At 45.9% G+C, this 144,179-nt stretch overlaps 1 protein-coding gene across 4 annotated transcripts; it reads left to right on the top strand.

Moving 5' to 3' along the window:
• The first annotated feature begins 24,151 nt into the window (after nucleotides 1-24,151).
• On the top strand, nucleotides 24,152-140,558 carry FAM110B (family with sequence similarity 110 member B). Of its 4 annotated transcripts, XM_032469895.1 has the most exons (5): nucleotides 24,169-24,420; nucleotides 34,251-34,361; nucleotides 51,864-51,953; nucleotides 92,410-92,498; nucleotides 137,704-140,558. In XM_032469895.1, the coding sequence occupies exon 5, from the start codon at nucleotides 138,037-138,039 to the stop codon at nucleotides 139,165-139,167; it is 1,131 nt and encodes a 376-aa protein (XP_032325786.1). In that variant the 5' UTR covers nucleotides 24,169-24,420; nucleotides 34,251-34,361; nucleotides 51,864-51,953; nucleotides 92,410-92,498; nucleotides 137,704-138,036; the 3' UTR covers nucleotides 139,168-140,558. The 4 variants fall into 4 exon arrangements, 3 of the variants coding, with proteins under 3 accessions (XP_032325786.1, XP_032325785.1, XP_032325787.1); XR_004315935.1 differs by lacking the exons at nucleotides 34,251-34,361; nucleotides 137,704-140,558 and adding an exon at nucleotides 125,739-128,938 and having other exon boundaries at nucleotides 24,152-24,420; XM_032469894.1 differs by lacking the exon at nucleotides 34,251-34,361.
• Nucleotides 140,559-144,179: the final 3,621 nt, after the last annotated feature.

The raw sequence follows: 144,179 nt of genomic DNA, 5'->3' as shown, positions 1-144,179 counted from the left end.
AATTTGTAGGAACTTCTGGCCGATGAGTTGTAAGCGAGCGCACTAAGAAACCCTGCTCTGTTGCGTCATGTCAGCATCAAGGACATGTACTGAAAAGCCTTATTCTTTAACGTTAAAGAGCTTGAGACTTTGTGTTTAAAAACCATGTCAAGGACCTAGAAAAACAAAATAAAGAAGCTGTACTTGGGCAGACCAGAATGGTGAGCCTCACTTCAGTCTGGGAACAAGGAATTCTTGCCCTTCTCTGACAGAATCTGCCATAATCTTCCCACTTCTATTAGAACTAGACAAAACCCTGTTCATTCACCCAACAGGGTGTATGTAAGATCTGCTCCTACACTGGTGGCTATGTTTCCAAATGCAGGTCTTTCTTGCCCAGCAGGTGTAATAAATTCAGTTCTCTTTTAGTTGTCTTGTATTCTTATTTTTTGTTTGTTTGTTTGTTTGTTTTGTTTTGTTGAGGATTTGTATTCTTATTAACACATGTTCTATGAAATGTATTTGGCCAGACTTTTATGTGCTTGTATAATCGTGATGGAGACAGAAAACTTGGAGCACAAAGACAACTTAATGATACCTGCTTGCTATTAAGCCAATCTCTTAAACCTCTGAACTATTGCTCAGATCCAAACAGAGGTAAATATTCACAGGATTGTCATTATGCCTGAATGGATTAAAAATGCAGAAATATTTTGTAAATTAAAAAAGGATTTTACAATTATTATTATTGTATCAAATGCATTTACTATATTTTTTTCTTAGACTATATCACGAAGAGAAAGAAAAATTAATACTACGGTAGTAGACTTTGTGAAAACACCTATGGATTTAAAATACTTACTTCTCACTTTTGAAGTAGCTGCTATGTTTCAAGACCCTGAAATTCATTAACTTGGAAAAAGGATGCACAGAGATTTGTAACATTTGAAAACTGTCAGTTTAAAAGCATTAATTACCTTCCCACATCATCCTAGATATTAGAGTGGAGGTAGAGCTGTGCACACAAGATGGCTCCTAATCTCAAATAATGCACACTTTATTTAAGCAGATAAAACCAATGCATACAGAATAGAGAATAATGCAGTACTAAATGCCATGATCCAGACTAAAATTAATGTGAATTCAAATAAACCAGGATAAATGAAAAATTAGCATTCTTTGGCACTATTTAAAAAAGGAGAATCTCAGTAAGAAAAAAAAGAAATCCATCAAACTACAAGAAATACATCCTGAATCAGACTGAAGGTATTATGAGAAAAAGTCATTCTGAACCTCAGTCACATGCCATAGAAAATTAGACTTTCATGATTCACTGTATAATTATTTTTGTCTTTAAAAAATCCTTAAAATAGTTAATAAAGTACTCTTAGAGGAAGAAAATCTTAGTATCTTGGTGAATAAAGAAGTTGATTAAGCAAGGAGAAAATATTAGGGGTTGACAGTGTTACACAGTCATCTTCCAGTGGACTGGTCTCTGTAACCTTGATTCTCAAACCTTAAAAATCATATTAAAATGCAGGCGCCCAGTCCTCAAATCCTAGACCTACTGAATCAGAATGTCTGGGAGGTGGTTGCCATCCTGAATATTTAGTAAACACCCTGCAGAGTCCCGTACAGTTAGTCTCGGGAAAATTCATGGAGAAACACAGTTCTAAGAAGTGAAAAGAATTCATAGAGAACACAGGCTCTTACCACTTAAAGGAGTAAAGTTTACTTTACAAGTTTGAAAAAATATTTTATTTAATGGACAGGATTAGAAATATTTACCCAGCTTTTAGAGAAAATATGCATATCTTCACACAGGGCATTTGTAAATGCTCACCACGTTCAGCATCATATGGGTTACAAGGTATGTTTATTTAAAAAAAGTAAAAAAAAAATTTAGTTATGTTTGGAAATTTTAAATTATACTTTTAAATAATTTTAATATTTATTTTAAATTGATATTTAAATAAATAATTTAAATATTAAAAAGGGGACATTAGAAAATACCTAGAACTGAACAAAAATACTATATGTTGAAACTTGTAGGATACAGCTTCCACAGCAGTTAAGGAGAAATTTATAGGCGTACTTTCTTCAATTAGAAAAGGAGAAAGGTTAAAATTTAATGAGCTAATTGTCAAAGGTAAGACAGAGAAAAACAAAAGAATTGATCCAAAGAAAATGAAATGAATGAGATGATAAAAATAAAAGTAGAAATTAAAGAAGACAGCAACTGTATCATAATGAAGATCAACATGGCCAAAAATTTAGTCTTTTTTTGAAAAGACTGTAATAAAAGAGGCAAAAATCTCCGCTGAAAGCGATCAAGAGAAAGAGAGATGATACACACACACAAGTATTTTAACAATGAAAACAGGGGCTACGGCCCGGATACATCAAAGATTAAAAGGATAATAAGACACTAATATGGATGACTTTATACCTATTAAATTTAAAACTTGGATAAAATATATTGTGGAGAAGATCACTAAAAAAATTGGTTAGTATTTTACTTGATCTATTAAATGCTTGTTTAAATTAGTAAGAGAAACAATTTATTGGGTGATTGTGGCATACAAATAAATTAAATGAATGACAGCAATGTTATAAGGGATGAATGGGACTCTCAGTTACAAGTAAAAAAGTTCTAAGTAGGAATAGCCAATTATACCTGCACTACAAATAAAGCAGAACACTGTTATTAGAAAACGGACTTAGAGTATAAGCCAGAAAGTGAAAGAAAATCCCATATGGTATCACTCACATGTGGAATCCAAAAACAGAAAAAAGAAGACACCAATAACCTCACCCACAAAACAGAGACAGACTCACAGACACAGTAAACAATTGTAGGGTTACTGGTGGGAAAGGTGATGGGAAGGGGTAAGTTGGCAGCTTGATATTTGCAAATATTAACAGTATATATAAAATAGATAAACAACAGGTTTCTTCTGTAAATCACAGGGAATTACATTCAGCATCTTGTGAAAAAGAATATGAAAACAAATGTATGTATGTATGTGCATGACTGAAACATTATGTTGTAACCAGAAATTGACACATTGGAAACTGACTATAGCTTCAATAATTAATAAATAAATAAATAAATAAATAAATAAATAAATAAATACCAAAAAAAAAACTTGGTTAAAGGAGAAATACACCATCTAAACCACCCTGTAATATTTAAATAAATTGATTCAGTATTTAACAATCCTCCTGCAGAGAATATGGTTGTTCAAACTTGGTTGTTTTGTGAACTACTGCAGTTTTATAACAAATCATCTAAACAAGAGAAAAAAAGAGAAGCTCTCTGAAGCACATTTGCTAAGACTGAAATTATCTTGACACTAAAATAATATAAGAAGACTAAATAAAAGTTAAATTATAAGCCAATTCACTCAGGTACATAGACACAGAAATATCCATTGGCCAAAGGAATCCAAGCAATATACATTAGAGTCTAATAGATCGTATCAAAATGCTGTATTTCAGAAATTGAAGGGTGGTTTACTATTAGAAAACCTATTCAAATATTTCAGCATATTAGTAGATTAAGAGAGTAAGAACAGATAGTATTTTCAATAGATTCAGAAAAAAGTCATTTGTTAAAACTCAAAACCTATGATAAAAATTTCAAACTTTTAAATTAGGAATAGAAGAGAATATATACTAAAGGATAACAACAAATATTATATGTAATGATCAAACACTGGCAATCAGGAAAAAGACAATGATGTCTTACACCATCATTTCCAATAAACATCATTCTGGAGACACTAAAAATCAGGTCTGCACACCTTGTGCAAGAGACTCAGAATGTCACTACTCCAATAGGCATTTCTTTAATTATATTCTTATGTTTTTTTCCCATGCGTTGTACTCTTTGTATTGCTCTGTTGTTAACTGAGTTCAGAGAATATCGATCTTCTTTCTTTGCATCGTTTTCCCAAGTTTTCCCTAATAAATTAAAGTGAGCCCATAATAGACGTTACTGAATATTTGCAAGTACCTAAAGACAAGACTGAGGAAGCACCTTACATCCACACCATTGACACTGTCCCCAGATAAGAGTTTGATTTTCTCATAGTTATTTTGTCCAGGTCTAACCCTTCATAGAGCTTTGCTCAGATTAAAGAAACAATTAAATAAATCATTGAAGATCTTTGGCATTTATACTGTTTGAAAAAATAAATCTCTCCAGAGATAGCAGAAAATACACACACAAGCACACACATTTTAATGAGAGCTTTTATTTCAGAGTCTAAAGATTATCTGGTTCATTTGGGGACATAGATCATAGTCTTGAACGTGGAGCAGCTAAAAGTCCAAGAAAATAAACTGCAGTGGCAAGTATATTCAGCATTATTGGAAATGCATTTTATTGCAAAACGGTAAAGATTTATGCCTGAGGCATGAAGATTAGCAGTACAGTTTTCTCACTTTCTCTAATAAGTAAATCATATTAATAATAGCTTTATAAAACATCAGCAAGGTGCAGTAAAATTTTTAAGTTACATAATAAACAGTGACTGGAAACGTTACTAAACCAATTAAAATTTATATTAAAAACCCCCTAGTAAATTTACCTATAATTATTTTAGAGATCTGTGGAGGTTTCCATCTTGCTGACCTGAATTTAATGACTGCTTAATGTGTTTTATGCACATATGTTCAAAATTTTATGAAGTTTTACATAGATTATTAATCAACATGTTGTACTCTCCCCGTCTCACTGAAAGGCATATGGAAACAAGAACTAACAAAGAGTAAAAGTTTGCTATGCGTTCTTCCATCTCCTGAATGCAACAGAGTGTAAATAGTGTTCATTTAGAATTGCACTCTTCAGGGATAATCCCTCTGAGCGTAAATAAAAAGAGATTCGCAATGTTACAAAGCCAAAGCCAGCCGGCCAGCAGCAGGGCAATTAACTAGGTGTCCATTAGGAAAAGCAGGGTTTCTGACACAATATAGTGGAAGACATATTTCAGGACTTATCACAACTCTTCTGACTTCAAATTTTTTGATCTTATTTTTTAATTTATGAACTTTAACAGCATGGGTGGAATTCTAGCGTCATTCTGTTCCACTGATCTGCATGTTAATCTTTTCACTAGTATCAAAATGTTTCAATTACTGTAGGGGAAGACTTAAAATCAAATAGAGGAAGCTCTACTTGTGAGTGATTGATTACTTCTTTCAAAATCGTTTCATCTATCGTAGGTCCACTGCATCTTACTATATATTTTTAAATCAGTTCTTAAAATGTATACAATAAAAAACTGGAATATAGATTGGGATTGCATCAAACCTATAGACTAATTTAGGGAAACTTTCATTTTCACAATATCGGGTCTTCCAATCCATGAATGTTGTATAAATCACCCCATTTATTTATTTAGGTCATCTTTAATTCCTCTATGCAGTATTTTATAGCTTATAGTGTAAGGGGCTTAAACCCCTTTTGTTAGATTTAGTGCTATGTATCTGTGTCAGTTAGGGTTCAGTCAGAGAAGCAGAGCCATCACACACATAGAAGTATTTGTAACAGGAATTTGGTCTAATGCAATTGTGGGAATCGCTAAGGCTGTTGTCTTTGTGTTTAATGCTGAGCCCTGAAGACACAGAGCAGGCAATCCTGCAAGAAAAATAGATGTAAAGTGAGGAACAGCAAAGACAAGCTGGAACCTCTGTGTGCACACGAGAGCTTTGGAGTATGCGTTGTTTAGAACTCACGAGGACATACTGGGTCCTTCACTTTGGTAAAGTGCATGTCCTGCAGGAGACATGGCACTCTCAGTCCTGGAGATAAGCACACAGCTGGCCCAGCAGTAGAAGCGGAAGGAAGATTCCAGGGAAAGGGGGGCTGTCACAGGCCCAGGTGTTGCCCCAGACCAACCAGCTGAGCCAGCAGATCAACACCAGCCTGAGGGAGCTACACGAGGTGTCTGCCCCAACTTCTCACAAAATGCAAAATGACTGCCTCTTTACTTCTGCGTTCCAAATCTTGCATGCAAATATCTCTTGTGGCTCCCCTGGACTGGAAATACTCAGGGAAGGGAATTCTGGGAAACAATTTATCCTAGATGAGTTGACACATTACAAAACCACACCAGTCCACATCTTGTCAACCTGCCACTCACACATGTGCCTTTAAGCCACGCTTAATTTCCAAACAGGATTGATAGCAAGTTACATTTCTACCAAACATGAGGCACACAACAAAAACAGGGCAACACTTTGCCCCAAAGTGAATGCTTTTAAAAACCATTCTTTGTCTTAGGTTAATGGTTATTCTTCCAAATGATTTACACTCCTCATTTGCTATCTTGTAACTTAAATAGTTATATACTTAGCTATAAATTACACAACTATTAACCTACCTTATATTAGATGGAAGATTGGGAAAGAGGAAGAAAAAAATTGAGATTAATAGAAATATTCATTTAAAAAAAAGGAAAAAATACTCAACCATTACAATATTCAGTTCTCTAAATGGTAGGTACATGGTCACAGCTGGTAATTATAACTAAGTTCTCCTACCCGTTCAAAATTCCCTTTTTCTCCAGGAAGCACATTAGCTGGTGGTGGTTGGGCACTCTTGAGTGACCCAAACCTTCATTCCTGAATAGTCTGGTAGTTAGCAGTCTTGCCCGAATTGGCTTTTTGTAGTTTCCATTGACTTTACTCTCAGGACATTAAGTGCTAAGACGTGCCCCAGGGGACTGTCTGAATTCCAGGCACACTGCTCCGTACCCCACTGTGGGGTAGCAACCCAATTGTTTCTTCTAGTCATGATCAATCATCCCAGCCTACATAGTAACTCCCTTCTGTTCCTGTTGGCTCCCTGGCTAGAGCACCCCAAAGTGGCCAGGTGACAATCTTAACTTCCAGTTGAGTGGAATTATTCTTGTCTCCCAGATGGAAGCATTCCTCCTTTTGCAATTAAGATCTCCCAATAAACAGAGTCTAAATTCTGAAGAAACAGGAAGCACATATTTTTTTCATGGATCACCAAGAATGAGACATTATCAGTCTCTGATTCCTGGATGCCTGAAAACTAGGTATGGGAGAAACAGTTGATTTAGTATACACAGTGCATCCTGGAAGAAATTTCCTAGCTCCCCAAAATGCTGCTATATAACTGATGCTTTAAGTAGGTCTTCAAAGGCTAATTTACCAGTTGCTTCAGGATAGAAGGGAACATGGTAAAACCAGTGAATTCCATGAGCCTGGGCCTAGAGGCACACTGCGTTTGCTGTGACGTGAGTTCCTTATCAGAAGTAATAATATATGAGACACTATGATGATGGAAAAAGCATTCTGTTAAGTCCATGGATGGTGGTTTTGACAGGAGCATTGTGAGCAGGGAGGGCAAATCCACATCCAGAGTAATCACCCATTGAAGTGAGACAAAGCAGTGCCCCTTCCATGATGGAAATAGTCCGAGTAATCAACCTGCCACCTGGTAACTGGCTGACCATTCTGGGGAATGTGCCATGGCTGGTGCTCAGTGATGGTCTCTGCTGAGGTTGGGCACTCATAGTGGTAGCAGTCATGCCAGTCTTGGTGAGTAGAAGTCCACGGGGCTGAGCCCAGGCATAACTTCCATCTCTGCCACCATGGCCATTATGTTCATGAGCCCACTGAGTGGTGACAGGAGGGGCTGGGGAATGAGGCTGACTTGTATCTACAGAATGAGTCATCCTCTCCACTTGATTATTAAAATCCCCCTTTAGTAATCATTCACTTGGAGCACAAAGAGATTCACATTGATTTGCCCATTCTCAGTCTTCTTCCTTTGATGGTTGGCATTTGCACCATTGTGAGAGCAATTTATGCACTTGGTACCTCACTCATCCTGGCCCACGCTTGTAACTCCAATTCAAGTTACTGAAAAGCCAAACAAATTCTACATTAGAACTTCTGGTATCTTTTTTTTTTTTTTTTTTTAGAAATTGAGGAAAATGGGAAAGGTGCCCGAAGTCTGAAAAGGAGTAACTATTGACTAATCCTGCCCCAAACTCCAGAAGCTATTGACTCAAGCATCTCTTTATGTAAAATAACCAGCCAGCCTGGGCAGTTTGGACTCTCTGCTGAAGATAATTGGGAGTCACTGAAGAGATGAACACTTATGGAAAAATTCTGATGCTGTTAGAGTTACTGTGTTCATAGAAGTATCTCAGGGTGGACCACAGAACAGTGGGAGCAGGGACTGGAAACAGGGTGGACACGTGATCTTCCTGAGAAAGCTTACAAGAAGTGGTGGTCCTTGGACCTCAATAACGCTTATAAGAAAAGAAGTTGTGGTCAGTTCTCAGGCTGGCCTAGACTAGGGTGGGGAAGGGATGTAACTGGAGTAGGAGAAAATGAAAAGTTGCAAAGATGAGATAATACTGACAGAGCTTAGAATATGTAGGTAACTAAGAGAGGAGGAAAGGGGGAAGGCAAATTCTAAGTGAAGAGTGAGCTGATGATAGAGATCTAGTTTGAGAAAGTCTAGATAAGAATAGTTACCAGAATAAGTACAGCATTGTTAATACGGCCCGGGACAAGATAACCTCGGGGAGGGTCAGCCCCTAGGAAAGAAGGAACTTTTTTCACCAAGCCCTGGGCGAGTCTAGTGCAGGTAATGGCACTCACTTATCTATCTTAGTGCTAACTGTTCTGTTTCCTGTTGTGGTCCTCAGGCAGTTCATTCCTTTAACCTCTCTCAGGCCCAGGCTTCTCTTATGCCCCGTTTGCACAGTACTTTGAAGGTTGTTAGGAGTGGTATGTAGAATTTAACTCCATACCCTTGCATATCAGTTGCTCACAAATGGTAGTTATTATTATTACAATTATTAATAAAGGCGACCTGAAGAAATGTGCAGTTATGTAAATTTGTGAATCCCTCCCCCAAACTGCTAATTAATGGATGCTACTCTGTAACAGGATTTTGAATGGATTCTGTCTTTGGGTTATTCTGGACTTGGTCCAATTCAAAATACTAGCAATAGCTGTGATGAAAAATAGAATACAGGTTTATTAAATTTACAGATGACATCAAGCTGGGAGAAAAAGTATGTTTGATAGCAAAATAGAATCCAAGAAGGAAGCAAAAATGGTGGCAAGGTAGACCATCAGACACAATCAGCAGAGTTTAAGAAAAAACAAAAACCTACATCAATTTTCTTCTTGTTCTTCATACACGCAAACATGCCTAGTTAATACTTGCATAGCAGCCTTTGCACTGGTTTGTCCCTTGCTAGAAATGTTCCACTCACTTGGCCGGCTCCTTTGTGTGATTCAGATCCCAGCGCAAAGATCAGCTTTGTGGAATGGCCTCCTTGAGCACCCTGTCTTAAACAGCACCTTCCTCTTCCTAGCGGCAAGGTATCTTATTTTATATCAGTGATTTCATGGCATTTATCCGAGTCTAACAGGGTTTCACTTCATGAAGCTCAGCTGGAATATGGCAGGTGTTCCCCTTTGCCTGATGCCTGTTTCTCTGACAAGATGCCTCTTCAAGACAGTTTACAAATCCAAGGCCCAGCGTATTCCGGACTCTTCACGCCTAGGGTCTGCCTAGACTCAGTGCCTTCCGCTGGCCCCGTATTCAACTGCCTTCCATCCTTTCTTCAAGGAGCTGCAGTCTCCAAGCTTGAGGGAAGAATTGCTTAATTCTAACCTTTATTCCTGCTAGCAGCTGCGCTCCATTTTATCTGACCAAATAGCTTCAGGCTAGCTATTGCAATTCTTAATTGCAACTCCATTGAATTTTTAAAAATATCTTATAGAGAACTGTCTCAGAAAATTGTCTGAATTTTGCAATAGGTTAAGCACACTTTGGTCTTTTCGTTTTTTTGTTTTTGTTTTTACTATTTTTATTTATTTATTTTGGGTGGGGGACATAAGCAGGTTTATTTGTTTACTTATTTTAATGGAGGTATTGGGGATTGAACCCAGGACCTCCTGTATGCTAAGTGGGCACTGAGTTATACTCTCCCCCGCCTAATTCTACCCATTCTGATAGTTGTGTAGTGGTAATTTATTGTGGTTTTAATTTGCATTCCCCTGACTATTAATGAGGCTGAATTTTTTTTTTTTAATATGCTTACCGGCCATTTGGACATGCTTGTTTATGAATCCTTTTCAAGTCTTTTGCCTATTTTTCTTTGTTGTCTGTGAGTTCATATTTTGCATATGAGCCTTTTGCCAATCATATGTATTACATCTCCTAAGATCTAAGGCTAAGATGGTTTGACCCCTGGAACTTTTTCCTATTAGTACTTCCTTAGCCTGCATTATACTGTATTTTCTATTGTCAGTATTTATAACTAGGGATTGTCATTTTAAAAATTCTGTATCACCCCACCTCTAATATACAATCTGTCTTCAAATTCAATTAGCTCTGTTCCAGAAATACACCTCCAGGTCATCACATATTCCTCCATCTCCATTATCACCGCCATGGTGCAAGCTACCTGCGTCTGCTTCCCTAGAACCCTGAGAAATTTCCAGACTAGTCTCTCAGCTTCTGTTCTTAACACCATTCACACACATCATTCCCACCCCTCACCCCCAACCCCACAACGTGTGACACCTCAGCTAGATGAATCTTGCAGGAACACAGGCCAACTTCCAGGGTTTCTCACTGCCTGCAGAATAAAATGTAAAATCCTTACCATGACCTTGCCCCTTCTCTAGCCTCTCCTCCAACCCGTCCTTGTTCAAAAAATCCAGCTGTATTCTGCTTTCTTTTTCCCAAACATAGCTAGCTCATTCCTGCCTCAGGGCATTGGCAATAGCTATTCCTTATGCCTGGAATACACTGTCCCCTTATCTTGCATGGCTGGTTCCTTCTCTTTCCTTTGGTCTCAGCTCAAATGCCAGCTCTCCAGTGAGACCTTCCTGACAACCTGCTCTAACTCCACACCTCCACTGTCACTTGCTTTTCATATCATCATTCTATTTAAAACAAACACACTCATCATCATCTGAAATTATCTTATACATTTTTTATTATTTGATGATTTCTGCTCTGTCACCATGAGAATACAGTACAAGAACCTTGTCTGCTTGTTTTCTGTTGTATCATCATAGACAAAAACTTTGCAACATACATTGGCTGAACAAACAAGTGAATAAATGAATGAGTGAATGAATTCTTTATAGCCATTCTTTCTGCATTTTCATGTAATATCTTCCTCCTAATTCTGACTAGCTATTGTAAAGACAACATTACAAGCAATTTTATGCTTATAGTTTGCCTACGAAATCACTGCTAAGGTCTCATCTTGCTTTGTGCATTTTATTTATGTATAATCAGACAGTCCTTATCTTCAGCATATAGATTCTTTGATTGGTCACATTGTAAATCAGAAAGCTCTGACTATCATTTGGTGAAGCATCAAAGATACTTCACACTATTGCTGCCATCCAAGCAAACGGACAAATAACTGGAATTTCTCTTATGTTTATTATTATTCTTAGACTCTCTTTTAAGAGTTTTGAATCTTTTCTTATCACTGCAGAGAAAGAAATCCAAGTAAATTAGAAGGAACAGAAGCTGGAAACATGCAGGCATATTTGTGGCTGGAGTTGTTCCACTAGTTGTACATTATGTGGTTTACCTCAATGTGTGGAAAATACAGTAAGTGCCTCACTGTATCTGTAGTTACAGTATCATGTAACCTGGATGGTTTCTTCTTTCTTGCAAACATTTTACGATAAACACATTATATGCTGAAATCTTTTCTGAATAATTAATGTCAACTTGCTTAAAAAAAATATTCTTATCTAAAAAGGCTCTTTTTAAAAAGTGTGTTTCTGCCTGCTCTACCTTTACACTGATTAAAAACTAACTAGAAACTGGAAATATTCTAACCCCACAAATATGGGAAAAAATACTTTAGGTTAATTGAAGTCATTTATGCATGAGAATATATGGAATAAGTAAGACTTGTCCATCGAAAAACACAAAAAGGAAGAATTCAGAATTATTGCTATAATATCAGATTTGCTTATAACAGGAATTTAGCAACTTTTCTATTCCAGATAACATAATTTCTCTGCTATTATTTTTGTTTTTGGCAGGGGTGCTAAATTAATGTGCACAGTGTATCCAGAGTTTACGTTCTATGTATTACATTCTTCCATATAAAGTACTTAAAAATTATATCATCAAAATCATCAATATATTTGATTCAGTTTTTGACACTTTCAACTGTGTCATCAATTTCACTAATAAGAGAGGGAAACACTTCTTTTTGCATTTAGTCCTGAAAATTAAGAGGGCCTTAAAGACCTATTGCTTTATTTTCCTTTGGAATCTCAAGAATTCATAGGGACTTAACTTATTTTGTTATATCTGTAATGTTCTGATTTAGACATTCTAATCTGAATATAAAATTAAGATGATTTCAAAAGCATAAACTGAAACTTTTTATCTTTCCAATCTCCCACAGTTGTTTTTAATATACAATCTCAAAACATCTGTTTTATATAAAGTTTTATAGAATATTAAGTCATATAATTATGATTCATATGACTGTGTACACCAACTAATCCTGTCTTCATTCGTACATTAGAGAGTCTTATTTTACCATTTAGTGACGCCCATCAATAGAGGTCAAAAATACTCAATAATATTCTGTATTAAAGTTAGAGATAAAGGACCAGTGACTGTTTTACGACCATTTAGAATCATCTGAAACACTGTTTAGAAGCCATGAACAGCAGGCGTGCTATCGGTCATCCACTGATAATTCTACTCCATTTCCAGGTTTATCTTTGCCTACCATAGACTCTTCAGAGCAGTTTATCATTTTTTCCTACTTTATGCCTTCTTTAATTTATAATTGTAATTTCTCTATCAGAAAAACCTTACCCTCCTCTCTTTCACCCTCCTATTATGTAAAATCCTATTAAAACTTTTCTTCCTTAAAGAAATGTTTATAATCTTCCTCCATCTGACTTCTCTCTACAGCATCTGTTTGCAATCATTCAAAATTGATCTTGCATTATATTTATCTGACCTGTTCATCTGCTCAGTTTTTTTTTTTAATGAGTGTATTATGTTACTTAAAGAAATTGAAAATTACTCATGGATAGAAATCACATCTTATAATTTGCTCTGACTCCTCAGAGCCTTTCTGCATTATATGCAAAAGGGACACTCTACAATTTAATGAGTGGATGGTTGTAAAACCTCTTGTTACAACAGAACACAATTATCGATGGAGTGCATCTCCATAAATTATATAATCACTTTATTCTGGTGGGACAGGGCAGAAGATTGCAACCTGTATATACCAATCTATTCCTCAAGCAATGGTTCATTAAAATGCCCTTTAAAATATAATAAGCTTCTGCATTTCAATAGATGTGTTCCTCTTTAGAAGATTTCTCTCACTAAGAATGGCAAAGTGAAATTACTAATACTCATGCACATAGTAGAGATAGGCAGGTAGATAGATGCTGACATACACAGAGAAGCTTAGGAACAACACAGTTATTGACTAATGTCACTGTAAGTCACATAGCATTTTGCAAAATGATGTATAGAACATTTACAGTTACAGCATGGAGTCTGTTGTACCCGAGAGGAAATCAGAGTCTATGAGGGGGAAAGACAGAAAACTTCACAAAATAACATTTTCTAGCACCGGGCTTGGTGTGTGCACTTCCTCAGAGGGTACCACCTGCAGCAGTGACCTGAGCGGGTTGGGCATTGGAGGCTGTGTGGTTTTGTGTGGCAGCCCAGCAGAAACCAGGGGGGAGAGAGAAGGATTCGGTAAAAATTTAAACTTCAGTGCCACTATTTAGTTAAGTGGCCTTGAAACTAGTATGAATGTATAGTCAGTCTGTTATGACCCTTGATGCTAAAATGTACAATGTACTTAACTGGCTTATTTAGAGAAGAAAAACTAAGCTATAAATCAAAAGTCAATTATCTATTTAAGATACACTGAGAATAAAATAGAATTAAGGGATAAAGGACAAAATGTGATATGACTAGCATCTAAAATTAAGTACTTTTCATCATCTGAACTGTTTACAAATACACCCTAAGTATTAAAAATGTGTATTGCTTACACGAGTCTTATGTCTCTAAATAGGAAAAGATTCTGCAGTGACATTTCAGTCTCCAAAATAACTATCATTAAAGAAGGTTAAAATTAATTAGTTTATGCTAAAGTAATAGCCGATTATGAGCTTCTATATTAATTACCCATTCTGCCATATGTCTCAGTCATATAACAGCATCTCTTAGACGTGAAACATTGAAATGAGGAATTTGCTACTTGATGTATCAGGGAAAAACCTTAAATCTTTTTCAGAAGTTGAGACACAGGAAAACAAACAAGCATGATACCTATTTCATCAACATTTTACTCAGTTAAATGTTAGCAAAAGAGCACATTGTATGTATTTATATAAGATAACTTTCTGTATTTATAAACCTACATGGAAAATGCAACATATCAGGTGGGCTATAGACTGGTGGGGAAAGAGTATGTGTATGAGGGCACACCAACTTTATAAAATTAGCACAATTTAATGAACAAAAGATATAAAATGTATGTCACCACCTAGATGAAGCTACAGATAACCCAGGCTACATAGGAAAGCATCCTTTAGGGTTTCACAAGCTCAATAGAGCTTCTGCCTATGCTCTGTTACACTTGGGACTCACATCTCCACTCTGGAAGAACTAAAATTATGACTTAAGGAAATATTATTAAAAATATCATTGGCTTTTCATCAGTGAGTATTAGTAGCTCCTTTGTTAGATAGTATTTGACCATGTATGCTTGGGATTATTTTGGAGCTTTTATTCTTTCCATTGATCTTTGTCTGTTTTCATGCCAGCACCACACTGTTTTCATTACCATAGCATTGTAATATAGTTTGAAATCAGGAAATGTGAGGTCTCCAGCTTTGTTCTTCTTTCTCAGAATTGCTTTGGCTATTTAGGGTCTTCTGTGTTTCCAAATGAATTTTATGATACTCACTGGAGAAAAAAAAAAAAGTATGTTCAATAAATGGTGCTGGGAAAACTGGATATTCACATGGGGGAAAAAAAGAAAAAGAAACTAGACCCTATCTTAAACCACTCACAAAAATAACTCAAAATGGATTAAAGACTTCAGTGTAAGACCTGAAGCCATAAAAGTCCTAGAAGAAAACAAGGAAAAGCTTCTTGACAGTGGACTTGGCAGTGGGTTTTTTTTTGGATATGACACCTAAAGCACAAACAACAAAATAAAAGTGAAAAAGTGAGGCTACATCAAACTGAAAAACTTCTGCAACAACAACAAAAAATTATCAACACAATGAAAGGGCACCCCATGGAAATGGGGGAAAATATCTGCAAACCATATATCTAATAAGGGCTTAAAACCCAAAATCTATAAGGAATTTATAAACTCAGTAACAACAACAAAAAAATAGTGCAATTAGAAAATCAACAAAAGATCTGAATAAACATGTTTCCAAAGAAGATATTCAAATGGTCAACAGGTACATGAAATGATGCTCAAAATCACTAATCATCAGGGAAATGCAAACCAAAACCACAGTGAGATACCATCTGACACCTGTCAGAATGACCATTATCAAAAAGACAAGAAGTAAGTGTTGGCAAAGCAATGGAAAAAAGGAAACACTTGTGTACTGTTTTTGGGAATGTAAATAGGTGAGGCCACATGGAAGACAGTATGGAGGTTCTTCAAGAAATTAAAACTGAAACTACCATATGATCCAGCAATCCCACTTCTGGGTGTGTATCAGAAGGAAATGAAAACACTAATTTGAAAAAATATCTGTACCCCCATGTTCATCACAGCATTATTTATAACAGCCATGACTTGGAAACATCCTAAGTGCCCATCAATGGATGAATGGACAAAGAAAATATGGAATATAACCACAATGGAATATTTTTTCAGCCTTAAAAAGAAGGCAATCCTGCCATTTGTGACAACACAGATGAACCTTGAGAACATTATACTGAGTGAAATAAGTCAGACAGAGAAAGACAAATTGCTGTATGATTTCACTTATATGTGGAATCTAAAAACAAAACAAAACAAAAAAATCCTCATGGCAACAGAGAGCAGATTGGTGGTTGCCAGGAGGTGGGGGTGTTGGGGAGAATTGGGGAAAGGGAAGGTGGTCAAAGATACAAACTTCTAGTTATAAGATAAATACGTTCTGGGAGGCCTTGTACATTGTGGTGACTACGGTGAACAATACTGTATTGGATATTTGAAAGTTGCTAAGAGAGGATCTTAAAAGTTCTCATCACAAGAAAAAATTTGTAACTACAAGAAGTGATGGATGGATGTTAACTAAACCTAGTGTGGTGATCACTTCACAGTATATACAGGTATCATATCATTATGTTGCACTCACATTTATACAATATTATATGTCAATTATATTTCAATAAAAGTAAGGGGAGGAAATGTCAGCACAGCCACATGCTGCTGGAGGCAGAATGCAGTCAGCTGGCAGGCAGGCAGGCCCAAAGGCCATCTCTGCCTCCAGATTCCCAGGGTTCCAAAAAGCCTGTTCTCTCGACGACTCCCCACCACACGCCCCCATAGCCCTACTCGAGTGATTCACATCTTGTTTGATACGACAACTGTCATCACAACTCTGTTTTCTCAAATCTAATATATGCATTTAGGAAAAAAAACACCTGATTCATAGGAGATTAACAGAAATATTTTGCTCTTCATATTTTTAAATGTGTGGCTTTATGGATCGTTTTGAATCCAAGGAAGAGTTAGATCTTCCTGGAATGCCCGGTTCTTATTCTCGCCTGGATTCCGATGGGTGTTGCCAGGTGGGGCAGGTGCCCTGCAGGCTCTGGGTAGCTGCCCTCAGAGCTGGGACTCCTCCAGGATGACAGCACTCCCTGTGCTCAGGGATGTGCAGGATCTGCTACAGTGTCCAGACCTTGTACCAGTTCCTAGGGATGCCAAGTTGATGAATATAAAGTGACGTCGTACTTACGCCATTATCAGAGTGTGTATTTACCACAGTATCTGATGAAATTTCATCAGCTGCTCTGATGTTGCTAAGTAGCGAGAGAAATCCCACGAGAGGGGTTAGCTTCATCCCCTGCCCTCACATAGCTTACGGTCTAGTGAGGTTAATGAGGAGCACTCGAATGCCGTTAACTGAACTGGACAGCACATCGGTGCGTAGTGAGGTTTGACTTCTGAGAGATACACACCATCTAATCAAACAGTAACTTAGGAAGACCTTCTAAGAACAGCATGATTCAGATGTTTACTGAGAGTCTGGGAACCCAGCCAATTCAAAATCCAACAGGAATTATTATGCTTTACAATTAGGAGAAAATTGTGCTAGTATTTAACATTTCTACCTGCTACTTCGTGTAAAACTCTCAGCTAACAACGAAATAGAAAGCGGAGGCTGTCAGAGGAGGACAGGTGCAAACTGAGAAAACGCCATAATTACGTATCGACATTTTTGTAGTCTGTGTTGACTGTGTGTGTATCCGTATTTCGATTCTGTCAGAAATACCAAAATGGCGACATATGCTGATTTTTTTTCCCCCCCAAAGATTTCAACATGCTATGGTTTAGCCTTCCTGTATATTCTCCAGCTGAGTTTGGACAGAGCTTTTTGGATGGGGTGGAGTGGTGTGCTGGGGAGTAGAGACACCCTCTCCCTCACCTTGTTTTGTCTTTTCCTAACCCCCTTGCTTCCATACCTCTACCTCCTCCTCTCCTGTGATGAGCTGGCTGGCAATCTGCAAATGCTGATGTTCCAGAAAGATACCTACTTAGAAGGCGTGGCTGTTGGTGGTGAAACTCGCAGAAAATTGAGGATACGTGTAATGCATGAGTAAATAAAGCAACTTGGAATCACTGAACTACCACTCAAAAGATTGATTTTTACCAATTTGGGGGAAGGAAGGATAATCATAGAAGAGGTAACAAAGAATGCATTTGACTGGTTGTGTGTTTACACAGGGAACAGGGAAAGCTATTGTACCAAGAGCAGGTAGGATGTGAATGACTGCAGGCCTCAGTGAAAACATGGGCATTGAGAGCCCAGCGACAGATGAGTGAGGGAGGCACGCGTAGGGGGATGAGCTAAATTCACATCCATCCCCAAAGCATTCTGACATTTTGTTAAAGCTTCCCAATAATTTGCAGGCAATTTCCACAAATGTCAGAAATAGCATTGCTCATCTTTTAGATTAATACCAGGTGACTGAAAAATAGAATGCCTACACGAAAGTCTGAGTGTATCTTCCCCAAACATTGAGAAACCATAATAGACACTTTAAAAAGGATTCGGGAAAAAAATACGCATTGAACCCTAAGACTCAGAAGTCTGTGTACCTACTCACATGCGTTTTAAAGAGAGGAAACTGGTTATTACGTATCAGAACCGTCTGTGGCTCAGAGACCTCATATTCCCTCACATGTCCTTGTCTCCTTGTTCTTTCCTGCTCATGATCTATTTTGCTTGTTAACAGCTCTACTATGTACTGGTAGGAAGGCGGAGAAAAGTCCAAATTAGTTCATTTTCCTGGCTGCGAATGAACTTGTTTAATATCTGATGAGGAAGAGGTTTGAATGAAATTAGAGTTTCTAGTTATTTGTGTCACCTCTGGTTTTTGATTCCAGGGAACAGGAGAATTAGAGAGCTCTGCACAAAACAGATGGATCACGTTTCTATTAAGTAAGTGGCTTAATGTTCTAGGTTCGCCTTGCCACAGATAGTTTAAAACCACCCCGCATCCTTGGCACATTATCTCTCCCTGTCTACGAGAATAACAGAGGACATACGTATAACCTAATATTCCATGTACTATGCAATCAAATTCTGACAACTTAATCCAGTTGAAAATCTGAAAGTAAGGGAAGGTTTTGAGCCAAATAAAAATAGGAGCTCATATGTTTATTTCATAGAAGAGGACACAGCATCTCAGTTCTGAAGCCTAGATCAGTTTCATAGCTGGAAAGGACTTGAACAGTTTCTACCCCTCCACATCATTAACTTGTTATAGGCAATATTTGGCAATCTAGAATTCCTCAGGAAATCATGGTATGTGTTCAGTGTCAATAACAGAATAGGAAAATCAATTCAGTTCAGTTCAGTTCAGTTCAGTTCAGTTAAGCAGACAGCATTCATGAGCTCTCCACGGGCTCCGCTCCTGGGGGCTTCCTTGTTATTCCTCGTAACTGACCAGTTCCCTTCACCCACTCCAAATCCCGGGGGCCAATGGCACCGCCTTCTCCTTTATCGGCACACTTTATGTAGATCTTCCTGCTCCTGCTGAAATCTAGGTTGACTCATCTTCCCTTGTTTGTCCTTTCAGCTTCCCCAGCATTTTGCTAAGTGGTTCCCAATATTCACGTCCCTGTTTCCTGCCTGGATCCTGACTGATGCTCGGGGGATAATAGTAACCTCAGTATTGACAAGTGCAGGTAATGAGCATTAGGGGCCCAAGAGACAGCCTCGTAGAGTCAGGTACAGTGTTTGTTTGTTGTAAATTCCAATCCACTGGAGTCTGTTATTTACTTACATACCGTAGACCACGACATCATGTCCCAGCAGTGTCAAATTGCTAGAAAAGCTTCTAAACACGGGCTTCCACTATCTAAACTCATCGCACCCTAGAGCAGTAACAACAGCTCCCAGAGCACTGTCGGTCCACAGACAGAGCCCGAGTAGCACGAGTCCAGTCCAGGGTAGGAAAAGAAACTGCTCTGAAGATTAGAAAGTGGGGTAGGAGTCAGAGATCTGCAGTCACTGGCAAACCCGTGGTAGCTGGAGACATGGAAAAACGTGGCCAGAATGGGGCCAAAAGCAAGTGGAGAGTCTGAGAGAAAGAAGGAGTGAGGGTGGACAACAGGGGGGCAAATGGAGAGAGACGCATCAGCTCTGGCAGACCACGTGGGTCCCCTGAGGTGGGCGCTTTGCCCTGAATGCCTCAAACAGGGCACCGCGTTCAGTGAGCCCCGCTGATCAAGGCATGCTGCCGTGTTTGTGTACCCCCAAATTCAGACATCGAAACCCTGAGCCCCAAAGGGATGATATTGGTACAGGAGGCCTTTGGAGGTAATTCGGTCGTGAGGAATTAGTGCCCTCATCAAAGGGACCCGAGGGAGTTCCCTGCTGCCTTCCCCTTCTGCCATGTGAGTTCACAAGGAGCATCTGGGCTCTCACCAGACACCAAATCCACTGGTGCCTTGATCTTGGACTTCCTGGCCTCCAGAAGTGTGAAAAAATAAATTTCTGTTGTTTATAAGCCACCCAGTTCATAGTACTTTTGCGATAGCAGCCCAAACGGATGAAGACAGAGGCCCATAAATGCAGTACATGTTTTGGGAAAAATTCCATCCAAACAGTTAACATAAAGTTGGAGTAATTTACATGAAAATCCAATGACAGAGAACAGCGTCTTCATTGATGAAACAGACAAACATGTGAAGATCAGTGCTACCCAACAGGACTTTCTGTGATGATGATGGAATTTTTTTTAATCTGTGGCTAATGGCACTTGAAAAGTGGCTAGTGTGACTGAGAAACTGAAGTCTTCACCCAACCTAATTCTAAGTCATTTAAATTTAAAGAGCTCATGTGGCTAGGGACTGCCTTGTTGGACAGATGATTCATGTGACTCATAGAGAGGTTTGCTTTAGGGTAAAAGATACACAGGCTTTGGCATCATGTGGACCAACGTTTAAATCTCCAAATTACTCATTCTGTGACCTTGGATGTGTCTGTCACTCACTGTCCCTGGACCTCAGCTTCTTTATGATACAGGGGTCATAATAATATTTATGTTTAGGGCCATGGTGATGGCTGAAAATGAGGCATGTACACTGCCTAGCAAAGACCAAATATCCAATAAATGACAGCTATTACCAGTTTTAGATGATGTGAGTCAGGATTCATGAACATAACTTGATTGTTTTGATTGCTCTGATCATTAGCATGAATATGTAATAAACTGTGAAATATGCAATGAGATAACCCCATTGAGATGCCTCTGGTGGAGTCACTCCTTCCTTAAGCAACTGGCAATGCCTTTCCAGTTAAAGATTCTCTTATCTCTGCCTTGCTGTGAGCTGTCCTTTCTCAGTGTGATTGCTTCTAGCAAATCCTCCTCCTCCTAAGGAGAATTCCTGACTGCTTTTTCTATAACCTCAGAAGAGCTAAATGATGTTTAGGGGGAAAGACAGATCTAGCTTGTTCAGTCAACAACTTGAATCTTACATACAAGTCTAAGTCAGTAGAATCTGATCAGAGGGGTCTCAAGCCTTCTCCTGTGGAATTAAGAGCACATATTCACAGACCTTATTTACCTTTACCCATCACAATCTCTCGGGGAAATTAAAAAAATAATAATACACATATCTATCCCTCCTCCCTCTCAAATTGGAGACCTGGCGTCCTCAGAAGCTCTCAGAGTTCTGTTTCAGGGTTGGAAAACCAGTATATGCCATGTTTTCAGGGTGGGTTCTGGACAGATGGGGTGGTCGGAGCCCAGGCTAACTGAGAAATTGCTGTATCGCACTTGGGTAAGGAAATGGCACAGACGTCACAGGGATTTGGCACATGGATGTGGGCAAACTCTGCATATTTGGCTGACATTTTTGCTGGGGAATCATAGCCGGTCATTTGAACAAGTGTCATTCAGAGCTGGGCTAGGATTCCAGAACTAATTTTTCTTTCCTTTTCCTCCTAAGCTACTCTGCTATGTTTCTGGAGATGGTCCACCTCTTCCAACTGTTCTTTTCTGGGGCTCAGATCTGTTTATGATATATTATTATTCTGCTGATGGGTTTTTGCACATGAAATTTCACTAGTTGTCAACACGACTGGGTACATACCCATGTGAAAAAAGACTGGGGATAACTGAACCGGGATCAGAGTTTCCCTAAGAAAACACTCTTGGAATCAGAGTGTTAAAACAATGCCTTCAGGCCCATTCAGCCCCCACCCCGGCCACCAACACTCTGACTGTTCACAGTGACCTGTGAGTAATGGTTAAGCAACCCACTGCTTAGTGAATGGATGCCCGTTAGGGTACTAGTCAAATAAGGTTACATACTTTTAGAGGCAAAAATCTCTTATGAAACAAAAGAATTCCAAGCAAAGGCCAGTAGCCCACTTCTCCTGAACAACATGCAACACAATAAAATTCCAGCACAACAAGCCAACTTCAGCAGTCCCTGAAAGCCTGTAGCAGACTCTACAATGAGGAACTGTCCTCTATCAGCAAATACTGGGGATGAGGAAGGCACCTTTTACTGGAATAACTGATAAGACAAAAACATTTAATGGCATGTTCTAGTTTAGATGTGTAATCTAGACGTGGTTTTCTAACTACATCTTGTATTAATTTTTAATCTGGGCAAGGACAATGTGAAAATCTTAAATCTACGCCAGGCAATGGTTATGCCCTAAATGAGAACCTTAGTCCTCTCCAAAGGTAGGGCTGCCTGGTAAGTCACCTCCTTGACATAAACTTTACTATGAAGAAGCAATTTAGGTGGCAGAGAAGCCATCGCTCATTGGTTACATCCCTGACTTTCAGAGCATGGGTCATATGGGAAACTTTCGTGGCCTTCTAAGTGAGTATTTTAGAAAGCAACCTAGATCAAAATTAAACAAGTTAAGAAGGTATTTTATTGGTGCATTTCCTCAGAAGTCTGGGGGTTATGACTGGTTTCAGAGATGGCTGCCTGGAGGCGCTCATTCATGTCATCAGGACTCTGTTTCCCTTGCTCAGTTGGCCTTCCTCTGGCTTGAGTTTCTTCTCTAACAGGCTGTTGCTGGCTTCCATGGCATGGTCTCAGAAGCTGCCATATCAGTTCAGAAAAAGGACCCCCTTTTCTCTGATTAGAAGGTGTGCCAGCCCCCTATCCCTTTGTGCCCAGGGGATGAGCTGCACTCTGATTGGCAGGCCTGGGTCACATGTCCCCTACAGTGGCAGGGGGAGCAATTCCCAAAAGGAAGAGGCTGGGGCAAAGAAGGTAAATTTTTTTTCTTTTTAATGGACTACTTTGGAGTGAGATATGTTGGTTGGCTCCATTTGCTATGGGAATGGTGAAAAAATAACTTCGTTCTACTGTTACAAGACTTTTGGAGTTAATGGAGACCACAGCATAATCTGTGATCACATGGAATGCATGAGTATGCCAAAGGAAAGTTCCATCGAAAACCCAGTATCATGTCACTTTCTTAAAATGGTTCTCTTGTAAATAGACAAAAATTTACTATGGGAGCCTGAGTTTTATTTAGTTGATAATTTCTGAACTAGAATGAAAACAAGTCACACAATTCAAATATAGATGATCTTTCTGAGAAGATGGGATGAATGCAAATGTATTTCAAATGTATGAAAGATATAAATTCAATTTTTGCTGCATACTTTAGAGAAGTAATTATGTTGTGAGATGGTATTTTATTCAAATTCAACCATTTTGATAAATACAGGGTTTTATCTTTTAGAATTCCCAGTAGCAAAAAACTAAACGAGAATGGGTTTAATCTTCCCAAAACAATTAAAAACCTTCAAAATCCCAACCAAGTTATTAAGCAAATCAAAAAAAAAAAAAACAACAAAAAAAAACAGCAATACCAAACCCCTCATTATGAGATGAATAAGGCCACATCCCAAAATGGTTTACTTAATTTTGAAACATCAGCTGGCGCATACTCTAAGGACAGTACCTTGTGCTGGAGATTTTTTTTTTCTATATTCTCTACTGTCTTCTTCAAACCTTTTTCGGGAGCCTTAAAAATGCCTTCAGAAATTTACTCTACAAATACTAAGATTGTCCATCTGAGTGTAGGAAAGTTAGTCCGCAGAGAATGTTGTCAGGCACCAAGAGCTCCCGGATGGGTTGACTGGTGGGGTTATCACGTTCACAGGGCAGGCTCCAGGCCTGGGGGTTCCGGCGGTGGAGATGCGCGATTCTTCACCGGGGTGGGAGTGGGGGTGGGGCGCCGGAGGGCTTTGGAGGTGGGGCGGGCGGGGAGCGGGGGCTGGGGCTTGGGGTGGGAATGAGGGGCGGGGTTTGGGTGAGAGGGAAGGGAGGCGTCGGAGATGGGGGAGGGGGCTGGGAGTGGGGGTGCGGGCGGGGGTGGGGCCGGGGGCGGGGCGCCCTGGGGGCGTGCCCACCCCGCGGGGACACGCGCTCTGGGCCGCCGCAACTCGCTCCAAGTTCCCTCCCTCGCTGTCGGGCGAAGCCGGCCTGCGCCCTCCCACTCGGCGCAGACCGAGCCGCCGCGGCCGCCGCCAGCCGGGCGCTCCACGGCCTCGCGTCCGGGGCGCCGTCGGCCCGCCTCGTCCGCGCTCCGCCCTCGGTCGGCACCGGCCGCCCGGACCCCGTCCCTCGCGCGCCCCGACTCTCCGTCCCCGGCGTCCCCGGGAGCGCGGCTGAGGTAAGGCGGGGCCGGGGGCCGGGGGCCGGGGACCGGGTCGGGTGGCCGCGCCGCGCCCGATGGCGGACAAAGCCGAAGCCGCGCGCGGCGGGAGAGTAGCCGGGTCCGCCCCTGCCGCTCCCCAGCCGGCCTGGGTCTCCGTCCAGCCCCGCCCGGGGGCCGCCTGGCCCGCGCGGACCCCGGCCGGCGTTCCGGGCCGCGAGCCGAGGCGCGGCGCCGCGGCCTCCCTGCGCCCCCCGCGCGCTCGCTGCGCGCCCCGAGGCGGCGGAGGGCCGGGCGGAGGCCGGGGCGGGGGCCGGGCGGGCGCGCTGGCAGCGCGGCGGCGCGGGGGTGGGCGTGCGGGGCGCGGGCGATGGGCTCCGGAGGAGGAGGAAGGGATGGGCGAGGGACGGGGGCTCCCCTCGGCCAGGTCTCCTCGCACAGCTTCCGATCTCGGGTGCCAAGTACTTTGGGCGTATCAGTATCTCCTAATCGCTGGCTGGGAATTCTGGCCAGAAATGCAGATTCAGAGGCTCAGAAAGTTTGTATTTGGTTACCCACCTCCAGCTCCATCCGTGGTCTCAACTGTCTCGACTTTCTTTGAAAGCATAGAGATTTGACACAGAATTAAACTATCCTTGGCTCACTCGTGCCCCCGTCACCCCGCGGACGGGCTCGGAATTTGGCAGCCAAGCGCGTGCAGGTTGTGGGAAGCCGCCGAAGCCTGCTGCCCGGCCGGGTGCCCTGCGATGCTGGTTAGAACCGGAGCTGCGGCGTGTGAAGGGGCAGTGACAGCTCGCCCTCCGTGCAGGCTGGGGGTCGGGGGTGGCGGGAAGCGGAGAGAACTTTCCTGTATGCCTCAGTCATTCTGTAGAGTGGAAAGAAAACCCCCGGTGCCCGGCTTTTTAACCCTTTCAAGCTGTTATTCAGATTTATTGAGCCACAGAAAGAAGCCGGCTTGCTCTCGTACCCGAGGTCCAAGCCAGCCTTGTGTTTTTCCTCACGGTCATGCCCTGTGCAAAATTTGGCACACATCTGTGACAACACTGCATGGCTGGCGTGGTAAGGACTGCAAACTGGTCTGCTTTTGAGAAAGGGAATATGATAGAATAAGCATTCTTGGCCATATAAATAGTATGACTTCCATTTTCTTCATTTCCCCTGTTGGTAGTGAGGATATTTATTTACCCCCTTCCTCCAAGACCAGTTTATACTGAGAGTCATTCCATGGAAAATACCTGCCTTAACTTGTACTTATTTTGTGAATCACTACCTCCGGTCATTCAAGTGAACTATTTATTAAGCAGAGTTATTTTAATGTAAGGGCGAGTTAATGGTGAGCCAGAGTTCTTCCGAGAGGAGAACGACTCATCGATTACCCTATAGTTTTTAATCTGTGGTATTACTGTAAATGGTATTTTGTCAACCTGATAATCTGCAAAGTGCTTAGGATAGTGTCTGGAACATGGTGCTAGGTAGGTGTCAGCTGGCTTTATTTTTAATTTTTATTATCAGTCCATGTGGGTTTTTTTTCGGTTTGGAAGACGGTTGTTTGGGGGTTTTTACATCCCAAATCTTTTAAATCGTGGTCTGTTTTAAATCTGTGGCTTAATTTTAGACCGGAATTGAGGCTGGGTTATTGTTTTGCTTATGACCGACGAACTTCTGTGTGGTGCTGTGTGCTGTATGTGGTGGATCCGTCAGGATGAGGACACAGCCCTTTACCCGGTGGTATCCAGGTTCATTTCATAGTGAGACTTCATTATCCTTATGGGCCTAATTGACTAAGGAGAAGCCTAGGCATTAGGAGAAGCCTGGGCTCTGAACCCCCTCGCGAACCCCCTTGTTCTATAGGTTTGGAATAATACTTTCAATTTCTAGTTGCAGCTAGCACAGCAATTGGGAAACTCCCAGTGTCAAAAGGTACTGAAAGGTAAATATCTGTGCTGTATACACATCACCCAGCACCTAGAATTCTTACCCATGCTTTAAAATCTTCAGAGCAGGGTTTATAGTGTAACTAGCTAAGAAAAATAAAAACTGCTTGTCATGGGTGAGTAACCGAAAGATGATGTTTGTGCTAATTGGATTTTAAAAGATTGCCAGGAGTTTACTTTCATTTTGAGGCCCCCCGCTGCCTCCCCGATTTTAACTTTGAAGTGACATCTTTTTCATTCTTGAACAGTTTACTTAGCTAAGCAAATGCCTGGGGTTAACTCTTGGGGCCCTGCAGAGCCAAGGCTGCTGGAGGCACAGTGGGGCGGTAGGTGGCGCTGTGAGCAGTGCTGGTGGACGGGGCGCGTGTGCGGTCAAGCAGAACCCGAGGGACCGACATCTAGCCTGCCGTACTCTCTCTGCACTGACACCGTCGAACAATCTTCTTAGGAATAAAATATTTTAAAAGTTTGTCCTTTGTATTTTAAACTTTTTAAGACTCTTTACTTATGGATTTTTCTTTCTGAAAATCATGGTATTCCAAGTGTTAAGAAAAACATTGTTTTTATATTATTTAATCGACTGTACCCTTTCCTCTTATTTTCCCATAACAGAGTAAGGTTGATCGGTCTGAGCCTAGGGGATCTCCAGCTAACCTGGATTTTTTCCCCCCAATACTTAACGTCTAGGAGAGAGAAACACATGCTAAGGAACCTACTTGCTTCTTGACTTTATTTACGAGAACAGCTTCCTCGGGTGAATTCTCATTTATTCTGGTTTTTACCATTATGCTGACTCCCGGTGTGATGCAGTGAGAATTGAGATTCAGGATGAAGGCTCTGAAGCTCTGCAGGGCCATGACTCATCTACAAAAAAATATATTCATCCTATAGTGTCGCACCAAGGATAGGAAGGGGGAGGTGCGCTCGGAGTGAGGGCTTTCTGGATTGTGCTCTGAGGTGTCTCTGCAGGCCGGCTCTGGAACTGGCCCAGTCCCAGGGCGGTGCCGGTCCAGTCTCCTAGCTCCCCCAGCACAGGGCTCGGGCTGTTATCTCTGTGCTGCAGTGAGGCAGGGTGACTCAGCCAAGTCACAGATCTCTTCAGTAGCAAAGCTGCGATCTTCACCCAGGTATGTGGGTGCCCTGGAGCGCCTGGGTCTTCCTGCCCCATCACCGTGGCATGAGAACCCCTGTTTTGTGCATTCGCAAAGCATTCACGACATTCTTTTTGGGTCCGATCCCCACAAATCTCTTCTTCGGAACTCAGTGACATGTTTTGAATGGCCTGAGTAGCATTTGGGCATTAAAGGGCTCCAGATGGGAGAAATTAAACTGTTTTTAATTTTCAGAGGAGACCTCCTAAGATTTCACAACACCTTGTTAAAAGTTGCTTATTTTCAGAGGGTTGAGGATAACAATGACAGGACTAAGTCAAGGTCAATGCAAATGGCTTAGATTATGAAGTCATCATGTCTGGTCTGTTTTTGGCTTTGTGGCCCAGGTGATCTGGCGAAAGTCCCAGCTCCCCTGTCCCCTCAGTGACTTACTTTCCTTTGGGTGGAGGGAGGTTTATTCATTTTAATGACTGAAATGCAGCAGAGGGGACGTTGATGGTTAATGGAACATTGGATCAAATCCCCGTTCCATGTATTCATTATTCTGTTTTGTTTTTTAATTTTTAAACTTTAACAGTTTAGCCAGAGCCTAATTTAATTTTTTAATGGTGGTCTTCTTTGGTATTGAAAACATTATAGAAATATACAAAAGCAATGCTTGAGAATGGCTCAGAAGAGAACACAGACTACGCCCAAAGTGTTTATCAAAGAAGCTAAACGTAGCATTGATTGTGAATTTTGACCGGATAAGTTATGGGAAGATTTGCATGGAAGATTTTGGAGAATAGTAGTTAGCAGTTTAGTTTTTCATTGTTCATGGATGTCATGATTTAAACAATTAATTACAAGCAATTAGATATGGGCAAGGAAATGTGTTGCAGAATACATTTCATCCTGTTTTTAAACTTGGTTTTGTTCCTGCGTGATCTTTTGTGACACAAAATTAATGAACTTAAATCATGCATATTCATTCCTCTCCTGACATGTTAGGTTCCCTCCTACTTGTGAGAAGGGCCTGCATGTGATTTTTACATTTTTAATTTTTTGCAGTTTGAGTCGCATAAAGAGAATCACATAATAGCACAGGAGTTAAAGGCATGAGTCTTGTTTTATTATTTTTTTTTTAAGGAAATGTTAGTCGGTGAAACAAATTACTTCCTTTTCCCAGTATGATTAAACAATTCTAAACTGAAACTGGCGCTAAAGATGAGTTTTTAAAATTGTAAACACTTTAGAGAGAAGTTCAAAGGTGAATACTCAGCCAAAGGAAACAATATGTCATTTGGCAGACAGGTTCCTAGAAGAATTATAAGAATTCTGTGCTGTTTTATACATCAGAGCAAGATCAGTGTGTTTTGAAATTGTCCAGCTCCAGATAGGGCTTTTAAAAATACAATTCAGAAGCATATGGGAAATTTTGGACTAGTTCTGTTGTGATGCAAAGAATTTTTTTCCTCAGAGCTGCACTAGAAGTTTGTTTCATCTTTTTGTCTTTTTCAGGAAGCATCACTGCTATCCTTCAAAATGGTCATTCTTGGCAGCAATTTTTTTTTGTCTTGTTGACTGGAATGTCATGAAAAGAAAATGATTTTGTGAAATAATGCAGTTTTGTAATTTCTTCAGTTATGATTGTTATATTAAACAGATATTTATAGAGGATCCACTGCATGCCAGGTGCTGGGACCAGGCAGTGCCTTCCCTGCCATCCCTGGGCACTGCCTAGTCCCAGCACCTGGCATGCAGTGGCTCTTTAAGTGGCTCTTTAAGGCTTTCCAGTGTGAAGTGGGGCAAAATAAACCAAAGTGGAAAGCTGCTTTGAAGCAGTAATAATTGCAGTCAGGAATGAGAGCGGCACTCTTACCTGGGCTGGGTGGTCTGGGCGGGCCTCACAGAGGATGCTTCAGCTGAGACAAGTGAAAAAGAAAGTCAACCTATGGAAGGTTTCCGAGCAGAGAGGATGGATGGCCTGTGCAAAGGCTCTGTGGCCTTTGCAGGAAATAGGAGACAGCAGCAAAGGAACCAGCTCAGCAAGGCCTTCCCTGTAGGTCCTGGAGGGTGTGTCTGTTTATTATAAATGTAGTGGGAGCTGCCGGAGGGTGTGACACAGGCGGGTCAGGCCCTCCTTTGCAGATTTGGCCGCTCACTCTGCCTGCCTTGAGGAGAATGATTCAGGAGGAGTGGAGCGAGGAGCTGGTTAGAAAGCTGTTGTGGTGACCAGTGCCGGTTGTTGGCGGGAAATCAATGTTTGCAGGATGCCGAATTTCTGCTAAGCTGACACACCAGTGATCTGAAGATTCATCATTATCGCCTGTGCCACTAAGAATGAAAGCAAACTGCCCGCTCAGCTAGGACACACCACCCTTGGTGACAAGGATCCTGATTTCAGGTATTAACACGGGAAAATAGATGTGCCTTAGAGTTGGTGAAATACGATATTTTCTGGAGCTCAAGCTGAGCGGGCTTGCCAATTTGTATTTCATTTCTGTTTGTATCTGAACAATACAAGTTGAATTCTGTGACTTGGAAGGACCTGGGGCCTTGTGTAGGGGAATCGCCTGCCCCTGGATTGGAAGCTGGTATAGAAGACTGGTCCTGCGTAAGTAGTCTTTCTGAGGCTTAAAAATCCACGTGAGAAGGCATCTGCAGAGGCTCTCGCTCCAGGTGCACCACAAACTGTTGCTGCCATAGATCAAGGAAACTGGGACAGCCCAGGTTTGTTCCAGGGGAGTCACAAACACCATCTGCTGGATCAGAATGGGTGTCAGTCCCTCGGGAGTTCCAAGCTTTGTTTCTCTCTGTGTCACCACTGGGAGCAGGACAGGATGAGGCCTGGGGCAGAGCCATGGGGACTCCAGGCCAAATGCTTAGTTAGAGGCCAGCAAATAGGTAAGCTGGTTACCGAGGGACAGGGAGAGTACAGGTTTTCTAGTTGAGCCTGTCTGGGTGCAAAGATCAGGCTCTGCAGGAGCTGAGCAAGTTACCCAGGCTTCCGGAACCTCAGTTTCCAGGTCTGTAAAGTGGGGATAATTGCATTACCTATTTCATAGGATGACTGTGAGGTTTTAGGAGGATGGTGCTTGCAGAATGCCAGGCCCTCTGGAGGCTGGTTGCTGTTAGGTGGTCTTGTCTCGTGGATTTTATTCGGCCTTCCGTGCATTCTGTATATTCTCATCACAAGGGTCACATGCAGAAACTCACTTTTTCAGAGACTCACTCTGACCTCTGAAGCTAAGGTCGCCCACCTTCAGCCACAGTCTGTCCTGAAGTCCTATTTTATTTTACTCACAGCCCTCATTCCTAAGGGAAATTGTATCCTTTGTTTATGTGTTGTTATAAGTCACTGTCGTGTGGGCTGCTGTATCCGCAGGGCCCAGAAGGGTGCCAGGCCACATGGCAGGGCTTACCACGTATATACTGAACGTACTGTGTGCACGACACTGCTGACGACGAGGTCCCCCAGGGGACCCTGAAGGCACAACACAAAGGCCTGTCCTCAGCAGGGTTCTCTCCACTGTGTTTTTTGTGCTCCAATATAATGGGCTTTTAGTCAAGGAGTATGACCCGTAGTCCAGCGATCATGCCCGCAGTTGGCCTTGAGAGAACCCAGGAAAATAAATGTGTCTTAGAGTCAGGGGTCAGGGTTTGGCAGAGAGGGAGCATTTCTACCTGGAAACATGGGTTTCTCGGGGTAGTGGGACATGCTTGTCGTTTTGCCTGGCGTTTCAGAGAGGGTCACCTGCTTTGTCTTCCAGTGAATGTCCCCAGAGGCTTGCTTACCTATTGCCTGAGATGCCAGCTCACAGGCACCCGCCTCTTGTAAACCACAAAGGCGAGTGTGGTGGGGAAGTGCACCGGCTGTTAAAGGGGCCGGTGCTTGACTCGGTGCTCTGGCCACCCGGGAAGCCAGCACAGAAGTTGCGGAAGGAGCCGGCATCCCAGGGACCTGCCCAGCCAGCAGTCTGGACTGTGGGTGATTCGCCAGGTTTCTAAGTCATATTTTGTTACTAATGATGCCGCATCCCATTATAACGACTTTTGTTGGTGCACTGATTTGGATGCTATTTGTGTTTTTCAAAAGGAAATCGTACCCATTTTAGGAATAAGAACATTTATATATTCTTCTCCAGGCTTTTAATCTTTTCCAGTGCTTGCTTGTTGACAACAGTCTTTGGGTAAAGTTTAGTGAACAAACTATAAAGACAGATTTTCAAATCCTTGCGCAGACGCTCCACAATCCTAGATGTGTGTGTGTATTTATTCACACACTTGCAGGCTGTTCACCGTCTTCCCTTCCCTGGCTACCGGGGGACCACTGTGCTCAGTGGTGGTCAGAAATGGACAGTTGGAAACTGGGAACTCACCGGGAAATACCGGTGAACCTGGACAGCACTACTGTGTTTTGACTGCATGATTAGAACAGGGTGAATTAAGAGGTTTCTTGTACACTTGACTGTGAGTTGGGGATTTTTAAATCCTTTTAATCTATCCTTGTCCTGTGCTCATTCAAATGATCACTGATTGGAATGTTGTGATTTTTAAGAATCAGATGTTTTTCTTCCCAGTAAATTTTGTTCTTGTTTAGTGACCATGAAGGAAGAAGAGAAATCATTGTGTGGGTTTGGAACTTGACGAGTCCCTGCTTCTGCAGGCTTTGTGTTAACCTGCAGCAAGGCTCGGGTGTGTAGCCATAAGCCTTCTTACAGTGTTTTGGTCAAAGTGGCCACCATCTTTCAGGGGACAGACTGTCCAGTAACTTAGTTCTTTAATTTAATGGAGTGTTTTTTTTTCTAATTCTTGTTAGTGAATTTATATTTACAGCTCTTAAAAGGGGAGAGTGTTAGAGTCGTATACATGTGTATTTTGTGGGAAGTCGAAATATTCTGTTAGGTCGTGCTAGAGGGGACTTGTGGTCTACCTGTGTTGTTTGGAAATAGGTTGGAAGTGACTTTTCTGTACAAGTGATGGGAGCCCCACACATGTCATGTAGCTGGGGGGGTGTGTACGTGGATGTGTGTATGAGAACTCCACTTCTCCAGCTGTAACCCCGGTGTTCAGTGCGAGCTTCGCAGGCGCTGCGTTTTCCCCGTTAGAAGCAGCCCTGCCCTCACCCCGTGGTGACGTGCTCCAGCTCGTGTGTCCTGTGCTTCTCGGATTTCCCCTGCAGGTATTTTTTCTTTCAGAATTCCTAGCACAGGACCGAACTTTTTTGGTTGTTAATCCCCAGTTGCTCTTTCCATGTGCCTTGTCCAGAGTCATTTCAGTGTGAAGCCTTCAGCTGTTGAAAAGCTGTTTCCTTTCTTTGGGTCTTTCCCAAAAGGTGTTTAGGTGGGGTTGAGTTAATGGTAGAGAGGCCCCATTGCACGGCCTTTTAATTCAGCATCGCAAGGTGTTCTCAGATTCTTCATACGTTTCATGTCTGAAATGCTTAAGGGTCTTCATTTTAACTTGGATTTTCCATTTACCAGATAGTGTTTATTTTTCACTACACCTCGTGGTAGGGTTCTCCAGAGAAACAGAACCAATGGGACCTCTGTCTCCATCTCCGTCTCGAGGAAAGTTATTTTAAGGAGTTGGCTCATGTTGTTAAGGAGGCTGGGGGGCCCCACGACCTGTCGTCTGCACGCTGGAGGCCCAGGAGGGACGATGTGGCGGGTCAGCCCCAGTGTGGGGCAGGAGGGAACCTGCGTCTCAGCTCGCCCATCCGGCAGAGGTCCGACTCTCCCTCTCGCACTTTTTTTGCTGTGTTCAGGCCCCTCACAGACTGGACGAGGCTGCTCACACTGCGAGGGCCATCCGCTTTCCTCTGTCCACTAATTCAGATGTTCATCTCAGCCAGAAACATCCTGCAGACACACCCAGATCCATGTTTAACCCACTATCTGGGCACCTCCAGTCCTGGTCAAGTTGATACAGAAAATAGACCGCACACCCATGTAGTAGAATCAAAGCATTTCAGGAACTGGGTAACACATTTGAAAACGTGTTGTCAAAGTACCGTTTCCCAAGCCTGTGTGAATGAGCTGAGCCTCGCAGTGTTAAGACCGGCTACCCGCCCCTTCCCGCTCCTCCAGGAAGGCGCTGCCCTGCCGGACCGGGCTGGCACGGTGCACCTGGGCCTTCCGGAGCAGCGCCTCCCCACTGAGCCGGCTGACCTGTGGTTTACTGGTGCGCTCTTGGTTTGTGCCTGCTCCTGCACCTGCTGTTCCCTCTGCCCTGCTTCCTGGGATCCTGGTCACCCTGAAAGGCTTCTGCCATCCCTCCTTCCTATTTCCTTGACTGTGTGTGGTCTAAATTAAGAAAGCAGAAGAAACAATCACCTCTTTTGTGATGCTCAAGTAACTTGAATGCAAAGGCATAAAAGTTTATCTCTGCCTTATCACTACTGCAAGCCCTGATAGAGCGCCGTGAATTGTATTCAAGCCAGCAGCTTCATGTGAATGAATATCTGCTTCAGTCTTGACCCATGCTGCTACTCGGAGAGCAGCCTGCATCTCAGGATTGAGGCGAGTGGCCTCTCAGGTGCTGAAGGAGTTTGTAGATGAGATCAAGCTATCGCTATTGATAATATCCTGAGAGATCGTAGGGAAGACAAGAGGTGCCAAGTATCAAAAAAAAAATATATATATAGATAGATAGATAGATAGATATCTATATATATCTCCGTGTAACTGAATCACTTTGCTGCACACCTGAAACTAACACAACATTGTAAATTATACTTCAATAAAAATAAATATAAAATTAAAACAACAGCAAAATAAAAAAAAAAAAAGGAAAAAACAAGTGCTCTGATTTTTTTCAGAAAATGCCAAGAGATCCTGGACCTTCGCTGTCCAGTATGCTGGCCACTGGTCACATCTGGCCACTGGTCACTGAGCACTGGATATGTGGCTGCCCTGAACTGTGAGATCCTGTGAGTGTAAAATACCAGATTTTGAAGATTTTCTTGAAAAAAGAGTATAAATAGCTCACTAATAATTTTTTATATTACATGTTGAGATGATAGTATCTTGGACTGACTGGGTTAAGTAAAGTATATTATCAAAGTTGATTTCACCTGCTTCTTCTGATTTTTAATATAGCTACAGGAACATTTAAAATAGCACGCGTAGTTCGCATTTGTGGCTTGCATTCGATTTCCCTGGGAGGACGCTGTTTTAGATTCTACAATTCATTGCTGTTACTTCATATCCTTGGCAGGATTTTAAAACATAGTGTTAAGCAGATGGCTGTGCACTTGTAGAAAAGGAAGTAGTAATAACTAAAAGCAAGAATAGTTTCACTAAGAACAAAGCATGCCAAGCTAACTGCATTTTTTTTTTGGTTAGAAGATCAGAACAATTATGTAGATTCATGCTGGAAACGTCTCCCCTGATGAGCTTGAGGACAGCTTAGGGAATGCAGAGTTGTGGTTGATGGCGTGGTCGTGTCTGTGGTGTGTCTGTGTCTGTAGCTCGTTGAACTCAGTTCCCAGAATATCTTATATTGATTGCTGTGTCAGGAACAGGCTGGGGGATGCTCTCAGGCTTCCCATAGAGCTTGTTTCATTTTAGTGATATGAGGGAACATAAACTAAGGTTATCTGTGAAGAGGTCAAGTCTGATCAGGTCCTGGTGGTCTGAGGAAGGTCGCCCACACCAGCCGTGGTCCGGAGCACAACCACTGAGCGCGTGTATGGAGGGCGTGTGTGCTCAGGCTCTGTGCTGGGTGCTGGGAGTAAGGACTAATGATATATTGTCCCTAACCTCTAGAGTGGCCTTCAGACTGTTGTTTTCAAAGAACATTCTGGCTAGGTACCACTGGGTACCTCGTGGCTGCCTCCATAGACAAGTGGAGGATTCTGCATAATGGTCAGGGCTTTTGAACTGCAGTTGAAAGTTAGGAACTGTCTGAGCTCTTAACAATCTAAGAGGCATGTTGTGGAAAATTCTTTCTAGAGCTGATTTATGTAACCCATCCACTGCTTTGGGTCCCTCAACTTTGATCTTCCAAGTGTCTGGTAAATGGCTGTTGGCAACATTTTGGGGGCAAGGAGTGATCTTAGACCCTCCTGGAATCACCTTCCTGACCAAGCAGCTCTCTCGACCGCCCTCCTCTCCACGGTGGGGGAAGGACGTTCCAGAAGCGGCCGCACCACATCTCCCCCTGTGTTTTGGTGGAGACGTCAGTACGTCTTGCATTGTCATCGCCCAGTGTGCTCGACATTTTACACGCTTAAAACCTTGTCAGAAACATGCGAGGCAAATAATTTGATTATAAACAATACATTTTAAGCAAATTGAAGCTCAGCTGTAGCAACTTAGAAGGAAATTGTGGCCAGTTTCTTCTCTATCTTGACCTCTGTTTCTAGGCTTTAATTTTCTCCAAGTCTTGAAATTTTAATTTTCTGTTTTTCTCTGGTTTTATTTTATTTTTTCTTGAAGGTATCTCACATCTTTTTGTGAAAGAAAGCAAGGTTTAAAGTAAAACTAGAGGCCTTCTTAATGTAACTTTTGGCCTGTAAGTTGCTTGTTTAAACTCTTTACATTAGGAAGGTAGGCGTTGTATGTTTGACCTTGTTGAAGTTTTCATATTAAATATTTAGCTTAGCGGTGGGCACCTTTTTCAGTTTTTTATTTATGTATTTTTTGTAGATGAGAAACAATACTTAGAGGTTACTTTTTTCTATTCAAAATTAGAAATTGTCTTCATTCTGTTTATCTAAATGTAATCAATTTAATAGTATTTATATTAATTTTTATTGAAATAAGAAAAAGCATTCCAAGAATGTAAATTTCATATACTCTAAAACAAACAAAAAAGAGCTAAGCTGTCTGAAAATAAGGAAGAGCATTAATTCAGCTAAAAAAAAAATTAAAATTCCCAAGAAAATATTATTTCATAAAAAAAAAATGGCAAGTCTTATTAAGTCCTGTGTGGAGGGGGGAGGGTTTCTTAGAACTTAATCATCTCTTGAGTAGTCTCTGGGCCATGAACAGGGTGCTCTCTGGGCATGTTTGGGTGGTCGCGGTACCTGGCTGGCAGAGCTCTGGGCTCCTGTGCTGGCGAGGGAGCTGGAAGTCACCTGGGTGATCCTCTGTCTTTCTCAGAGCAAACTTCAGGGTTGGTGTTACTACAGTTCCACCTAACGTGGTGCTGAGAGCTGAGATGTGGCGAGTGGAAGAGCTGGTCTAGTGTCTGTGCACAGTGAACCAGAGCCCTGACCTTGGCTGTGGGCAGGAAGAGAGGCTCCCACTCTGCTCCCCCGCGCCAGCCTGACCCTCCCTTTCCCGGCGTCAGCGTCTCACCACGCCCACCCGAGCTGGCAGGATGGAGTTAGCATTCCCACGTTGTCTTGCCTGGCTGGTGCCTCCCTGCCTGGGGCTGCTCCCAGAGGCCTTGGGGTTCACTCTACCCTCGGATGTGCCTTCTGCCAAGCCCACCTTCCCCAGGCCTAGAGGGGTTGTTGGCAGGATGGGAAGGAGGGGTCCAGAGGGGCTGGACTGTGGGCTCTGTCCCCACTGAGGCCAAGATCGTTTCCATCCAGACACACATCAGCTTCACCTATAACCTAGTGTGGCTGTTGTCATTTCTAGCACCATCTTTTTTCCTCCTCATTTTGGGTTTATTCCATCTTGCTCACTCTGAGTCTGCTCCACGGTAGATTTAACAGAGTCTATTCAGGGCACTCTCTCAGGGGCACAGTGCTGGAAACCAAGGTCACGTCTCTCTTTAACACCAAAATAAACTGATAAATGCTTGTAAGTAGAGTGGGAGGGGAGCCAGGGAGCCGGCCTCCAGTTCTGGAGCGTTGGTTCCCGTACTGGACCGCGTGTCTCCCGGGAACAGGGATTTTCTGTGCATTAAGCTCCCGGCCCCACCGTGCGCAGGCTTTTGCCTTCTGCTCTCTCTGCCTTGGCAGAGGGCCAAGCAGAATAGGGCCTCGCAGGGTGAACTTGGCATAACAGGTGTCAGTTCTTCCTCGAAAGGCCCTTCAAGAAGACAGAGGCCAGCGGTCCCCACTGTCGGCCGGTCAGAGCGCCTGGGGTTGTGCCGCGTCCGAGTGGGAACTGGGGCGTCTGTAGAGGTCACCTCTGGTGTGACGGTGATGCACAGGTGGCTCCTGGGGATCTTGTTCTGGGCCAGTGACTCACAGACTCTAGCAACTAGACTCACCTGGAGGGTTAAACACAAACTGCGGGGCTGTTCCCAGAGATTCTGATTCAGTGAGTCCTGGAGGGCCTGAGAATTTGCATTTTTAAGGCATTCCCTGGTGATGTTGAACCGCTGAACAGAGTGAAGTCCTAAAAGTCACCTTCTAGAGGTGCGTGGTGCTTGATTTGAGAGCCTCCAGGCACCAGAAAACTTTGCAGGATCCTGAGCGGGAGGGAGGGAGGGAGGGTGACTGAAGGTGGATGTCTTGTAGGGAAGATGCTGGGAAGACAGAGGGGTTAACACGCTCTCCCGGAGGAGACCACCTGTGGTGTCACAGGCTTTGACTTTCTCTCCAAGAACCTGGAACGAAGTGGATAATTTTTAATATAGCACTTCTGCTGAACGAGCTGCAGGCTCGTATGGTTTTCTCTGCCTGTTTTCTATTTGTACTTAAGTCCCCGTGCGTTTTCGTATATAGAATATCAGTTCAGTTATGACTTGCTTTCTGGGGCACCATTTAATTAAACATTTTAAGACATTTAGAAGTAAAACTGTCACCTTCAGATTTTATTTTAAAATTAAAAAAATTAATGGAAATCTGTTCTTGGAGCATACTCAGTTTTTATAAAATATTTTGAAATGCAGTGAGTATGAGATATCTTTGTTTATTTTGGGGGGAGTAATTAAGTTTATTTATTTATTTAAATGGAGGTGCTGGGGATTGATCCCAGGACGTCGTGCTTGCTAGGCAGGCACTCTACCACTGAGCTATACCCTCCCCCCCACCCCGAGATATCTTTGTTTATTGACTTGAAGACTTTGGGCCATGAGAACGTACTTATTTCCTTAGATTTAAAAATGTTTACAAAATAATATCCTTTTCTTGGGAATTTCAATTTTTTCAGCTGAGTTAATGACCTTCCTTATATCCGGATAGCTTGTCTCTTTTTTGTTTTAGAGTACATACAATTTATGTTCTTGGAACTCTTTTTCTTATTTCAATAAAAATTACTATAGAGATACTATTAAATTGATTAAATTTAAATGAAATGAGTGAAGAGAACTTCTAAATTTAGTCTTAGGTCCTTAAGTTAGATTGCCCCCACCGGTGAGCAGAAACGTATATATTTTTTTAAGTTATGAGGTTTTAAAGTGACATCTAGTGAAATGTGTATTCTATAATTAAAATAAGTGCTATTTGGAAACAAATCTAACTCACAGAAAATGGAACTATTTCTTATTGTATCATTCAGCTCATTTTATTTTTATGGCTTAATTATATAGTTGACCCACTTTATCTGAATAGAAACTAGGCTACCTTTTAAACCATTTTAGAATCCGAGAGGTCTGGTGTCTCTTTGGTGAGTGTGGCCGCAGGGAATTAGAACATGCATTCTTTATGCCCCTTTGATGATGGTTTTATCTGTGAAATAGACACTGAGATAAATGGCTACACTGGACAAAAAGAAAGCCAAGGGTTGAAGTAAAATCTGTATTATCCATTGTTATATAACAAGTGACGCCAAAACTTAGTGTCCCCCGAATGATAAAGGCCTCTCATCCTCACATTTCTGGGCGGTGGGGTTCAGGTGTCTCAGGAGGCTGTGGTCCAGGGGTTGCTGGAGGCAGGGTGGGGCCTGGAGGAGCTGCATCCGGGGGTCCCAGCTCCATGGCAGAGGGGTGGGTGCAGCTGTCAGTGGGTGGGAAGAAGGGGCTCGGTCCCTCCTCACCTGGGGCCTTTCCTGGCGCTCTTTGAACTGTTTGGGTTAGAGGTCAACTTCTTGGCTAGGGAAGCACCAGAAGGGTGACCTTTCATGGTGTCCTCGGCTGGCTCGCTCCCCAACTCCACATACTCAGCAAGTTCGCCCTGAGGTGCTTCCTTGCACCAGAAAATGCCAGGTTTCATGTCCTGTGCCCCCCAGAAGATGATGCTGTGGGCAGAGTGAGCTCAGCCTGAAAGGTGCCGAGGGTGCACACCCAGGGAGGCTTTCCTGGAGGTCCGATCTGAGCCCAGTCAGACCTACCTTGCTCTTAAGGAAAGGTGGGTGCTCGGTAGGTGATGTGATTGGCTGGTGGTGGGGAGTCAGGGGTGAAATTCAGAGGGAGATTCTAGCCAGATGGGTAGGACCAGGTCAAGGGACTGAGGCAGGAAACTGCAGGGCAGGTCTGGGGCACCTCTGGCAGTTTAGATTTGCTTTGTAAAGTGAAATGCTTGAGCTGGGGAAAGAGTCGGGGAATGGAGAGACCTGGCATGGCAGATCCAGAGTTTGGACTTCATGCTGTGAGCATGTGGTGCATGAGTCTCTTCTCATCCATTCCTTCGGTGGAGCCCAGAGCAGCTACCAGGTTTAAGGCTTTATTCTGCTCCCCTTACGCCTGCGAGGTGGGGATGTCTCCATCTTGCAGAGGAGAGGCAGTGAGGGAGACACTGACTGCACAAGGTCATGCGGCTGGTGAATGCAGGGCTGAGCATCAATGTGAAAACTTAACCGGAAGAGTTACATGCAGACTGCTTTCTTTTTGTTTATTTTTTTGGAATTGTTAGCAATTTATTGTTTGTTTGTTTTTATTGAAATATAGTCAGTTACAATGTGTCAGTTTCTAGCGTACAGCATAATGTCCCAGGAGACTGGTTTTTCATAAGACTCACCTGAAACACATGTTGAGTCATAGTCTGAGTTATACTTTTAACTAGTTTGAGTTCACCTAATCTGCCTTTTTTTTTTTTTTTAATTAAATCTTTGCCAGTGCTTGAGCTCGGAGAGGGTTGGACAACAGCTTTAGATACTTTTGACTTGCCAGTGAACTGAGAGATGGAAACATCACGGAAATGTTTGAACTGATTTCTCTCGGTTTTCAAAACTTCCTGCTGTCACTTGCTCAGGTAGTTCTGGGGGCTGAGGTAGGTCGGAAGACTTACTCGGAAAGGTAATTTGCTTTTGCATGTGTCGTTCTTCCGGATTCCAGTCTGTTCTGCCAGCTGGCACTGTCAGGCTGGTCGGGGCCTCTGGTCCCTGCCGGCTCTCTCTGTGGTTTCTCCTCCCCTGAGCCGGGCTAGCAGGGCACGGGTACGGAACCTCCGTGGGCATTCAGCCCACCTGTGAAGCGCTTTTTTCTTGTTCAGATTAGGGTCATCGAGCCTTCTCTGTGTTTGTTACTCTTCCCTAGATGCACAGGAAATTACGTTTTTATTTTGTCCAGGTGAAGTTTCTTGTTACCATGATATCCAAGGCCTTCCGTATGCTCTGTATCCCAGTTGGAAGCAGAAGTCTCACCTGCATCTTTGTAATAAGTGCCTAGAAGTAGGAAGTCTATCGGTGAGTTGCCACGCCCTCTGGATTCTGAATGGGTTCTACCAATGGGAAACACTGACAGATGATCAGCGTCCAGTTGACTGTACCGAGTGGCATTCCTCTAATTATTCCTTTTCCCAAGACTAAAAATCCATGATATCTGTGCTGTTCTAATGCGCCACCACTGGTTACTGCTTCCTGGTAACAGAACAGGATATCTGAAAGGGAATAAAACATAAAACCAAGCGTTGTTCTCTAGGACTTACCCTAAGACAAACTCCTTTTCAGGTATGAAATTGCAGTTCAGGAAACAGGAGGAGGTAAAGATACAGGTGCAAAGTGCATCGCGGCTGCCGTGGCCTGTCTGCGTGGCTCCCCCAACTGGGTGGTTTGCACGGCAGACATGTATTTCTCACTGTCCTGGAGATCAGGAAGTCAAGGTCGAGGTGCAGGCGGAATGTATCGTGAGGGCTGGCTTCCTGGTTCGTAGACAACAATCTTGTCCCTAGTTGGCAGAAGGGGTGGGGAAGCTCTCTGGGGTCTCTTTTGTAAGGACACTAATCCCATTCCTAAGGGCTGCATCCTCATGACCTAATCACATCCCAGTACCAATCACAGTGGGGTTTAGGGTTTCAACATATTAATTCTGGGGGACCACAAACATTCAGTCCATTGCAATAACACCACTACTGCTAATGGTGGAAAGGTAATTGATGATTTACTATATTTTTATATTTCAGATTCAAGCGGATAGTGTTAAATGTATTGTCATTTAATTCAGAACAACCCTGAGTAGAACTGAGACTCAAATTTGGGATTGTTTGACTGTAGAACGTACACATTTTACCACTAAGCTATAAATACTACCTGTGTAACACTTTTTTGGGATGATTAATCAATTAATTTTTTTATGTTTTAGATGGTCCTATCAATCAGCTTTTGATCAACCAGTAGTATTTTATTCAACACCTACTTTATTAAGGACAGTGATTTAAGCACGGGACACGATGGACATGAAATAATTCAAAGACTGTGTTTGTGAAACATACAGTTTAGTTGGAAAAATAAGGCTTACATAAAACAGCCAAACAGCCACAAAATGCTACCAAAGATCATATAATAAATGCTCTATTTTATGGAGCAAGCCGTCTTTCTTATCATGCAATTTTTTGTTACTGCTCAGATCACAGAACTGCCTGAAATGTAATGGAGCCATTAATTTGATGTTTCCTCAAAGTGTCCATCTTTCTCTGCCAGTCATTTATGTTGACATCCATTTCCCCGAAGCCCTAAAGACAGCCCCTGGCAGACATCAAATACGAAAGTTCAGTCCTCGGGGGAACCTTACCCTGACTTACTTTACAGACGCGCCAGTAGCCTGGGTCACACCTCCTCTTGCTGTCAGGCCGGACCGGGAGACAGCGTGGGAGGCTTCTGGGGTGCCCGGGGAGGAGGGGGCTGAGAGCAGCCTCCTGTGGTGCTGTTGACCCCGGACCTTCTGGATGAGGCTGCGCGCGCAGCCAGACCCCTGCTGTCACAAACAGGGTGATTTATGGTTTCCCCTCCATGCACAAGGCTTCACGGGTGAGAAGCACCTGGCTCTGCATCTGTAGGAGTGACATGGGGAGTGAGACGTGCCCAGAAGACACGTGTTCCCCGTGGATGAGCCTGGAGGACATGTTGCCGAGGGGAGTAAGCCTGTCACAAAAGGACAGGTACCGAACCCCCCAGTTACGGGAGGGACTGCGAGCAGTCAGAGGAACAGGGACCGGGAGTGGAGTGGTGCGTGCGGGGCTTGGAGGGGAGGGGAAGAGGAAGGGAATGCTTAATGGGTGCAGAATTTCAGTTCTGTGAGATGAGGAGTTCTGGAGATGGCTGGTGGTGATGGCGGTACAGCAGTGTCGGTGCACTTAATGCCACTGAACTGGGCACTTGCAAATGGTTACGATGGTAAATTTTGTATGTATTTTACCATGATTAAAAAAGTGAAATAATATAAAATATGATGCCTCCAGAAAGCCTGGGTTGAAGTGTTAATAAAAAACTGCCCAACAGATTGTGTTCCATTTGATTAACATCGCGCTTAGTTTTTGTGGGTCAGCAGAAGATCCCAGTGTTGACGTCAGCACTGTTCTCCACTTGCTTATTAATAAGATGAATAGCTTTTTTTTTTTAGAGAAAGCTAAAAGTAGAGATTCTTTGGCCTGAAATCATTGCCACCTGCTCTGGAAAGCACTTGAAGGGGACTCCAGTTACACTTCTCGCCTCGACAGGAGAGCCCCAAACCTCAGGGCTTTGAGACAGAGATCCAGTCTCGTGAGGACCAGAAAACTAACGTGGGAAAGCCAGGCCCACGTGCTTGATGAGCGCAAGGCGTGGTGTCTTTCAAACAGCTTGAGGGAGATGGAGAACGCCTGTAGTCCAACACTGACTGTTATTGTGCAGACCAGTTTTTTTAAAGGGGGGGGAAAAAAAAGAGGAGACTTGAATCTCATCTACACTCTCTCCTATTTGGCATTTAGAGATGCCTGGGAGGCTGGAAAGTTGCCAGTTTGTAATCATAGCAGAAAACAGAGATTTGTTGACATAATTTCTTGGCATGATGTTTAGAGTTATTTCAGTACTATTACATAATTTCTATTTTTGTTTTTCAAGGGCCATGGTGACTTATTTAATAGATAGTCATTTAAAAATTATAATTTATAGAAGTAGAATTATCCTGTGACCCAGCAGTCCCACTGCTGGGTATACTCCCAAAAGAACTGAAAGCAGGGTCTCGAAGAGAGATTTGTACCCCTATGTTCATAGCAGCATTATTCACAATTGCAAACATGTGGAGGCAACTTAAGTGTACATCAGAGGATGAATGACTAACCAAAACATGGTCGATACACACAATGCAATAATATTTAGCCTTAAAAAGGAAAGAAGTTCTGACACATGCTACAACATGGATGAACCTTGAGGGCATCATGCTAAGTGAAGTAAGCCACTCACAAAAAGACGTACTGTATGATTCCACTAATATGAGCTACTTAGTCAGACTCATGGGGACAGGAAGAATGGTGGTTACCAGGGGCTGGCAGAGGAGGAGTCGGAGTTCATGTTTAATGGGTCTAGAGTTTCAGTTGTACAAGATAAACAGTGTTCTGGAAATGACGGTGGTGATGATTGTCCAGCCTTCTGGTGTGTGTAATACCACTGACCTGTACACTTCAAAGCAGTTAAGATGGTAAATTTTATGTTAAGTGTATTTTACCACAGTAGAAAAATTGAAAACTTCCTATGTTTTTTTTCTTGGAAGAAATATTTTTCACAATATAGGTTAGTAAGGAATTTTGCACATAAAAATTTGAGTAACTACAAAATACATGTTTTCTACAGTGGTTTCCGCTGGATAAAGAAATACAGTGATCTTGTTTTGCTAGTTTTTTTGAGGAACCATCGTATTGTTTTCCGTAGTGGCTGAACCAATTTACATTCCCGCCAACAGTGCACAAGGTTCCCTTTTCTCCACAGCCTCTCCAGCATTTGTTATTAGTGGTCTTTTGATGCTGGCCATTCTGACAGGTGCGAGGTGATACCTCATTGTGGTTTTGATTTGCACTTCCGTCATGCAATCATGAGTGATGCTGAGTGCCTTTTCATGGACCTGTTGGCCGTCTGTGTGACTTCTTTGGAAAAATGTCTATTCAGATCCTCTGCCTATTTTTTAATTGGGTTGCTTGTTATTTTGATATTGACTTGTATGAGCCGCTATGTGTTTTAGATATTAACCCCGATCAGACACAGCGTTTGCAAATATTATCTCCCGTTCAGTAAGTTGTCTTTTTGTTTTGTCAGTTGTTTCCTTTGCTGTGCAAAAGCTTTTAAATTTAATTAGGTCCCATTTGTTTACTTTTGCTTTTTGTTTTCCTTGCCCGAGGAGATAGAGCCAAAAAATATTGCTACAATTTATGGCAAAGAGTTTTCTTCCTGTGTTTTCTTCTAGGAGTTTTATGGTTTCCGGTCTTACATTTAATCCAATTTGAGTTTATTTTTGTAAATGATGTGAGAAGTACAATGACTTTGGAAGAACCGTGCTGACCAAAAAGAAAACATCTCTTAATATATTTTGGATTTAGGAAATCTCTAGTGCTGCACAAGTCTGAAACATTTTTAAGGAAGGAGGCTTCTTTATTCTTTTTTCCCAGAGAAGCATGTTAGTCCCACAGAATATGTCAAAACCGCCTTATTTATATTCATGTTCCTGCATCTAAGTAACAGTCCCACCCCCCTGCGGCTGGGATGTAGCCTGGGAACCACCATACACTCTGTTTGCTTTGTTATTTTACTAATCTATTCTCAATGAGATATTATTTCCAGCTACTGCCTCATGATCATTAAAACCCTGGAAAATGACAACGTTCATCACTGGATCAGTTAATAATGTGCTAGGTGTAAAAACGTGTATTTCTAGAATAAGCTGTGTGTCAGTGCCGTTTTGAAGAGTGTTAAAAATGAACATTTGAGACGTGCAACACTCTTTTAAAATGTATTATTTGGAACCAGGTGTCTTTATCCCTAAAAAAAAAAAAAAAAAAAAAATTGCAACACTGACGTTGTAGTCAGCATCTTACAGGTTTTTCCGTTATGACATTTTGAGAAATTTCTATCTTGGATCTACGTGGGTTTGCTAAGTGTTACTGTGTCTAGAGAATCAATGAGCAAAAGTGACGGGTTACATCTGAGTGAATTTAATGAGACTTTCCAGTGTGCTTTTTCTTTTTTTGTGAAGCCTAGAGAAATAGAGGGATCTGTTTCAACTCAGTCCAAATAAATTAATTCTTGGAGCACATAAACGGCCTCTTTTAAGGTGAATCCACAGCATGCGAGGGGTATGTCAGCGAGGTCTTTTTAGCTTGAACCTCAAGGAGATGTCCAGTTGTATAAATCTGCCTTTTTGGAAATAAAAGATAATTTCCTAGAATGTTTAGAAATCAATGACTCATAATCAGGTGACTCCCCTGTGCCTGTCATTTTGACACATTTTCACCGAAACACCCAGGTACATATTATTTGCTGGTGAAGATCTGGTGGGAAGAGATGGCTGAGCGACCAGCCCCCATTTAGTGAGTAAGCACCATGTCCTGAATCCTTTGTCACCTCCTTTGTGAGACGTTGACAGTTAATCTTCACAGTGACCTTTGAGGTAAGGGCTACAGTTCTCTCCATTCTCAGACCAGAAAATCTGGGCTTTCAGAGGTTTACTTACTCAAGATCACGTAGTTTGTGAAGGCAGGATTAAACCCAGCTGATAGACAAACACCCAAGAGCGTCCAGTAGGTAATCATTTTGGTTCCAGTTCTGTGTCCCGACATAAGGCTGCCTGGAATCCTTGGAGAGCTGTCAACTCTGTCTTCTGCAGCCTCAGGAAGATGGCATGTGCCCTGAGCTCACTCTCTACATAACCCACTGTGATGCATGCTGCTGGGTCTAAGATCCGACAGGACACCAGACCTGGGCCCTCTTGGAATCCCTGACTTGTTTAAAAATATCTACGGAGCGTCACATCCTGACATCCTAGGGTTTCAGTCTTGGGATTAAGATAACCAAGTGGAGGGCGTGGTTTATTGGGGAGGTACAGCTGTAACTAACCTTCCTCTCTGGGCTGAATGTGTTCCTGGAGACCGGTGAGGCGCCAGGGCATGAGGAGGAGGGACTGGTTAAAGCTTGGGGAGGTCAAGGGATCGTGTCTCAAAGGAGGGATTGTCCAAGCTGTGCGAACACCCAGTGGGCTGAAGCCCGCAGACACACATCAGGACACGTGGGGTCCCTCAGGCCGTGAGTGGCACCTGCAGTGTGAGGCCAGGAGGAAGGGTGGCCCCCAAGAGCATCATGCAGGGGTTCAGAATCGCTGGGGACCGTGCAGAAGGGGGAGGGGGCAGGAGATGCCCCTCCTTGAATTGATAGGATACCCGGGCTGCCAGCCTGAGTCAGGTCTGGCTTTGACCCTAAAGGGGATGGAGAGCCACTGAGAGTAGGTATAGGAGTCGGGGAATAGGAGGGCATGGTCATAATCCGATACAAAAATATAGATTTTGCTGCCACGCGGAAGACTGGCAGTCTGGGTGTCGGGAGACAGGTTGCAAGGTGATGGTACTGGTCCAGGTGGCGTGTTAGGATGAAACATTGGGAAGGGAGTGTGGCTGCATTTTCAGCTCAGTAAACTCGCTGCTGCCAGGTCTCCCTACCTCAGGAGGCCGTCTGTTCAGATCTGAGGTTGTTCGTTGCTGGCATGCTTTCATCACGAGCCGTATTTGCCCCTGTAACATCCACCACTCAGAGTGATGTCTCTTCCCCATAAGACGGTCAGCCCTCCATGCCCACTCCCAGGCACTTCCTCAGTTGATTTTAAATCTTTCTGGGTCCTCTTCCTAACTGTCTGTGCCTCAGTTTGTCAAGATCCGATGATACTCAACACTCTTAGCGGCCTGGATTGCCTTGCAGGTACCGGGTAATTCCAGGCTCATGTGTCTTCTGAGAGACGTAGCAGTGGGGAGGGGGAGGGAGGCTGGGGACTCCAGGGAAGATTCAGGCGCTAAGCTGGGCTTTAGAAGGAGGACTGTGATGAGTCCGTCCAGAGCAGAATAGAACATCACCCAGTGCCCCACACCGGTGGACCGATTCGGAGCAGCGTAGTGCTTGCGTGCATTTGTACTGAGTTCAATGCTTCTGTTAGTTCAGCCTGTAATTTCTCTAGTATTTTTGTGATAGTTGAGAGTCGAGTGAGAAACTCAAGCTCCTAGGTCTCTTCCTCATTAATTAGTTGATAACTTCCGCGGTGGATGCATTACTCCCACGTTGGGGGATGATGAACTTTGGAAGGTCAAAGGCTCTTTCTTACTTAGTCCTCGTCCCTTTTTCCGTCTGGTGTTGTGACCAACAAACACATGGTGGCATCTCAGGAAATAGTTATGGAATGAACACTATTTATTTATTTCCCTATATTTGATTTTAGAACTGGGAAATTATTCCATCTTCACACATTTGGAATCATGATTCTATTATGTAAAATTTTAGCCATTTTTAACCTCGAATTAGTGATAACTGTGGTAAGCCTGTCTTGTGTCTCTGTTTACATCATAGTTAAGCACGTGCAGTGGACTAGGAGAGAGCCTTGTGCGTGTTTAAGAAGTATTTCCCAGTTAATGTGTCGAAGGGTTTTAAAGGATGGCTTTGGAGTTGATTTGTAGCCTGGCCCACGTTTAAGTTCCCATACTTGTTAGTTTTTTTCCTGCATATTTCTTGGTAACTCTTTTCCCTTTTATGTGTTACTCTCCATGGGTCCTCAGTCGTGTTAGGAAGGCTACCCGTTTACGCTGAGGTTTATCTTAGACTAAACGTTATTAGACCACTGTCTGAAGACCTGTTAAAAGACCACAACCAGTAGGTTGTAGGAAGCTGCAGGACAGTAGAATAATTTAGTTTCCCTGTAAGCAGTATGATTGACGGCAGGTTTTGTTTTTTCTTTTTTGACGGTGTCCAGGTACTTAGCCGTCAGGTTGCTATCATCCTGCTTAAGTATTGGAAGATGTTGACACCATCTGCTGAATGAGTTTCAGATCTTATTGCCGAGGTTCGTGATTTTCAGGTTAAATAATGGTGGCACGGAATTTTGTTTTGTTTGTTTTTAATCAGTTTTGTTGAGACAGATACTGTATATACAATTAAATTAGCTGATTTCAGTGTATAATTCAGCGAATTTTCACAGATACACACGGTCATGTCCCCACCACTACAGTCATGACACTGGACCTTTCCATCCCCCAACGTGGTCTGTCCTGCCTCTCCGCAGTCAGCCTCTGCCCCTACCACCGACCCCTGGTAACACTTGATCTGCTTTCTATTGCTGTAGTTTGTTTTCTCTATAATCTCTTATATATTTAGCCATTTGTGTTTGACTTCCATCCCATGGTGTAATACTTTCGAGATTCATCTATGTTGTTGTGTCATCAGTCATTAAGTAGTATTTTTACTACCAAGTAGCAGTCCCTTGTGTGAGACACCACAATTTTTTCATCCATTGACCAGTTGATGGACATTTGAGTTCTTTCTAGTTTGGGGCCATTATAAATAAGACTACCGTGACCATTCTTGTACAAGTCTTTGTGTGGAATTTGTGTCTTTAAACCTACCTAGGGGTGGAATTACTGAGCGTGTGTAGAGGGGATCTTCTGTCATCTGTTGGCCTGTTTTGATTTATCTTGCCCTGCTTCCCCACGTGGAATCTCTTTACTGAATCTGTCAACTCAGAAAACCGTATGTGGAGGTACGAACTAAGGCTCTAAGCACACATGCTCACACATCTACATCTGTCATGTGCAAACCTTGACTCGGGTGCCACCGTGAAGGTCCCTTCATGGTCCCAGTCTGCAGTAGGTGAGGGCATCCTCTCATGCTTTCTGGTTCTCTGGCAGCTGCGGCCGTGCAATGTCAATAACTGGGAAGTCAACCCATGACTGTGGATGGTAAGTCTCTGATCTGGGTAGGTTCGGTGCTCCTGAATGACTCCAGAGTTGTAGAGAATAAGAGTCCTGTCTGAACTCATGGCTCTAGGAATAATTTACCTTGAAATCCTTACTTTAAAGACTGCTTATGTAAGCTGTCAAATCCCTATGTCTTGCTGGATAGCTTTCTATCAAATCGACTTGAAGAGGTAGCAAAGCTATGATTATGATTTGACTACAAACAAGAAAGGGAAATTCTATTTTTAGAGTAGGTTTATATAGGTTAGACAGCCTCGGAGCATCCCGAGTTTCATTTCCCGTTTCTCAAGGCCCTTAAAAAGGTTGAATCTAGCTGGCTCAGTGGAGCAAAAGGCAGAGATGTTCTTGATGGCTTTTTTGAGCAGTGTTTCCTATTAATACACAGTTGAGTTGACTCACCAAGTGGTGTTCATTCCGTGTAGAATAATGGATGTGTAGAAAGATGGATGAAATTATGAGTGCTGAAGGGTTATTTATGAAAATTAAAGATCAGTTATGACCTAAGAGAGCACTGGGTTGGCACCTACTAGCAAAACTGAGGTCTAGGACCAGCTGAGCTGTGTGACTTTGAAGAGGTCACTTGGCCACTCTGGGCTTTCATTTCCTCAGCTATGAAGTGAGTCAATTGAAAGAATATGTGCTGTGAATGATTTTTATTGGGATGGCCTTGAGTCTACATGGCAACTTTGAAAATACATCCAGTCCTGAAGTTCCTTGTATATGTGTGACTTTCTACCTCTGAATCATTAGAGTCAAAGTTCAGCTCTTTCTTACTTTCTCTCTTCCAAAGTATGAGAAGGAAAAGGCAGAAATAGTGTTAAAGATGAAAAGGAATTTTTGATACAACTTGAGGACAAAACAAAAAGTACTGTTTTCAAAATAGTAAAATACAAAACTTTTATTTTGTTATTATGGGTTACAATCAATTTATGTTGGACCAGAGGTATTTTGGATGAAAATTCCTCTAATGTCCTGTTCAAAGTCTATGATTGTATTCATTTGCATTCCTGGAATCCCATGTATTTCAGCAGGCAAATAAAATAAAGTCTTAAATTGCTGGCAGTAAGCAATCAAAAAGAGCCATGGAAATTGGAGTTTCCATCTCCATTTTAATTTAGTACTAGTTTTTATTTTATGTTCTTGTTGAACATTGTTGGGTAATGAGTCAAGGGAGGGTAGATTATTTTGAAAGCTTTAAATGCGAGAGTTGGAATTATCAGTCTTAGCTGTTATTTAAATAGACATTTTCAGGCTTTCTTTTTCTTTTTCTTTTTTTTTTTTGAAGCTATTCGAAATCTAGGTCAAGATTTGCACCCTAGCTCATAAAATTCTGGCATGTTGTTCATTACCAGTCACTCCAGAAAGGAGATAATGGTGGTGGGGGAGCTGGAAATCAGCCTTAATGAAGTAGTTCTTGGCCATCCTCTGTTGAAGTCCCAAGTGCCTCCTTGAAAATTTTACTATTGCTGACTCCTATTGCCATGCAAAACATAGAGTGAATCTCAATCAGAAAGATACCTGTTATGGTCAGAGCATCTTCCCTGCCTTTTTGCTCACTCCCCTTTCAAGTAAATGAAGATATGGTTATCTGGACTGACCACACAGGTCGAAAGCAGACCCTAAGGGAGGAGACGGTGACGTTTTCCACCATGGTATTTTTCTTGTGAGCTGCCAGATGTCCAGATAATGATCACTTGCATGAGTCATCTGAGTCTCTCCTAGAAGAGTAAGAACATTTATGTGACACCCAGACTTGGGGACACAACTTTCCTCCAAAAGCCCCAGTTTCTTTCCTTCTGTCACATTGTTTCTGGCCATAAGAACATGCCCGGTCCATGTTAATTATTTCTTTCCTAAAAATGAAATATTGTAGACCCCAGAATTGGGGTAATGTCGCCTCCAAGGGCTGTCCTTGCTCCAGGAGAAAGGAGGCTCGTGTTTGTGAGGTTGTGTGGGAGCTGTGTGCGGAGGACGAGGAAGAGAAAATGCTGACTTGCAATGTTTTAGTCCCCTGCAAACATTAACAAAGTTTCTGAAATATAAACACTGTATCCTTTTGCCTCCCATGTGATGGGGTTTCTTGTGAAAAGGCTACATTAGTTCCTGCCAGGTTTTTGTGGATTAGAAAGACTGTGGGTTGTGCTAGGGGTGTGGAGCCTGGAAAAAGCCATGCTGGGGTCTCCAAGAGAATGGCAACTCACAGGCTCGTTTGGGTATCTTCCATTAAACTCACAAACAAAGCCAACACTATAGTTGATTTTTATCTTCTTCTAGAATTAATTTAAAGTTTTACTAGCACAATTGTATTAGGAAGAAGCTTTGGACCCAGTTTTTCCCCAGGTATATTAGGAAATCCACTGTCTCTGGTACACAGTGATAATTGGTTTCTTTTAAATGATACATTAAACATTATTCACTTTTATTCTCCAGGATAATGTTTAATCTGTACTTTTATTTTAGAAATCTCCAACTGGACATCCCGGCGCCTGTCCTGTTAAGTCTAGAATTGGAAGTCAGCAAGGCTCTCCACGGCCTGAGAGGGAAGTAAAGGTAATTACATGTTAAAAAGTGAATTATTAAATTCATGTGTTCATCTGTGATCATAAAGTAATGACAACCCCTCATTTGTTGAGCAGAATGTGGGTGTTCCCCTGCCCCTGCCTCCTTTTCCACCATCTCCCTCCTGTTCACCCTCCTTCCCTCCCTCCCTCCTTGTCCCTCCTCTCCTGCCCCCCCCCCCAGTCCCTCCTTCTCTCTCTGCCTTCTCCTACCTTCTTCCCTCCTCTCCCTCTTTCCACGTATCCACCCAGCAAAGGTGTGTGGAGTCCGTCCTTCGGGGCCACTGGCGGGAACAGGAGGGTCTGGCGGAAACAGCCTCTGAAACGGGCGGCCCACCCAACTCTGCCGGCTCCTGCCTGTCCCATCGCTGCCCCCAGGCCCTCCCCCTCGGCCCTGAAATGCCCGCGCTTCCCCCGATCTCTGTGAAGTTGCCTGGCGTTTGCTTGCGGTGGCTTTTTCTGCAGGTTCGGTGGCTGCCCAACCTCCTCGGTTAGATGCGCAGTCACTCGGGTTGACAGAGCAGGTGTGTACTGTCTCCTAACGGGTGAATTTGTAAATGTGCTCGCTTGGTGTGAGACCTGGTTTATTTTTTCCAACCACCAACATAATACATACCTTGCAAAAAAAAGTTAAATGATCCTGATCCATAACATAGAATGTGACCATCTACACCAAAGCCACTACCCAGAAATAATGCCAGTTAAATCTGGGTGCACACACCTTAATTCTTTTCCTCTCTTTGCATATACTAATGTTGTTAATGAAGGTGTTCTATGAAATTTTTAAAATTTACTTAAGAATAGATCTTGAGTAGCATTAGAATCCATTAGCATGGACCAGGCTTTGATCGTGATCCAAACATCGGGTTATTTTGGTTTCTCTCATTGGATAGTGTTGTTTTTCCATCATTCTTTTTTTTTTTTTTTAAGTATTTCATTTATTTATTACTGTATTATTTAATCATTTTATTTTGGTGTGGGAGGGTAATTAGGTTTATTTATTTTTTTAGAGGCGGTCCTGGGAATTGAACCCAGGACCTCAGGCATGCTAAGCATGTGCTCTACCACTGAGCTCTCCCCTCCCCCATCTTCCCTCGTTCTTAAATGTGAAGTATATGAACACATTATCACCCATGCTCTGTGGTTGTTCTAAAACTATAAAAAGGGAAGCAAACGGGAATCTGACAACGCTTGATTCTACCATATCTAAATTAAAGGAGGCTTGTAGGAGGAATGTTGACATTCTTGTCCCTGTACTTCGAATCTAAAATGCATTCAAGCCATTGGTGTATTAGAGAATTTCTTACTCTTTGACACATCTGGTTTCCTTACACTTGAAACAAATGGCATTACTTGAAAAGAGGAGAGGACATAATTCAGGTGATGGTGAGTCACCCCTGGAAGTGAATGTTTTTGAGCCCTGCCTGGTTATCTTTGCTCCCGTGCTTGGCATCTTGCTGCTCAGTGAAGCTGGCAGCTGAACGGAAAATGCAGCTTGGGAATCGGAGCACTGAGAGCCCCTTTGTTAGGACGCTGAGAATATGATGACTTTTCAAACTTGCCCTTAGTGTTACTGTAATACAGCAAATAAAGACGTTTCCGTGTGGGAGGTATTTTGTGTGGTTTTGAATGTGGTAAAACTCGGTCTTGTTCTGTCCTGCATTTAGGATGCTGCTGGGCTGGAGTCCTGTCTCTGCTTTCTTTCTGCCCTCCCTCCTCATTCTCCCCCTTCTCTATCTAACCCTCTTCCTCCTTCAACCCACCTGCTTACAAGATGGATCTTACTTGTGGCCCCTGTCTGTCCTGGCTCTCTCAGCGGCCCTTGTGCTATGACCTGGACTTCCTCCAAGGTCCTGATGAGAATTCCCACTACCAGCAGTAACGAGGCTTGAGCCATGACGCCACCCCTCCCTTCCTGCTGCAGAGTTGTGCTCCCACAGACCCCCCACTACATCACCGGCCCCAGGAGGGAGCAGTCAGCCCCTCTGCTGGATCCACGGTGCTGCCTCTCCGCTGTTGACTCAGAGCCACCTCCCAGATGGTTTTGCCAGTGTTCTTTGCTGTATCTTTTCTCAGCTGATTTGGGAAGAAAACATTCTGCTCTATTAGCATCCCGACTTTGTAGCAGAGAACAGAATAATGGTTGTGTTCAGCGGGAGACACTGAGGCTCAGCCAGAAGTTTTATGTTCTCTTTGAAATCAAGACTTACTCTCTTATCTGCAGCGCTCATTTCTCACAGTGGAACTCGAGCAGTGTGTCTCCTGATCTTGCCGCGTGTTCTTCCGGACCGCACACGTTAGCCTCTTTCATTAGGTGTTTTGTTTGTCTGTTTGTTTCGTTTGTTTTTGGAAATTTGCACGACTTTAAAAATTTGACTTTGTTACACGGTTGCACATAGGTTATGGTTTGTCCTGAGATTAAACAAGTAAACAGATACTTCTCAAAATTTGTTGCAGTGCCAAGTGAAAGTTTCTAAAAACCACAGAGTAGTTGAGTTGCTGCTCAGAATGGGATAAATGAGTGGGTCCCCCCCGCCCCACCCCCCACAGATGCACACCCGGAGGTGACCTTTGATTTAAACTTTCACTGAGTTTGCCTCCTTATTTGCTTTTGGTATCGATCTGACCTGAGAACCATCAAAGAGCAAACCATGTAAGCAGGAGTATTTCAATATGTAGTGATATATGCAGTTCTTCAAACCCTTCAAAGCCTGAGAATTTTAATTTTTCTTCTCCAAGTCCTGTCTTTTTGAATTTCTGTAGTATAAACTTAGATTTTTTTTCTTAGACTGAATTTCCCTGATTAATATCCAGTCATACTTTTATGTATGTATTTTTACTCTGTTTTATCGTTTAGTTAAAGGAGAAAAACATCTAGGGGAAGGTTTTGGCTTTTGAGGGTTTTTTGAGACCATTAAGTTATTGATAGACTTTTCATGTATTCATGGCATTAAAGTACAAGTTTGTTAATTTTGTTTTTCCAACTTAGTCTCTAATCCTGGCCTCTGATTAGTCTTCTACAAAACCTGTTATCAACAGTAAATGATTCTAATTGTTACATGTGATGATTTAAAAACAAACAACACAATACTTAGCTCTTTTTCAGGTTTTTGTACACAAGTGTGCGATTTGGCTTTTCTTTCTCTAAGGGGAAATTTGATTATTTTATTGATTTAAAATGTTTCCAATTTATGCTGCACACTCTGGTCATAAAGATGAAGTTCTGTTTTAAGGAGGAGAGCTATCTTTCACATTTTTTAGTAGCATCTCTTTTCCAAGAGTACCTGTTCTTGGCTGCGTCTTCTGACTTGTTTCCTATGTTAGTTAGAATTGGGAAGCAGATGCTTCTTTTCTCTCTTTCTCACTGCTGCTCGGGGCCACCAGGCCTCGTCATCTTGCTTCTCCTTTTCTCTGTCCAGCTGCCGTTTGCATGTCGTCTCAGAGGATGCTCTGCTTTCTTTGGTCTCTGTTACCTGAGCAAGTAGGCGTCACCAAAACCTGACACATGCAGGGACTGTCTGGACTTGAAATGCAGGCTGTAGGGGACCCAGTGAATTCCAGATTGTTCTGACCTAGTAAATCCCCCAATATTTGTTTCTTAATCTTCAAAAGGTACTTTTAGGAGGTTGATTGTACCTACTGAAAAAGCATGTCATTCTTCTCACCGTGAGTGACAGCTGATGACATAAAAATGTGTTGTAGACTTTTTCCACTTACATTTTAAAGCTCAGGCATTGCTCACTCTGGATCCGGTGGCCAGGCTGCTGTCACTCCTCACATCAGCCCTAGGACATTATCAGTGTCTGTTCTGTTTACTCAGAACTGGGGCGTATTTTCTGTATGAAATCGAGGAGTGTTTGAGATGGAGGTGTTGCAGGTTTCACTTTAACTCCTTATTGTACGGAGGAGAAAACTGAGACCACTTTGCAGTTGCCTTCATTTAATATAAATGCAGCAAAGATATCTTTTTCTATTGTTGTTAATGGAGGTATTCTTCATGTAATTAAAATATTTACAAAAAATAACTAGTGCATTAAGTCATATTAAAGGTGATCAGCCTTCAGTATGCACCCCAGGAAGGGACAGCTTTGTTTAAACTGGGGCCTCTGGGAGCAGAGCTGGCTTCCATGAGTGTCCTCAGTGGCCATGTGGTTGCACTTGCTCCTTTAATAGTTCACCTAACACACGGGCATCCACAGTACCATGTGAGAAGGCAGGGCTGGTACTCTTGAGAAGCTCAGAGATAATCTACCAGAGTTGTTACCTGACCCCCTATTTCTGTAAATTTAGCATCTGGTGGGGCCACCAGAAATCCCCGAGGAAGCTGAGCAAAGCATAGCAGCCCTGCGTTAGGGTTTATGAACTGGCATGTCCCCAAGTCCTTCTGGGGTAGCCCTGCAGGGTGTTGCCCGAGGTGCCTGGGATTAGGTTCCAGGTGAAACTGAGAAGGATCCTTGGGGGCCTTCCCGGGAATAGGCCTCCCCACCCCTGTCCCCCTTGTCCCCTGACTCTAGTTTGTGAAAAAGCTTTAACCTCCTAGGCCTTCCCCCAGTTCCAGAGAACAAGTTTTGTCAGAAATTTTTTTTTAAAAATGCAGAAACAAAGAAAGGCAGCCAAGCAAGACAAAATAATAACAATTCAAGTGTAAAACAAAGTCAAGGACCTTTAGTTCCTCTTCAGGGTGTATAGATAATACCCTGAACCAGAGCCTTGAGTTGTTTTGCAGATACTGAAACCCTGAGCAGGTGGACAAAGTTAACTGCATGCTGACCACCAACAGGCAGACCCCAGACTGATTGGAACCAAAAGGTTGATGATTGAGATTCCCCAAACATCACCCTGTTACCTCACCACCAGCCAATCCGAAAAATTGTGCATGAGCTGATCACACACCCTGCAACCCTCTCCTTCACTCTGTCTTTAAAACCCTCCCCTGAAAGCCATCGGGAAGTTCGGATCTTTTAAGCATGAGCTGCCCATTCTCCTTGCTTGGTGCCCTGCCATAAATGCTGTGCTTTTCTTTACCACAACCTGGTGTCAGCAGATTGGCCTTGCTGCTCATCGGGCAAGTGGACCCACATTCACTTCGGTGACAGAGTGAACCTGGCTGTGTTAACAGCCAAGGATCTCAGGACCCCTCCTCGCTGGCCCCTCTTTAGGGAGGAGAGATGAGCCCTGGGAATGTTGGGAGGACAGTTCCCCATGAGAGACTCCCACATGTGGGACGTGTTAAAAATGCAGAGGGCTTGGTCAGTCTGCACTTGACTCGAAGAGTGAACCCACCTCCCTCGGAGTGAATGCAATGTCTTCAACACCTGATTGATTCTTTGCTGGTTGGCAGGGAACTGAGGGTGCCCTGAGGAACCCTGGGCAGTGTCCCCATGAGCACAAAACCCTCGTCACCAGCTCCTTGTTCCCTTTAGAACGTCTTGCCATCCCTGGGGAAGGTCTTACCAGTGTGGGGTCCCACTGAGTTCACATGGTTTTGCATTTTACTTCCTGGAACTTTTGTTTGCACAATTTTTAAAAGAGTAAGTAAGTTATCTCTGTTTAGAGGACTGTAAGGAGCAGTGGGAGGTGCACTGGGAATGTCCTGCCCTGCCTCTAACCTTGGTCTGAGTGGCCCCAAGAAAGGTCAGTCTCCCCTGAAGGTTCTTCTTCTTTGACCTGCTGCTCCTTGGGTCATTCCCTTATTTTTTTTTTTTTTTCCTGCAAATCATTTACATTTGTTTACTTTTGATTGGGACATAGAGTATTGTCCCCAAAACTAATTCATCTGTGTTCTGTGACAAATTATTGACTGTCTAGCCATCAAAAGCAGTTTGCTTTTCTCTGACATTCCATTTTCCCAGTATCCCAAAGAGTGCTCACAAAGAGAAATTGCTGTGCCCACACTTACAGGACCAGGAGCGGATGCTCTAGGGCTCCCCTTAGATTAGGACCAGGATTTTTTAAGCTCAATTTTAATGAGGCTTTAAGTGTCCCTTTATGATTTTTCCTTTCTCTACCATCCTTATTTCAGCAACCTTGTTAGCATACAGTTTATTGGTAAAATAAATTTTAGGGACAAATGTACACACTGCTTTTTTTTTTTTTTTAAGAGGGGTTTAGAATTGGGAAAATCTTAATTAGTAGGGCACAGCACAGTAACTTAACCACGTGAATAAACATTAAGTGGAAATGTTCATTTTAGCACCAGATAGGACCACCCTTTTCATCTAAAACATGGTGGTGTTTCCAACTCTTCTCTTGTTCTGCTCTTTTACCAAAACTTAAAACATCCTATCATGATGATGTGTTTTGGTGTTCCTCATCATTTAATTGGTGGTGATATTTCAACCAACATGTTAGCAGTTGTTATTCTGTGATATGGTGTCTCCCCGCCACATAGTGACTCGTCATTATTCTGTAGCTCCTGCCTGTTTGGGAGACGCCGCCATCAGAGGAAGTCACTGCAGGTGTGCCGTGAGCTGGGGAGTCTTGTGGCCAGTAGGGAAGGCAAGGGCCTCACCCTGGTGGTGAAATTCACTCACCAATGTGGTCACCAGCTGTCACAAACGTGTGGCATCTAGGTTTTGTGCTGCACGGATTGGCGGCAGAAGAACTCCAGGTCGTCAGCACTTCCTGCTGTGAACATCTGGTAAGCGAGGATGTCCGCTAAACTGGTGCCTACATCACCACCCCCAGTTTCGGCTCTGAGACTCGGCAGTCGTATAGTCTCCTGCCCACCACGTGGTTGATGGACAGCTAACTTCGGCTGTGAGTCAGGACGCGGCCCTAGGAGCTGACGGTCCTTCCTGGTACCTGGGTCTTTCTTGTATGAAAAAAGCTGGGGTCTAGCTTCAGACCTGGGTAGCATTTGGGCTCAGATACGCCATATACACTCTCCAACCCTTACTTTCCTCATGTTTACCATGAGGAGAGATTGATTCTGATTCCTCTGCTTCTGTAAGACATGATTTTTGATTTGACTCTTCCAATCAGGCAGGAAGTTAGGACAAGCAATGCTATTGGACTGAAAATAATGTTATTCCTTCTTTTTAGATAACCACACTCTCTGCTTGATCCAGGATATTCCACTAATTACATTTGTGATGAAGACGTTTTCAAAATCACAGATGTTAGTTGATTTAAAAATAGAACCTGTGCATTTTGATTAAGCTGTTGAGAAACAGGGTTTGGCTGTTTTTTCCTGATCTTCTAACTAAATGCAATGGGAATGAGAATTGTGGGTGAAGTGATAATGTCACTCAGAGGTGACACTGTGTGACCCACTTGGTTTGGGGCTGCCTCTTACACAGACTGTTTTATACAACATACTTATTCCTGACTTATTCAGATTTCTGGTTTACCTGGATTTTTCGCTATGCAAGTTTAAATTTTGCCCAGTGGGATCTCCCCATCTCATTTCTTAAGAGAGGGGAGCTAGTTGAGTGACGTCAGCACAGCTCCTGGAGAACAGTCTAGGCGGGTAGATGCTCTGGACGACCGTGGCACAGCTGGATGCGTGTGAGCTGTCTGTGTGCAGAGTTCTGTGGGCAGGACTGCACTTTTCTCGTGCCCTCAATGGAGGGGCCAGGGAAGAACTTCTTTCCTGTGTATGTTGTTTTCCATGATCTGAAAGCCATAATCTGCATCAAAACCGGTTACCAAATCTCCCTGGACCTTTGTGTAAGAATTGACATAGATACAAAGCATCCGCCGTTAACATGCTGGGACCTTCTCTGATTCTGGATGTCCCACTTCACATTGTGGAAGTAGACCTGGCTCCCTCAGGGAACCAGGAAGGGACACTGTTTGCACTGAAGTGAATGAGATGATTTTCCAAGGTGCGAGCGTAACACAGCGGGGATTGGCTGATATTTAAAGAACAGGAATGAAAGCAGCAGGCACCTCACCCGGGAAAGGCGCGAGCGCTTTCTGACAATCACTGTCTTCCAGGATTTGCAGTCTCATCGACGGCTGATTATGTGCGCTGGACTTGTTAGTCCACTGGGCGTGCCCCTCCCCACGAGGGCAGGCAGCAGGTCACCGCCAGCCCTGGGTGGCCTGTGACGGACACCCCATGTCATAATCAAGCCCCAAGGTGCATGGGAGCTTGCCTTTCAGACCTAAGTTGCAATGTGAAACACGTGGTCTCAGGAAAACTCTTTCTTATAAATCAAGTGCTTTCATTTTCCTTCTGCAGTAAATCACCGACTAGTTCTTACACCCACGACAAGTTATTTAATCTCTTTCTGCTTTCATACTCTCACCCAATAACGCTAACAGCCAACCTGAATACTTACATAGTGGTTACTATTGCCAAGCCCTGTTCTGGCTGCTTTACAGGTGTTGCCTCGTTTAATCCTGACAACAGCTCTGGTTAGGTTCGGCTCTTGTCCCATTTTATAGATGAAGAAACCGAGGCACAGGGAGGTGAAATAGCTCGTCTAGGGTTACACCACTAAGAAGCAGTGAGTTAGGATTTGAGCCGGTCAGATTGGCTTTGGGTTTCCACTCTCTTACATGATAACTGTGTGCTTTCTGTCTGAAAAATTAACGTACCATTCCCTGATTCCTTTTGTTGGTTTGATTGTATGAATATACGTTTACCCTTTCGTGGGAGGTATTTGAACCACTGAATGCGATGACTTTTCACCTGATACTGACATATGTTTAGGGGGATTCGTGCTCCTTGGGAATTACTCTCTGCAGCCACTGGGGCACATACTGAGACATCCGGGCGCTCGTAGCACCACGTGCACTTGTCCAAGCAAACCGTGTGGGCTCCTAGGGCGCCACCCACGTCAACCATCATGGTTGTGATGTCTCCCAGGATGTGTAGTACGCAGCCTGGACCACTGTATGCACAGCCCTTTGTGAACTGACCGATAGCCTTGTTTACGAAACTTTCAGGAACATAGAGAAGAAGAATGCACTGTACCTGTGTTGGCAGTTCATGCTTTATAGCTCAGCTTAGCGCATCAGAGCTCCCTTTCAGTTAAAACTGTACGAATGAAAAAAATGAATATTTTATGTGGCGAACTTCTATATGCTGAAGCGCCTGCATGAAAGCAGCAGCTACCAGGTACATAACGACGCTGGAACCACAGCAGAAGGATCAGAATAAGTCCCCGGGCTGATTTCTTATGTAGGCGAAATTGGCCGGGCTGTGGATATTACACTCACGAAATAATCAGCTTGGTAATTGTGCGAATTGTAGACCTCGTGCAGTAGCATCACAAAACAAAAGCCAGTCTGAAGTATCTTGGCCCGCGTTTAGCTTCAGGCCAACAAAACTCACTCCCGCGCTGGAATCTGGGGATTCACGGACGCCCTTTAGCAGAGTGCCAGCTGTGCTTAAAATCTGGCGGCTCTTGGAACGTCACATAAAACAAGGACAAAATAACTGCGTGGATGAATGGAAGCAAAGCCCACAAACAGCTTTGTCCGCTAAATACACTCAGTATCGAATAGATTGTATGGCATTTATACTGTTTAGTGTTGGGAAATAATGAGTTAACTGGCTAAAATAAAAAACAGCTTTAATTTGTTAAAAGTCGAAGCTTAATAACCTGTTAAAGAGTTATTTTAAAAATTAGTAAAGTGTAGGACCTACTGTAGAGCACAGGGCACTGTATTCAGTATCTTGTAACAACCTATTATGGAAAAGAGTCTGAAAAATTATATATAGTTGAAATATATATATGTTTGAAAAAGTATATATATGTCCTTTTTGAAAGTACATATGTGTACTTTTTGAGAAAGCAGATATGGAAAAGTACACATATATATACTTTTCCATATGTGTAACTGAATCACATTATGCATACCTGAAACTAACACAGCATTGTAAATCAACTGTTCTTCAATAAAATTTTTTAAAAAATTAATAAAGCGAAATGAATCTGACAATGAGTCGGTGAGGGTAGGGCTGTGCAGTGGGGCTGGCTGTTGCCACGTTTATCGCGGGCGGAGACCTCGCACTGGGTCCGGCACGTGTGTGGTTCAGGGCCACCGGAACGGCGTCCTCTAACCGCTCAGAGCAGCACCGGGTGTGTGACGGCAGTCGGGCTGCACCGTGTCCATCTCTGACGGCGTGATCGCACTCTCCCTCTCTGCTGTGTCCCTCTTCGGTTAGAAAGCCGACAAGAAGAGCTACGAGGTGATGAGCTCCGTGAGGAAAGGAAGTGTGTTTGTTGACTGACTGGCCTGTCCCCAGGCTCCGGAGCCGTGCTTGACCCCCGGGGGTGCTCCCGGGAGAGTCGCTGTGTGAATGAAGCGACCTGTTTACGGCTCTGCCCGAGTGGAGTGCGCTCTGCCCGAGTGGAGTGCGCTCTGCCCGAGCTTGTCGTTAACTGCTCCTCTTCCTCTGTCTCTCTCCTTACCCAGCGCACATTCATCAGGTAATGACGCTTCGTGAGTATGTGAAGAGGTCACTTCCTCTCCAGCAGTCACTGGGGGCTTCTGCCTCCGTGCAGTTGATACTTGTTTTGGTACATGACCGCTCTCTTGTTAAACCTGAGAGGGCGTTTCATGTGCATAATGAACACTGAGATTTTCATGTTTTTAAAAATAGATTCTTCCTGTCGGAGGTCAGTGTGCTTGGTGACCAATTTGAGAATTTTGAAAAAAAAAAACTTTTTTTTTAATGTCAAAGTGAGACTTAATTTAAACTTTATCTTCTTTCTTTTACCTCTCTTTCAACAAACAATTATTAGCATGAAAGTGTAATGGGTGACACCCGCCTGCTGAAGTGCAGCATTGATTCTGAATACCCGCCTGCCAGTCCTGAACCCCAGCCTGGAGCCCTGCAGCTTAAGCGCAGCTCATCACCACAGCGTCAGTCAGCGGCAGACTGTTTACCAGACAGTATTTTGCAGTGGCTTTTCTCTAACTTAGTCCCTTTCAGAAGCACCTGCAAGTTCTTTTCAGGAAAAAATGATCTGTTCATAGTTTGAGGATAAAAGCAGAAGCACTGGCTGTTCCTTTAGTGCAGGTTTGGCGGGGACTATTATGGTGGTGTTGAGTATTTTTCCTTTTCAAGGGGATGTTAACACTGACTGACTGACGTAAGAGTCAGTGTTAATTTTGCTCTTCTCGCCCTGCGAGGCCTGATGCCCGCACCCCCAGCACCTTCCCTCCACGCCCTCCCTGCCTCACCATCTCACAGCACGTCTGGATGCGCCGTCTGCCTGTGGCCATCCTTCTCCTTACTGTCCTCTCCTCCCGCCCTTGGCTCTGCCTCCGTTATGTGCTCTCTCTGGGCTCTCGATCCTAATCTATGAACCAGAGACACATTCCATTCATTCCTTTTGCCCTGACCTCAGGACCTTGTGACTTGCTGCTCGGTCTTCTGCTGCCCTCCCGTGTCAGAGTCTCCTCCCGGCCCTCTCTGTCCATCCACTTCCTTTGACCTACATGTGCACGTGAACCAGGGCTCAGGCTCGGCCACTGGGTCAGCCCACGCCCCGGAGCATCACAGCCATGCCTGGTTCCAGCTGTGTTTCCCCATTGACTGTCCCAACCTCTGTGCCTCTTGCTAGACCCTCCTAATCAATGTCCCACTCCCGACTCCAATCCACCGCATCAGGAATGGCTCCCTGATCTCCCTGCTAAGGCAGCGTCCCCTCCTAGTGCCACTGAGCTTCCCAAGGAGCCATCTTTGGGAAACCTAGGGGAATCACCTGAGTCCTGGGCATCCACTTATTAAACATTTTTGATCTTTGACGCTTTCACGTTTGCCCTTTTCTTTCTGTCTTTCCAGTTCCAAGCTAACCGCCATCTTCTCTTATTACATAGAGTTGTTGAAACCGCCTCCGATTGGTCACTCTGTCCCGCAGGTGTTCCATTTTCCATCTTCCCTGCGTGTTGCCTGTAGGAGATCTCGATGAAGTAGTATCTCCTCATCACCTTCATTGGTGCTAACCCCCGTAGACTGGGGGCAACAGGTATGGGTGTGGTAGGCTGGGCGCCCACCTGCAGCCACAGTCAAGGTCAGAGTTACCTCCCCAGCCTCTCCTGCTCTCCTCCTTGGAACCCTTCTCAGCTGTACTGATCCACTTGAGATCTTGAAGGTTTTTGCAAACCCTGTTCTTTTCCTCAAAATCCCCGCCACTTTTCTTCACTTAGCCAGGTAATGGTGATGTGTGCCAGTTGTTAAGCACATACCGTGTGCCTGACAAAATGCTCCCGATCACGGTATATTGTTGTCACTTCATCCTCACGACGACTCTGTGATGCTGGCGTCAGTCTGTTACTATTTCTGTGTTGTCCTCCCGTTTCCTGCCTGGAAAGGTTCTAGTGAGAATTACATGAGACGCTCCTTTCAAGTGTTTGGTGCGGCGCTGTCCCGTGGCCCCCTTTTACACATACTGTCACCTCCCCTTTCCTCATCCCCCTTGGGCAGACAGGACAGGGAGATGCGGTGTGCGAGGCGGGGCTGGGGGCACCGGCGTGTGTGACCATGGCTCCAGGCTTCTCCGTGCTCTGCCGCGATCTCCGCAGCCTGGCTCTGAGCGCCTCCTTTGAAACTCACCCGCCTAGGCTGCTCGTCTTTAGACTTTTGTTTTTACTTAGGAATAAATGGCTACTCATTAGTAACTGCGTTAAAGTGACTAAAATCTGGTATTCACAGACTGAAAAGGCCCCGTTGCCCCCCCTGTGTGATGTCACGCAGCGAAAACAGCTGGGGGACCACGTGACCTCTTGGGACAGAGCCCGTCACCAGGGGTGTCATGTTCCAGGTTATCTGCTCTTGCTTCTCTTGTTATTTTGTGTATTACTGCTTTTTAACGTCTCACGTGTTTGTTAGCCACATCTCTGCCGCTGTTGTATGAGGTCCTTAACGCCTGGGGTCACATGCTGTCCATTGCACTGCATTCCATCCGTTTGTTCTCTGCCTTTTATTTCCAGGCACTGTGTTTTGCCTCCCTGACTCTGTCTGGCGCACAGCAGATGTTAAACAGCTGACGACTGAGCTTAAGAAAGTTCTTTTAGGAACAATTTTTAGCGGTGGAATTTGAAAACGGCTTGTGTGAAAAGTCACAGCTCATCCTTTTAAAAATAAATGCCGAATAAGACAAGCATTATCACAGGGAAATTTCTCACTTAAGAACCGTGGTCGAGTGATGGGGATTAAGATTCTCATTTCCTCCCAGCAGGACTGGTGTAACAGGTACCGTGTGTGTGTGTGTGTGTGTGTGAGTGTGTGTGTGTGTGTTCTTAGACTGTAACATTCAGTGTTTTCTCCTTTCATCGCTCTATGCCCCCAAGAATGCATTTATTATCATTTTACATTGCAGGGTCGGGAATGAAATGTTTAGTTTGATTCAGGTCCCAAACTCTCATACACTCTGTTCTTGGAGAGTCAGCGTGGTTTTACTATGACTTTCTCTTCAGGGCATTTTAGAGGTTAGTGAACAAAATGGTGCTGCCTTTCCACGGGTGGGTAAAACTTGATTGTACTCAAACTGTTGTACTAGAGACGTACAAAACTCGACCGTGGCAGGTTGAGAGCCGCTGAGACTGCCTTCCGTATTTAAATAGGCTGCAGCGGATAGATGTATTTCATGAAAAGCTGGTTTTCTTAAATTAAAAAAGAGGTAGTTGGTCATAGTCCTTAGGCACACAGCAAATGTCAGGATGGCTCTTTCTGAGGTCAGATATTTCTGTTTTGCTCATAATAGTCTTGGATGGATGGATGGATGGATGGATGGGTGGGTGGGTGGGTGGAGAGACACAGGTTCTTAATTAGTTGCCCACCACCATCATACCAAACGTGACATGATTCCCAGACGACACTGCATCATACGCAGCCTCCATACCACTGATGTTGCACTGATTGAAACTGCTTGTTTCAGTTCTTAATAGATTCGTTTCTCTCTCTGAATAGACTGTGGGCAACTGGAAATCAGGAGCTGAATTACCGTCTATGCTGTTTTAGTGCCTGGCAGAGAGCCTGGCGTGGAGTAGAAGTGACGCACATGTCTGTAAATTAAAAGACTTCGGATTGCTTCTAAAGGCCAAGAGATACAGGGTGTTTCTCTTTTAGTGACTGATGTTTACTCGTAAGGAAAGCAGTGGGCAAATGTCCTCTAACATTTACTTTTTCTTGCACTGATACGTAGATGGCATGTCTTTCCGAGCCCCCCCGGGGTTAGTCGGCAAGCACTTGCAGAGGATACGGGAGGTAGTAGTTCAGTTACTACTTTGATGAATGAAAGATGAACCCGTTTCCTCATCTGTGTCCTAGAAACTTGAGTAAATGCTAGCGTTCACGTTGCCGTTGGACTGATGTTCGCATTAGTAAAGTGTTGTGGGAGGGCTGATTCCCATTTTAACATTTCTGAGAAGTCTTGCTTCTACACGATGATCTTCAGAATAGCTGCTGGCGGTACAGATTTGTATGTTCTGCTTGTTCCCAGATTTGGGGGCTTCGTAGGGAGGGCGGAGGTGCCCTTGGAGGGCTCTTAGACTTTCTTTCTTTCTCCCTTGTTGGTGGTACATTCATGCCCACGGGGACAGTTGACGGTGCTTTTAAGAGGCTATTTTCACGTAAACAGGCAGAGACTAGGCTTAGAGGAAAGCTTACGGGTTTTCTTTTGCTGCCTAACTTTTCCACAAGTGACAGCTCGGTGTTCTGTGCTCACAAGTCCATCATCCCACAGGCTGGGATCTGCTCAGGGTCTCACACTCAGGGTGTTGTCCGGGCCGTGTTCTCGGTGGAGACTCTGGGGAGTAATCAGCTCCTAAGCTCATTCAGGTGGTAGGTGGGGTGGAGGCTGAGGGCTGCTGTCAGTTCCTAGGAATTTCTAGAATTTACTTGCAGTTCCTTGCTCTGGGTCCTCTCGTAGCATCCCGGTAGAATTCCTTGTCAGACCACCCCCCTGCCCCAGCTTTTCTGTCTCTTCTGGGACCAGCCAGAGAACACCGTCTACTTTTAAAGGGTCCACGAGATGGGGCCGGGCCCGTCCGGGTCATCCTGGTCACCGAGGTTAACGTGCCGCATCACGTCCTCATCGCAGGAGAGGCATCCTTTGTGGTCCTGGGCACGCGCAGTCGTGTGCACCAGGGGGTGCGAGTTCCTGGGCCCTGTGGACATCTGCCTCCACGCAGTCAGTTAAGGTGCTTGGGAAATGCCACGTTTACCTCCGTGGTACTTCTCGTCTACCTTCTCGTCTACCTCCATGGTACTTCTCGTCTACCATGCTTTCACTTTGAGATGCGGAGGACCGGGTTTTAGGGATCTTCTTCTTTCTTAGCCTGTCTGTATTTCTAACGGAAGGAGAAGCAGTCTGTCCTCCACGAAAAGAAATGTGTCTACAGTCCGTCGGGGTGAGGGTTTAAGGTTTGTGATTTGCATTCATTGATCTGCATTCTCTTAGCCAATCAGCCCGAGGCCAGCGGTGACCGGACAAGGATGGAGTCAAGTGGTCAGAGTCTTGTGGTTAACACAGAAACCAGACCAACCCAAGCTAAGGGCCTGACCCAGGTGAGGAGCTTGACAAGTGAGGCCACAGTGGGGGCTGTGAACTTGAGGAGCGAGGCCACCGGGAGCTGCCCGGAGTTCAAGGCCAGAGGAAAGACTTGCCAGAATCACTGTTTTTGGCAGATGAACCTGGAAACTGGATATATGGTTAGAGAGGAGAAGCCAGAAGCAAAAACCAGCCAGGAATGCAGAAGTGACCGCTCACTTATCATTGGCAAGGGAGAGCCAGGAATTAATGTGTCCCTTGAATTGCGTGAATAGTAACAGTGCTGGTGAAATAGACAAGAGCAGGGGAAGTTAACCAGGATGAAGGAGACAGTCAGCCTCTTACGAGCTGTGGTCACCTGAGTAGCGTTCAGTTACTTTTAGTGGGGACTGTGCGTGAGTGGGTTTTAGGCTGGACTTCAGGTAAATCAGCAATTTATTACAGAACTTACAGTTGCAGTTGGATTTATGAGTATAGTTTTAAGTGCACATGCATTTTTTTTATTGCTTAAAAAGAACCGTTGCTAACCAGAGGCACGTGGGGTGAAACAGATGCCCCATGTGTACTTCGCAGGCAGTTGTCTTTTACAGTTACATTCACTGCTTCCGAACACCACACTTCGCTCTCTTGTCAGATCACCCACCTGGTCACACGCTCATGCTTTCCTTGTAGTCAGTGTTCAAAAGGGAGCTTGATTTTCACTTCCTGTTTTCTCCACTGTTTGGCTGAAGATTATTTTTAAGATTAAAAAAAACCCCAAACAAACAGAAGTCATCTCTGAGCCTGGGAACCAGGCATTAAACGTATCTGTCTTCCCATAAGCTTAAAAATGCTGGTTTTGCAAATATTCAGTGTGGAGTTCTCACCACATACTTGGCTGGTCAAACTATAAATAAACTAAAACTATATAGCTTTGTTAACATGGGAAGGATCGTGTTTAGCTTGCTTTCTTGTGACTAAGCCAAGTTCAGATGTAAGGCAGCTACCTACAGTGGAAAGAGGTCGCAGAAATCTGTGCTTTGCAGTGGGATCAGAGCTGTTGAGATGCTGACACTTTTCAGGCAAACCTGTGTAGTAAATCATTTGTTCGTTCAATAAGCATTTGTTGATAAGCTGCTCTAAGCCAGGCAGTATTCTTCTCCAGGCTCGGGATATAGCAGTAAACAAAAACAGACAGAACGTTCTGCCTGGTGAGGCTTTTACTTCAGTGAGATGAAGCAGAAATAGAAGATAAATGTATAAAATATTTGGTATTTCAAATGGTGAAAAGCACTGTAGAGGAGAATTAAGCGGGGATGGGGGTAATGTGTGTTGTGGGGGTGGGGCGGCGGCATTTCAGAGAGCGAGGTTGGCCGGGCCCTAAGAGGACCCCGTGCTGGGCGGGTGGGGCCAACAGCGTTTGGTGAGGGTGAGGGATAGCACTGCAGTGGTTCCTGGGTTACCTGGTATGAGACCCTGTCTCAGCAGGCTGTGGTGGAGAGAGACTCTCCTGCAGGCCCTGGGGTGGGGAGCTAGGCTGTGAGCTGCCTCTAGGACGGGGGAGCGGCCCCCACTCGCAGCCCGCAGGGGAGCTGGACCTCAGTGCTCCAGCCTCTAGGGGCTGATTTTGCCAGCAACCATGGGAACTTGAGGGAAGTCCCTGAGCTGCTTTTATTTTTTTTCATTTATGCACGCACACTTATATATGTGTGTGTGTGTGTGTGCAGCTCATGTGTATATTCTTTTTCATTCTCGGTTATTGCAGGGAATTGACTATAGTTCCCTGAGCTGTGCTGTGGGACCTAGTTGTTTATCTGCTTTGTATACAGTTGTGTGTATCTGCTAATCCCAGAGGCTGCCCAGACCACGCCGTGATCGCAGCCTCATGAGCCCTGAGCCTAGGTTGGACCCAGCTAAGCCACGCCTGGGCCTTGGCAGAAACTGTGCAATAGTGAGTGGGTGGAGTGGTTGTTACACAGCAACGGAAACTGATGCAGACGGGAGGCCTCCTCTCACGGGGAGGGGAGAAACAAACGGAGGCCTTGAGGTGCCCTTGGACGTACCAGCCTGGAGGTCTGGGGAGAAGATGAACTGGAGATACACGTGTGGGAGTCGTGAGCACGTGTGTGGGGTCTAGAGCCACGGGATCTAATGCAATGACTGCAGAGATGCAAGGAAAGGGTTTCTAGCCCCAGCCTTGGTGCGCCTGTAAAATATTTTCAGTCATTTTCTCTCAGTGACTTTCATGTTTTATTATAAGCGTTTGCTCAATATTCCCCTGACTGACAGGGTTTTTTTCTCCCTCTCTAGAACCTCAGCTCACTTTTAAAGTTTTCCTGTCTGGCTTCCAGGTACAGCGTTAGACACTGCACCCTGTCGGGTGGGGGAGTAAAGCTGGATATGAAAATCCTCTTGCCACTTCTGATAAGAAGGTTCCAGCACCAGCGGGGAGCGGTCTACCCCCAGGGGACCAGACCCCTTCTTCCTGGGGGCAAACAGACTTGTATGTCTCAGGTCTTCTTCCAAGCTCGGCTGGCAGGAGGGGGCAGAGCACTTCTGCATTTTTGCAGCTCGCCCTGGTCCTCAGCTTCGTGCCTGAAGGGTCGGGTAGCTGGCCCTGTGGTTCTCCACAGAGGGCTTTCCAGAAGACCCGTTGCTGGCTGGATAGAGTTGCTGTGTTTTGTTAGACACAACTGAGAAAATGAGTAAGAACAGGAGGGGACACTGTGGGGACTTAGGAGACAGGGAAGGTTGGAGACTGCCAAGTGCAGAACAGCTGAGAGGAGGTAAGAGGAGTCTCTGAAACATTGTGTAATTTCCCGAGGTATCTGTAGCTAGAAGCTGGTCAGCGCTGATGGCTGGAGTGGGGATCACCACATCCCTCAATAGCAAAAGAGCTCTTTCTCTTCCAAAAAAAAAAGGACACAAATGAACTTATCTACACAGCAGAAACAGACTCACAGACACAGAGAACAGACTCAGTGGTTACCAGGGGAAAAGGGGTGGGAAGGGATAAATTGGGGAGAGATGGAAATGCTGGCTGTCTTGATTGTGGGGGTGGTTTCATGGGTGTGTACAGCGATCAGAATTCATCAAACTGTACATCTGAAATATGTTTAGTTTATAGGAATCGTATCACAATAGAGGTATTAAAAAATAAATTAAGAAGCAAAAGATCTCTACCTGTGGCCACGTCTGCTTGTATATAAGGAATGGCTTACTTTGTAAATTTGTTTTTCAGCCTAGTTACAGACTTACTCATCTATCTTAAAAATTAACCATTATTTCGTAGCCTTCTCTTACTCTTTGTTTTTTTCCCCCTCCACTTCTGCACCATGTTATCAGATGGGCTCTTTTATCGAGGACTGAGTTGCTACCTTTGCAAAGTGGTACCTTTTTAAAAAAAGACTCCCACAGATGGGGATATAAAATCTTTGGGACCTGAGATTGTTATTCATACCCTATCTTGTTCCAGAAAGGACTCTGGTGGCTAACTTTGAGAATTGGGTTTTGAGTGGTTTGCCTTCTGTAGTGAGGGTGGCAGCCCGGGGCAGCCTTGTCACCCAGACAGTCAGCATTTCAGCATGGGCATGTGATTCACGCTGCTGGACGTCCCCAGGGCTGGACTTGGTCAGACACGACGGCAGGCACTCCCAGCTCTCTACTGCAGCTTTTTTGTCTTTTTTCCCCCCACTGGGGGTTGTATTCCTTTTTGGCATTTAAGTAGTCCCCATTCCTGATCTCAGGATTACCTTTGCGTCCGTTTTCCTTGGGCCTGCAGACCCAAGTTCTCATGTGTCGGCTCAGGACACATCACGCTCTCCTCGGCCCCTTCGTGTTCTGTGCGTCCTTCCACACGCGGCATTTCCAACGGAGTCGAGGGATTCAGCTGTGCTCTTCAGTGACAGAAGTGACTTTCTTTTTAAGGTGCCTTGGGCCTGCTGAGATCCAGCCCCAGGCAGAGGCAGCCTTCCCTTGTGAGTTGGGCACCATCCTGAGTCACACTCAGGACATGCTGTCTCCAGCTGCAATCAGCATTGACCCATTAATGTGCTCTGTGCCCCTTCAAGTCTTAACATTACATGATAAAAATTAGCAACGTCCAGAAACTCAAGCAACAATTGCCACATCTAACATCAAACATCTGGATACAAGAGGCTCCTTTTTATATTTTTTTTTTCCTCTGAAGTATCAGTTTCTAATATACATAAGAGACCAGATTCCACACTGTGTCAGTCTAGCCTCGATCAAAGTTTGGCAAATGATGGCCCATGGGCCAAATCCAGCCCACTGTCGGTGTTTGTAAATAAAGTTTGATTGGGACACAGCCATGTCCACCATTGACGTGTTTACTGAGGCCGAGGTGAGCGGTCAGGACCGTGCGGCCTGCAGGGCCTCAGTCACTGTCTGCCTAAAAAAAAACTGGCCAAGCTCTGGTCTAAAATACACAACTTTCAAGAAAAAAAGAAAATTTTCGGTCATGAAATAATTTTGGAATAATGGGCATCTTCAGCGTTTTAAAGTTGTCAGGACACGGCTACCTAAAAAAATAGCCAGTAGTTTAAAAGCAATAAAATGTAAGTGTTGTCACGCGTTTTAGTACCATTTCAATTTGGGCAGGTTATCAAAACTTATTTAACTGAAGAAGCGTAATGTGAGGAAATGTAAAATAAAAACAGCGGGGCTCCCTGAAAGGGCGCACTGGCGCTTCTTTGTAAACCTGACTGTCAGGCCACGTCTCAGTAGGGCTGGCTAGCCTTTACATCTGGCATCTTCACGACGGCGTAACGCGCACGTCTCCCGAGGTCTCCCTCGTAAATCACCCAGGGCGACGTGTTTATCGCTCGCACCGCAGGCTGAGGTCGCTTTGGCTAAAATCAGGCGAGAGCTTGGTTGCGGAGCTCCCGCGCGCGCGCCTGTCCACGGAGGTGCCCGCGCCCTTCTGGGAGGGCTGCTCCGTTTTCAGACTGACGGTCGTTTATTTGAGCTGCTGTTGCGTTTTCCAGCTCTGAGTGTTGATGTGGGTTCCAGGGTGATGAGGACAGATTGGACCCCATCAGCGCCCCTTCCATCCCGTCCCCAGGGTGTTTGCAGCGGACTGTCCCAGAACCTGGGCCCTGAGAGAATGTTCTTTCCAGGGCTGTCTGGTGCTTGGGGGGCGAAGGCAGAACCAGGCTCGGAGTGAAGGGGCCTGTGTTTCCAGTGGGAACAGTGGGAGCGCTCAGCCTTTCCTGCCACCAGAGCTGCTGGGCGAAGAGGGCAGCAGAGAGGGGGTGTTAAATAAATGCTGTAGAATCTGCTTACTGCTCGATTTATAGCCACGCGCACACCGTGGCTGAGGGCCCAGTTCTCCACCTTGAAGGCACCTTCCACCGGCCCTGGGCCGCCTGGAGGGCTGTGCTCTGGTCAGTGAGAGCCCCGGGCGGCTCACAGGTCCCCTGCCCCTACACGGCCAGCTGAGGGCCAGGAACCTGGGCCTGCTGTACAGTACCTGGGGGTGAGGGTGGGTGCAGACACACATACACACACAACACATACATACACACCCACGTAACATACACACAAACACATACATACACAAACATAATGCATACTTACGCACGTACACATAATCACACATATACACATGCACACTTACATAAACACATATACACACAGCATACACAAACATGTACATTTATACATACATGCATAATACGCATGCATGCATATGCATATGTGCACATACATATACAAATATATACATACAGATTACACGTGCATGCATATACATATATACACAAATACACATACATGTACACACACATGCATCCACAGCCACATATACATACACACATGCATACACACATATTACATATACACGTGTACACACAGACACAAATACATGCATATACACACATATACATGTATACACACATACAGATACACCCATAACACACACACACACAAGGCACATTTTGGTAGCTAAACACACCGTTTTGGGCAGGGCTGCTCCTCTCTGTCTCCTGGACGCTGGGAGATAAGACTGCAGTTCATCTTCCTCTGGAGGCTCTGCGCTTTATATTATTCTTACTTCTTGCGCTGCTGTGAATCAAGCTTGAGGGTCCAAGTTCTTCAAAACTGCTTTAATGGAGAGCCCCGCTCCCCCTCCACCCCCCAGTCCCTGTGAAGCTGCCTGGAAGTCTGGGGAGCCCAGAGATGAGTGCGGCCTCAGGGCTCAAAGCCAGCCTGCCCCCTGGCCCCACCACTGACCGACGAGTGGCCTCCAGAAGGTTCTCAGTCGGTTCCCTCCACCGCAGAGTGGTGACAGTAGTATCTGCTCTGCGGAACTACTGCGGGGATTGAACGAGGGACCGCTTGAGTCGGGGCCAGGCACATGGAAGGGTCCCAGAAAGGCCAGCCGTTCTGGACCATGACTGCATCATTCACCGTGGTCTCCTGCCACTTCCCTCCCCTCGCCCCCCGCCCCTGGCACTGTGTGGCTCTGGGAATGGCTTGCGCCATGGGGACACGCATTTTATCCCTGATACGTTTTAGAACTGTCTGCGTGTGGCTTTGTTTCTGTCTTTCACCTTCTCTACGTACACTGCGCCCCCTTGTTCACTGCAGGGCCCACTCCCGCCTCTCCTCTTTTTCTGAAGCTGTGAGATAGCTACTGATGCCACCATTTTTATTTAAGAAGAAACTGAGTCTAAAGGAAATTAAATAATTTAACCTAAGTTCATGTAACTCATAAAAAACAGAACAATTATTCAAACCCAAGACTCTTATTACAGCCTCCTTTGACTTTAGCTGTGAGCTGCTTTTATGAGTGATGTATAATCAGTTCAGAAAAGAATTCAATTGTATAATTATATTCATATATAATATATAGTAATATCTTTTAGAAAACTGCTTTATGACAAACATGAGACAAAAAAAAAAGAAAAATGGTCGAAGCTGACCTCCTTTACCAAAAATTGGTCAAAGCTGAAGAGTTAAAAAGAACTTAAAAGAAAGTTGTCTGAAATGGGTATTAACAGTGGTTAACTGTTTAAAATGAGCTGAATAAATAGAAAAAAGTATTCTGAGGTTCTGATAAAGTCATCTCAATGTAAGGGCACAGTATGACGTTCAGATGAGTAAACTATAACTTTCGCTTAAATTCGCCTGGAATGGAGTCATCCTTTTTCCTCTGTGTGTATATGGCTTTTTTCTCTATGTATACATTGCGGTTTATTTGTATACTGGATGTAAATAAGAGATCGAAAGAGTTGGAAGAATTTTAGATTAAAATAATTTTATTAGTGTGTGAAATCAGTAATAAGACCTTTTTCAAAACTTCATGGTAAGACTATATTGGTAATGTTGCCTTTTTATAGAATATAGGGAATCTTTCAAAGTCAAATTTATACCTCTTAGGTGTGCAGTGTGGTAAGTTCTAACAATACGCGCACTTCTGTAACCACCCTAATAAAGTTACAGAACATTTCCATCACCCCAGCAGATTGCCTTTGGCCACTTTCTAGTCAGATCTCCCTTTTTACTCCCAGAAAAGAAAAAGTTGTTCTGATTTCTGTCACCGTAAATTAGTTTTGTGTGTTTTTAAGTGTATGTGGATGGAATCACGGAGTGAATACCCTCGGTGCTGGTTCCTTTCACCCAATATCATGTCTTCAAGGTTCATGGTGTTTTGAGATTGGTCTTTGTCGTATCAGTGGCTGAGTAGTATTTATTCCGTTGTGTGCATATACTGCAGTTTGTTTGTCTGTTCCATTAACGGGCATTTGGATTGTTTCCAGTTGGGCATCTTGAATAAAGTTGCTGTGACACTGTTGGGTAAGTCTTCCTGTGGGGACACGTTTTCCTCTGTCTTGGATGGAACCCTGAGTGGAATTGCTGGATAACAGGGTCGGGGTCTGATTGATTGAGGCTTTCCTGCTGGCAGCGTGTGAGCGTTCCGTTGGTTCCATATCCTTGCTAACACTTGCTACTGTCTTTTCATTCTCGGTGACTTGAGTGTCTATGAAGTAGTGTCTTGTTGCGGGTTTGATTTATATTTTCCTCATGACTAATGACATTGTCTTTCCGTGTACTGACAGGTCCTTTATACGTCTTCTTTTGCAAAATGTCTGTTTAGATTTTTGTCCTTTTTTTAAGGTGGACTGTTTGTCCTTTTGTTATTGGTTAGCAGTTCTTTATTTTTTCTGGCTAAGAGTCTTTTTTGAGATATCTGTGTGGAATACATTTTCTCCCATTTAGTGTTTGGCCGTTTCATTTTCTTCACAGTGTCTTCCATTGAGTAGAGGTTTTTAATGTTTTTAAAGACTATTTTGTCATTTTTTTTTCTTTCACGGTTAAGTGTTTTTTGTGACTCTAGGAAATTTCTACCTACTCCAAGCTTGCAAAAATATCCTCCTCTGTTTTCTTTTAGAAGGATTATAGTTTTAGTTTTTAACTTTTAGGTCTATGATCTATCTCAGGTTGATATTTTTGGTGGGAGGTAGAGGTCAAAGTTTACTGATATCCAGTTGTTCTGTTGTCATTGTTGAGACGGCTCTTCATTCTCCACAGCATTGTCTGGGCTCCTTTGTTAAACACCAGGTGTGCATTTGTGGATCTATTTCTGAGCTCTCCAGTCTGCTTCACTGATCTACCTTGTTTATTATTAACACCACAGTGATGGAATTTCAGTGTCTTCATGGAACAGTTTCCCATCCTTTTCTGGGAGGAGGATACTTTCTTATCAGCGAGAACACAGGTCAGCGACCGTCTGGGTTCCTCACTGTGGTACATGTTATCCACAAAATGCGAAACATCACCAATACGTGATTCTGATGGGGATTTTGCTGGTGGAATGTGTTTTGCAGTCGGATGACCTCAGTTTGTTCAGATATGAACAATTTGGTGTAATACGTTCCATTTCATTGCAATTTAGGTCAGAGAGTAATGCTGGGGTGGGGGGAGTATGAAGGCATGAGTGAGCACAGACTGCAGAGCAGCCCCAAAACTAGGAAATCCGAAAGGACACTAGGTTAACCGCAATTCCAATTAACGTCACACGACTGAGACTCACCAGTGTTGAAAACGAGTGCTTTAGTATTGCTCTCTCTTGCTTGCTGACAGAAATTTTTTGTTTTGGGGTTTGTTTGTTTGTTTGTTTTCATCCTACCAAAAAGTACACTGCATCAGTATCTTTTGGAAGGACAGAAATGAAGTTATTTTTCAAAAATAAAAAATAATAGAAAAAAATTCTATGTAAGTTCCATTGCTGAAAATGAGGACGTTTGAAGAAAAGTGGTAATTACAATTCAAAGAAGACTTTCCCTCCCTCTCCTTCGTCCCTTGGCCTGTCCCAGGCTGGGCTTTGGGGCAGGAGGCCCCTGGCCATCTCTGTGGGACCCTGGCTTTCATGCAGCGCGTCGCAAGGGCTTGGAGTACTGGTTCTCATCAGTTGGACCACCCGGCACTACCGATGGAGGAGCAAGGCCTGTAAGATTTTCTGTTTCCTGCACCCAGAGAAGTCAGGATCCACTCTTTCACGTGGACAAGCCACACCCATTGTAGACAAAATGAAATTAACCAAGAGCCACCCACTTCTCCCCCAGCCCCAATGCTCAGGACAATGGAACACCAGGCACCATCTTTTTTAGAGCCTGGTACTGACTTACATCACATATTCAAATTATTTTCGTTCTTAAACAGCACTAAAAACAGATGCGAAGATTACGCTTACCCTTTGGGGGAAGATGACTAAAATTTCAAAAGCTTCTCTAGTCTCTGAAAGGTGCCAGATACCATTAAGATATCAGGTGGGCAGTTCCTGTCGCTTTTACACTCACCTGTGAGGCACTTTGCGCCATTCATTCCTATTGCAGAACGTTTCTGTGCTATTCATTTAAAAGCCTTCTATGTAATTTAGTACAAAAAGCCTGCTTATGTAGGCTTGACTTGGACTTTGTCATAAAAAAACATTCATCCTGGGCTCTTCCACATAAGAGGAATTTAGACTCCCCTCTCCGGTAGACGACCTGCCCTGCCATGGAATTAAAATAGCTTTGCCCTGAATGGGAGCATTGACTTGGCAAAGATCAGGAGCAGTCGTTCAAGAGGCATGTAATCAAATACTTGAAATTTAAATTGGCTTACAAGCTGACTTTGAAAATAAAGTAAAAGAGAAGCCCAAGAAAGTTTCCTTAAGGTGAATTAATGTCCTTCAGATCACTTCCAGTTTCAAAGCTAATAGCACACACCATAAAAGTCACATGCAGTGGAGCTTATCTTTCCCATGTGCTGCTCTGCCTGATACACTGATACTGGGCTTAGAAAAGGTGCCCTGCAAAGACGGAGCCCACATCTGCCGGAATGACTTTCAAACATCACGAGATTTACAGACTGTTTCAGTGCCGTTTGGAAGAACAATGTCTTTCTTATTGGGTCCATAAAACGTACATTGTTAGCCCAAGAAAGAACCTGAAATAAGTGACACAGATTTTCTTCTTTATTTAGAAACTATTCCGATGTTCATATTTTCAAAGGAATCTTTCTCTTTGGATAACATCCTTCCTCGTTCTTGAAGGACGTGGTATTTTTATTCAGCTCAGATCACTGAGTGGTAAACTCTTCAGGAGAATAACGCTTGTTAGATGAAAAGGGTTTCCTAATTATTGTTGCTGCCTTTAACAGGATTGCATAATGAAAAATCGTTTGTTTGCTGTAAAAGAAAACGGAGAAAAGGATGTCTGCAGATGAAAAAAGAAACAGGAGAGATATGGGGAATCCAGATTCAGAAAACTAGTCACCATTTTTGAAAAACTTAACATTCACAAAAGAAACTGAGGGGTGATTATTTTCAGTAGGAAAGGCTTTCCAGGTAATTACACACTTAACAGTATCGATGGAACAGAGCTCCGTTTGCTTCAAGGCAAATTTCTTGTGAAACAAACCCCATTTGCACATTAATTTCTGTTGTAGAACTTAAAAAAATTGGTCCCTCGATATAATAAAATTACCTTTAAAATACACACATATGAATGGAGATACCTTTCTAACCAAACCTTGGAATCATTTTCTGTTAATGATGCTGCACTGTGGTTCACAAGGCTTTTTAAACTGTGGAAGTAAAAAGAGCATAAGGCAGACACCCTGAAAGGTGATCACGTTGCTTCCCCTGATCTTGAACTCTGTTCCCACTCAGAGGTAACAATCCATGAGCTTCAGAAACTTGCCAAGGTTCCAGTCACCCTTCAGTCATGCTAATGTTTCTGACTTGCTGTCCTAAGAAATGATTTTCCTTTTCCTCCATCACTTAAATGTCCTGGCTTCTTTCCAGGCATTTGAACCTGGACGTATCTTTTAAGTGCATAGGAGGGCCTTTGGATGAAAGTAGAGAATTACCCAAGTAACCAAGGATGGGGCTGTCTAAGCTGTGCTTGGCGGTGCCGACAGAGGCCCTAATGCTTGAAAAGAATCAGCAGACTGACTGACAGTCCAGGCTGAACTTTTGGTTCCCACCCTAATGGTCTGACTTATGGCTGGGAATGATTAGAACGTTAAAATCAGCTTTGCTGATGCTGAGGCTGCCGCTTACTAGCTGGGTCACAAAGCAGGGCCACGTCATGTAGACCGCCTGGGGCCAGAGCCCAGGTCCTAGCCAGGCAGCAGGAATCTCCAAGCCTCAGGTTTTACTGGGGCCCCTCGGTAAAAACTTGTTACCCATAGTGTTTGTCTTTTCCCTGGGTGGGACTGGGGGAAAGTGCAAAGGTTTAATTAAAAATATATGTTCAGCGTTAGGAATAGCACAGTAGAAAAATTCAACAATTCAGACCAGTTGACCACGCAGAGATAAAAACTATTCACATTGTGGCATCTGCCCCTGGACTTTTTCTCTGTAGATACTCCCAGAGATATGTGTGTATGTCCCCAGAGAGAGAATTCTAACAAAAATGGAATTATAATATACATTGACTTGTGACTCCTACTTAATATTCAGCTATACTTCCATTTAATATTCTTCTGTCATATCACTTCTAAAGGTGACATACTATTCCATTAATTTTATTTGCACACCATCATTTATGGAATGGCTGTTGTTGAATAAGATTTTGTTTTCTTTCTTTCTGTTTTTGCTTTGTAAAGGATTTTGTGATAAATACCTTAGTTGTATATGTATGTGTGTGTGTGTATATATATATATATATATTTATATTTTGCATGTATCCTCAATCATTTCTACTTTAGCACATGATTCCAACTCTTTCCTTAGGATGATTTTCCCAAAGTAAATGGCCAAGGGTAAAGGTATACACATTTGCAAAATTTTCAAGGAGTTTTTCCAAATTGCCCCAGGAAAAAAAAAAAAAGTCATGCTTATATAAGTTTCAGAATGTCTAGATGTTATTAACAGACTTCACAGTGTAGCGTTTTCTCTCTGGGTTGTGCTCAGGGCATGATGGTTTTATATTTTTATTACATAGTTGTTTTTCTGGAGAGAGTTGGTTTTTCTAATTACTTTAATATCATTTGGCCTGGAGGTTTTAATTTTGCCATCAGTCAAGTGGGGAGAACTTAGATAATGTTGACAAAATGCTGGGCATTCCCTGAATGCTTTCTGAGTATATAAACTCATTTAATTACACAACATCCTCGTACTCATGTTACAGATGAGAAAATTCAAGCATAAGGAAGTTAAGTTACTAACCCAAGTCACCAGCTGGAAGGTGGCTAGACTGGGATGAAATAGAAAGGAGTAGAAGGTGAGAAGCATATAATAATACAGTCTAGCAACATAATTTCTCCCAAGGAGTATCTTCAGGGTATAACCTCCCAAGTTTTGATGAGACCCTTTTCATGACAGCTATTCTTTGGCCTCTACTGACTCTAAAAGTTTCGGAAACACCTCTGATGAATATAATACCAAATTATGTTCTGTAGTTACATCTTTGTTTAGATAAAAGTCTAACCTTTCAAAGTTAGTAATGCTAAAACATAATTATGATCCTTCATGCCATGCATACTTGAAGTTCTTCCATGAAGCTTTTGCTTAAAATAGCAGCGTGAGTTACTCATGCCAGATTATATGCCTTGGTTTTGGACACTACGTATAGGGTTACATTCAGAAACTGGTACTGGTGCTTTACAGAACTATTCACAACTACAGGGAACTTCATTTAACTGAAATGCATAGGCATTTCAGGAGACAGAGCTGAAATTTAGGACATTAATCCGCTTACTGTAATTTAAGCTTTTGTGGGACTTATCCCATGGTCCACGGAGAGAGTCCAGGCCCTGGGTCCCTTTGGTAGCACAGAGATTGTCGATGAGGTGAACAGTTCTGCATCCTGGAACATGCCTGGCAGTGTTCAGGAAATGTGGTGTGATTTGAGGACAGACAGGAAGCTAATAAGTTCAGGACGACTTCTGCCTAATTTATAGCTCTTTGTTGATAATAATAGCTAAGCATTATGATGATGATATCTAATTATTAGATTATAGTACTTAATTGTCTATCAGATTATTTAATAATATTTAATAGTATCTGATTTTATGCCCCTAGATTATAACAACTCATTATTTTATGTGTAGGAATCAACCTGGTTTTAGTGAGAAAAGGAGCAAAATTGGAACCAGTTGAGTCCAGAGTTTTGCAAATGTAACCACCTCGGACCAACTTCTTTCTCTCTAAAATGAGAATAATAGTAACGTCGCCCTGATGGCCTCTTGGTGGGGGGGGGGGTCCTAAAGCAGAACGTGACTGTGAAGTTTCCTTGTCAATGTGAAAACCAGTTCAGGTGTAATCACTAGCGTTCTTTCATCTGCTTCTTTCCCTGGCTTGGTGGGTCCATGTCTTCATCCCAGCACAGCGCTTGACAAATGCCAGGAGATAAATAAATACCAGTTAAACATCCTTATGAGGAGTTGGCAGAAGAGCCTGGCTGACACGGAGCCCCGTTTGAGAACCGAGTGCGTTGCAGGCCCCAGCGTAAGCGTAACTGGAACTGCTCACCGTCAGGTGTTGTCACGTGACTGGCAGCCTCGTCAGCGCTTTCCGTGCCAGTGCATGTTTGGTCATCACAGAACCTCAGGAAGAAAGTTCTGCCGGTCAGTCTTCTTGCCAGGTGAGGACAGTTGAGACCCATGTGAGGGTCAGTGACTTGGCCGTGTTGACAGTGCCCTTGGGTGTTGGAGCCAGATGCCACAGTCTGATTCCGGACGTGCCCGACTGCAGAGCCGTCCACCTCCAGACCCTCCTCCTTAGCACACTAGGGGCTGCATTTGTGAACGAGAACCCCGAGATGCAGGGTTTCTTCATCTGATGGTTCACGAGGCAGAGAAGTGTGCTTTTTGCATTCAGATTTCAGAGCTTTTTTATGTTAGCCGAGTCATTTCTTTTCGTAGCTTTTTGGAGACGAGTCCTTTCCACGCTGCCATGTGCCTTCTTCCCCGTCAGCCTGTGCAGAAGCACGTCTGCGGGTTCGTCTTCATTTGGATCACATTAGGCTTGACCGCTGCAGGTTCAGAAGTCCACCTCCAGGGCAGGAATCGTATGTGCTGCTTTAAACAGTTAGCACGGTATAAGGAGGGGGTGACGACTTGGGTTAGGAGGGCGGGGTCTGGCCGGGTGGGTTTAGGAGGGAGGTGTGGGCTGGGCAGACCCCAGGCAGGCCTCCCTGGCCGGTTAGTGTTGTGGGCACTTGGCCTTCTGCAGCCTGGGGCCAGCGTGCTAGAGGTTAGGAGGAGGGTAGGGGACAGTGAAGTTGTCTGTGTGACTCTTTTTGAGGGTCAGTCCCACACCTAAGAAATTCTTTTTTTCCTCTTCTTCCACCACGTGAATTTTGGCTTCAAGGCCTGAGAAGCCAGTCAGTTCTCACCTAAACAGGCATTCCCGGCTAATCCCAGTGCAATACTGACCTATGATAAAGCCGTTCCAAAGTCTAAAGTCCTGCCCGCAGTGGTCCATTGGGCGGGCTGGGATGACAAATGGCCTGAGAGCTGGGGTCACACAGGGCCTCTTACATCTGTTATAGAGGCACATGGCAGAAAGGTGGTTCAAGGAAACGGGGTGAAGGGGAGCCGGGAGGCAGTCCATCCAGGTGCTGTGGTGGGGCGCTGCTGACTTGCACAGTCCAGCCGTGCCAGGTGCTTGGGTCCCAGAAGGCCCCTCCACAAGGATGTGTGAGCTGGCCTGGGTTCGCAGCTTAGAGGTAAACACAGTGTATTTCAGGCCACTGGACAGATAGCCAGTGCTTCACAACTCAGCGTGGTAGCAGCTGCTAGCCAGTCGAAGCAAGCCTTGTGACAGAGTGTCTTCCAAGCTGGCCTCCCCCAGCGTCATCAGTCCTTGGTCTCATTGTCCCCTAGCCTTCCAGCTCGCTTCACCACTACTACACAACGTGAATCACTAGGAGAAAAAAGTGAAAACAAAAAAGATGATGGTGTGGGCCAGGCTTTGAGAAGACGCTACCAGATGCTCATATGGATTGTACACCAAGCCCCTTACCTGGCAAGATGATCGTCCAGGCGGAGCCCCGTCTTGCCCTGGAACAGACTCACATGGTGGTGTCCCCACTGAGGCCCTACTCGGGCAGTGGAGTCACATCCTGGTAACCAGGGTGGGATGCTGAGCATCTGAAAGGAGAGGGGGATGAGGGCTACGCCTGCCTGGGGAGCAGCAGGACTCATGCCCAGAAGCCCGATTCAGCCTCTCCCAGCCCAGCCACACACAGTGCAACTGCTCTGAGCGCCACATATGCCACATTCTTTAAAAAAAAAAAAAGTGGATGGATGTGTGGGTGTTATGAACAGAGAAGGAAGGGGCACCGAATGCCCAGATGGGTTCTCATGAATTGTCCTGTCCCAGTGGCCAGAGGAGACTGTCACAGCTTGAGTGTTCTCTTCTCATCCGAACTGGAGGGGGCTTGGTGGAGGGGCTGGAGCCCCTCGCTTGTGCTGAGGGAGCTGATTGTCAGCATCTCTGCCCAGTTCTATGCCAAGTGACTTCCCGTTGGTGGCCTGAAATATCAGTGGAAATGCCACAAGCTGTTTGTGCCGACACTCGCCAGCCCACCCCTCTTCACGTGGGCTGGGGTCTGTGGCCCATCCTGGACTGCTGGTCCCTCCTCCCGCCTCCGCAGGGCTGGGGGTGGACAGTGTGCTTGTTCACAGCCAGCAGGAGGGACATCAGAGCTGGCGGCCCAGCCTCCGATCAGGTCTCCTCAGAGCAGAAACAGGTCCCCTGGGCCCCTTTCAGCAAGATCGAGTTTGACACACAACCCAAACAGAGCCAGTTCTGACCGAAATATTCTGACCAGGCTGAAGTTATCTTGGAGCCATGGGCTTAAACAGAACCGCTTTTAGTACGTGAACCCTGATTTCTTTTCCAAGGGAAGAAAGCTGTACAGCGCTCCCTGTGGGCGTTCTTGAGCCCCAGGCTCTCCTCTCCGGATCCTCCGCGGTGAGAGGGTCAAAACACAACTCAAGCCCATTTGGCGAGGGAAGCGCTTCTGTGATGACCGTAAGCTCCTCCTTGCTCTGTGCCGCCAGTGGGAAGCAAACACGCTTTCATTCCATGAGCAGAGAAGGGTGAGCGAGGGTTCGACTCGGAGGATAACGCTAAAGGAGAGGCGGAAGGAGCGCACCACAGTCTGACTTCCACCTCCTCCTCCTGCGTGTGTGCCACTTGCGGCTGCGCCTCCACCGCCCTCCTGCGTCCGCGGGCCCCGCCCGCCTCTCCAGGACTTCACAGCCCTCTCCACCCCCAGCCACCCTCGTGCCAAAAGCCTCCTCCAGCCACAGACCAGACTCCCTGCCCCGACTTGGGCGCTTTCACAGCACTCTGACCCCTATCATAATCACCCCGTTGTTGATGCATCACTTATTTATCTCCTTCATTAGGATAGAAGCTCCTTTGAGCAACAGGGGACCCTGCCCCTCCCTGCAGCATCTCCAGTGTCCAGCACGGTCCTTCCATGGAGTTGGTGCCCAAACGATTCATTGAGTGAATGAATGAGTTTTCAGAATCAAGACTGAGTTGACTGAAGTTCAAAGAAGTGCTCATTCCGGAGGTTAAAAAATATCTGAGCTCCCCTAGCAGAGTACCAATGGCAAGGATTAGCAATGGACTGTTACTCAGTTTCAAAGTAATATATGGGCTCTCAACATGTCGAAAGATAAGACCCAAGAAAGGACAGTTGCTTTTCCCTTACAAAGTGTCTGATACAAAACAGGCATGAGACAAATTAATCAAACAGCTTTTTTAAAGTGGGTTTTTTTTTTTTTTTTTTTTTTTTTTTTTTTTGAGCCGCAGACTGTTAAATGAAGAGGGAGAAAGAGCTGCGGGCGTTTCCTAGATGAATGCCTGCGAGTCCTCCCGGTCTGTACCCTGGCAGCCTCCAGGGAGCTAGGTGTGCCTTAGGCCAAATCACTGAAGCCAATTTCTCCTGGAGTTTTCATTCCTGATCACGGCGATTGCGCTTTGATAACCCACATGGACGCTGCTCCGAGGTAGCAGATGTGCCCGGCGTGTTAGGAAATCTGTCTCCAGCATCTTTTCTCCCAGTTTGGGTCTGGGTCTCCACTTCTACGAACTTTTGCACTCTTGGATGGATAGACCGTATGTTTCTGTGCTTTCCCCTGTTTGGGGGCCACACTGCTCCTTCCCTGAGTTTCTTTCCCACACAGTTTGTTGTACACAAAGATTGAAGAATGGAGAATGCCCCTTTATCAATGTTTCTTGTCCATGGCTACGGATTAATCCCTGGGAACATTTGGATCCTCGGAGCAAATCATAACACCTGTTGAGCATGCCAGCTTTTTGCAGAGGTTTTCAAAGCAAAACCAAAGCAAAGCAAAACTACAGAAATGAGAAGTTTGCGTGTTATCCTTGGATTGGAACCTGACTGGTAGAACATAACAGTTTGGAGGAATTACGGAAGAGAAGTTGAACAGGTTCAAAGATTTGATTAATATTATGGAAGGACTATTAATTTTGTAGAACATATTGAGAGGAAGGAAATGACTTCAAGGGAAAAATATATAAGCTGGCCGCAGAGACAAAAGTCACATTTGACCAGCAGACCTCTCCCATTCCCCTTTTCACATAAATTTGTCATCAAAGTTTACTCAAACTCCTCATTACAGATGTTCCTCAATTTATATTCCATAGAAAACGTGTTTTCAAATGTATATCATTTAATCTATACTGCAAATCATGAATGAAAGGCAATTATATAAACCCAATTTCATGAAAATTCCCGTTAAGTTTGGTCCATATGGAATCCACTGAAGTTAGTGACTAACACACATCCAGAATGACGCAGGTGAAATACTCTTTTGTTACTACAGTGAGCGCCAGTAATGGTTCTGTGTGTTTCATCAAGTCTGCCACTGACTTGTCACCGTTCATTACTTCTAACTGGTGTTCCTGACAAAGCTGTGGACGGGAGAAGTTTAGACACTTTTTTTCTGAGTAGTCTAAGACCAGAGAAGAAGGGAGGCACTATGCATGGTGTTGTGAAAAGATCGCCGCTGTTAATAATTGTTTAATTTAGAGCTCACTCCTTGCCAGGCCCGCACTGAGTGCTACGCGCTTGTACCTCACTGGCAGTGATTCTGCAAAGTGCAGGATGGCCTCTGAGACGCAGAGAAATCCAGTCACTTGCCCCAGGTCACACAGGAGGGAGTAGCTGGTGCAGAACTTAAGCCCAGGCCTCCTGGCTGTGGGAATGCATGTTTTCTCCCGTACCTCTCACAAGATTTGGCTTCTAGAAATATGTTTACCATTAAATGGCGCAGGGAGCAGATTTCCTTAATTTGTCCTTTTATAACGACTTCTGATGCTCCTTTTCCAGCTCTTGTACTTCTGAATCACTGCTGATCACTGTGGTCAAGATTACAATTTTTGACACCTCGATTGGTCCGTTTCCATGATGGATGGAAATGTGCATGGCCTTTCAAACTGTACTGAGAGACTAATTAGCACTTTCAGACAATACGTGGCGAAATGCTAATCAGAGGCAATAAAGCGCGTCTCAGATTTTATCGCTCTCCCACTGATGTCTTCCTGCCATCGACTTCATTATTTATTCCTTGGTGCTGGAATCTGCTAAGTTTAAGGAAGCTGGTCTTACCGTACATTGATTTAACCACTCTTTGTTTCATTAGTTTGGAAGGAAAGCAAGAATGCACTTTAAAAATCGCTTACAGTTTATAAGGTGACACATTAATCCTCAAAATGACAGGAAATCAAGATGATTTTGTCTGCGGGGTTTAATTTATTAAAATTTAATTTGCTCGTGTGCTTTGCTTCAATCACTCTGTGCTAGCAAACTGGCTATAATTAGATTAGCAGCCTGCTCGACGCTGGTGACAGCCTGCGCCTCAGAGAGCATGTGCCGGGTCCTGCCTGGGCCGCTGCTCATTGGTTGCCAGCCTCGCTGCTCGCCAGTTTGATAGGTTTCCACAGGACTCTTTATGCTGCATCGGAGACACAGATACAGAGATTCTCCGCTGTGCTCTTGCAAGGGTGGAGGTGCTTCGCTGGTAGGAGGAATAAGGAGGAATAAGGCCCCGAGGAGAAGGCGTTCGTCTTTGTTGTGAGAGCAGGGCAGTCGCCAGAGGTCGGGGAAGAAGTTTCAGTTCACGGTAATTACTCTGAGCCTTTCTCTCACAGAGAAAACACCGCCGTGCATGAAATGAAGCGTGCTCATCCTGTCATCTGTTTAATTTGATCTTGCTTTTGTTAATATTGTGTGTATTCCAGCGCTCCGTCTAAGATATGTTCTCCCGGAGAAGGGCTTGGCTCATAAACAGGCATCCTCTTCATGCAGAAATAGTGTTTTTACCTGGATTCCAGAGGGCATGTGCTGGGGAGCGATTCTTATTGGCTCGCTGCTGTTTTGGAAAGCCCGAGGCTGCATCGATTTAGGTGTCTTTGGAGGTGCATTTCAGTACCGGGTCGACTTTGTTTGCCTGGGGTCCGGACCCTCCTGAATAATGAGCAATGGGGGAAGAGTTCAGAGAAACACACTTTAATTAGGACAGAGCAGTGGCTCTCCTGGTGTCAACGCAGGGCCTCGGCAGAAGTAATGTCTATTGTTTCTTCAAAGATGTGTGCAGCCTTCATTTTGGATGGTTCTCTTTGTTTCACTGTCTCTAGTTTTCATTAAGCCCTTTCCACATAGAGGATGTTAGCACATCCTGTTCTGCCAGAAACACTCCTAGGTGTGTGTGCGGCCTGTGCCGGAGAGGATTTTTGACCTGGGCTTTGTTTAACAGGAATATTGTTTTGGGAGTTGGAATCACAAGAAGGTGGGGTTCTTACCACTTTGACTGATGTCTGGACATTTTAAAATTTCTGTTAATGGTTGCCTGGATTATTTTCCAAATCAAACAATAAATAATCTTAAATTCTGTAATCAAGATGATATACATTCCGAAGGAAAAAATACTTACACAGTCAAGGCTGAGCTTAAAGAAATGCAAACAAATGCAATGTGAGTTTCGCTTCTTGGCGTCCCTTCTCCAGGGAGTTCTGTTTTATTCTGCCGGAGCCCCCGGCCGCCATCTAGTCCTCAAACTTAAAAATTGATACCCTTACTGTATCAGATGGTGGAGACCACAGAAACTTGTGTATTGAGTCACCAGTCACACGGCTGGCTGGCTGCCACCATGCGTCTGGGATCGGTGGAGAGCCCTGCTGATCTCCGAAAGCCATCAGGAATTATTCCCTGCTCCTGAAAAGCCAGACGTTGCCATTTCAGAATTTGGTTAAAATAACTGCTTTGCTTTAAAACTCTAATCCGATTAAAGGGGTTCCGTGTGTTCTTCGGTAGAGGAAAACTTCACAATACGCACTGTGGTTCCCTCCCTATCTCTACCCCCACCCCCTGCAAATTCCCTCCCTACTCCAACTCGGGGTGTAATATTACTCCCGAATAACAGTTTGAAGAGAAAAAAAAAGGACTGTTGTGAAAGTTTGTCATTTACTATGATAGGATATCGTCTGTAATAAGAAAGTTGGGTTGTGGTCCAGTGGAATCCAGCATCTCGGTTTTACCATACCTACCGTGTCTGGTGAGGCAGCACTGGAGGGGTGGCTCTGCTGGGAGCCCTTCCTCCTTGGACACCCCGCTGCGATGGGAACCCCGCCCCGGGCAGATTGCACAAGGTTGCAGAGCAGCGGCTTGGTGCTCTGCACCTGTCCGGACCCCTCTGGCCTCTTCATTCTTTGTCTGAAGTGCTCCCTGTGTGGATGTGGAAAATAACCTCCGTGTCTGCAGTTGGGCTTGGACACTCAGTTGGGGAAGAGTCCGTTGCTGCAATCCCATAATTGTCTCTCCCTCTTCCTTCTCTTAATCTCATGAAATGCTCCGTAAATTATCTTGGTCTTAGAGCATCCTAGGCAGTCGGCAGCCTTGGAAGTAAATTATTGTTGTGGGACACAAGCAGGGCACACCTCCCTTTGTGAGCATCCTGCCATGAGGCTGTGCGTCGTGGGAAGCCGGGAGAACTAGTTCTGACTGCTGTCGATTCTCAAGGTTGGATCTTAAAAGATCTTCTGGGTCTAGAAGGAACTTCTTGAAAATGTAAATGTAAATTTAAACATAACAGTGTATGAATACTGAGTAGTAATTTACTATGAGGTCCCGAAGGGCCTTTTAACATTTACTAAAGGGACATTTTTCTTATCACACTAATAAAATGTTATTTATGTTTTTGCAAAGTAACAAAATCTGCACTTTTATCTTCAGATGAAACACATCTTAATTTTTTTTCAACTCCATTAAGGGAAATCTTTATATATTTCTGAGATTTAAAAAAGTAAACATAAATTTCTTGGACACTTTACAGTTGTCTTCTCTCTTGTTCTTATAAATTCCATAGCTCTTTACTGATGAATAATGACATTTTCGATGAATCAAAAATAGGTCTATTAGCATGAACTAGAGGATAAAATATATAATTTTTTTAAATTAAAACGTTATCTGCTGTAAGCGATATTTTCTAACTTTTTTCCCCCTAGGGGCTTAGAGTCACAGCAGGAGAAAATGATAATCAGTTTTAAAATGAAAAGTCATTCCATATAGACTATGATTTGCCACAAAAAGGGCCTGAAAGTTACTACTTTCAGGGAATAAAACAAAAGGGAAGGTTCAGTGGGCTGCCCGGGCTGCTGGCTGGAGAGGGGCAGAGTGGTACCTGTGGGTGGCTTTCTAGCTGGTCATCTGGGTGTCTCTGATATTGGAAGAACTGAGGGTGGTCTGTGATTGGCAACTGGTAAGTGTTTCGAGTTTGACCCTCCCAAACCTGCCTGGGTTGGAAAAATGTTTGAAGAGACATGAAGCCTCATCTAAGTGTGTTTAGTTTTTCTTTCATTATTTTATTCTATAATTATGGGCATCGCCCTTGTGCTAGGTTCTGTGCTAAGAAGGAAAGAAGGCATGGCCCTCCCTGCAGGAAGCAGCAGATTGCGGAGGGGACGGAAATAAGTCATCACAGGGGTGCGGGGGGCAGAAGGGAGGTGCCTAAACTGGGGCTATTGAGGAGGGCTGCCCAGTTCTTTGGAGGGGCGATGGGAAGGCTTCAGGAGGAAGGCAGTACTGCTCGATCCAGAGCTTTCTGATTCCCACCCACCTTGCACCACATGCACCACTCTCTTTCTTTTTCATTGAAGTGCAGTTGATTTACAACGTTGCGTTAGTCTCAGGTGTATAGCAAAGTGATTCAGTTATACATATGTGTTCTTTTTCAGATGCTTTTCCATTATAGGTTATTACAAGATACTGAATATATTCCTTGTGCTCTACAGTAGGCCCTTGTTGTTTATCTATCTTATGTATATAGTAGTGTACATCTGTTAATCCCAAGCTCCTAATTTATCCCTGTCTTTCCTTTTAGGGAACCGTTAAGTTTGTTATCTATGTCTGTGAGTCTGTTTCTGTTTTGTTTGGGGTTTTTTGTTTGTTTCTGTTTTGTAAGTAAGTTCATTTGTATCTTTTTTTTTTTTTTTAGATGCCATGTATAAGTGATATCATATGATATTTGCCTTTCTCTGTCTGACTTACTTCACTTAGTGTGATGATCTCCAGGTCCATCCATGTTGCTGCAGTGGCATTATTTCATTCTTTTTTATGGCTGAGTAGTATTCCGTTGTGTATACACACCACAGCTTTATCTAGTCATCCCACATGCATTACTCTTAATGTCAAGTAGGAGTCAGTGTGGACCACAGACCTGGTCCTTATGTTATATTGACTTTCAGTTGCCCTTGCCATCTTATTTGTGATCTGTAATAAATGTCAAAAGTATAAACTGTCGTGTCTTTTCTTCCTGCTACTAACCCTTTCAGAATATGCAGTAGACTGTTGCATAGAAGTATTTTTATTTTAATAGATTTATATGACATGGAATTTAGAAAAAAAATTTTTTAATGTACCTGCTAATTTAAAAATGAATCTTAAAGGAATCACAAAATACCTTCATTACTGTTGTGCTCTTGAGTAATTTAGGGTTGGCTTTTGGAACTGCTTCATTGCCAGGAATTATCATTTGCTGCTGATGCCTGTTGACTCTTTTATTTAATTGGCTCTTTTATTTATTTAAGTCGTTCACTTTGTACACGCTCATTAAAGACAAGCTTGTAAAACCTGGGCTTGGAATGTAGCACTTGGATGTCACCTTGCTGTGATTAAGGCCTTCTGCCCCCCTCATATATTTGATTGACTGTAGACATGTTAAATCTTGCTGGAATTGGAGGGGGAGTCCACGTTAAGGGTGCCACACTTGTGTGAGGTCTTGCCACCAATGAAGTGTCTACTTGGAAGCGGAGCCAGCCCCACAGCTCTGATACTTTGGGACCTGCAGTTAGAGTGCTTCCTGATTCTCGCGCTGCCCTCTCAGGCTTGCAGATGTACTTTTGCACAGCCAGTCAGAAGGGCAGCCTTTGCGTTTCTCCCCTCTGTCCTTACCCCACCCCGCCTCGCTGGGTCGGAAGCGTTCTGCTCACAGCTGACTACGGATCCTGCAGCCCCGACCCTGCCAGCCGCCCACCTCTGACTGTCTCCTCCTGCCTCCTTTTCAACCCACTTCTGAGTCGTGATTCTCCAAGGCTCTGCCCTTCCTCAGCCTCCCATCACCTGCTTTCTGTTGATGGGTTCATCCGTGGCCACAGACTCAGCCGCCCTCCTGCATCCCCCTGCGCCCCCTGCTCCAGCCGCACCTGGCCTCCTGTGCCCTTCTGCTCCGGCCCCGGCTGCCCCCAGTGAGGCCCGGGGCTTGTTCCCTCACTGCCTTCAGGGGGATGCTCAGATGTCCCCAGCTGCCATTCCAGTGGGACAGTCTGAGACAGCATCGCTGGCATTTAGTGCCCCCTCTCTGGAATATGAACTCTGAGCTCAGAGATTAGGTCTTACCCCACAGAGCCCAGAACAGAACTTGGTCCACGGGAAGTACTCAGTCGGCCCTAGACAATGAATGAATGAGCCAGAGAGTGATGGAAGGACCACAGGCATGGCAGTGGGGCAGTGCCCTGGGGCAGTCAGGAGCTCTGGCCCAGCCAGCTGGGTGGTCTGGGCCGAGCCCATGCCCTGAGGGGCCCTCTTCTGGATGGGCCCTACGGCCCTGTGAGACGCTCACCCCCCCATGCCCCGTCACACCCCCACTGTCACACACCACCGTCACACCCCCACCGCGGAGGCTCCGACTCCGGAAGTGCAATGACATGCTGTCAGCTTGGATTTATGTGACTTCCCACAACTTGGTGTTTATATATTTCTGTCGACATAATTCCTATCTCTGGTTAAATGTCTCCTTAAGAAAAGAGTCGAGGTGAGCAAAACACTTAGCTTCTAAATGAAATACGTATGTGAAGACTAACACATGTTGGTTTACTTACATGTTTGTGATCTGTTTTTCTAATTTATTGGCCAATTTTTTAAAGAGTTACCATTTTCCATTGCTGTATATGTTGAATGGCCTGCCTGTGTTTGTCAAATAAAAGCTCTATTGCAATCTTTTTTTTCCTTCTGTTTTTAGGCATTGCCTGCAGCAGAGGGTACTTTAAGAGAGGACGGATTCCCTGTGACTTCTGCCTGCAGTCCCTAAACCACTCGTCCCTCTTTTAGGTGAGTGTTTTGCTTTGCTTTGGTCCGTTCTGAGCAGGAGGTACTGATTCACTCCGAAAGCCTGTGTCATTACTGCATTAAGAACAGGGGCTGAGGCTTCAGATAGTTTGCTATCTGGCCAAAAAAAAAAGAGAGCCCTCCCTTCCTACCGTTGAGGTCCCGCAGGACCAGAGTAGCAGTAATGATGGTTCCTCCGCCAGGGGCTTCTGTGGACTGTCACTACATGTTTACTAGTAGTTATGGTTTTTAAGGGCTGTGTAGTGTTTACTAGTAATCTCCCTGGTGTTTAGAAGGACATGGATTTGAAGACAATGTTTTTTAAAAAATGAGTATGTCTACACTCCAGCTCGGAGTACACTGGTTGGGGAGCGAGATGGTGGTTTCCGGCAGGCCTAGTGGTGTGTGGCCAGCAGCAAGTGCGCTGCGAGTTTGGGGCACAGAGATCTTTGCAGGATGGCCTTCCAAGAGAGGCTGCGTCTAGGGGACAGAACCGAAATGCCAGCCAGGGGACAGCCCGAGGGGACGGGGCAGGTGTCGGAGGGCAGCCTGCAGACGTGGGAACGTGCGTGTCCACGGAGGACACTGCAGGGGATTTTATCCCCGGCCGCGCCACTCCCGGATTCCTTCCTGGTGCCGAGCTGGGACATCCCACAGCCAGGCCCGTCTTCCCACGAAGAAGCTGAGGAAGTGGTCAAGGTCCAGATGGTTCCTCCCCTTTGTCAGAGGGGCTGAGAGCTCCGTGTCCCCAAATGAGGAGGTTGGGGATGTTTAGGAAACTGAGAGACAGCCCCCCAGTGGACTCATGTCTGCGAGGCCCTGAGTGGTGAAGAGCAGCCCCCGGGAGGTCACTGAGACTTACCCTCTGCGCCCGTATTCCCGAGTGACCACGTGCTTTGATGTGATTGACGGCCTTCCTCGAGCCCCCTTTCCGGCGCCCATATGTAATGTACCATCACCTGTAGAGCGTGCCACGACCTTGGTGGCTGTCCACCTTTGCACGAGGCAGGACTTTGTTAGGTAGATGACACTGCTCTCCAGGGACCTCAGCATCTAACGTAAGCTGACAAGTAAGAATCAGCCTGTGCCAGGTGAAATTCTGCAGTCTGTGCAGAGGGAGAGATTAAAGAAAAAGCCAGCAACATGTGTCAGTGATACGCCCTGAAACCCACCAACCTCATCACCACGTTAGCTTATCCCCCATGTAAGAGGTTCTGATGGGAAAGCCTTGGGCTCCTGCTGCCTGGCAGGAACTCAGCATCTCCTGTCCCCAGTCGCGAGTTTGTAGAATCGCACCTGTGCACAGGTGGATTTCATGGGGAGTGCTCCCATCAGGGCGTGCCTCCCCACGCTGCTCGTTCTGGGCGGCCACTCGTCCCAGTTTGCTCACAGGGAGGGGGGGTTTCTGGAACACAAGATGCAAGTGGTAAAAGCAGGGCAAGCCCCCAGGGGCCCCCGGGTTTCGCTCTGGATCCCCAGCACCTGTCCTGTCTCCCCCAGCCACGCCCACCCCGCTGGCTCCTCCCGGCAGGTGAGTTGGCAGCCCTAGTGGCCAGAGAGAACGGGGCTTTGAGTAGACGTGGGTGTAGCCTCAGCTCCACTGCTCACCAACACTGTGAATGGACCTTACCTGTCTCAGCCTCACTTCCCAGAGGCCAGATAAGAGTAAGAACAAGCTAGGAAGGATTGGGGGACAGTCACCTGACACAGCGACAGGAGGTGCTGCTGCTCCAGGGTCCCACGGAGAAGTGGGGCCCCTCTCCTCCCCTCCCAGACCGCCTCTCTGGAGAGGAGAGTGAGTCCCCTTCCCAGGCAGCGTCGACTTGAGCTTTGTCATATTATATTACTCAGCCAGGTTCTGCATCAGGAAGATCAGACTGACTCAGGATGGCACTCATGACCACGGTGTCATCTGGGTGTGGACTTTGAGTCTCGGCCCCTGTATTGTGAGTCTCAGGCAACACCAGGTCATTGTGTGCGAGTCGTGTTACATTGTTTTTATATCAGCTTTCCCGCAAATAAGGTAGAAACTAAAAGAGTGCTCTAAAGATTGTTGTGGAAGACATAGTTTTTGTCTTATTATCCAAATGTTTGCAGTTGTTTTAAGCTATTTTCACATTTCATGTTCATTAAAACTTTGTTCTCTTCGGAGTTTATAAATTACAGGTAAGTCACCTTATGAAGAATATTTATTATTGTTATTAATTTTTTTCTTAACTCTTGAATACATGCATTTAAGATTATTACGATTTTAGAATACAAGGTAGATCTTTTTTAAAAGTGGTACCTTCTTGGGGTGGTGGATATAGGCCAGTGGTAGAGCGTGTTGTTTGCATGCAGGAGGTCCCGGGTTCAATCCCCAGTTCCTTCATTAAATAAATAAATAAATAAATAAACAGTTTAAAAAAACATAAACATACATGCTTATATATATGGTTTTAAAAAAATGAGAAAGAAAGTCCCTTCTTTAAGGAAAATAAAATAGAAAATGAAGGCATAAAATGACCTTGTAAATGTTCTTTTAGTCAAACTTTTGAGGCTTTTCAACCTAGAACCTGAATCCTCCTGTGTAACGTTTATGTAAGTCGCCTTTCAAGGAACACAGCACACAGCCACGAGTCTCTGTTATTCACATGATGGTGATTTCAGGAAGAAAGTTACAATGTTCGCCTTGTTTGTAGTTGCTTGTTATCTTAATCAAACCTACGTAATTGATAAAGTCAGCTTCTCTCGGGAGGCTGCCTTTTTCAGAACGTCTCTGGGAGGGAGTTCCGTTCTTTTAGAGTGTGAGCTGGGGACTTGCAGTTGCCCGGAGCACGAGCAGCCTCTGCAGGTGTGTGTGTGTCACGTGGTCGCGAACAAACATACGTGCGAGTTTTCCCCAGACACCCTTCCTCCCATCTCAGAGTCTCCCTAAAGCTGGGCTTGCGCAGCGAGAGATCCGCTCTCTGTCCATGGCTCTTTGCCTTCCACGCCAGCATCTCTGACTCCTGCCTTTTCCCAGGTCAGCTCTTTGCCAAGAGAGTGACTCAGAGCTCAGGTAACATCAGTCCCTTCAGCGGTGTCTCCTCGAAGCCGGCTCGGCTGACCTAGAGCAGGTCTCCCGGGGCCGGGCCGAGCCAGCTGCCGCCGAGACCCACCGCGCGGCCTGCCAGGGCCCAGGCTCCTGACCTTGCTCAGCGCCTTTTACAAAAGAAGAGGGAGAGGAGGGAGCACTCTCTGGGAGAGGATTTCAGTTGTTTTATTCTCCTTGTTCACAAAAATCACATTGGCTTCTAGAAGGTTGGATTTAGGGAGGGTCCCCTCGAAAATCAATACCCCGAAGCACAAGTTATATTTGTGAGAATGCAACACATGCTTAGTATGAAGTTCAAAAGACCACTCTTGATTACAATTTAAATGATTAAATTACCAATTAAGTTATTTGGTGGACTTAAAGGGTATTTTTAAAAAATCAAATGAAAGATAAATTCTGTTGGTTCTGTGCCGGCCGAGTTTGCTGTGGGTAATTATTAGTGTCTGTGACAATGTAAGTTGGGTCGTTGTCAACGTTGTCATTGCTTTTCTACAAAGACCAGCAGAAACCTTAAGGCCATCATCTGTGGAAGGCCTGCCTTGTGCTGGAGGCACCATGTTTAGAATCTTCGGGGTGTAGATGAGGGTACGAGAATCAAAGAGGGAGCCGCACACAGAGGGCAACCGCATGGCAAGGCACATGCTGGGTGTAAAACCCAGGTCCAGACCCCGGCGCCTTCACACCTGTTGGTTTCTTTACAACGATGGAGTCACACATGGAACAGGAAACTGGCTGAGGGAGACTGGGCTGTGGGGAAGGGGGACCGGGAAAGTTACAGGACGACACAGATGTCTCGGGGAATATTGGAATGATCCCCTAGAAAACAGGGAAAGTCTTCAATGAATAACAGAAGGGAAGAGACCGAAAAGTCAAGTAATGGAGTAAGTACCCGGCAGGGCACCCAGGTTTGAGGCAGAGGAGGACACGTGCAGAGCGGCTGCAGGCGCACCGGGCTAGCCAGGCCTCCTCATCGGTTCTCCACCCTGCTGAGCGTCTGCTCCATCACCGCGCGGACTGCGAAAGCTCCCGTGCGTTCTCAGCACTCCGCCAAGTTCAGAAGCATGCGATGCCCCTTACAACCACGTGATTCATGAGTCTTGGCGTGTGCTCTCCATGCTGGTGTCCTTTCCATAGCCCAGTGCTGTGGTCCCAGTGTGTGCGCCGCCCCTCCCCCAAAATTCATACATTGAACTCCTGGTGCCCAATGTGATGCTATAGTAGGTTGGGGCCTCTGGGATGTGCTTAAGGCCTGGGAGTGGCACCCTCATGAGGGGGACCAGCCCTTTCCCATCCCGCCGTGCGAGGACATGTGCAGAGGCTGCAACCCAGAAGAGACCCCTCCCCAGAACACGGCCATGCTGGCACCGTGATCCTGGACTTCCAGCCTCCAGAACTGTGAGCCACCCAACCCATGCTGTTTTATTACAGCAGCCTGAACATTCTAAAATACCTAGGATAAAAGTATGTTAAATATTCAGTTCTGTTATTCTGTTACGTTCATAGGTACAACAGAAAGCCTGAAAACCCTTCTAATCTGCATTTCTTCTTTGGGAAATCCCTCCTGTTTAGCAGAGGAGAGGCCCTTTCTCTGCACCTGGTCTTTGGGTGGTGGTGGGACACACTTACTCTCAGTGCCCACGCACGGAGCACTGGTCCATCCTGGTCCTGAAATACGCATCTACTGCCTTTCTTCAAGTCTCGTGAGTCTAATTCTCTGTAGGACACACTTAAAGCCGAGCTCAACATCATCTTCAGTCCAAGAGAGGCAGCTGTGACCAGGACAGTCAGCGGAAGGACCTCCCTCTGGAAGGATGCCTCCTTGCATGACTCCTGCTTCTTTACCCCACGTGCCCGCATGAAGCATCGCTGACCCTCCCTACCTGCGTGCATTGAAATTGCGGTCTCTCCATCACCAAACAGCTCCATTGCTGACTTCACCATCTGCTCCTCAGCCGGCCTCTCGTCTTTGCTCTCAGACCGGTCCATTTAGTAAGCAGGAAGTTCTCTGGCAAGCACTGTTTTCATCATGTTACCTCCCTGCTCCAAGCCCTGTTCTCTCCCAGTTGCCTACAGATAAAATTTAAATTCCAGAGCTTGGCACTTAAGGCACCTGCCAGCTGGGCCCCCTGCACTCACCCAGAATCAGCATCCATTTCTCTCCTCCTTTTCTTCACTCTCCTGGTCCATCAGAGGCGGTGAGCATTTTCTTGCCTGAGATCGCTTGTCCGTTCCTGTCTCCCCAAGTCTGGGAGTTCCTTTCAGGCCCATTTCATTTCAAAAGTTACTTTTTCCTTATTTAAGGGAAAAAAAAAAAGCCTTTCTGAGCAAAATCCAAGAATTTTTACTGTTCATTCATTCAGCACATTCACACAACAAATGTCTGTACAGTTCAGTATATACCAAGTACATTTATAAGTAGCCTTGAAATTATTCTTTGCTTTAAGCATTTATATGATTCTCAAGTTACAGGGTAAGTTGATTTAAAAGTTTTCCCTTAATGCGAAGGATGCTCAGGCTCTCAGTTGTGTGAGAGGATGAATAAACACCGAGTGTCACACCAGGCCACCTGGCGCATCCACGCCGTGCATATGAGGCCGTGAGCTGGGGCTGAAATCCTAGAGGTGGTTTGGCAGCATTAACAGAGTTCTGTGGGCTGACTGACTTCCCGGAGAGGGACGAAGCTGTTTACCCACCCTGGAAGCCCTTCACAAAAATAACAATTTCATTCAACAACGCAGAGTGGAAAGCTACTGTCAGCTCTTAAATGTCCATGATAGAGTGACATCTAAAGAGACACGTAGAAACACAGTCCAGGGGGAAGGTAACAGCATCTCCTCCGGAGGGGAAACAGACCCACTGACAGCAAGAGGCACACGTGGAAACTCAACCCAAATCCCGCTCACCCGTGAGGCTTGGTTCAGATTTCCTCTCCTGGGTAGACGTTCCTTCTCCTTCTCCCTGCATCTGCCTTCATTCTTGCATTCTGTGTACTTGTGGTCCCTTTTGGTGCCGCGTGAAGTCAGGCACTTTTTTTTCATTCTCTGAGGACATAGATGGCGCTTAGCGTAATCTGGCTTGTGTTATGGGAAGTTTCTTTCGCCTCTTTCTGGTGGATTATAAGCAACGTGAGGGTAGGAATTACGGGATTTTTTTTTTTTAATTCTTATTTTTTACTGAAGTGTAGTCAATTTACAGTGTTAATTTCAGGTGCACAGCAAAGTGATTCAGTTACACATAGACATACATAGGTATATTTTTTTCAGTTTCTTTTCCATTGCGGCTCATTGCAAGAAACTGAATATAGTTCCCTGTGCTCTACAGTAGGTCCTTGTTGTTTATCTGTTTACTCTGTCTTTAGAATCCAGCACAGAATCGAACAAATGGCAGAGCACTGACAGCAGCGGGTGGGCTCTCCCAGGGCTGGAGGACGTTCTCTGCTCGTGAAGGACAGTCGTAGGTTTCTCACCTGCTGTTTTGCAAGTGTGATGAGCGGCATCTGCAGACACAGGATGTGGCCGCTTGGCGGTTAACAGGGCCAGCATCCCTGGACTGGTCCCCGTTACGTAACGTGCTGCATTCTGCTTTTGTGGAGCTGTTTATTCCTCGCAGCGTTCCTTGGGCACCGCCGGTGCACCCGCGCGGCACTGGCGGCATCGCCCGCCGCACTGGTGTTCATATTCGCTGTGCCCGGGGCTCGCTTTCACGGCTGATCCTTCATCCTGTCTCAGACTCCAGGAGTGCAAGGCGGAGTCAGTTGCCTCATTCACAGCCTTCGCACGAGTGCTTCTCTCTTACTCTTAACATCCTGGGGTCACTAAGCATTTGAGTAAGAGATGCTAAGTGTGATTAAGAAAGACTCCATAAACATCCCCTTAAGGAACAGGAAATTAAGGGATGTTTTATGCCAGATCTGCAGCATTTTAGGGTTTCTCATAGTACCTTACTAAGGATACTTGACACTATACATGTTTGCAGTGCATCTCATTAGTCCTAAATACAGCGACTACGGTTCAAAGCACTTTGATGATGAGACATTTGCATCCAATCGATCTCTAATTTTTAAGACTATTGAAACCCGGTTTTGAGGTGCTGTGTGACGTGTTCTCAGATTTTCAACTGGTAAGTAGCCACTTTGTTGGCACTCAGCCTCGTATGTAAGCAGGGCTGCGTGCGCTTCCCAGGGTGTTTCGTAGGGAGCGCTGCTTCTGTTTTCAACTTGTGCGTTATTGCTGTGATGTGTAGAGTACTTTATAAATCCTCTCCTTCATTTTATTTTATTAAAAAAATTTTTTTTTGTACTGAAGTATAGTTGATGTGTTGTGTTGCTGTGTTAGTTTCAAGTGTACAGCAATGTGATTGTTATACTTATATGTGTGTATATATATTCTTCTTCAGGTTTTTTTTCCCATTACGGGTTATTGTAAGACATTAAATATAGCTCCCTGTGCTCTACAGTAGGTCCTTGTGGTTTATCTGTTTTATACGTAGTAGTCTGTGTCTGGTAATCCCAAACTCCTCATTGAGCCCTCTGCCCCCATCGCTTCCCTCTTTGGTAACCATAGTTTGTTTTCTGTCTGTGGGTCTGTTTCCGGACAAGCCCCCCTCCCTTAGTTTCCAGTCTCCCCTCTGGTCAGGAACGTGGGTGATGCTCTCAGAGTGCGTCTCAGTGCTGGTGTGTTTCCCAGAGAAGGCAGTGGCACATCAGTGGAAAACAGCTCCAGAGCGTAAGGACGTATGTGATGTGGTGCAGGTAGGAGACTGGATCTGGGGCTTCGCTTAGCATTTACTGGGCGTTTCCCAGGGGCCAGGCGTGGTGTCAAGTCCTGTCCTTAACACCTCCTGTAGTTCTCACAATTGCAGGGTAGTTGTTGGAACAAAGAAGGTGATCACGGACTGAGATTCGAGCCCAGGTATGTCTGGCTGCAGGTCCAGCCTCACCCACCTTCCCAAGGTGTGTCACATGTGATAGTTTGATGTGCCCAGGGTTTCTCAAACCTTGGAGGCAAATGTTTTTTCCTATTTAGAAACCGTATTCTTTCGGCAGAGTAGATTTACTGACGCTTTCTTGGAAGCACAAGACTTGCTGCAGGTGCCGACCAAGGCTCCCTTTCAGCTGTGCTCATCACTTGGTGTGGCCCAGAGGAGACCAGTGCTGTTCTTCACCCCCGTCCTCGTCTGGGGGCCTTTGACAGGTCTCCTCGCCACCTGGGACTCAGGTCACCGGCTTTGCTCCCAGCCCTCTGATCTGGGGCTACTGATCAGCAGTGGCAATTTGCATTTTTTTTAATACAGACTGGCACATTTTACACTTCAGCAGCTCTGAAGGGTGGGGGAACTGTTATCTCAGCTTCACAGACGCGGCAGCAGATGCACGGGAGACAGTGACTTTGTAGAGTTGCATGGCTCACACTAGAAAACCAGGATACGAGCCCTCCCACCTCCCACCACATCCCGGCTCCCAAGCGAGACCTCTGCTGGTACCAGCACTTCATTGGCCCTCCAGTAAAATGAATGACTTCACCTCCATTAGTGATTTTCAACCTCTGTCCCTCAAGTACTGGGGGATTCAAGGCTGAGGGGCATTGAGACGGAGGCTTTGCTGCAGCCCCGACCTCCCCGCGTCTGCCTGTTTCATACATCCATGTTCCACGTGATCTTTACCCGAGGAAAAGCTTCTGCGGCTGAAACTTGCTTCAAAGACCACCGAACCCCAAGGTTCTTACTACATCCTAAGCTCTGGCTCTAGGGGCCAGAACCAATGTTTTAAAAATCAATGAAATAAATATAAACATGAGTGAATTGTCAGTAGGAAAATATTATCTGGCTTACAAAATTACTTTGCAACTTTTCAAAAAATGTATCTGTTGGAGGAGGCCAGGAAGCTTCCCTCGAAGCAAAATTCCCTCCTCCTGGGCTCAGTGCCAGACACCTCGCTGGGAACCTCGTCCCTCCGTCCCTGGAGTTCGGCTGCCCCCTCGCCCGCTCAGATCCACTCTGCACACTTCCAAGAGCACCAGCCAGGTTTGAAGCATCAGGTAGTGGCTCCCCGCTCACCATTCCCTGGCTCCCATCACGTTCAAGGTCAAGTTCAGGCCCCTTCCCTTGGATAAAAGATTCCACGAGATGGGCTGTCTTCACCTCTGCTCTCTCTTCCCGCCCCACAACGTTTCCCCCAGGCTGGTGAACGGACTCACGGCCGCGGTGAACGCCAGGCTCTCTCCGCCCTTGGACTTGAGCTGGGACTGTTCCTGCACCTGGCACTCAGCCTCAGGGTCTGCTCAGATGTCCTTTCTCCTGGGATGGCTTCATTTCCTCTTGGGGCCTATGACTTAACCCCGCCCGCCCCTCTCCAGTGGTTGCGTAGCCCCTTACGGGCCGTCCTCTCTGCACTGAGACAGACCCTTTCTGTTCAAGTGGCATCTCCTCTGTCTAGCCTGTGGTCTCAGTGCCAGCATGGACTTCAGTCACTTTTGTATCCCTCGTGGTCAGAACAGCAGCTGACTCCCAGGAGCAGCCCTGGTAACTGCTGGCGAAAATGAAATCAAATGAAAAAGGAAATAGTGTTATGGTATCTATTTTCAGCAATGCACAGAATATAAAATATGTACTTGCTTGACACCTGTTACAGCGTGCTAGGATTGCAAATAATTTCATAATTAATTTTAGAGGATAATCAGACCTTTCGGTTTTGCCATGAAGTCTCATTTGACCACGTGCTTACGTAGATTTGTCAGTGTCTGGAAAACACCGAGTTTCCTCACCTCCCCGGTCACTCCACAGCTGTCTTCCTTATTTACTGACTTGCTGAATCCCCAGTTCCGTCAGGGCCCAAATGATGTTTTCAGGTCATATCTCTAGTTTAGACCTCCTACGATAAAATGACACTTCCAGACAGAATTCTCCATCCTTCGCAGTTAAATTTCAAATTCAGTGAAGAATTCCTCTTTCTTCCCATCATGTGTTGTGTTATCTTCATTCCTGGAAGAGATTTGAGTACAGGGATTGTATACGGTTCTTTTTATGGGAAACTATGACCGTGAACCCTTGGTTTAATAAACCAGTTTCCTGTTCTCCCATTGCCCCGACTTCAGAAAGCTCTGTGATTCTCCGTGGGTGGTGTGCCCTCGAATGTGTGTGGCAGTTCCGAGAACACTGGACACCAGCTCAGAGTTACATCCTCGCCCTTGGTGTAGCCCCGTCTGGAGTGGGGGACGGGGGCGGTGAGGGGTTGTGACCGCCTTCTGAGCGGAAGTGCTGTTTTGTCCAGAAACCATCCAGGGCAGCTTTTGCGGCCTCCTCACTAGCTTTTCGATCAGGGGGCCCACAAGGTGAAGCCCAGGCACATGAGCGCGCTGCCATATAAATTTGACCCCTTGTAAATCTGCAGCATTTTCCCTTGTTACAACGGTTTTATCTTCTCGTGGACATAAATACGCCTCTGACGGGGCAGAGCCTCGCGCCATGAATATTCCTTTCGCAGTGGTGGAAACTGCGAGAAGGCTTTGAAGTTTTAGGATGACAGTCAAATGGGCCAACAAAGGGCAGGGACAAGCTAAAATAAAACCTTCACAGACGGATGGTTTTATTTCACATCAGCTCTGTGGTCTTCATACTGCCTGTCACCTGCTGCCTCTGCGCCTCGGCCCTGGGAAGCCGTGGACCAGGACCATAAAGTGCTCCGTCACTTGAAGGTCGTGGACGCCTGGGCTGTAATTTCTGCAGTTCCGAGAAAATCAGAGATCACTCCCAACCTCATCCTTTGCATCGGAATCCGTTTAGAGGTTTAACGCTTACATTTGACGGCTGCCTCCTTCAGCGGTCGTGTTTAAAACACGGCACTTCAGACTCACAGCAATTTCATTTCACGACTTGATTTATTGGGGGGGGGCTTGGTTTAATGATTTTGCTTTGCATACACACACACACACACACACACACACACACACACACACACAAAGCATAGGAGAATCTGAACTCAAAGCCCTTACCTTCTACTACCCAAAGTACATTTCCTTCCCTGCTCTTTTTTTTTTTTCATCAACACCTGTGGTTTTACTTTGTGGTTATTTTATTCCATGTGATAAACGGATAACAACCAAAATAAGGACCAAAATAATTATGATAGTCTGAAAAGACACTCAGTGGGAGCAACACTGTAAACATCCTAACATTGTGACGATTTGACAGAGAATTTGGGAAACAGATATAATATGGAGGTGTTGATAAATTTTCCTTCTAAGTTAAAGGTATTCATTTTAAAAGTTCACATAACCCTTATTTATTTTTAGATCAGGAGATCATCTTTTCGAAGAAAGCATTTCATAGAAGTCAAAAAACATTGAAATGAATTTTTTAAACATACATTTTTAAAATTTTTATTGAAGTAGACTAAGTTACAATGTGTCAACTGCTGTCAATACAGCATAATGTTCCCGTCATACATATACGTACATAAAACATTCATTCATTGCATTCATAAAAACATATTTTTTGTCACTATGGCATCTTTTGGAAAATTTTGCTCTGTTATTACAGCTAAAGTATGATTCTGTCCTTCTCCCCAGCTGGGTAACCCAGTAGCAAGACTCAGCCGCAGACCCGATTAACTAGCTTTATTCAGAATGGAGACTAAGTCATGTGTATGCTCTCCAAGAATTCCTTTGAGAGTATCAGTGCTTTCCTCTCACCTTTTATAAAGATGAACTTGAGTTTTTCCCCACACGGCCTAGCAGAGACACCGCCTGATTTTTAATATTAACGATATTAATAACAATTAACAGTAACGGTTAGAGCAGTTGATGCTCACTGGGTGCCTGCTGTGCACTCTGCCCCCTTTTAAGCATTTACCTGGATTTTCTCCTCAAGCCTCACAACCTGGTGTGGATCCTTGCACCATGGGGAGACAAATGTGCAACTCCTGTCCCCATGGGACTGCTTTCTGCTTGGGTCTGTGACCGCAGGTCTGGCTGGGACTTGGTCCTCCTAGTAAATGTGCCCTTCGGTGAACCCCGGGGTCCCTGCGTTGGGCCAGAGCAGTGCCCCTCTAGCAGTGAATTCTGCAAGAACAAAGAGAAAGGCATCTTCACACTCACCTCTCCCACCAGAATTGCCCGTGAAGCAAAGCGGAATGGAGACATTACTTCCAGCAGCATCCCCAGCAAAGATGCCCTTGTTCTGGGATTTGTGAAGGTCAATGTCAGGTCACAGAGCGTCTGCTACACCTGTTTCCAGTTGGGGTGTAAGCGTGCCCTCATCCTTGCTTTCTGCTCGCTCCTTCTCGTGCCCCCTGGTCGCTTGTCAAGACTCAGTTGTCCAGCTGGTGTCGTGGAGCCCCTGTTGGGCAGTGTCCGCCCCCGTACACCTCGTCTACTTGAAGGCTGTGGCAAACATCCAGCATCCCTCAGGACCCAGCGTCAGGACCTGGATAAGCAGGTGTGCTGGAACTCCTCTGTGGGTGACTTTACCTCCACCAGTCCCTGTGCCTCGTGTCATCCATGCACTGGAGAAGGGGACAAATGGAAGGTCAGGCGGCTTCCCAGCACCAGCGCCGTCTTCTCCTCCCTGGTCGCTGGGTTTTAGAGAACGTGTAGAATGATCGCTCCCTGGGAAGCATCTGTTTCCATGGAAACACATTTACTAGTCTGTAAACCCTTCCAGCTAGTTCCAGGAACATTAACTCTCTACTAGTATTTAAAAAAAAAAAGTGTCTAAGATTAGCATCTGGCTTTTGAATAGTTACGAGGATTGAAAGAAAATTACAAATAGGCTCTTCTCATCTGAAAAGTAATTTATTTGATGTTATTAGTCATGATCCTTCATATAAGCAGAGTGACCCCCACCAGGAGACAGGTTCTCCTGTGCTCACCCAGCCTTCCTTTTCTGTGTCTCCGCTTTGGGCTTGGCTTTAGATGCATCTGGGAGGCCCTAATTTTATTGAATCATTCTTTGCTGTGTATATGCTATTTGTGTTTTTTAAATCTCAGCTTTCTTATGGAGCCACGCCTACTGTCCCTACCCATTGCATTATTTAATATCCACTGAAAGTTTTGGACTTACTGTTGCCATTTTATGAGTTGTTTTTTGGCTGTTTCGTAATTCCTTTGTTCCTCTCTCGTCTCCTCCTTTGTGATTTGATGATTTCCTTTTTTTTTTTTTAAATGGAGGTACTGGGGAGGTATAGGACCTCGTGCATGCTAAGCATGTGCTCTACCACTGAGCTATACCCTGCCACACGAGTTACAGTTTTGACAGAAAATTTTAAAGGGTACAGAACCATAATTTTTGCTATTGACTATTAAGTACACATGGCCCAGTTTCAGCATATTTGGGTCTTTGGTCCCTTGCAAAGCGAGGGACCATCTGTAGAGAAGAGAGTCCAACAGATCCTGTTGCCATTTGGATTTTCTATTACTGAAAAATGTGTTCACACATCCGTTTTAATATTGCCAGTATTTTCAAGTATTTTTCTCGACTTTGAAAGGCAGTTCATATAGTAATAAATGCCTTATTGATCATAGAACTTCACCGACTTTCTAGTATTTGTTACTTTTCAAAGAGTCCAGAAGTTAATATTCAAAGACTTGGGTTTTTGTGGTGCTTTTGGTGAAATATTTTTATACAGTAAAAGTTTTTGTTTGTTTGTTTTCATTGTAAATGAAGGCCCCTCTGGTATGCTACGTAGGCAGACAGCCGAGTCGCTGGATTACACACGGCGGGTTTTACAGACAGTTCCCGAGTGATCACCAGATTTACCATCCGTGTCTGCGGTCCCTTGGGGGTGAGACACACACTCATGTTTGCTCATTTAAATCAGCAAGCTGTGAGGCTTCACTGTGAATTCTGTGGTGTGCAGGCAGAATGGTTTGATAATTAAACATCTAAAATGATTAAAACTGCCTGGCACCGTCCAAGCTTATAAAAAATACCTGTAATTTAAAGCCTCCAGTGGTTTGGTTCTGAAAGATGCTAGAATGATGAGTAATCACGAGAGCCTCTGGGTTGTTTTAATGCCTCCGAGCCTGTGCCACGGTCTGTGTAAGAGAAGGGACCTTGGTGACAGTTTGGGAGGAGGTCCCCAGCACCGCCACCAGCGAGCCCGCATCAGTGTGCCTCTCCCTGGGGGGCCTTGCGCAGACAACACGCTGCGTCACGCAGGGTGATGAAGGGCCTGGGGTGGGCAGGGTCTGTGCTTTAAAAGAGTGATTTCGTCACGTTCAGGGAGCCGAGCCGACTTAAACACAGCTCAGGGGAAACCCGAGAGCGGCAAGACCGACTTTCTTCTCTGCCTTTTCTCTTCCAACTTTTTGCTAAAGTAACCTCCTTCGTGGTCACATAGCACGGAAACTAGCTGATTTTGTTCTTTTGCGGATATGCCCTCTTTATACACGAATCTTTATATAGGTTTTCACGTGGTTTCTTTAATCATGTTCATCAACTTTATAAAGAAAAAATAAAAATGTTTACCCCAAAATATTTTTGCCTGAACCCGAGGCAAAGATTATCATGAGGAGGAGCTGTAAAAGGCCAGTGACGGGAAAGAAATGGGTCAGAAATGGTGGTTTTGAAGCTCCTTCGCTAATTCTCAGATTCTGGCTGTCTACTTGGTGACTTGGAACTGGCTGCTGTTTCTCTTCAGTCTCCTGGCCAGCAGTGTCCCCTGCTTGGGGACGGGGGACCCCCAAGCCTGGCCGCCAGGAGGCCTCCATCTCCAGCTCCGGCCATCCTCACCCGCCCCCATGGGCAGTGATTCCCACCCTCCCTGGGCTGGCTTTTGGTGGGGTGCGACTTGACTCAGATGCTTCCAGAATTCTGCCCAGGATGCCTGCCCCTCCTCCCACTTTGTCGCTTTGTGAACCGCAGTGAAAATCCTGAGGAATGCGTCCCCACCCTTCCCAGGAACTTGGTTAGTCTTCACCTGGTTCCGGAAGCAGCTTGTTTCTCCCACCCAACTGGTGCCTGTTGCCGCCGAGGCTCTAGACCTGTGGGGTCCCCGCCACCAGGGGCTCTGCTTCACCCTGCTGCAGGCGCTGCCGGAGGCGCCAGCGAGGGGAGGCGCCGGATTGCAGCCTGCACTCTTTCACGGCACGTCACACCTCTCAGGATCACTGTCTGGCTGCTTCGTTCTTATCTTCCCCATGAGGCTGTGAAGCCCTCCTGTCTTACCTGTTTATCATCACTTCTGCCTCCGCCCTGAACATCCAGCCCCGAGCTGGACCAAAGCCCTTGTTCTGTAAGTAACAGTGTATCCAAGGACCGGATGAGGGATTGAATGGAAGTTTGAATCAGTTCCCAAGGGGCTACACAGTCAGAGCTGAATCAGCAAGAGAGTCTAAACTCCAGTTTCACAAAATTAACATAAGATGTGCAGGGATAATTTTCTGCTATTCAAAATCTGGCCGTGGTGAGAGTTTTTGTAAATAGAACTCTTAAAGACCCCAGGACTAAATCTACTCATTGGTCTCAGACAAAGGCGCAGTAGCTGTTTCTGTTAAGGGCGCAGAGAAATGACGGTTTTGTCCTCCGCGGTACTGAGCATGGGGGGGCACCCCTGCCGGTTCCTGGGCTGGAGGTACCTGAGGGCAGCGTGGGGAGCGGGGCTGGCCCAGGTCTGGAGAGGCTGTCACTCCTTCCCAGCTGTGTGCTCCACCGCCGTGGCCGGAGGGCAGGCGGGAGAACGAGGTCAGAGATCCCGGGCAGTGGCCGGTGCTCGGACCCTGGCAGGGAGGCCAGGCATCCCCACTGGCATCAGAGAAGCAGGCGGTTGTGGGAGTGGCGCAGTGGCCGTCTGAGCCAGTGCGGTCCCGCTGGCCCTTGGACTTCACAACACCCTCCCTTGATGGTTGACCCTGAGACCACATTACACACCCCTGCCCTCCAGTCATTAAGCTGCCCTTCCGTGCAGCTAATTTATTATGGGACTGAGTCAGGCCTGGAAGAAACAGTCTGCTGGAACTTAGTTTACTTACTCAAAGGCTGTCAGTGGCCTGGAGTCAGGGCCAAATGGACAGTTCAGAGCATCATGCCTTCTCTGTTTATTCTGATGATTCTGCTCTTCTGTTACCGTCAACTAAACAGCACAAGGGAACAGAATTCCCTGAGGGCCTGAGATACGAGACGCCCTGGAGGTCTGAAGCTTCTGTCTAACAGAAGTCCTTGTGATGAGGGGGCGAGCAGGAATTGAACTCCTAAGACCCATTTTTCACTATTTAGAATTATTTATTCAAGAACCCTTTCAATGCACGTGGTTATTGCATCATACTTACTTGTTTAGAGGAGGAAACGTAATTATTAGTCTAATTTGCTCCAGACCAGAAAGTGCCACTAAATGCTATGATTAGAAAAAGAAAAAAGAAATTTATGTTTATTTGTTTATGTTTATTTATGACATTATTATGTGCTTTAATTTGTAGAGGACAAAAAGGAAAGGGACTGGTTAAGACTATTAAAACTTAAGTTTCTTCATTGGGGAACCCATGATTTATGAATGATCATAGTTGGAAATGTTACACTGATTTATGTAAAAGGAAAATTTAATTCAGTTGTAAGTAAAAGTAACAGTATTTCAAGTATATTTTACCTGGAAGCATTATTTTTCTTACCATTTCTTTCTTTAGCATAAATCAGAGCCCCTGACCAAGGGTTCTTTTGATTCTGAAAAAATTACATGAAGTCTTGATTTGGACTGTGTTATTGGCCAAGTATTAAACTTCCTTTATTATTTCAAATGCAAACCAACAGGGGGAAGAAAATCAGATTAAAACAACTGCAACTTTTTTTTTTTTCAGTTTTTGAGAAAATTCCCACAGAAAGTCAATTATAGATTAAGCATTTGAGTGTGTCACTTGAACAATACTGTAAATTTGTGCCAAACCCTTTAAGGAGGGACACAGGAGGGGAGACCCTGATGGTGACCGGTCCTCAAATAAAAGGTTATTCTTTAAATTGCTATAAAAGATGCTATAGGAAAATAGAGTCCAAACTGTAATAGGCCAAGTATAGCGTCTTCTTCTAAGCATTATTTTGGAGCTTTACTTTTCTGAAGATGGCTTTATTTCTAATACTCTAAATAAAACGGACATGATTGGATATTGTCCCTTGATTATAGCAATTCATAAATTTTATGTTAGGAAAAATATTGGACTTCTGAATAATTTCTATACAAATAATTGTATGTTTTGTTTTTATTTACAATTCTCTGTATCTCTTTTTGCCAACAGAAAGCAACATTCTATTTTTTTTTTATTGAAGTAAAATTTGATGAAGTTGATTTACAATGTTATGTTACTTTCAGGTGTACAGCAAGGTGATTCAGTTATACATACATATATATATATTCTTTTTGAGATTCTTTTCCATTATAGGTTATTACAAGACACTGAATATAGTTCTCTGTGCTGGACAGTAGGTCCTTGTTGTTTATCTGTTTCACATATAGTAGTGTATAAATGTTAATCCCAAACTCCTAATTTATCCCTCTCCTGCCCTTTCTCTTTAGTAACCATAGTTTGTTCTCTATGTATGTGAGTCTGCTTCTGGTTTGTAAATAAGTTCATTTGTATCATTTTCTTTTAGATATCACATATAAGTGATATCATATGATATTTGTCTTTCTCTGTCTTACTTCACTTAATATGATAATCTTTAGGTCCATCCATGTTGCTGCAGGTGGCATTATTTCATTTCTTTTTTATGGCTGAGTAGTATTCCATGGTGTGTATATGTACACCCCCCCCATCTTCCTTATCCATTCGTCTGTCATTAGATATTTAGGTTACTTCCATGTCTTGGCTATTGTAAACAGAAAAAGAAACATTCTAAATGTACACGTTAATTTTTGTACCAGACACAGCCCTCATCTACCTGTAAATTTAAAAAATAATTCTGCACTCAGAAAATGGTGCTCTCAGTATAATGCCGTGAAATATACTCGTCACACCTAAACTGTCCCTTCAGTGCCTCATTTCTGGCTTATATTTAATATGAATTTTTAAACTCTGAACCCAAGTAGATTAGAAGCAGGACTTGTGAAGAGGCTGGAGACTTCTGGACACAAGAATAATGACGAGACAATTAGTAACTAACGACCTGGCTCCCTGGGGAACCCCAGACATCTGAGAAAGCGGACGTCTACAGACAGTGTTTACATGTTCTGTCATCATGTGATAGCCGTGAACTATCAACAAACAGGGAAAGAAGTATATAATCTACTTTTAAAAGATCTCATCACAAATGCTTGTTTAAACAGTTTTCGACCCTTAAATAAACGTGGTGAGTGAGTGAGAGGGCTTCTGTCTTCTGTGTCCCCCCAGGTGTGCACAGGGCCCTCACTCCCTGACAACCGGAACTAATTAAGCAATGGACACCACACCCTCTCGGCCAGTCTCTGAGGCCGGGGCTGCCCCGGCCTCACGCTTGGCGCTTTCTGTGTCTTATTTAACTGAGAGACAAATTCAGCCACGGATGTCCGGATGGCCACAGTTCGGATTAGTTACACGTACAGCAAAAGGCCGTTGGTAAAAAATAGAACTCTGTTTTGGATTGTTTTTTAGTACAGTTTAAAATCAGAATGATATTAAAGTTTAAAGTTAGTATCTTCACATCCGTAGCTTACTTAGTAGTTTTAACAAGTGAGTTCTTAACTCATTTTTACCTGAAAAATTGTGAATATCACCATATATAAGCTAGGCTTCCAAAGTCTGAGTGTTGGGGGAAGGGCATAGCTCAGTGGTAGAGCGCCTGCTTAGCATGCACGAGGTCTTGGGTTCAATCCCCAGTACCTCCAATAAAAAACAAGATTTTTTTCAAAAAGAACTTTCTAGGAAACAAACTCTGAGTGTCACTCTCTGTCCTTGAGCACTTGTTTGTATCACTAGTAACGACCCCCACGCATCCTGCAGCCAAACCTCACCTGTGGGACTTTGCTTTGTGTGGAGCAGGGTGGCGCTGAGAGCCCTCTGGCCTGGTCCCTGGGGTCCTGCTGGGTGTGCAGCCCACCTCGTCGTTACACTGCTCAGGCCTGATCAAGTCCCTTTCCGGGTGAGTCCTAAGTCCCATTAAACCTGGAAACAATTTCCAGAAATGTGTTCCCAAGAGCACTCCTGTGGGAAATAATCATCTGGCTTTGTGGCTTTACAGGATCTTTTAAAAAGTTTCCTGCAAAAGAAGGAAGCAAATATGTGCTGGAATGATTCGTTAGTAAAACAGGCTCTTCTGGGTCTGGGTCTTCGATGGCACCTCGTAGGTGTCCGGGTCCACAGTTGCTTTGGACTTGTCTCGGCTAAAATTCCATAAGCCGAGGAGGAAGGTCAGTGTCAGAGCAGAGTGTAAGTGCCTTGTCCCGCAGTTTTTAAAAGGCTGATGCTCACTCCTAGCCCCTTGTCCCTTCATTTTGGTATTTTCTGTGTTTTAAAGTAACTCACATCCTGCCCTCCTGTTAATGTCATCTACAAACTTAGTAAGTTTGCTCTCGCTTGCCCTCTGGGTCTTTAGTGAACTAGCCCTGTCCCTTAAGAAGGAAAGGTCTCACTAATAGCTCAAAGGCTGATATTTGTACAAGGCGACACTGTTTTCCCAGATTAACAAAATGATGGGAGGTGGAATCAAAAGTCGTGAGAGAATGTGTCTGTGACTGGGTCCTTTCCACGCCGAGGGAAGTGTTCATCTAAAAGGATTATCCCATAGTTGTTGTTCCTAAAGTCAAATAGGTTTATATTTGATCGTTATTTATCCTGATAATGAGACAAGAATAAATGACATATTTCCAGGAATTCTCAGAACTTCCTTTGAAAAGCTGTGATTATGCGTAGCACTCCGGAAGAGATGCTGGCACCCTATCCACATGAGCTCTCCTGGCCCCGCGGCCCCCCTCAGCACGGCCAGCCGCACGCTGGCCTCCGGGGCGTACGTGCTTGACGAGGAGAGTCCACGTTCGTCTCTCTTGAACCCCAGGTGTGGGACGCCAGGCCTCTCCTCCTAGACCCATGCACTGCAGGGGCTTTCCTTCCCTAGTTCCGTGGACGGGTCGGGCTTTTGGTGCGCTGACAGGCACTGGGGTGAGAGACACAGCCACAGGCGAAGCAGCCCGGGGTCAACAGGGTTAGCAGTCAGTGGGAGTCACGCAATGCTGTGAACACCCGACGTGCGTTAATTTACTTCCTCCTGATTTAATGTCCATCGGAGCTGGGTGATACCCCTTTTTACAGACGAGGAGACTGAGACACAGGGAGCTTAAGCCTCTCGCTGAAGGACATTTCGCCAGTCAGGTAGCGGCAATGTCCAAGCCCAGCAGGCGCCTCTCCGGGCGTCGCACCGCACTGCCCTCCGATGAAAGGCAGCAGGAGAGGCGGTCCTGATCGGCATCAGACTTCTGCAGTGCTCTGCGATCACCCGTGTGTCGCTATTGGAAAGTTTGTTGTTGTTGCTTTAATGTGTAGTTGCATCACCGTAGATTCTGGGGAAATTTACCTTCCTCAGAATCGATGACTCATCTTGACCGGCACTGTTTTCTGAAATATTCCACGGCTCACCTGCTGGTGCCCACCCCCATGCCCCACCCTACCCAATTTCTAAAAAGACGACTTTCCGGGCTCATTTCCCATTTCCTTTAGAACTACGGAAAGGAATTCCCCTGCACGTCCTTGTAATGTTCTGCGTGTGATCTTAGCAGAAACAGAACAGCACAGTGATTGTGACCTGGGCTGTGGAAGTCAGACAGGCCTGGACTGGAATCCTGCTTTGGCCACATGGCAGCCTGTGGAAGACTCACTCACTCGGGCAGTGGGTATTTGTAGCCTCGAGTCTGGGTTCTGGAGATGCAGAGAACAAGCAGACAAAGGCTGCTCTGATGGAACTTCATACTCGTATAGGAGACAAACAGTAAATCCAGAAGGACACAGCAATCCTGTTGGACCCACCTTTAATGTGTATCCAGAACGTGACCAGTTCTCCCCACCCCACTACTGTCACTGAGCTCAGACCCTGGGATCACTGGATGGCCAGTTAACTGGCCCCTGCAACCTGTTCTCAGCAGAACATCCTTCCAGCGGTGCCTGTTGTGCGTGGAGAGGGTTGTGGTCCTGCGGTGGCCCCCTGCGCCCACCTGGTGATGCCTTCAGCTCTCCCACCTCCTTCATCCCACACCAGCCACGCAGGTGCCTCTGTGCTGGTCCTCCCCTAGCACCCCTGTGATCACCCCCTCCCCCCTGTACAGCTTTGCTGAGATGTCCCCTTTTCAGTGCGGCCCTCCCTGTCCAACATGTCAAATCTTGCCTTGATGTAGGAGGAGCCGACTTAGCCATTGAACAGACGATTGTGCCAGCCCTAAAATCCAGACCAGAAATGGGTCTTTATACTCCAGGAGTTCTGCGGCCCGTCCCTGGAATAAATCAGCGTGTTTCCAAGGTCTGGGAGTCCTCCTCCTCACAGAATGATGTTTGGATGTGTCATGACAGGTAACGTAGAGATAGTAAATGAATGATGATTCAGCCTCTCGGGAAGAGATACGGAAGAGACAAGCCCATGACCTTATTCTTGTCCAGAGTGTATTCCATTTCAGGCTAGTGATTCTGGATTCCAGAGGCTGGAGGATATAATGAACTCTAGAGCATCCAGAATGGTTGGTTAATTCAAAACCATTTCAGGCTTCTCCTTAATGTGGTGCACACGGCCCTGGGGGGCTGCCTCTGGGGTCCAGAGCCTAGCGGTTCCCTCAGGACCTAAAGAAAAACCAACGAGAAGGCCAGAAAGCGGGTGTCTCGGGACCCCACGGGCTGGCTGAAAGCCAGACGCCTCTTTTGTGTTTATTTTATGGCCTTTTTGTGCAGCTCTGTGCAGTATCCTTTAAGCAGGAAAAATAAAATAGGATAAAATCAATAGTAGGCAAACCAATTAGGGGATCTAAGTGAAGAGGTTTCTCTGAGTCTAACAAAGCAGGCAGGCACGCCAGCTCCGTGGAAGGGATTCCGTGCTGGGCTTTCCTGGCGGCCGGAGGACACAGATTTGGGAACAAGAGCGGTTTATTCAAGTCCACTCCCCCGAGGGACAACCCCTGCACCAACACTCAGGAAGAGTTACAAAGGGAAAGGTGCAGGGGCCTCGGTCTGACATCTAAGCACAGAGAAAGCGACTGCAGAAAGCGGGGCTGGCAGGTCTGGGGGCGTCCTTCACCTCTCAGCACCTCGAGTTCTGCGCTGGGCTGGGCGGATGTGACTGCGGTGTCGGATTTCCCTGTTCAAGTTCTAGCCCCACTTTTTCTAGCTCAGGTGGAGTGAGGGTTTTCTTAGGCAAATGATCAAACATCTCAACATCTTGGGGCCTCAGTTTCTTCATTCATAAAATGAAAGATCATAACAGCTCCTACCTAATTGAGTCATAGTTGGATTTGATGTAATATTTACAAAATATTAATTTGTGAAGCCCCTTGCAACAGTTCTGGTGCACAGTAAGCACCATCCAGGAGTTACTTCTCTAATCGTAGCTGTCATGTAGTTTGTGCCTAATGAATGCGTATATGCATAAATGCCATCTCTTTACAACCAGAAGGCATTTTTTCAGCTTCCTTATTTGATCTGCATTGAACTTGATAGGGACTCAGTTTCCCTCTTTCATTAGAAAATAAAAAAAGATTAAATACAGGACAGCATTTTTAAAAATTAAGTCAAAAGTATCTATCTTTATAAATACTCAATATTGGGAAATCTCTTGTCCTCCAAAAGGTGAGTATGAGAAAGATCCTAGAGTAAGATCGTTAGATATGAAAAAGATACACCCTGTGTGCACAGATGTCATTAACTTCAAGTTTTTTAAAAGTTTACGCAGTTCTCATCCACCTCTTTACTGATAATAACGCCATTTCCCTAACCCTCAGGGACTTAATTTGACTTGTTCCTTTTCTCTTCCCTCCTCTCTGCCCTGACCTTTTCTGTGACATCCCTTCCATACCTTGGATGAATGAGCTCATTCTGTCTTGGAAACGCCCATCCCGCTAGTGGGGGCCGGCCAGGGTGATAAACCAAGAAGCAAGCATCAGTCTCTGGAGACTCGCTGACACTGAGAAGGGAAACATCCCGGGGCGTTCAGATTTCAGACACGCTTCCCATCCCGAAACTGGCCACCTTGTTTCGCGAGACCAAATGGCAGCTTCAGGGCACTGCACCAGAAGGTTCCCGATGGGCTAGCTCGGGTGGAGAGCTTGGTGGCAAATGATTACTTCTGAGCCAGGGCTGTTCATGGAGGGGGCGTGGCCGTGGTATGAGGTGCGGAGAAGCTTCCAGAGAGGCCTCATTGAGGAGAGTTTTGACTCAGCACAACTCTGATTTTCAGTTCCAAATCAGCAGGCTTTGCAACAGCTCCGGCTATGAACATCTTCCAAGCCCCTTCGGTGACAAACTCCAAAAATTCCCTCTTGAACCTGAAAAATGTGGTTTGAAAAGTACCTTTTTTTTTTTTCACAGCTGTACCTGAAGATATTAGTTTGATGCAGCCTGGGGAAGCTGTTTCCCTTTTACTATTCTAAAACAAGCTACGATAATAGTAATGATACACTTTTAAAAAAACCCACTCAACCGTATTTGTGCTTCTAAGCCTTAGTCTCCTCTCTCGATTCTCATTTTAACATTGCCTACAGACGTTATTCTTATGTATTACCTTAAATGTTCAGAATTGACATTATTCATGAGTTTTCTGAAAAAGTGGGATAATAGTATCCTCTGGGTGCCAAAAACTCCGAGGGGTGCCCACCCATGTGCCTGCTGACTCAGGAAGGCAGGACTCAACCCAGGATGGCGGAGAACCGGATGGGGGCCAGGCAGCATCACTCAACAGCTGGCACCTGCTCTCCTTTCTCTTAAGATTTGTCTTCATTGGAGTTAGAGGGGGAAACGCGGGTGTGCATTTCTCATTGTGATAGAGGGTCAGACTCTCCAAATAACTGGCTTCTCCTCGGCGAGGTTTGGGGAAACTTGGTTGAAATCAAGCCTTTACTTTTCTTGTGGGACCTTGCAGCCTTGCGACCATTGCCATAGAACGTGTTCCGACAGCGCCGATGCCCCGGTCCCTCCCGCCGGCCTGGTGGCGGACGCTGCGGGCTGCGTTGTTCCTCAGGCCCCCCTTGCGCGGGGGGTTGGGGTGAGGCTGTGACTGGCGCGGCTCCCCCGTGTCTGCCAAGCCCGACATCCCGCTGAGCGCTTTGCACCTGTTAACCTGGTTTTCCATCCCAGCCACCCGGTAAGGTGGCGTCTGCGTGCCGTCCTGGGGCGGCCAAGGAAGCCGAGGTGCAGGTGTGGGTAGATAACCTGCGTCGGGGACACGCAGCCTGTAGGCGACGGAGCCCAGGGTTAAGCCAAGTTCGGGCTTATGTTCAGTCCACATTGGTACTGTCACCGAGCAAGTGAGCAAAACGTCCTGCCCCCAGGCTCGTGCCCCTGACTCCGAGGGCGCCTCCCGCCGTGGCACGCGGCTTCCGACGGAGCGAGGACGCAGCAAAGGCGCCGGCCGGGGCGCGCGAGGAGGCGGCCAGGCTGCGCCCCCGCGTAGACGCCTTCTCGCCCAGCCGCCGCCTGCCTGCTCCGCCGCCTCCTTCCCCGCGTGGCTCTGGGAGGTCTTCGCGCTGCGCCTCTTCTTCTGGGGGCTTCCCTTTCCACCTTCCTCATCTAGGGTTCGGTGTCTGAATTATCCTGTTGATTGCTCAGTAGTGGAGAGTGACGGACAATGTAGGGATAAGAAGTAACCAGGAGAAATTCCAGCCAGGGGACCTCGGGAAGGACGCCCGGTATTTCCGCAGGTAACTTCTTTCTCTGTGATTGTTTCCATTCATTTCTTCCCCTTTTTTAGGGGAGGGTAGAGGGCGTGGGAAGTAATTAGGTTTATTTATTGATTTATTTACTTATTTCTATTTTTTAATGGAGGTACTGGGGACTGAACCCAGGACCTCGTTCCTGCCGAGCATGTGCTCTACCACGGAGCTCTACTCCCACCCTCAGTAATTCACTTCTGAATGAGAATCCGTGCTTACAGACAGCTGGATCCCACCCCAGAAGTAGCTGCCCCGTTGCTGTAGCTCCGGTCAAGTGTTCTAGAACTCGGAGGGACAGAGTACCAGCCCGTGTTGTTGAGGTTCTGATTTAGCTACTGAAGAGCTGAGTGGCAAAGCATCTAATACTTTCAGGACATGCCTCTGGGACCCCATGAAATTCCCAAGGTGAGGAAAGGAGCATGGGTGTGACTGGGGGCGGCTGGAATCAGTCAGCTGAGGTCATTGTCCATCAGACACAGGCCTCGCCCATCAGGCCACAGCACTTGGGTGGAGGCCGAGGGCTGGTGTTCGGAGCGTCCCCGTGAGAAGCAACCGTTTAAAGGATGCTCAGTGGACGCTGCTCTGGAGGCATGTGAGGAACATGCTTCTCCCCTGACTTGCCATGTGACCGTGCAGTCATCTCAGTGCCAGTGCTCCTGGAGGCACTGATGCTGTGATGTCCTCAGCCCTCGTTCTCGTGCAGAGGACAGACGACAAAGGAGTCAGACTTCAGGCAGTGACAAGTTCATGCAGAGAAGTAAGCGTTGTAAGAGGCTGGGGAGAGGTGGGAGTCCAGATGCCGTGCACCTGCTGGTCGGAGGCGGGAGTGGGGTGAACCTGTGGGTCCTGGACCTCCTTGGTCCCTGTGCCTACACGGTGGATGCGGCTTAAATTGTCCCACTGACAGAAGAGCATCGTAGAGCCTCTGGTTTCTCCTCATGTCAGTCTGAGAAGTGTGGTCGAGTTAAGCAAACCAAGGAAAAGCTACTTGATTCTATTCAGTGTTTGGTTCCCAGATTCCAACCATCCGTCAGAGAATGCTCCTTAGACAAAGTTTTGAATCTAAAAAAAAAAGTGTGCTGTAGGCAGGTGCAGCATTTCAAACTCATTTTTTTTGTTGTTGTGTCACTTGAATTGCCCGGGGAGTAGCCAGACAGCAGAAATGACGCAGCATTTAGAGCCTTTGTAATTAGTCTGTGTTTCAGGTTGACTTTGTAAGGAACAGTGAGCCAGGCCTCCGCACCCTGGGTAGTCAGTGTACGGTAACCCCGTCTTCATTTAGAAACCAGTCCTGTTCTGTCAAGTTACTGGTGGCCTCTGCTTGTCTCTCCTGCACTTTCTAACCTACCTCACGGCAGTTTTCATCCCAGATGTTCCAGCATTTCTGCCGCGTGCGGCTGACCGCTAGTGCACAAACACCCGCATGTCTTCTTCCTGGAACGCCTGACCCCGGGGTCGGTCTGGGGCCGGCTGCTCTGAGCTGCTGAGCAGCTGCTGTGACTCCTCGTGGGCAGAAAGCTAGAGCCGCCCTTGGCCGCTTCTTGGCTGGGGTAGGGGGTCGGGGGTCTTTTCTCCGATTGCTGTATCTTTTCTTTGCAGGTTTATGTTTCCTGTCTAAGCACATCCTCTGTAAGCCTCCCAAGGGAAGTATCTGGGGAGGCTGCTTCTGAATCCCTGCGTGTCTGACAAGGGTTTTTATTGTGCCTTCATGCTTGAAACAGGATTGCCCGGGCATAATGTTGTAAGTTAAGAAGCACTTTCCCTCCAGTGCGAGGGCCTGGCACTGCTGTTTTCTGAATCAAGTGCTGCCCTCAGGAAGCCCGGTCCATGCGGGCACCTGTGTGTGTCCTGGATTCCTCTCGAAGCTCGGTGAGCTCTTTATCCTGATGATCTGAAATTTCACAGTCCCGCCCTTGCATCTGACTAGCTGCTTGCTGCCATTTCCTAAATAATTTCTCCCCTTCCATAGTCTTTGTTCTCTTTGCCTGGAATGTTAATTATGTGAATATTGGACCTTCTGGATAAATCTCAGTTTTGTCATGGAAGAAATCTTTGTATCGATTAAATATTTAATTTCCAACTCTTATTTTTCCCTCTTTATTTTTTAAGAGCATTTGGGTTCTTAATTTAGGGCTGCAGCAGCCTCACGTGTTTCTCTAGACGATTTCCTAGACCTTTTGAAGTTTTCATCAAATGTCCTTTGAATTTCTCATTTTCCTCCAAGTTCCTTTTTTTTTTTCTCCCGTTTGATTACTCGAGCCTCTGGCTTTCATGTGAGATGCCTGGCTGCCCATTAACACTTTAAAGGGAGTTGCTGAGCTTCGGACGGGATCTCAGTGTGTGAAGTGGGGTTGCTGATGGCAGGACGCACTGGATGGTATTCTGTGGGAGCCAGATTTCTCCAGATTGAACCCCAAAAGTTCAGTAGGTGCCCCGTTCCCCTCGTCCCGACATGAACACACACGCAAACACATACACGTGCACATACACACACCTCTACTCAAGACTGATCGGTTTCTTCAGAGGGAGAAAAGTTCCTTCCTGGAAAGCATCGTCTGCGCTGCGGCTGGTGTGGGGGGAGCTCGGGGGGGTAGTGAGCTATAGGGCCCCCACTCAGCATCTTCATGGGAACTCAGTCCTGCCTTCGGCCCCTTTCTGCCCACCTGGGGGTCCTCTGGGCAGTGGTGGGTGGGGGACTGGCCTCGGTGCCGTGTCACGGAGGAGCCTCGGGGACCCCCCAGTACTGTGCTTGGGGTTTTAGGGGCTCCTTATTTTCAGCTTGGTTTCTCAGCCCTGCTTTGGCCTGTCCTGCTCCAGGGTCGCGCCTCTTTGGGGGGTGTGGCCGGGAACATCCTGTCACTTTCCCTGGAATCTTCCACCAGACACTTGGGGCGTGAGGCCCATTAGGTTAGTTACTCCCCGTCCCTCCCCTTTGTGTCTCTCTTGCTCTTTTTGCCTTTTTTATTGTCTTATTCGTAATTTAACAGGGCTTGGGAAATAAAAGGGGGTGAACAAAAGAAGTCACTCTACTCTTCTGAACCCAAAGTTACATTTGGAATTTTTTTTTCACTTTCTGTAATATATTTCACCTTGTGTGAATCATAGCAGTCAGTTTTGTCAGCTAATAATATTTTCCATACGATTTGTCCATCTTTAGGAGCCATTGTGCAGAAAGAGCTAAACTCTAACACGTGAACAGGACACGTACAGATGTTCATACGGATGGTGATTATGAATTACCTGATGATTAACGTGACTCTGCTTCATGCAGATGATGGAGACGAGTTTGTCACCTGGTGCTAGACCGTTTTCAGTGCTGCTCTGATGATAGATTCTGAGACACGGTTTCCATCTGTACAGACTTCCTTTGGAAGACAGAATAAAAGCAGACTCCTAACTTAATTAATAGTGTGTGTGACAGGGATTCAGTTTTGTTCTTTTTCTGTGGAAAATGTGTTATTCTGATTCTTTTTACAAGTGAGGAGGATTTGATATCCATACAGGAAAGGGTTTTAAATTTTATATCCTCCCTCACAGCTCTGCTAGTCTGCTTTACCTTGTCTCTTTTGTATCTAGTTCTGTTTTTTTTTTTATTCGGGGAGGGGGTGGTCCCTGGTTAATTAATAAAAATGTCAACCTAGAGTCATTGATAATGGAAGCACTTAGCCCTAAAAAAACAAAAACAAAACAAACAAAAAAAAAAAACCGGGTTCCCAGGTCACCTCTTCTTGGCCACTAGGACTAATAATTAGGCCTGGGCCGATTCTGTGGATTAGGGACCACATACACTGGCAGAACCTTCACACCGGATTAACTAGGATGCTCGGTCACACTGCAGTAAAATGAATTGGACCAGATGGGCCTTTTAAGTCCCTTCTGACTCTAAAATCTGTGAAATCTTCAGCTTTTTTGATCGCAAAGCACAGTGGGCCGTTGCTCAGATGACTTACATAATGGGTCTGTTCTTGGGTTGCTCTGTCTGCCCGAAAGCCTTCCTCCTCAAAGCCAAACACTAGTTTATAAATAGAGACTGTGACTCCATGTCGCATTTCCCACCTAACTTTTATCGTGAGGCCTTGCTATAACCTTTGCTTACAGTCTTAAAATCCCGGAAAAGCCGTCATACCCTGTTCCCTAGTGACCTGTGTCACGGGAGGTGGAGGACAGAGAGGGACATGTTCTGAACTGGCCTGGGGCATCTTTGAGACATACCAGAGGATCAGAGAAACGTTTATTTATTTATTTATTTATTTAGCCTCACTAATTCTCAAACAGGTGACCATGTTTAAATGGAGCTAAAATTTCCAAAGTGAGTGTTGTTTTGAGAACTTTGCCGACCACGTTACACACGTCTCTGTTAGAATGCTCATTTAAAACAGAATGAATGAGGTAGACTTAGGAAAGGTTAAACATGATATTTCTGAATCTTGTTCTTAGTAGATTACAGAGAAACTGGGGAATTTAAAAAGAAAAGCAAGTGATTCCTTTGTCAGTTTGGTAGACCAAGAAGGCAGTTCTACTCCAAACCTCTTCTCTTTGTTGCTGATTTTTTGACAAAACACATACAGGACTTGTGTGCTATAAACCACAGAAGTCTGATAAGGGAAATCAGAACAGGGCTGCATCGATGGAGAGACATCCCATGTTAATGGACCGTGAGACTCACTCTGGTAAAGGTGCCGGTTCTCCCCCCAGCGCTAAGCCAGTTGAATGCGGCGCCCCTCACAATCCCAGGCAGGTGTTTTTGCAGGCACGGTTTCTGTTTTGATGCATTTCTTTTTCACAAGAACATCTGGCCTTTCTGTGGGACTTGAGAACAATACATTGACCAGGGAGATGATTTTGCAGTAATACCAGGTACTTGTAGTGCTTTCAATTAGAAATAACACGTTTACGACAAACACCGAGTGCCTGCCCTCTGTGTGGGGGCCCCACACCGAGTGCCTCCCATCCTCGGTCGTCTCTGTAGTCACGTAATCAGCAGGTAAAGACGCTGTTATTGTCCACGTGTCACAGAAAGGAAGACGGAAGCACAAAGGGGGAGATGTACTTGCGCGAGGCCACAGAGCTAGAAGTACGGAAGCAGGGTTCACATGTAGACCAACTTGAGTCCAAGTCTGCTCTCACTCAGTGTTCCTGCCCCTCCAGGGGTCCTGGTGCCTCCTCGGTTTCAGCCAAGTGCCCTCTCAGAGAGCCCTGCTAATCCTCCAGCCCCTCACTGCCTAGTCCCTGCAAGGCTCCGCTCCGCGGCTCCCCAGGAACACTCTGGTTCCAGCTGGAGAGCAGTGCCCAAGGACTGCGCTAAATTGCCCAGCTAAAAAGGAATATTTGATACTTTCTAGAATAACTTTTTTTTTTGGAAATTTTTATTTAAAAGAACCTTGCCCATCTGTCAGAGAAGGATGACTCTAGAAGCATTGTTGTTTGCCCTGCAAAAGGGAGAAATGGAGTTTGGAGCGACACCTCACTTCTCTTAGGTATCAGAGAAAGGAGGTCACCTCATGGTGTTTATCTTAATATTTGAAAAAAGCTGGCATTGAAAAATGAGGTGTTGAATATTGAGTCATTCTTTGTGCAAAGACTACAAATGGACTACTGAATTATTTGCTGAGATAGACAGTAGCTTTTTTTTCCCTATGGTTTCCTTTTTCCAGTGTCTCCGTAGATAAATTTCATTTTAATGGTCAATTGTAGCTTGATCAAAGGAGCAGTGTGGTCTTTATATTATATGTATTGGCTTCATTTATTGAAGTGTCTTTCTACTTGTAAACACAGGAAGGCTCCTAATCTCCTTGAGTTCTAGAAACAGCGATTGGAGTGATCGCAAGGACCTTTGTAAGTAAAATAGATGAACATGAACATTTATGAGCCTCCGTCTGTCTTTAAGGCTATTAAACAAAATAGAAAAATCCAGTCCCCTCCCTCTAGAAATCAATAAAGAATAAAGAATATCACCAAACCACTGGACTCCCTCTAAGTTAATGGGAGAGGAGATGACATCAATCCGCACGTTCAGCTGGAGGCGTAGACTTTGCATCCACAGTGGTTTCCGGCAACACCTCCCGTCGGGAGCCCGTGGCTTCCTTTCGCAGGCGCGCCAGGTCCCAACTGCAGACTTCTATGGCTCGGTTACTCAGTGTATTGCAGCTGCCAGTTAATATGTTTTCTAAAGAATTTGTGATGACATGAGAAATGTAAGCTGACACACTGCGTGCGAATATAACGGCTGTTAGCGTGTTTCTTACGAGACCATCAGCTCTTGGTTACGTCAGATGCTGCCTCTGACCTCCAGTCCCAACTACTCCTTCCTCTTCCCTGGACGTCACCCCTCAGCCCAGCAGACGGCTCCGGAGGGTGATTCCTCGGTCAGCCTGCAAACTCATGGGGGCAGCTGGGGAGTCTGTGCCCTGCTTAAAGAACTCTACACTTTCTGTATATAGAAACATGCTGTATAAGAAGTAAGAGAATTCTGGGCCGTAAAGGATGTCAGAGATCAGCCGTGGTGCAGAGCCAGGAGGACAGAAAGGAAAGGTTGCCCACATTCCAAGGCACAGCAGGGTCCTGCTGCCTCTTCCTCCCTCCCCTCTCATTCGTCCACGCCACCTCGCCCATACCCTCCTCTTTACTATCTGTTTCTTAAGAGACAATCCACTTATTAAAATATCCTGGCACCTTTCATTTTTTATTGAAGTGTAGTCAGTTACAACGTTGTGTCACTTCCTGGTGCACAGCATCGTGTTTCAGTCATGCATATACACACTTACATTCATCTTCATACTCTTTTTCTTACAGGCTACTACAGGATATTAAATAGGGTTCCCTGTGCTCTACAGTATATTCTATGTAATTATTCTTTTGGTGATTAGTAACTTATACACAGTTTATATTCAGACTTGCCTTCTGTCTGTGTGTTTCCTCTGTCCTTGCATTCCCGGCTTTTGGCTTTGAACACAGTAAATCAAATCTCAGCAGCAAGAAAAGTGTCAAAGGACCACAGAACTTCCTATTCGTCGGCCACATCCCCTCAAGGACCCGTCCTCCACTGCAGAAATCCCCTCTAAAATTTCTTGGGCTGATGGGAAGCCTTTGTCTGCACGAGTCAGTCCTGGAATAAAAATCTCACTCTTTACAAAGGAGTCAATTCCAGTTCAGGACAGTTTTAATTGTCCAAAAATTCTTCCTTCAGTCAGTCTGAAATTGCCTCTACCATCTGTGTGGTTCGTCTGGTAGCATTTTCTCCAGCCCGTTAAAAAGAGCAGTGGCTAGCCGTGTCACTGCCCCCCGCAGTAAGCTAGGGCCTGGGGCCATCCCTGGGGTGCAGGTAAGGAGCCTGAGGGTTAGAGAGACCCGAGGTCGTGGGGGATAAAGGGTAGGGGTGGGGGGAGCCGTGTTCTGACCCCAGACCCTGGAGGATGCACCCCCACGAGCCCCTTCCGCTTCAGGGTCACACCTGCTCTCTGGGCCCCTCTCTCCTCGCTGTTTTCTTCCCGCATGAGGTCTCTGTCCTCTGCTCTCAGACGCCTTTCCCCCGTCCTCCCACTGGAATGGTTAGGGGTTACTATGCTCGTTTCCCACTTGGGCACTCCCGGCCCTGGTGCCCTAGAACCCAGCTGTAGAATCGCTCACTTGACTTTGAGTTGTGCAGTCTGCGGGCTGGCACGTCGTCAGACGGCCACACTGCGTCTGTTTCAGTCACATCAGTGTCTCCTGCGCCTGGAACGTGCCTGGCCCCTGACAGGCACCGATGGTCTTTGTCAAAGGATGGAATTTCCCGTCCTTGGCTGTTACACACTCTAAATTCTTCGCTGTTTTTCCCCAGGATCTCTGATTCCCCTTTGATCAACCTGAGATTTACAGAAGCAATACATTCTTGCTCTGTCTTCCAGGAGGTAAAATTACAAGTCATCAGATGATTTGCTTTGGGCAGGAGGAGAAGCAAATGGGGAGTTGTCATGCTGTCACTGTCAGGCATTGCCTCTGTGGCAGGTCGGCATCTGCACCGGACGGTCACGCTGCCTCTCTGGGGTCTGCTTTCCCACAGCAGCACCGCCACCATTTTTCTCACCCGTCAGCATCGGCAGGTGCTGTGTGTGTCCACCCCAGGCTCTGAGGGGGTCCCTAGGTCTGCCTTCACCCACAGCAGCGCCTTCCCCCTACTTCTTCAGAGCTGTCATCTCAACAGAGGTCTCCTCCGATGTCGCAGGCAAGCTGTGGAAAGTCCCACGCACCCTCCTGGCACCTGTAAGCCGTGACTTACTGCAGATTAAAGTTTCCACTTCTCATTTTTATTCCTCCTGCCCAAAGCAAATCATCTGATGAATTAGAATTTTATCTCCTGGAAGACAGAGCAAAAATGTATTGCTTCTGCTAATTTCAGGTTGATCGACGGGGAATCAGAGACGCTGGGGGAAAACGGCGAAGAGCTCGCAGAGTGTGTAGTAGCCAAGGAGGCAGTGTGACGTCTGTCCTGCGTCACCTGCACGGCTTTCCTCTTCCTGCCGTATCGCCCTGGTCAGCCGACCAACGTGCGCTCAGTTCAGCTGTCTCAGCGAAGACGCCCGCTCTCAGTCCTACTCGCGCTTCCAGCCTCCAGCGCCTCCCAGAGCTCCTGGGCGCCACCAGCACCCATCCACTCCGTTCTCTCCAGAACCCCCGCCGATCACTTTCCCGAAAACTCTTCTTACTGGAATCAGCAGCAGTTACCACCCTGCTGAGCCCTGGTGCTCCCCTTCTCGTTAGCACCTGCACTTCTCAAACTGCAGATTCTGCTTAATTATTTTTTGCCGCGTTTACGAGTTCCACGTAGTGCTCACTGTGTTCGCCGCCTGGCAGATCATAGGTGCTCAGTAAACATTATCTTTCAATGAACAAACCCATTCCTGCTGCTTCCTGCATTCCAGCTGTCCCGTCTGTATAAACGTGCTTAATCAGGCCCCTGTGGGGGTCTGTCCTCTGGAGGGCAGGAGGGTCTCAGGAAGTTGTCTTTGCCACGCTGGGGGTTCTCCGTGGTCTGGAGGGGCTGGCCCCATCCTCCAGGGAAGCACTGAGAAGTTTGATTTTTATCTAGTCGAGTGATGACTAGCCTGTTACCTTTCTGTTGTTCGGAAGATACTCTCATTTCCTTAGCAAGATACTGGAATAATTATTTTCCACTAAGGAGGATGCAGTGAAATGTTGCGAGCCCTTCAGAGAACCTTACCAAAGAGCTTTACTGTCACTGCCACACACTGGATTCTTCGGGCCTGTCTTGTATATTTATGAATGCCTTCTGCTCACAGAGCTTCCAGAACATCTTCCTGCCCCTGACCCCCCCTCACTGTTTTATCCTCTGGCACAGCAAGTACTGGGGACCACAGCATCTCCCTGCGGTGGGTACCCAGGCCCTGCCACCGCGGCAGGAGAGGGGCTTCGTGATGGGAGCAGCCTGGTGACCCCGGGTTGGGGGCGGGGAGGAGGGGCCCACGAGTGCTCCTTGCTCCCCGCCTTCCTGGCTCATGTCCACTCGTGTCCCTCTGCCTGCTGCTTTAGTTCCCAGAGCAGGGCTGGGACGGGGCTGGGCAACCGCAGTGAACTTCTGAGTCGTCGCTGAGCTCCTCGTCGCTCAGTCCCCGGGACAGCGCTGCAAGCGCAGACTGCAGCAAAGCCTTGTTCACCCTGCACCATTCTAGACCTGGAGGTGGCTGATGGAAGCCGTGGTGAGAGCTACAGGTTAAAATGTGTGCTGCGGTAACAGGTGTCTGCAGACGTCCGTGTCTTACTTTGAAGATTATTGTTTGTCCCGCAGTTCCATCTGAATCTTTAAAAGTGAAAAAGCAGTCTTTCCTGAGTACACTCGGGGCAGGGAACTAGTTGTGCTAACAGGTGCTGGACTCGGAGCGATTCACGAGACGGAAGAGCGTCCCAGGGCTCCCGGGCCAGCGAGGTCAGCAGTCTCCGGTACGTGCTAAGTGAACCCGCTGGTTCTTCTTCGATGTGCTCCCTGGCATCGATTTCCCTTTGGGCCACATTGGTGTTCCAAGTGCAGGTCAGGGCTAGTGTGTCCGCTAAGTTGTGAATCAACAGGATCTGTGCACGGGTGTGCTGTTCCCGCACACTCTCCAGCCACAAGGAGGCACCGGGAGTGCTGTTCCCAAGTTATAAACAGTGTACCCCAAGTTCCACTTCCCAAGTTCTTCATCTGACACCATCACTGATCCTTTACAGCATAAAATGATGCGCTAGATCGTTACTGAGGGTTTAGCATTTTAGATTCTAGGTTTAAGTTGGTGCCCGCTTTAGTGAGTGCCTACTGTGTGCACGGCTGGGGGCGTTAGTCAGAAATGGTAGTAAAAAGCAAGTTATCCCTGCTCCCCAGTGCTCTGTGCGGTCAGGATGAAACACCGCCTCGCATCGCTTATTGTTCTTTTTATCCCTCACTTAGCACTTTCGCCAGAGTTGCGCTACCTTACAGTCAGTGGTGTCAAGAAAGAAAATTAAATAAATGGAACTCACTTTATAAACATTTTTCCCTTCTCTGCTTGTGCACTTAAGCTGTGAGCAAGTAACATGATTATCTGATTTAACAAAAAGTTAAAAAGATTTCTTTCCCTCTTCTTCCTGCTGGGGGAAACTGGTTCTAAGCAGTGAGTGGCCAAAAGAGTAGGTCTTAGATCTTAGGAACTAAAATATAATTAGCGTGCCTTCCTAAGGTAAATACATTCACGCATCTTTTTAAGAGCTGGAATGACAGTGTGACACGGTGAGGTGGACCAAAGTGTAGGTATGCAGATCTGGTGTGGAGCCCCCGGCCACACAGTAGCGGAATTTCTTAGACAACTTTGTTGGTGTCTTTGGACATCAGTTTACTCGTCTGTGAAATGGGGATAATAACACTTGTTTTAGAGATGCTGGTGAGATTGAATTTTAAAACCTGTAAAATGCATTATTTTATGTGCTTAGTACAAAATGGTCATTATGAACAGGTTAATTTTTAAACATAATTTAGACAGCAGTTTTCTAAATACATTCACAGTGAACTTGGTCCACTCCTTCCAAAAATGCTGCTTTACTTTTTCTTCATTCAAGTTGAAATGTTTCACAGTTTTAATATATATTTATTTCAGAGTAAATATCCTTTGCCCCAAGGCTGTTCCCTGGGAATTTAAAATATTTTCTCAAATAAAGTTTCGATCTATATTGTTACCTGCTCCGGCTGCCACGAGTATGTACAAGTCTACACAGCTGAAAAAAAAAAAAAAAACACAGTATACAAAGTGCAGATGCTTCAAATCCACGTGGGTGGGAGAACTGGATGCAGGGTCCCAGGTCCACATGGCCCTGGGTCCTGGCTGGGGCTCCCTGGGTACCTCTCACAAGTACTTACCCTCCTGCTGGTACAGGACGGTAATTGTGAGGGTGCGTGAGGTGGTGACTGTGAGCCCAGCGCAGTGGCCCCAAGAACTCCATGAATTGTTACTAGATTTGATAATCCTTGAGTTCGCTGAGCCCTTACTGCTGCTGCTAGAAGGTCCTCCTGGTCCGCCTGCCTGGGGTCCCAGCTACCTCTTAGCCTCAACAGTAACCAGCAAGTCTTGTGAAGCCCGGGACCTGAGCATTCTCGTCTGTGATACAGGACGGTGCTCCCTGGACCCCACGTTCCTTTAGACTCTGGCCAGGCCTGAACATTCTCAGTCAAGCACAGAGCCACCGGCGAGGACAGAAGTGGCTGAAAGCGGCGTTATTTTGTGTTTCTCTGGATAAAGCAAGCAGTGCTACTGGATTTTCATTAAGAATTCTAGAAGTCCTGCTTTTTAATTACTTGTCATCATTTCCATCCAACAAGTCATTGTATTTCCAAGTGATTTTTGGTGCTGGCTCCGCGAAGCACTGACTTCAGGTGCAAAAGCAGGGTGCCCCCCACCCCACCCCGCCCAACATCGCCACAGGTTGATGGCCCTGTTATTGCAAAATATTCTTTTCCTTCAGCCAAGGAAGAGTGTTGAACCAGAAAGGTGATTTTTTTTTTCCTGATTCTCTAGTTCATTGTCATTGTCCCAAATAAGAAAAAAGCAATTGTAAAAGAAACCCGTCACATTTTTGTTAGAATGGATTTACTTGCAAATGAAAAAGACGCTTGTGAACGAGTCTTCTAAGTGACCTTAGAGAGTGACACTGAGGTCCAGACTCCGTTCCCGGGGGGGAGACTTGACCTGCGGTTTCTCTCCTACCAAACTTCGGTTGGATTTCATTTTTAATAATGGCTTTATTATTTACCCTAGGCTGTTTCGCTCACATGACTGTTTGCTTTGAAATTTGAAACCACATATTTTCTTTGTAACTCAAATAAAAATGGGGTCACGCGAATGACCTTTCAGACAGAAACCACAGAGTCCGCCCACTTCGACAGAAGTAGCACACACACTATCGCTGGAGAGCAGCGGGCTTGTTTTAAGACAAAAGATCACTCAGTTGCCATCAGGCTTGAAATCTAATGACAGGACTGGTCAGTGCCAAGCGTGGACACTGGGGACGACACTTAGTAACAGCGCTGGGTGACCGACAAACGTGGCTCCGAGCTCCGCGCTGGGCCCTTTCGACCTGGGCCCTCGTGGAAGTCTCACCTCAGCCCCGCGAAGTGGCGGCACCATCGTGATCACCGAGCTGTTGGGAGGAAACCAAGGTGCATGAGCTTGAGTAACTCGCCCAGGGTCGCAGGGCTGTGAGTGGCTGGCTCTGGAGTAATCGCGGTCGACCTTGACCCCGGGACCTGGCTCTGGACTGAGGGGCCTGAGTTAACAGGCAGACAGACCGGAACGACCTGTTTTCCTTTCTGGCCTGAATTCATCTGGGGACAGTGAGCGTCCCCTTTTCCTCGGGCCCTAGAATTCATCCTGAATTCTTTTTTCTGTCTCTGGGATGAAACTTCAGACAAGACCCGTAGTCTCTTCAGTTCATCTTAAATAATTCAGTCTTCAGATCAGTTTCAGGCATGGAAGAGCCGGGCCAGGGCCACGACCGGAACTCCAGCCTCTTCTCCTGTTTCAGTTGGCTTCTCTCCCAGTGCAGGCCTGGGTTGGTCTGGAAACCTCTGTGGAGGAGGGGGCTTGATAAATCTCATGGGTTTTCCATCTCTCCTGGCACCGGCTCCTTTCCCACTCATGACTAGACGTGACTTCTCCCCTGGGGGCAGGCCCCGTGAGGTGTATGAATGCATGGCAGAAGATGACAAGGGGTCCCCTCCTTGGCTCTGACACCTGTCATCCAGTGTCCCCTGGGCCTGGGACCCAGAGGTGGTTCTGTCTGGGAGCTTCTGGGTTCCCCGGGGGCAGGCCGTCCCTGGGGGCGCTGCGGCTCACCCCTCAGTGCAAGGCTCGGCTTCCTTTGCCGGGGGGGCTGTTTGGGGAGAGTTCCTTTGAAGATAACCCCAGACCACCTTTCCCCAAGTACACGTGTTTCCACGCAGTGGCCTGTGGCCTGTGGCCTGCGGCAGAAGGTCCAGGGCCAACTCTGCCCTTAGACCTCTCAGGGTTGCCAGACTCCGCCAGCTCCAAGAGACCCGGGTCAGGCGCTCTGGGGGCGGGAGGGTGCCTGCGTCCGACCTCAGCCCGTCTGAGGGGAGGGTGGGCGCACGTGCCAGGCTCTGAGCACAGGGCTTGGGACCACCTGTCCTGATACCTGCCCGTTAGCCCAGGTTGTCTCCCACTTCCTGCTCTGCCCACTGCACCTCCCGTGGAAGCTCCGTGGGCAACAGCTGCACCCCCGCCGCTCTTCCCGCCTGCCTAGCGCAGGTCACAGCGCCCCCTGGAGGCTGTCGCCGTAACGCTGTACCTGACGGAGTCATTGTCACACGTTCACGGAGAACACCTGTGCACGTCTGTGCTGCCTCCGCACATCCTAGGAGAGCCGTCCCGGGGGTGGACGTTACCCCATGGCCTGTACCCGTGAAGGCCTTAGAAGGCAAGAGTTGGCCTCAGCCTGTCTTCACTCATTCCAGCAGGCATTTCTAGACTCGGTTGCACAGAATGGATGTGGCAAAAGAAACAGGTGTAAAGACCTTGCTGAGTATGTGGAGAAGTGCTTCGCACAAAAGGTGGGTATGAAAACAAAGTAATGAAAACCCAGGGCAAGGATTTTTTTTTTTTTTTATTATATGACATTGAAGACCTGCTCGAGCCAACTGAAAAAGGAAGCCAAAAAAAAAAAAATGACAAGGATTCAGAAATCAAAAGTTTAAACGTTGTTAGGACCAGTCCGTGGCTTTCCGAGAATATACCAAGTGGTGGTGGTGGTGGTGTTGGCAAGAAGATGATTTCATTTACAGCTTGGAGCTGATCGCTGATGGCAGTGCTGGCGTCAGGAGAGGGAAGATCCAGCCGTCAGAACTGCAGCTGGTGAGGGACTTCACCAGGCAGTAAGGAAGGAGGCACGTCATTCAGTAATTGCAAAAGTACAGGTCCCAAAGGGGTGGTGGTTTCGACTTAACTGCTTCCAGATGTTTGGCCCTCTGGCTTCTTAGTTTCCATTCAGTTTGCCGTGTCAGACGCAGGCTTTTTTGATACATACTTTTGTTACTCCCCTGTTTACCTTTTCACTTTCATTACTCTCCTTTTGCATTCTTTACAAGTTATTTTCATGGCATAAAAGCAGTTAATAAAAGTGACTATGCATTAGGAAGAGGAGGGAAAGGGAAGACGTTGAGAGACACGGCGTATTAATTAAAACGGGTAAGTCCTTGTCTTCCAAATGCAATGGCGTTGCTTCCTTCAGCCCACAGAACTGAGCACTGGATTTATGAATACGTTTGGCTTCTAAATATAATTTTTGTGATGAGCACAATGGTGTTAACACTTTGGGATGCACATTAAGGAGATGACAAGTTTGATGTGAGACCCTGCTGGTTAAAATTGTCTCAGGCAGAGGGAGGCAGATGTATGAATGCACAGCTGGTTCGGCTCGAGCCTAGGGAGCAAAAGAAGAAGGAACAGAGGACTAGACTGGTGTGTGCGCTTCCCCACAGACCGCTTGTCAGCAGTCAGACAGGAAATCCACAACTGTCCTCAACAGCGCCCTCCTCCTCCACAACCAGTCCATCTCCAAGTTCCGTCCAGTGGGCGTCTTAAGCATCTCTTGAAATTGTCCACACTTCTCTCCATCCCCAAAGCCACCTTCCTCCAAAGGGCAACATGAATGAGAAGTATCTTTGTGCCCTTATTTGACCTGCTCAGTTCCCCTGAACTGGAGGTAGTGATCTCCACCAAGAGATGGGAAGCCCGAGGCACCGGTAGGGGAGGTGACCTGCCCCAGGCTACGCAGCCCTTCGGGGCAGAGCCAGGATTCAAACCCAAAGACAGTGCCTGGTGGGCCACCACTCAGAGCCCGCTGCCCCTCCCTCTGCTGGGCAGCTCTGCTGGGCCTCTGCAGCTGATCCTGCCCCCCCTCCTGTCCCCTGCCTGCAGCCAGGGGACTTCTTAAAAATACAAATCTGACCTTGTCACGAATGCTGCAGTCCCCTGTACGGCTCTCCCACTACTCTGCATAAAACCCAAAGCCCATCCACCCCTCAGTCCTCCCCACGCCGCCATCCCCTGGCGCTCTGCGTCGCCGTCGGGTGTGCCTTAGGGTTCCTGGATGAACCGTGAGCTCAGGAGAGAGCTGCTGTGGGGACAGACACGCAGTCTCCAGCCGTTTAACCCCGTCTTCCCTCCTCACTGTTCCATCCTCTGACTCGCAAGAAGTTTGGGGTGGGAAAGTGCTTTGTGACAGTCCTGCCATATTTATCAACATCATTCAATTAGTAGTCATCATATTTTTTTCAATCTTTTTTCCTAAATTGTCATGACTTTCTTGTTCCTTTCCATCTTACACATAACTGTTCAGTCAACATGTGCTAATCAGTTGATTCAGCGCAGCCTGTGAGTCAGTGAGCACCCTTAGATTTTGAGCGCCTTTCTCTTATGTTTGTAAAGAATTCAGAGGTTAACACTGTCATGCGAGACTACGTTCTTACTTTAATAAGAAGAATGTGTCTCTGTTCTTAAATGGGGAAAACCGAGACTGCAGTTAGGAGAGTGACCGCCAGGCTGGTTGGAATCTTACGCCTAAAGTCAGTAAGCACAGATGCTGTTACGAAAAACCAGAAAGCAGCTTGGGACAAGTGTGCCCATATTTTAAAGGCTTTCTGATCTGACGTGAGGAAGCCAGGAGAATCCATTCTCTGAGAGCTCTTCTAAGCTCCAAGGTAAATTTGCTGCTTCTGCTCCTTGCCTCCAAGAATGTTTGAGCTGCAGACATTTTCAGGCTCCCCAAATTGAACACGTCCATTTTCATAGGTGAGATCTAGACACTGAGATGTTAGGTGACTCCAAGGGGCATTAGTGACTCCCTCTTTGAAACAGTATCCCCACCTTTTTTTCCACCGTAACACACAAGAGAAGGGACCAGTTTTCACATACTTGTGAAACTTCTGCGGGTGAAAGCGGGCAGGTGTTCGGTCTCAGGGCCCTTGCTCTCGCAGCGGTGCTTTCTTCCTGCCTAAAATTCAAGGATCAATTAGGGATTAACTATTCTGTTTCTTTTTGCTTACTGGAAGCATGTGGCCCACGCTGTTTTCTATTATTGAATTTTAAAATCTCGAGAGATGACTCAGAGATCTGGGTTGGCTGCGTCAGCAGTGAAGGCCATTCCCCGTGGCAGCCCGTAGCCAGAGGCCCCCTCACACAGGCCACAGTCCCTGTTACCTGCCTGATCTCGGAGACGTGGAGGTACACGTTGCCTGGGTTACAGGAATTGGACTTGAAGCATTTTTCCCATGAACTGTGTGTACTGCAGCTCATTTTCTGTCCCTAACTGCCTCCGGGGTGGTAAACGCTCTTAGACCAGGGTACCTGGGTCCTGGTCTCTACCTAACTGCCCCTGTGAGCCGCGGGCGGATTTCAAATTAGAAGGATCCAGGCCATTTTGGTTTTAAAAGTTTTGAACTCTCTAGCATTGCTATTTCCTTGCCCCCAGAGCCCCAGACTCGTACTCACTTACGAGACGAGAAAGCTTGGCTGGCTTTCTCCACGCCAGCACCCAGGACGAACTCTGATGCTCGCTGGTCCAGGAGTGAGGTTCCTTCCATTTCCTTGAGTGCAAAGGCTGGACCAGCTGCCTGGGCGTCTCCCGGGATCTGGTGAGAAATGCAGCCTCGGGGGCCCACCCTGAACCTGCTGAGTCAGACTCTGGTCTGGAGCAGATCCCCAGGGGCACGGGCACGGAGAAGCATCGCGAGAACCAGTGGGAGCATGTCCTCTGTCCCCAGCTGACTCTCTGCCCCACCAGCCCTTCCGCATGGATAACGTGACCCCCTCCAGCCCTGGTCCCCCAGTGGGAAGGAGACGGCTCCTCCCATGATGACCCCCAGGCCAGCTGCTGTTGGGTCCAGGGGGCCTTGGTTTTGCCAATTTTTTTTAAGCTTTCATGAAATTTTCAAATGGATATTAAATGGGGGTAGAATGTAGGCAAATGGTCTGTGAATGGACGCTTCCCTCAGGCCTGTGCTCTCACTCCTTCGCCCTCAGTGGGGGACCAAGCGGGGCTGGATAATTCTTTCTGTTTATGAAACCCTGTACAGCTGAGATCTGATTTTCCTTCCGTGAAACAAGAAGAGGAATAGGAGCCCCTGGCTGCTCCCATCAGTGCCCGGGCACACCTGCGGGGCCTGTTGGTGTCAGGGGCCTGGGGCCAGGCCGCCATCAGCAGAGGGTCACGTGCCCGGTGTCCCCCAATGGTTATCCCATCTCTGGCATCACGATGTAGCTCCAGGCTTCCAGGTGTGTCACTTACCATTTGACTGGTCGTCGTGAATGTACGTGGTGTGCAGCTTATCTCAGCCAACACGGGTTAAACATCGAAAAGTAAGAGAGCAGGAGTTTAAGGGTGATGTCAAGATGGAGACGAGGAGCAGCCGATTCCGCCTGCGTTATCTTTGCAGAAGGTTCAGGTTGTTCGCAAAAACAGGTGGAAAACATCAAGGGTGCTGCGTGATTACCCGGGGGCCCCAGTCAGTTCCTCTAGCTTTTTCAGGGCTTTCGAGTTCTCTAAGAAGATGCTTTTCCCCTCTTCCAAAGAGTTTAAATGAAAACTTTTAAACTGTGACCATGGTCATTTCAAAACATCACCAGTGTGTTAAAAATGATTAGGGATATTGGGAATAACTGAGGAAACATGGCAGAGGGGTAGAAACAAAAAGGAAATGAAGTGTAAATTGGTTACAAATAATTACTGTTTTTCTGACAGAAGCATCTCATGCTGGTTTTGTGACTAACTGCTTCCTCAGGGCGTGGTGTGTGGGATGGGGGTGCCCGGGAGAGCCATCCTCAGAGGGAGAAGAGAGTGGGAGTCTTGTCCAGGCACCGCACGTCACAGATGAGAAGACACGGCCCTGGGAGAGGGCGCAGGGCTGCCTCCTGTCGCCCGCCGGGCCTTCTCCCCGCTGGCCGGAGGTGTGCTGTGGTCCTTGGGTACCAGGCTGGCGGGCAGAGATTGCAGTCCTGTCCTTCACTCTGTCCCTGAACCTTCTAGCAAGGTCCCCTCTGCGGACACATTTTGGAAGCTACAGAGGGAATCAGTGGAGATGTTGCACACGCTCGGGAGAAACATGGCCTGTCCTGGGGGCTCTCAGGTGCCCTGGGGGCTGCCCAGGGGTTTGTCTCCAAGCCCAGGCTCCTCTGCCCGCTCATCTCCCTGCTGTGTGGACCCAGGGTAGGAGAGGAGCAGGCTCTGAGGCTCTGCAGAGGACTCCACTTCTCCCCTGGCGTTGCATTCAGACTGTTCAAAGAAACAATCTCACTTAATCTTCATGAGAGGAGATGGTTTTTAAACTAAATTGAAGTATCATCATAGAACCACACAATTAAAGGAAATCATTGTGGACGAATTGCCTTGGGGCTTCTTAAATCTTACAAACGAAAATATTTTTATTAGAACAGATCCTTTTGCAGATTACCAAAACTGTCTCTAACAAAACAGGACGATGGGTGTGCTTAGAGATTAAGAGTTCTGAAAGATGATAAGGAAATCTACCAGGCTCCCCCCGCCTCCAAAGCGTGTTGTTAACAGGCTCTTGATTTTCCTACCACGAGAGCAAATGGTTTTATAGTCATACCACTTCATTTATTTTGTGAATTAGCTATTTGATGTGTCAGTTGAATATGTTAGTCTCTTAATACTCCTGATTATCACCAAAGATGCTGAAAAGGTCTTTAACCAGTGCCTTGGAATGCTGATGTATTATTTGTCAGTGTTCTCTGCCAGCGGTGACAGGCTAACGAGGAGTTGTTCAGAGGGCTGCGGGGATGGTACACTATATTATGCGCTAAGTAGAAAGACTCCCTAAAGATTTATTTTGGGAGTATTGATAAGAGTTTCATTATAGTGGCTTTGGATGGGGGGTGGGGGGGTCAAGTTGTTCAGAAAGCCATAAATAAGCCCCAGGAGTGCTTAACTATCATACAAGTTTTCTATAAAGTAACATTTATGTATGACTGACATCTTAAGATTTTGTTCTCAGGTTTTCTAGGGGATTGGGGAAAATACATATCACAAACTTTTGATTTCTGCTCCTTGTGTGAAAAATTATGGGACATTTATAATCCAATTACCTATACAGTTGGTTAATCTGGAAGTGTTTCTAGGGGTTTAGGGGGTTTTGTTTGTATTTTGTTTTTTAGTTAAAAATAAGCTTGTATTTAATGGGATGAACGTCATACACATTCTTAATTTTCGGGAGAGTGTTGTCAAAGATACTGGTGGGCAAAAGTAAGAGGAACATGTTGACTCTCTGAAGATCTTTTCATCTTTCCTGCTATTTATTGCCCACCTTTCAGTTTCTGAAGAGTGAGGGGCTTGTGGAAGTGTTAGGAGAGACTGATGGTGAGAAGTCAGAAGTTTTGCTTCATGGCAAACGAGGCTGTCGCCTAAAGCAGAGAAGGGATTCTCAGGAACCCAGTGCACCGGGCTGTGGCAAACCCGCCTTTCTGCGCGCATCCAGTATTTCCTGGGTTCTGATATAAGTGATGCCAACCGGGCGTGATCGGGAGGCGGTTCTCCCCCAGAGGGGAGGCAGCCGGAGGAGCTGGCGCGTGGGAACCCTGCGCCTCCTCCTCCTCCTCCTCCGGAGCGCGGGCCTCCGAGCGCCGGGCGCAGGCGGGGCGCGGGGCGCGGGCGGCCGACCTCGGGCCGCCGCCGGGATCGCCTCCCACCGGGCGGGCGGCGGGGGCGCCCTCGGGCGGGGGCGGCGGGGCGGGGGCGCGCGGCTCCGCTGTTGCTACAGCCGTGATGTCACTCGCCCATCCTAACCCGCGGTTGGTTGTTGTGTGTTTCAGCTCTGCCTGCTGCAGCCGAACACAAAGACCTGGAGGAGACTCCCACCTCCTTCGGGGAGAAGAAAGGAGGCGGCGAAGCAGATTAAAGGAACTTGTGGCTGGTGGCCTTTCGGCGCGGGGCTGCCCGTCGGCGGGGGAAGTGGCTTCCAGCCCCGGGGCGGGTCATGAGCTGTGAGATGAGGCGCTGCTGCCGCCGCCGCCGCCGCAGCTGCTGACGCTCAGGCTCCGGGACCGTCCGCCGCCCTTTGTGCTCCACGCACATGTGTCTGTTCAGCGCATCCGGAGGCGCCCAGAAGAGCATCCACCACGGCCGCCGGGGAGAGACCGCCCGCCATGCCCACGGAGAGCCTACAGACAGGTAGCATGGTCAAGCCGGTCAGCCCCGCCGGCACCTTCACGTCGGCCGTGCCCCTGCGCATCCTCAACAAGGGGCCCGACTACTTTCGCCGGCAGGCCGAGCCCAACCCCAAAAGACTCAGCGCCGTGGAGAGGCTGGAGGCCGACAAGGCCAAGTACGTCAAGAGCCAGGAGGTCATCAACGCCAAGCAGGAGCCCGTGAAACCGGCCGTGCTGGCCAAGCCCCCGGTGTGCCCGGCCGCCAAGCGCGCGCTCGGCAGCCCCACGCTCAAGGTGTTCGGCGGCGGCGCCAAGACGGAGGGCGGCGCGCAGCGGGAGAGCCTCAAGCTGGAGATCCTCAAGAACATCATCAACAGCTCCGAGGGCTCGAGCGCGGGCTCGGCGCACAAGCACGGCGCGCGGAACTGGCCGGCGCCGCGGGCCGACGCGGCCGAGCTGCACCGGCACTCCTTCGCCGAGTCGCTGCGGGTCTACCCGAGCACGCCGGGCCGCGGCAGCCCGCAGGAGGGCGGCTCGCACGTGGGCCGCCGGCTGCTCGAGCCGGCCGCCGACGCCTTCCTGCACGTGTCGCACAGCTCCTCGGACATCCGCAAGGTGACCAGCGTCAAGCCCCTGAAGGCGATCCCCTGCAGCAGCTCCGCCCCGCCCCTGCCACCCAAGCCCAAGGTCGCCGCCCTTGCCGCCGCCGCCGCCGGCGCCGGCAAGTCCCCCGAGGCCGAGGCGCTGGAGCCGGCCTGCGGGGTCAGCCGGAGACCCTCGCTCCAGCGGTCCAAGTCGGACTTGAGCGACAGGTACTTCCGCGTGGACGCCGACGTGGAGCGGTTCTTCAACTACTGCGGGCTGGACCCCGAAGAGCTGGAGAACCTGGGCATGGAGAACTTCGCCAGGGCCAACTCCGACATCATATCCCTCAACTTCCGCAGCGCCAGCATGATCAGCTCAGACTGTGAACAGTCTCAGGACAGTAACAGTGACCTTAGAAATGATGACAGTGCCAATGACCGGGTGCCCTACGGCATTTCTGCCATCGAGAGAAATGCCAGGATCATCAAATGGTTGTATAGCATCAAACAGGCTAGAGAATCCCAGAAGGTCTCCCACGTGTAAGATGAAAGGGCGCGCAGCGGAGGGAGGGGGGGTCTCTGTGCACCCGCAGTCGTGAAGGTTGTGAGGTCTCCTTGCAGTGTTGTGAGCTTCGCCGCTCTCTTTGTGTTGCTTGTTGTGCAATGTCTTTCAAGTTGCATGCCTGCCAACATGGGGCCTCACCTGGCTTCCACGTCCACCATCGCCGCAGAGCCTGGCTGAGCACACCGTCATCTGCCAGAAGTTTCCGGCCAGATGCTAATTAGGGCTTCAATCTTCAGCAGAACTGTTTACACGAAAACGGTATACAACTTAAATATTTATGTGGTCCTTTGTGTTTTTATATCCCGCGCTATTGTGTCTTAATTAAAAGTTTTATCAACTGGCTTTTAAGTTGAGAGTAGCATCTTTTTGAAATAAAAAGCCAATAATGCCAACCTGTGAGACCGAAAAGACGGGAAGATGAGGGGGCTCTGCTGCCCAGCGGAGATAGTGACCGACGGAGAGAGCCAGGCGAGGCTCTCAGAGGAAGAGAGCGATGTTAGCCATTTACCTGTTGAAGGTGTCTGGCCACTTAAGAGACGGCGGGGGCAACAATGCTACGTCAGTTTTGTGTCCTATTCGGTGTGTAAATGTGCGTGGTTCTGTGTAATCCTGACCCCAAGGAAAGACAATCAGAGGCCATGAAGGTGATTAAATCAGATTGGGTGTTGGGGGAGGCTGATAACTGTTCTTATTTGGGTTGATTCCGAAATTTCTCCTGTTAATCTCCTATTAATCTTTTAGGGTGGCAGGAATGGCCACCCTAAGGCTAAATCTGAATGTCTTTTTTTTTAAGTTGGTTTTTTGGTCAAGAACTAATTCCAGGCGGATTCTCTTCCCTCCCTGTGTTGTTGTAGCTGGGAGAGGGCAGCCAGGCTGGGGCGGTGGGAGCCATCTGAAGATATGAACTCAAAGGGAGATACCAGTATCACTAGAGAGACTCCTATTCAAACATCAGTACTTTTGGTAGCAAACCCATATCTGAGCAGCATGGCTGAGTCCCCGTGCATATGCTAACCCGTCAGGCTGTGGACCCTCATCACTGCTCTAGGAAACTGTAGAAACACCACTTTATGTAGTCTTCCCACCCTGTGGTCTCTAGTTCTGCATATCAGCTTGTTCCCCCCACCCTAACCTGTCCCCCAGTCGGGATGTGGTAGGCAGGGGTCCACCTGCGCTGATCGGCTTCATTGCCCTGTGGTCATGCCCCAGAGCTGTTGGCAGCACTGCCTTAGACATCAGCTCAAAGGACATTTTTTTATGGTGTAAATGCTGTAAGACTCTGTACATACTTCAGTTGTTATGAAATCTTTAAGGGAAAAAAAAAAAAAAGGCAAAGTTACTCTAATAAACAGCTCTGGTGCAGGCGCTAACGGTGGTGGTTTCTCTTTGTCCGCTCCTCTGCCCTCCACGGAAGTTCCACTTTGGACTGTGAGCTGAGTTTTGATGGTCTTGAAGAGACAGCACTTCATTAAGTTCTTTTCACCAGATCACAATTATTCTGAACAGCCGTGTTCTTCCTCGTCGCTAGAGCAGTGTGCTTTGTGCTAAAATAGTTTCACCGAGGTTCCGAAAATATGCTGCTGCTGCTTTACTCAGTTCACTCTTCCATTATTTTTTATCTTTTCTTAAACATATTCCACCTGGCTCTTCAGTTGTAAATACGTGTGAGTTCTTACAGTGGAGACATACCTTTAAAACGTATAGCCTTGATCTTACTTGTATAAGTCCATTGTCGTTAACATTACGTGTATTCATACACCGGTCCGTTCCGTCATTCATTCTTCATTCCTCTTTTAAAAGTGCATTTGAAGAGTGATTCTCTTTTTCAGAGCCCCCTGTAGACACAGGACTGCTGTGGTCAACAGCACAGTGTCTGCCTTGAAGAACTTAGATTTTCACATTTATTTTAAGAGAAATGTCAGTCCCCTTAGTGGACCTGTCTTTTCTCTTATTATTAGGACATTGAGTATTCAACAGGTGTTCATGAAATCAAGTTACTTGCAGATTATTATTTCTTAAAAAGTTCCATATCACATGTAAAGGTAAAAGAAAGGATTATTTTAAAAGTAAGTTACAGAAACAAATGATACGATTCCACTATTACTGTTCACAGACATCTTCCTTCTGAAAACAAATCTGGTTCGACTCTCCACTAGTTCTGAATTTTTCTGGTTCTCTGCTTATTTTTAAGTTCAACTAGAACACCACTTCCCGGAAATTCTGCTGTGAGTGGTGATGACCCAGTGCATTCAAGATAATAGGACGAAAGTTTTACATATTTATATATACACACACACACGTTTTCTTCCCTTGCCGTTTGGGCAGAAATGTGGCTGTCTAAAATATTCATAGCTTAACATTTATACATCCGTCTACTTCTGGAGCTATTGAAACACTAAAGATCAATGTCATTTTCGTCAGGTAGCCAGTTTTGGAGGGAGAGGAGCACTGAGCTGAGTTACCGTCTCTGCCTGTGCTGTTTTAGTTATAGATCCTGTTTGAATCTTCCAACACTTCAAAACCACGTCTGACCTGTATTCCAACACAGCTACAAGCTGTCCCACTGCAGCTGGCCCACAGTACAGGGACTGGGGTTCGGTCTAATCTTCTGTGGCCTTATTTATACCATGGACGACTGTGAGGCTTTTGGTCCTGACGGAAGATGGGAGCTCATTATTTTCTTTTTGTTCTTGAAATTAGAGTTTCTATAAAGGACGATTTCAAACGCTTAATATTAAATTGTAAGAGCAAGACATTTCCCAGTCAGGTCCTTTTGCAAAATGCTCATCACTTTTTTAGCTCATGGCAGTATCGTGTGTGTGTGTGTGTGTGTGTGTGTGTGTGTGTGTGTGTGTGAGAGAGAGAGAGAGAGAGAGAGAGAGATGATACTGCTGGTATGAATACAGAGCTGTGGTACAGGTCAGCAGCCTTTCATTCCCCACCGTCATGCAGACCGCTGTATTCTAAGGCAGTCGTCCCACATCCACCCCCTCTTCCACTGCCTCAGTATAGGCTCACATCCAATCTTAATCTGTTGTTCCTAGAACTTTCTAACTGGAAGCTCCCTCTTCCCCCAGTCGGCCTCTTACATCCCACTTCGTGCCGAAGACATAACCAGCTCTGATCCTGTTACTCCTCCCTGTAAAAACATCCTCCAGCCTGAATGAGTTGCTGCGAGGATAAATCTTAACTTCTTAACAGAGGAAAGTCAGACATTCCCCTCTCAGACTCATCTTCTGTGTCCCCTTCAACCACCCAGCCTAGGTCTCCAGGCTCCAACCAAAGAGAAGTTTCCCAGAAGAAGTGGGGACTTTTTACTACTGCATCAGTGCCCTACTGCTGCATAACAAATGTCCCCACCACTCAGCAGTTTAAGTCAGACATTTATTATCTCAGTGTCCATGGATCAGGCATCCTGGAGTGGCTTAGCTGGATGACTGTGGCTCAGGGTGTCATGTGAGGCTGCAGACAGGATGTCAACGAGGGCTGCGTCATCTGAAGGCCTGACCGACCAAGGAAAGTACTTCCAAGATGGCTCCTGGTGTCTACAAGAGTCCTCACACTATAGCCTCTGGCTTCCCCCAGGCGGAGTGACCCCGGAGAGCAGGGATCGAAGCCACATGCCTTTGGTGACCCCACATCCTAAGTCACACACCTTCACCCCCAAGTTCAGTTCATCAGGGGAGTGTCAGTACATGCAGCCCACACATGGAAAGGAGAGTGTGGCCCCAGCTTTTAAAGGAAGGAATACCAAGGAATTTATGGACATATCTCAGTATCACCACTACTGCTGGGCTTCGGTAGATCTTCGTTCTGTAAGAAATCCTTTCTTCTCCCTCCTTGGCCTCACAGACTCAACTATCAACCGGTGAGATTTTTTTAAGTTTCAGTGTCGCCTTTTCCCATTTGGTGATCATTTTTGTCTTTACCAGCATGGGCCCAGCCTTTGCCAGACTAAATGGGTGCCTTGGTGTGAATTTTTAGGTCATATACTTTCCTAAAAATGTTTTATTTTTTGCCTGGGGAGAGGGAGGAAACCTGTCCTAACAAACTCACAAAGCTCTGATGATTACGGTGTGAACAATGGCCCCAGAGTTGGGCAGAAGGCCACACAGAAGCCCAGAGCATACAGCAGATGTTTAATAAATGTTGCTGTGATATTTTGAACCTATCACATTTTAGTCCTGTGCTAGTTACACCATAAATACTGTCACATTGAAGCCAAGGTGGTAGTTACTGTCCCATTTTAGAAGTGAAGGACCTCAGTTCCATGGAGATTAAGCTGCTTAACCAAGACCCCAGAGGAAGTAAGTGACGGAATGGGACTTAAACTCAGTTCTGTGATCCCAGCTCTGCCCCTCCCTGCAGCCCAACTCAAGACAAGGCCAGGCAGAGCGAGTGTGTTGTACTTAAAAACCAAAGCGCCCTTAAATTCCTCTTGATAACTTTATCTGCCGCCTGTGTATACAAGCACATCTGAGTCAGATTTTCAGCAATCTCACTCTTACCCAAATGGTAACCAGTAAAAATTGGAAGAAGACGTCCACTGTTCCACCATAAGTAACTTACAGACCACTGAATTCAGAGAGACAAGGCTTAGATACCATTTTTTCAGTTTCGAGTGTGCCGTTCTGAAACCCCACCCTTCCTTTTTTGATCAAGGACTTTTCGAAGGGCAGGCAGTAGAGGGAAAGTTCTGGCCACGGGTCAACAAGCAGGAAACTCGTTTTGATGATGTGGTGAATCAGCATCGCTCCCTGCTCCCACCCTCGGGGATGGATGTACACGGTGTGTCTTGACCAGAAGATGCACTGGGGCAGGAATAAACAGGTGGCGGGGTCTCCAGAGGCACGGCATAGATTCTTCACTCACAAAAGATGACGCATCTCACTGTGATTTTGCAGTGTCAGATCTGCCTTGTCTGCTTCGCCCTGGGAGATGCCTGAGCCTCCCACTGGCTCCCGTGCTGCCCGCCCCGACCTGCCAGGGGC

Source organism: Camelus ferus, chromosome 29 (assembly GCF_009834535.1).
Source record: "Camelus ferus isolate YT-003-E chromosome 29, BCGSAC_Cfer_1.0, whole genome shotgun sequence".
In the NCBI taxonomy this organism is placed as follows: Eukaryota; Metazoa; Chordata; class Mammalia; order Artiodactyla; family Camelidae; genus Camelus; species Camelus ferus.
This window is presented reverse-complemented; position numbering and strand designations above follow the sequence as displayed.

Excerpts from the sequence above, each read along its gene's own strand:
- FAM110B (XM_032469894.1), top strand. The coding sequence starts at position 138,037 with ATGCCCACGGAGAGCCTACAGACAGGTAGCATGGTCAAGCCGGTCAGC.